The sequence below is a fragment of the Rattus rattus genome, chromosome 13, assembly GCF_011064425.1.
Source record: "Rattus rattus isolate New Zealand chromosome 13, Rrattus_CSIRO_v1, whole genome shotgun sequence".
Taxonomy (NCBI): domain Eukaryota; kingdom Metazoa; phylum Chordata; class Mammalia; order Rodentia; family Muridae; genus Rattus; species Rattus rattus.
In genome coordinates this window covers 32751636-32895814 of record NC_046166.1, presented here as the reverse complement: position 1 = coordinate 32895814, position 144179 = coordinate 32751636, and the positions used below count along the sequence as shown (strand labels likewise).

Here is a 144179-nt window from a genome sequence, read left to right as displayed (position 1 = left end):
TGTCCTGACTTCCTTTGGTGATGAGCTGTGATGTGGAAGCAGAAGCTGAACAAACTCTTTCCTCCCCATGTTGCTTTGGTCACGGTGTTTATCATATCAACAGTAATCCTAAGTAATATAATGTCTTAAAGAGTACACCTATAAATAAGCAATTTAACTTTTAAAATATTTATTCCTGTTTATTAGCCCTTCTAAAAGTAACTTAAGTCAAGACTTTATAGAGAATTGGTTTATATGCTAACATGGTAATACCTGTATTTGTTTGACCTTTGGTTTCTGTTTGTATTCTGTTTATAATTTTTTTTCAGTCAGAGGCATATTTTCACTTTAGTATAGAGATTGGGAAAACAATCCCCCAGGCAGGACCAAAACTATTCTAAATAGACATGTCCTTCCCTGTTAAAATAATGGGCCTCAAGAAAGATTTTTCCCCCCTAACTATCTCTTACTAGAGGAAGGAACATTCTGAAGACTAGTGTTTCCAGAGAAGAAACTTGTCTTAGGAAAGAGATTTCACAGAACTCAGACAACTTGTCAGACACTTCCAGAAGAGACTGGACCAGAGGCAAGAATGATGATGTTCAAGGCCATACCTTGCAAGAGCTGTGTAATTATGCATTCTTGGTTTTACTTATTTAAGCCTAAACTTCATGGAAGGACCCCCAAAATGGCTTCCAGTGGGTGGTACTTGATGTGCAAGGTATAAGGAGTTAAGAACAAAGATATGTTATAGGAATTGGCAGGATCAGAAACTTGGTCTTGGCAGTGCAACAAGCTCTCAGTCACTTGGTCTCAATTGGACAAGCAATAGTGAAAGGCAGATTTATCCAGTGTGATCACTCAGAAAGAGAATCAAATCAGTTCTGTTATCTACTTCCAACCCCAGTCACACACTGGGTTCTTACACCAGGGTTAGGTTTACATAAAAAGTCACAGGCTCTGCACATGTAAGCAGACCTGATCAAGGTGTCTCGTTCATCATTGACTGACCCATTATTATCTCGAAGAGATTAGAAGTCTCTCCTGAAAGATGACCTAACAATTTTCAGAATTTTATGACACTTCTTCCTGGGAGATAAGTTCTGACTAGGTAGGCCTCAAACTTTTCCTTCTCCTAAGTGAGATTCTTATATAAATTTCAATGTCTTATACATTTAAAATGTTTATGTGTATAGATAGCTTTTCCTCATATGCCTTTGCATCTTGTGGTTGTTTGGTACACATGGGGGCCAGAACTATGCATCAGATGCCTTGGAACTGAAATTATAGACAGTTGTGAGACACCATGTAGGTTCTGGGAATTAATTTTCGTCCTCTTGAAAAGCAGCAATGTTTTGAATTGCTGAGCCATCTCTCCAGCCCAAATTCCAATTTCTCTACGGCTTTTCTTTTAATCAATAATCCAATAGCTGGAGGGAGCTATACAGCCTTTCAGAACATATCTGTTCCTGCCAGGACAGTTACAATTAGATAGGTATGGGTGATTGACTGAGCAACTGCTGAGCTTCGAAGATCAACAGAAAGCCACAAACATGTTGTAACAAGGCTTTCGTTGTTCTCCAGAGTGGAGTGTTACACTGAAGAGAATGTTCTTGGGAAAAGCAAAGACAAACAAGGTAAAATATAACCCAGTTGAGTTAGAATAACATTATAACAGAGCTGTTGGGGAAAGAATGATCTGAAAAAAAAAAAAAACCAAAACATAACATCAATCATTAGGAAGGTGGTTAAATGAGCAGTATTTTCTATGTGTGATGTTGGGAATAGAATCCAGGGCATCCTGCATGGTAGGCATCAAAATCTACCCTGCACCATAAATTTGACTTTTGACTCACTGTGAGACTAAAGGATGGAAATTAGGAAATTAGTTCCTATCTCAGCAAACAGGTACTTGGTTGGTTATTAGAATCCTTCACCAAGAAAGAGAAAAACAAGGAGAAAGGTGGGTTACAAATGTAAAGGTTATTTCCTTTTCAAGCATACTGAAATTAAATAGGCAAATGGATGGAACTGGAAAATATCATCCTGAGTGAGGTAACCCAATCACAGAAAAACACACATGGTATGCACTCATTGATAAGTGGATATTAGCCCAAATGCTTGAATTGCCCTAGATGCACAGAACACATGAAACTCAAGAGGGATGATCAAAATGTGAATGCTTCACTCCTTCTTTAAAAGGGGAACAAGAATACCCTTGGCAGGGAATAGGGAGGCAAAGTTTAGAACAGAGACAGAAGGAACACCCATTCAGAGCCTACCCCACATGTGGCCCATACATATACAGCCACCCAATTAGACAAGATGGATGAAGCAAAGAAGTACAGGCCAACAGGAACTGGATGTAGATCTCTCCTGAGAGACACAGCCAGAATACAGCAAATACATAGGCGAATGCCAGCAGCAAACCACTGAACTGAGAACGGGACCCCCGTTGAAGGAATCAGAGAAAGAACTGGAAGAGCTTGAAGGGGCTCGAGACCCCATATGAACAACAATGCCAACCAACCAGAGCTTCCAGGGACTAAGAAACCACCCAAAGACTATATATGGACTGACCCTGGGCTCCAACCTCATAGGTAGCAATGAATATCCTAGTAAGAGCACCAGTGGAAGGGGAAGCCCCTGGGTCCTGCTAAGACTGAACCCCAGTGAACTAGACTGTTGCCAATTGGAGGAGGTAATGGGGAAGGATGGGAGGGAACACCAATATAGAAGGGAGGGGCTAGGGGATGTTGGCCCGAAACCAGGGAAAGGAATAACAATTGAAAATGTAAATAAGAAATACTCAAGTTAATAAAGATAACAAAAAAGAATGCCCAGAGACACACAGACCACTCATGTCCACAAGGTACACAGGTCTGCAGCTCTACAAAGAAATACTGCCTAAGAGTTAAAGATCTGTAAACACAGACAGACATACATAGACATACACAGATCATATACTAGGCACGGTGGGCAGGAATAAAAGAAGGGAGTAGTCAAGGCTAATCCCCGAGGAACTATTTAACAGGCAAGAAGAGATAGCTTCAAAATGTGACAGGAAATGAATTTAGAAGAATAGAAATCAGTGGAAAAGAGAGGGGGTAGTCAATGAATGGTGAACCTTCTCTCATAGATTCATCTAAAAACAAAATTTTCAGTGCTTTCTATAAAACCAGGTTCAGGGTCTAATGGAGAAGGTAGCTGGTTACAGTGACTTGAAGAAAGACTAATCAATGGGCAGGTTATTAAATTGATATTTAAATAACATAGTAAAAGAAGAATGGAGGCCGAGAAGGAGCTGCCGCGCATATTCAGTTGGCAAGTTTTCCAAAGAGTAGATGTTCAAGGGTGTTTTGTGTTTGTAAAAAAACCCATTAAAAATTAAATAGAAGCCAAATATTTTTATTTAAAAAATATATTTTCCTAATGTGTGCCTAAAGTCCAGTATGGGGGAGTTATACTAAGTATTGTAATCATATGCTATTTTTATACAGTTGCTGTTGTTTATTGAATATTGAATATGCGATATTTATTTCAATTTGTATTTTTATTAACATAAACCTGGTTTGGGTTTTATGATTTGTGAGATGTTTGAAATTAGACTTCCTGGAACATATCCATCCACCAAAATCTTATTTCATAGCAAAATCTTTTCAACTTTCTGATTAATAATACCGTTATGTTAATCCACCAGAGTACAAGGGTATGCTAATGTCAGGCTCTGTATACATTAAATAAAATTGTGGCATATTAATGATATGCTGCAGTAATGAGAGCGAAATTAACCTTGGCATAGTTCTGGCAAGGAAATGTGGGCCATGCCCTCTACCACACACATAGAGCTGCGTCAGGGTAACGAAGCATGTCATTGTTGCACATAGCAATGGCCAGGAATGTTCTGTACTTGGACAGACCCTGTCTCCCATGGGACCAGAATGAATGCTTTGTGACTTTCCAGGTTGAACTAATACAGAACTTTGGAAATATGTAGACAATCAGAGTGAAGAGTCAAGGACCACCAGTGATGAACTCCAGAGGTGACAAATTCCACAGAGATAGGCATTGGATGAAGACTGACTACTTCAGCATTTCCACTGAGTAAGTTGAGAACAGAAACACTTCCCATGGTGTCTTTCAAGTACAAGAGCTAAACTGTCAGTTTTTCACTGTCTATTTTCCCTTACAACAGAGTCATATGATTTCACTGCAGACAAAAACATCAGAAATGAAATGCTCTCGTAACGGAAACACTTGTGATTGTTTCTATAAGGCTGAAAAGGAAAGGAAGTTCAATACAGTGAGGAGAAACTATAAGTGATGGCCACCGTTTGTTTTGTTAAGAACGATTTATTAACATACAGCCTCAGTAATTTATTTACGTACGACTTCTGGTTGTTTTAAAACTGCAGATGCAAACAAGACTGAAATGTTTCTAGACAGACATTATGGTTTGCAAATATTTATCAGATTCAGCAAAGACAGAGTTTGGCAGCCCATTCTTACAAGAGGAAGTTCAGCTCCAAATAATTTTCCTTTCCACAGACTTATCTTTTTATACCATCAACTAAAACACAGACACAAAGAACAAATGCAAATGGTTTGAATTATGGAGCTGGGAGAGATGGCCCAGTGGTTAGGATGCGTGCTATGCAAGCAAGAGGACCAGATGAGTTTTAATCCCAGGAATTTATGGAAATGCCAAGTAAGAGTGGCAACTCTCCTGTAATTCCAGCTGTGGGTTTATCTAGGAGACTTTGTCTCAAGACATAAGGTAGAAGAGTACTTAAGAAAGATTCTTGTTAGAAACGTTGGGTCTCTACACATATGTGTGTACATGTACATAATGCATCCCACACAAATTCAAATTCAAATGTGCACACACACACACATACACACACACACACACACACACACACACAGAAAGACACTGAGAAAGAACCAAAGTTTTGAATTATGTATTTATTACACATGTCTGAAAGCTCGATAATATCACTATTATTATCCTTTTCTATGACAGACTGTAAACTGTTGAGAAGCAATGAAAGTCAAGGAAAAGTGAAAGGCAACTAGGAAAGAATTATGAAACATCTACTCACGAGGTCACTTATGTTTCCAAAGGAAATATTATTTGAAAAAAATATCTATTTTATTTCTTAAAGATTTATTTTATTTTATGTGTATGTGTGTTTTGTCTGCATGTAAGTATGTGTATGCATTATGTGTATGTTTGGTGCAGGTAGAGGTCAGAAGAAGGCATTTAATCCTCCAGAACTGGAGTCATGGTTGGTTGTGAGCTGCTATGAGGCTGTTCAGAACAGAATTCAAATCCTCTGAAGAGTAACTAGTGCTTTTAACTGCTGAGTCATTTTCTCACCTAGTATTCTCTCTCTCTCTGTCTCTCTCTCTCTCTCCTTCTCTCCCTCCATCCCTCTCTCCATCCCTTCTTCCTCTTTCATAATTTCCTCCCTGCTCTTTGCATTGCCTGTATGTGTGTGTCTGTGTGATATCATGTACACAGTGTGTGGAGAGGGAAAGGTACACATGCTTGTCTGTGAGCAGAGTCTAAAAGAGGCTCTTAGACTAGAGTTGGAATTACAGATATTTGAGGGAACCTGATTTCTTGTCTAGATTCTGGGATCTGAATTTTCCTATTCAGGGGGCACACACATACATAATTTCCTCATGATTACAAAGAAAGCAATTGCAGAGATGCTGGTCTCAAAAGAAAATATTTTTAAAGGATATATTTTAGTATTTCAGGCCTTTGTTCAAGTAACTCACAAAGTAGAGGTTTAAAGGACTTAAACTAAGCTACGGCAAATGTGTTTATTTTATTTTGCTCTCTGGCTGCTATAAGGCAAATGTTGGAGACGTGGTTTTATGAATTTGGCATTTATGCCAGCCTGCCTTTTAGCCTTTCCTATGCAACACATGCCCCTTGAAGTGATCCCCCTGTCTTGTTCTGTCTGTCTGTGTCTGTCTGTGTCTCATGTTTCCACTCAGAGATGGCTTTTGTTCTCCCCTCTCCCTACTAAACCTCTTGCATTAGATCTGTTGGTTGGTCTGATCTCTTTGAGGTACACCTTGGCACCTAACCTGCCAAGGGTATCTTTTTGTCACTTTATCCTAACATAGGATACTAGGCAAATAGTATACCACTGAACTACATCTCCAGATCACCACATTTTAATTCTTTAAAGAAGTATGAAAAATGCTGGAAGATTAATATTTGCCTATAGTACCAGCTACAGGTTTGCAGGAAGGTTACATGTACAATACCTCCTTGTCTTCTAGTTAGTTCAGTGTCAGCTTGAGAAACTTAATGGATCTTACATCAAAATAAAATTTAAAATGAGCAGGCAGTGTTTGAGAACCAATGCCAAGGATAAACTGCTTGTTAGGTGAGTACAAGGACTGCAGCTTCAATTGCCAGCAGTGGTGTCAAAGCTAAGAAAGGCATGGTAGCATGGTTGTAATCCCAGGTCCCCAGAGCAAGCTGGGGTAGCCAGAATCAGTAAGTCTGGGCTCAACAAGAGACATGTTTAAATACACTAGAGAGTGGTCAAGAATGATGACAGGCAACAACTTCAGCTCTTTACATGCATGTGCATATTCACGCATGCACATCTGAACATATACACAGAAACATAAATACAAGAGCATGCACAAAAAATAATTAGAATTTTAGCAGTGGATTTTAGCTGCTTTACCTTCTTAATACATCAATATATTCATACTTTCTATATGAGTATATCATTCATTTTTAGAAAATGGTATTATTTTGTATTTTATTAAATGTTTTTGAGCAGCGATTAAATGTAACATAAATTATAGTATATTTCAATTCATATTAATAATTTTATTTTCTAAGGTTTTACTTTGAAATTTTCCTTTAGTTTATTTGAAATGCTTTTGAAATGAACATGCTATTGTTTTGGACTTACTTGAGTAAATATTTGGGCCAGGAAGAACTCTTGATCATAACAACCTAGATGGGAAATGACCAAAGGCAGTGAGCTAGATGAACGTTGAAGTGCTCGTTTCTACTTTTATAATTCATGGAAGGTGCCTAGGGATGTTGTGGCCCTTATTCCCTAATTTACTTCAAATAAAACTTTGCTTTTAGAAGATTCTGGTAAGACTAATATAGTGGTTAAAAATTCAGTCCCAGCAACTAGCCATTAACTTTAAAGTTGATTATTTGTCAAAGCAGGAGTAAATAGTGTGTTAGTTTAGCTCATAATGGCCATCTTCTGATTCCTTGACTCAGAGTTCTCACATCATTAAATGTCTGGGGTGGGGGGGTCTTTTTGGAAGGTAGTCTCTCAGAATATTTTAGGAGTCAGTGATTAGCTTAACAAATTCAACCAACATCAACATTCCAAATCACTACCCATTCACTCTCTTCAAAATGATTTAATCATTAACTTCAAAGACTAAAGGAAAGGTTTGCATAAGTTAGCATTTTGTTTGATCCTTTAATTTGTGATACAAAATGTTTTGATAGAAATGGCTTACCCAGGTGGCTGGCAGAAAACTTTTATTGCTTTCTGTACACTGCCTGTGTACTTGCTAGGACCCTCTTTTAAAGGCCTGGTTTTGAACTTCCCACTCCCTGCCCTGAGTCTTGAATTTTGGAGCTATATGAACATCACATAGTTTTAGAACTATAGAAGCTACATTCTGAAAGATTTTTTTTCCTTTAGGGGCTTTCGTTCGTTATTGAAAGCATTTCACAAAGGTAATGAATTAACAAGGATAATCTACTTTTCAACACTAAGAAGATGATCAGTCTCTTCCAGGGATGATCCCTTTAATTGTTTATTCTAAAGAAGTGGTCAATCCAGAAATCATATACGCACACACTAAAAACAGTCTCAGCAGATTGTATTTATATATTTATGCATTTACAGTAAAATGTAACAACACCAACACCAATAATAATAATAATAATAATAATAATAACAATAATGTCAATTTAAGGAGTTGCAGAGAAAAAAGAGAAAGGAAAGAATTATTTAATTCCATTTTAATTTAAAATTAATTAATCAAATTAAGAATAAGATACAGCAGAAGTGACAGGTTTGGAGTATCTGGAAATGTAGCTCTTTTCATTTGGGAAGATATAAATGTCCTGAATGTGGACAAACTGATAGAAGAGCTACAGCAACGGATAGCCGAATGATAGAAACGTGATGGCACTTCCCTAACTTCTTTTGAAATTGCTTATTACAGATTTTATTAGCATGCTTTATTTTATACAACAGAGTTGCATTATGACATTTTACTACATGACTACAACCTATTTTGATCATGTTCACCTTCTATTACCACTTTTTAATTCTACTCCATTACCTCTTTAATTTCTTATTATTGGTTTGGAGATACACCATGACCTATTCTATTGCTAAACAGGCAGTGCAAACAGAGTTAGCAGAATAGGCCATAAACAACTTGGCAAGAAAAGGGTTTATTTCCATGTATAATTCATAAGTCACATTCTATTGCTGAAGGAATTTAGGACAAAAACAGAGCAAGAATCTGGAGACGGGAACGGGTACAGAAGTTATGGAAGAGGGCTGCACACTTAGCTGCTCCCCAGGGCTTGCTCAGCTTGCTGTCTTACAGCACCTAGGACCACCTGCCCCAGGATGGCAGCACTCCCTGTGGGGTGGGCCCTCTTGCATCAACTATTAATCAAGAAAATGTACCACATGCTTGCCCCCAGACTAATTTGATGGGGGCAATTTTTCAGTTGAGATTCCTTCTCTCAAATGACTCTAACCTGTGTCAAATTGACATAAAATGTAGCCAACACAAAAGGTAAATAGCAAATAACTAGCCTAAAGATCAGCTGTTGGAACACCAAAGAGATCTTTAACTACAAGCTTTTATTCCCACCTCCTTTGTTCCCAGAAATAAGAACTCTGAGACTAATTATTTATTAATAAGTGCTTAAACCATAAGTTTTAGCTTGTTCTCTGACTAGCTCTTAACTTATTGTCCCTTTATTTTATTTTAAGTCAAGTTCAGCTAAATGCCTAATTTCCTCTTCTCACATCCAACTCCTCAGCTTTCTCCCCACTTGATCTCCTGACTCTTTCCCCAAACCTCTTTTCTGCCAGATGTCCTTCCTCAGCTCATTGGCTATATATTTTTTTTCTTTTTCTTATTAACAGGTGATGTTTGTATGAGAGTCTCTCTACATAGATCCTTATTCTTTTTCCCATACCAATGACAGAATTACAATTAGAGAAGAAAAGTTTTATTTCATTTGGAAAATATTGAGGACTACTGGAGCGGAGTACAACTGGGTGCTCACAAGAAGGTTCACAAAATGTAGAGTATAATAAGTATTATTGGTCTCTGGCATTAGGTCTCCTTCACTGGTCAATGAAATCATCATTCAGTTGCTCTAATACTGGCTGATAACTCACATTATTATTGTTCTTTTGTGCAAAATTGTTCTTGGCAGGACCTATGTCTCTCGAAAGTGCCCAGTTAACTCCTCTCTTCATAGAGGTATAGAAAGTTGGCCTGTTGCTTTACAGTCGGTCTAACTGGATTGCTCAATTTGTCTGATGCTATTTACCAAGGTATCAGACAAATTAATTTTCACCTGAGACTTTATTCTTGCATTTATCTTTTGTGTATCTACCTTTTTCATTCTATTTTTTCTGTGCACACTATTTAAGTAGTTCACAATATAACAACTCAATCTTTTTTTCTTCTTCAAGAAATAAGAGACAAGATAAAGTAAAATTTCGACCACACACTAGAGCCATGTTGTCCAATACAATTATCACTAGCTATTTGTAGTTACAACAATAAAATAATATAAACATTCAGTTCATTAGCCATCTTAGCCACAGCTAAAGATAAAGCAAGAGCAGTTTGATAAATCATCTGATATAGACTCTGCCTTAAGAGCAAAGTAATGTCAAAGAACTTTTAACCTTCAGAGTACCAAGGTGGAAAAATATACACAAGCCTCATACCTACTTGAATTCCTACTCATAAACAGACAGTCTTCACCCCTTATAAGCAATACACAATGAAAGTATTCAATTCTAGAGACTAGAAATAGATACCCTAGTCTACTGTTCTTCAAAAACTACCCAGACCAACTGTGGTGATTTAAGTAAAAATGTCCCCATAAGTTCCTATATTTGAGTGTTTGGACACCAGGGAGTAGAACTGGTGTCCCTGGTCCCTACAGGGAGTAGTACATGGATTGAGAGTTGCAGCTCTGCTGGAAGAGGTGTGGCCTTGTTGCAGGAAGTGTATCACTGAGGGTGGGCTTTCAGGTTTCAAAAGCCATGTGAGGCCCAGTGGCTCTCCCTGCTACCTGTGGATCAGGACATAAAGCACTCACCTCTAAGGCCATACTTACCTGCCTCTGTGCTCTCCACTATGATGATAATGGACTAACTCTCTGAAACTGTAAGCAGGCTACCAATTAAATGCTTTTTTTAAAATAAGTGTTGCCTTGACCATGATGTCTCTTCACAGAAATACAACAATTGACTATGACACCATTTTTTTTTCAACAAAAGAGTTATAGAGAGTTAAGAAAAATCAAAATGCAGCAATCTATAGAGATAGACTCAGATGTAACACAGGCTTTGGAATTATAATTTTGGAGCTTTCAGGACCATGAGACATCTATTGAGAAAAGCTGAAAGCATAGTGGAACTAACCCAATGGAGAGGCTATGTGTTCTGAAGGTTGCAGAACAGGAGGCACAGGACTACTAAGAGCACTTGTAGCCCAAATAATGCCATTGAGAGTCCCTCATGTCATATGTGATACTGCAGCATTTGGTTTATTTTCCTGATGGCTTTTGTTCTTGTTTTGCTTCTAACTCTTTTGGCTGTGTTTCTTTCCTCTCTTTTGCAAACCAATTTTATTATGTGCTACTGTACATTAGAGGCACAGAACTTTAAAAATTTAATTTTACAGGTGCTCACAGTTGAAAAATTGCCTTGAGTCAAAGAAAAAAATTTTTGCCCTTTTGAATGGTGGTGGTGACAGGGACTTAGGAGACTCTTAGAAAAAGGCTAAATACATTTTAAATTAGGAGATAAGCATGAAGTTTTAGAAGTCAGAGATGAACTGCTGTAGTTTAAAATGATGCAATTGTCAAGTTGATAAAGAGTGGGGCATGTGATGATTATTTTCTTGTCAACTGGACAGCATTTAAGATCACCTAGATACATAGCTCTAAGTATTATCTGTGGGACTGTTTATAGTGAGGTTTAACTGAGGAGAGAAGACCACCCTGAATGTCATGACACTGTTCCATGGAATAGGTATCATAGACGGAAAAACAGAGAGAAATGAGATTTGTTGTTGTAAAAATATAAAAAGTAAAAACTTTTTGGTAACTTTTATCCCACTAGGTCCATGCCACAGTGCCCCAAGATATCTGCTAGATATCATGGCGGAAACACATCCCAACTCCTCGGCGGCCCAGTGTCTCCTGCCGCCACACACTTTGCTACACTCAAATTGTCACATAAAAGAACATACAACACAATAATCTTTGACCCAACTGATAAGATATAATTACCCACTTAAACATACAAAACCTGGTACCATCCCTCCCTTGAGAATATTAATAACAACCTGTAAATACACAGAGCGGAATCTTTACGTCAGCCTTCATTGTCCTGCCACAGCTTCTCTTTCCCTCTCCTCTCCTCTCTGTTCCAGTCTCCTTTTCTTCCTTCAAACTTCTCTCCCACCCATCCTTCCTTCTCCTCCAATGACAGGCCTCCTTCTATCCTGTACCTGCCCCTCACCTGTACTTTACAAATTCAATCGGGAGACATTTCTGGTGAAGTCGCCTGATTCCTGAGTACGTGACTAGGCAGCTGTCCTTGGGGCAGTAGAATTAGCATCAAAATACAGATAACTCCAGGGCAAACCACAACATTTTCCACTTTTTGTCCAGTTAAAAAGCCTTTTTACTATATATAAATTGAGTACAATTATTACCATTCTACAATTTATAAAACATGCGATATACTCAACACCCAGTCCATCACTATATCAGTTAAACAGAACATTTAGTTATCCATTCCAGATTAAGAAAGGCTTAAAATCTATATTATATCTTGGCTAGTTTGTATACTATCTGATAACTCTCCAATAAAATATGTATTTTCAGAGTTAAACAGCCTGATAGGCTATGAGACTGTAAGCAGTCTTCAACCCTGTCAGAAATCTTTGAATAACCAAATATCTATACACATAGGAAGCCTAACATGGCTTCCAGAACTGAGACGTTGTAGAGACAAATCTCCACTATCACAGTCCCCTCTGTGATAGTCATAGCAACATGTGAGCCCAAGTCTTCAGCCCTCTGGCACAAAATCAACTGACAGACTCTTGAAATGTAGATTTTGAAGGGCTGATCACCCTGTCTTGGCAGAGTTTATCAGTCAACTATTCTGCATAATTTGTCCCTTTCTGGACAGCATAGTTTGCAGATGAAACAGGCAGTTTTGTCTAGTGGCTGCCTAGCCACAAAGTATTGCCTCACCTGGAGGTAGAGATGTTCAAATTCTTTGTTAAACCTGCCAAAGGGGAACTGTTAGGAGCAGATATGTCTCAACAAAAGATAAATAACTTTAAACCTCAAATTTTGTGGATTTCTGACGTTTTTGAAAACCATCTACTTATATAAGACAATCTGTATGGTTGTCTTTATATCTTAATAATATCTTGAAAGTACTCTCACAAAGTCAGCAATATGTTTGCTATTTGGCCCTTAACTCACATGTGTAATCAACTCAGAAGTTTGTAATGGCATCAATAGAAGGACTGGCTCTAAACCTTGTACTTTTTTTTTTTTTTTTTTTTTTTTTTTTTTTTATTAACTTGAGTATTTTCTTATATACATTTTAGTGTTATTCCCTTCCCGGTTTCCGGCAAACATCCCCTCCCCCTCCCTTCCTTATGGGTGTTCCCTCCTAACCCCCCCCCATTGCCGCCCTCCCCCCAACAGTCTAGTTCACTGGGCATTCAGTCTTAGCAGGACCCAGGGCTTCCCCTTCCACTGGTGCTCTTACTAGGATATTCATTGCTACCTGAGGTCAGAGTCCAGGGTCAGTCCATGTATATGTGGCTTAGTCCCTGGAAGCTCTGGTTGCTTGGCATTGTTGTACATATGGGGTCTCAAGCCCTTCAAGCTCTTCCAGTTCTTTCTCTGATTCCTTCAACGGGGGTCCTATTCTCAGTTCAGTGGTTTGCTGCTGGCATTCGCTCTGTATTTGCTGTATTCTGGCTGTGTCTCTCAGGATCGATCACATCCGGCTCCTGTCGGTCTGCATTTCTTTGCTTCATCCATCTTGTCTAATTGGGTGGCTGTATATGTATGGGCCACCTGTGGGGCAGGCTCTGAATGGGTGTTCCTTCAGTCTCTGTTTTAATCTTTGCCTCTCTCTTCCCTGCCAAGGGTATTCTTGTTCCCCTTTTAAAGAAGGAGTGAAGCATTCACATTTTGATCATCCGTCTTGAGTTTCATTTGTTCTAGGCATCTAGGGTAATTCAAGCATTTGGGCTAATAGCCACTTATCAGTGAGTGCATACCATGTATGTCTTTTCTGTGATTGGGTTAGCTCATCAGGATGATATTTTCCAGTTCAACCATTTGCCTATTTAATTTCATAAAGTCATTGTTTTTGATAGCTGAGTAATATTCCATTGTGTAGATGTACCACATTTTCTGTATCCATTCCTCTGTTGAAGGGCATCTGGGTTCTTTCCAGCTTCTGGCTATTATAAATAAGGCTGGCGAACATAGTGGAGCACGTGTCTTTTTATATGTTGGGGCATCTTTTTGGGTATATGCCCAGGAGAGGTATAGCTGGATCCTCAGGCAGTTCAATGTCCAATTTTCTGAGGAACCTCCAGACTGATTTCCAGAATGGTTGTAGCAGTCTGCAATCCCACCAACAATGGAGGAGTGTTCCCTTTCTCCACATCCTCGCCAGCATTTGCTGTCACCTGAGTTTTTGATCTTAGCCATTCTCACTGGTGTGAGGTGAAATCTCAGGGTTGTTTTGATTTGCATTTCCCTGATGACTAAAGATGTTGAACATTTCTTTAGGTGTTTCTCAGCCATTCGGCATTCCTCTGCTGTGAATTCTTTGTTTAGCTCTGAACCCCATTTTTTAATAGGGTTATTTGTCTCCCTGCAGTCTAACTTTTTGAGTTCTTTGTATATTTTGGACATAAGGTCTCTATCTGTTGTAGGATTGGTAAAGATCTTTTCCCAATCTGTTGGTTGCCGTTTTGTCCTAACCACAGTGTCCTTTGCCTTACAAAAGCTTTGTAGTTTTATGAGATCCCATTTGTCGATTCTTGATCTTAGAGCATAAGCCATTGGTGTTTTGTTCAGGAAATTTTTTCCAGTGCCCATGTGTTCCAGATGCTTCCCTAGTTTTTCTTCTATTAGTTTGAGTGTGTCTGGTTTGATGTGGAGGTCCTTTATCCACTTGGACTTAAGCTTTGTACAGGGTGATAAGCATAGATCGATCTGCATTCTTCTACATGTTGACCTCCAGTTGAACCAGCACCATTTGCTGAAAATGCTATCTTTTTTCCATTGGATGGTTTTGGCTCCTTTGTCAAAAATCAAGTGACCATAGGTGTGTGGGTTCATTTCTGGGTCTTCCATTCTATTCCATTGGTCTATCTGTCTGTCTCTGTACCAATACCATGCAGTTTTTATCACTATTGCTCTGTAATACTGCTTGAGTTCAGGGATAGTGATTCCCCCTGAAGTCCTTTTATTGTTGAGGATATTTTTAGCTATCCTGTAAACCTTGTACTTTTAAACTTTTTTTTTCTTTTTTTCAGAGCTGGGGACTGAACCCAGGGCCTTGTGCTTGCTAGGCAAGCGCTCTACCACTGAGCTAAATCCCCAACCCCACTTTTAAACTTTTAATAAATAAGTTCTATATCAAAGCAAAGATATGATTTTAGCTTAGTTACCAAATGAGACTATGACTATATAACTCAATCTAGCTAATTCCTCCCTGTTAAATTACAACCATTTCTAAATTCCTTATAAAAACTTTAGAATAACCACTTTCAACCCCCCAAGTCCAGGTACTTGGGACAACCACTCCTCTATAACCTCTTCAAGCTGTTCATGGACGTTGAGATATCCTTGGAGATAAGGGAGGGGGTAGGAAGAATGAAGCAAATGCTGTAGCCGATGTGTCCTGACTGGACCCAGCTGAAAGTCCTTGAGACCAGGAATCCAAGTAGGTGCACTCTGTAAAATACAACTCTCAAGACAAAAGTTTAAAATCGAGATATCTGTTTGTTTGATTCTCCTGAATAATATTTTTCAGGTGGTCTACCTCTATCAAATCTGATCAGTATGACTTTATGAGGTTTCCATAGCCTAATCATACTTTTTAAAAACACAAAGACAAAAATCTTTCTCCCAAAATACTGTGTTCCTTAGTCTGTAACCAGAAAAGCTTGTATCTTGTACTCTCTCCCAGAGTAATAATATAATCATAAAACTCAAAGTCACACCCACTATGAAATTAAACAATTTTTTAAAAAGGAAGCAAGCTAAACAATGAGCCTGATAGGCTTTTGTACTCTGCGATATCAGGAAACTAACCCAAAATTCCTGTGGAGCCTATGTTAAGAGAATCTGAGCTTCCTGTTGTGGTAGATATAAAAAATAACCACAAACCCTCGCTAATCAGCATCAACGAGCCATATGGCTTTTAGCGGGGTAATTCATAAAACAAACTAAACACCTTTTATCAATTCTAATATCAATAAGCAACATATCAAACCAGGACTTTAGCCCAAGATATCTCAATCTGTCAAGCTCTCTACCCAGAGCCACAGATTTTTCTTTAACCTTAATAACCTAAATATATATCCTTTTGTTAAGCTCTCTGAATTCACTCTGCCTGGTGTTACAGACATTTATCACAACTCTCTAGTTGGAGGTAATGACTAATTTTTTCCTATCTAAGTTCTGAACTGTGGATGAAAATCCCCACCTGATTCAGGTAATCTCTTTACTCTCTTCTTTCTAAAAACAAACTTAATCACCTTTTAATAATATCTGTAATTAAGAAACAGCTTGTCTAACTAGGATTTCAACCCAAAATTCCCATGAAGCCCATGTTAAAAAGAATATGAGTATCCTGAAAGAAATTCTAAAAAACTTTCTTTAAAAAGCAGCTTTTAATCTCTAACTCTCTGAGCTGCCATTACTTATCACACATCAGGGGACCTACAGCCTGCCAGGCCAGGCTGTTTCCCCCTTTGTTTGAATTCCTGCCCTTAAGATACCACATGACTTAACATGATGCCAGTCTCCTCTTACTTAGAAAATAAAAACTTTCTCTCAACTCTTAGGATTACTAGTGGATTCTTGCCTATCACATTGGTTCGCCATCTGTTGTAAAAATATAAAAACTAAAAAAAGTATTGGTGTCTTTTATCCTGCTAGGTCCAGCACCACGGTGCCCCAAGATATCTGCTAGATATCATGGCAGAAACACATCCCAACTTTGCCGCAGCTGTCCAGTATCTCCAGCCGCCACACACTTTCCTACACTCAAACCCCACATAAAAGAACACACAACACAATAATCTTAGATCGAATTGATAAGATACAATTGCCCACTTAAATATACAAAGCCCGGCACCATCCATCCTTTAAGAACATTGATAACAACTTGTAAATACACAGAGCGAGATCTTTACGACAGCCTCCATTGTCCTGTCACGGCTTCTCTCCCTCTCCTCTCCTCTCTGTTCCAGTCTCCTCTTCCTTCAAACTTCTCTCTCACCCATCCTTCCTTCTCCTCCAATGACAGGCTTCCTTCTATCCTGTAGAGAGTGATCTGAGCATTCGTTTTTATATTTCTGATTTGCAGATGCAAGGTAATTAGTCATTTTGTGACTCCTCTGCCATTTCTTCTTTCCCATGATGGAATTTTAAAAGTTTAGCCAAAAACAAACAAACAAACAAACAAACAAACAAACAAAAAAAACCACCTTTCTTTCTTTAACTTTGCCTTTTGTTAGCATTGAAGAAATTGTTTCATGCAACTAAGGAAGAGAGATTAACAACTTATGACATGGTGAGCTTAAACAGAGTTTCTCTTTTTTCTTTTGTAATCTTTTTTGAATCTTACAAAGGTAAAATCTCCAAACATACAGACATAATATATGCATGTGTGTGCATGCACATATAGACACAAAAAATTTGCTTATTTATGTTCATTTAAGATCTTATTATGTAACCCAGTCTGACCTTTAACTCATGATTCTCTTCCCTTGCTTTTCTGAGTGTTCCGGTTACAGATGTAGGCCATCATGCTAAGCATTCCATTTAAATTTTAAATCTCTTTTAAGAAACACTGTGAAGACTGACCACAGACCTTCTCCACTTTCTTTGGTCTTCCAGATCCAACCCCTAGGCTCCTTCCTAGTGCTGTAACAGATCACAAGCTGCAGCCTCCCTTCCCCTGCCGACCTTTCTGGTGGATCCTACAGACCACCCTCTCCTAACCCTCCTCTCCCTACTTATCTCTGCATTTCACCTCCAACACCAACATCATTCCCTGTGAACACACCAACCAAGGAGGCCATCATTCTCCATGAAAATCCAGAAAGAAAGTAGAAGCTAAGGGACAAAGCTCCCATCCAACAAAGGCAAACTCAGAAAGCAGTACCAAGAATTTTCATCACCCCAAACTCAGATGCATAGACACCAGCTTAAGAGCCCAATCAGTAATCGGCAGGGCATATGTCTTTACTGGAGCCCAGCGATCCTATCACAGCAGGCCTTGAATATTCCAACATAGTGAAACACAAGTAAGAGACCTTAAAACCAACGATATGAAGATGATAGAGGTTTTTAAGGAGGAAATGAATCAATCCCTCCAAGAAATCCTGGAAAACAGAAGGAAAAAACTAGATGAAATAAGCGAATCTCTTAAGGAAAGCCAAGAAAAAACAAATGGCTGTAGAAAATGAATAAAACTGTTCAAGACTTGAAAAGGAAAATAGAAGCAATAAAGAAAACACAAGGAGGAAATTCTGGAAATGAAAACTTTATAAATTCAAACAGGTACCAAAGAGACAAACTTCATCAATAGAATAAAAAAGATGGAAGAGAGAATGTCAGACATTGAAGACATGGTAGAAGAAATGGACACATCAGTCAGATGTCAAATGTTAAATCTAAACATGCTGTCCAGGAAATATGGGACAATATCAAAAGACCAAACCTAAGAAGGAGAAGAACCTCAGCTCAAAAACCCAGAAAATATTTTCAACAAAATCATAGAAAAATTTCCTAACTTAATGAAGAAGATAAAAGAGGTAAAAGAAAGATATAAAATGGCAAATATATTGGACCAGAAAAGAAAATCCCCTTGCCACATAATAGGCAAAAATCATAAATATATAGAACAAAGAAAGATTATTAAAGCCGAAAGAGGGGGCAGGGGGAGCAAAAGTAAAAAGGCCATACAATATATAAAAGCAGTATATATCTCAGTGTTGTTGCTGAAGGCTAGAAGTTTCTATATAGATGTCCTGTAGACTCTGAGAGACCATGGATATCAGCCCAGACTACTATGCCCAGCAAAACTTTCAATGACTATAGATCAAAAAAATAAATTATTCTATGATAAAGTCAAATTTAAACAGTATATGTCTACAAATTCAGTGTTGCAGAAGGTGTTAAAAGGAAAAGACTCTAAACCAAAGATGTTAACTACACCTGTGAAAATACAATCAATAATCTCACACCAGCAATACCTAAAGAAACAAACACCACACACACACACACACACACACACACACACACACACACACACACACACCACCACCACCACCACCACTACCACCACCACCACCATCACCACCACCACCGCCACAAACAAAATAACATAAGTCAAGAATCATTGTTCCTTGATATTTCTCAACATCAATGTTTTCGATTAACCAATAAAAATTATAGATAAACAGAATGAATGTGAAAATAGGAACCATTATTTACTATGTATTCAAGAAATACATCTCAACACGAAGGATTAAGCATTACCTTATGGAAAAGGGTTAAAAAAAGATATTCTGCACAAATAAACCTAAGAAATAAGCTGGCATAGATATTTTAATATCCAAGAAAAGAGACTTTAAAGCAAAACTATTCAAAAGAGATAAAGATTTGCTTCTCAAAGGAAAAAATTGAGCTAGATGATATTTCTTTTTCTTTTTTTTTTAATGGATATTTTTAGTTACATTTTAAATGTTATTCCCTTTCCTGGTTTCCCAGTCATAAGCTCCCTATCCCATCCCCCCTTCTTCTATAAGTGTGTTCCCTCTCCCCAACCACCCTCCCCCTTCCTGCCTCCCTGACCTGACATTCCCCTAGACTGGGGGGGTCCAGCCTCGGCAGGACCAAGGACTTCTCCTCCCATTGGTGCCCAACAAGGTCATCCTCTGCTACATATGCAGCTGGAGTCATGGGTCAGTCCATGTGTTTAGTCTTTGGATAGTGGTTTAATCCCTGGGAGCTCTGGTTGGTTGGTATTGTTGTTCTTATGAGGTTGCAAACCCCTTCAGCTCCTTCAATCTTTTCTCTAATTCCTTCAACAGGGACCCCATTCTCAGTTCAGTGGTTTACTGCTAGCATTCCAGTCTGTATTTGTCATGTTCTGGCTGAGGTCTCAGGAGACAGCTATATCAGGTTCCTGTCAGCATGCACTTCTTGGCTTCATCAATATTGGCAAGATGATCTTTCAATTCCTAACATCTATACTGTCACAAAGGGCACCAAAGTTTGCACAAGAAACAAAAGTTATGCTACTACAGTTTAAAACACATTGAGCCTCACACACTGGTAATGGGAAACTTTAATACCCAAGGTTATCCAGACAAAAACTAAACAGAGAAGTAACAGATGTTGTAAACCAAATGGACCTAACAAATATTTACAGAACATTTCACCCAAACAAAACAGAATATACCTTCTACTCTGCACCTCATGGAACTTTGTCAAAAACTGACCACCTACTGTAAGGATTAGAGTAGCCGAATAAACTCCATTTTGTTTTTAAGGCTTCATTCTTAGTTAATTGCTGTTGGAGGAAGCATGGTCCCCACCCTTGAGGTCTGAGAAAATCACAAAATACCTGACAGTTGCAAAATAGACACAGCAGCTGCAGCTAGCTTATAATAACAGAGTGGGCCAACAAAACATAAGTTGTTCCCAGGTCAAGATGTTCCTTTTTGATATATGTTCTCTCCATGTGGTTTAACCAGGTGCTATAAACCAATTAGCTTAAAGGGCAACATTCCTTTACCCTCTCATGTAACACCAAGGCTTGAAAACTCATTCTTGTGGTTTTTTACTTTATAAACCTCCTACTCCTAGATCTCAGGACTACTCTCTTATTCTGTTACATCAGGAAGGTTTATGGCCCAAACCAGAACTTGAATAAAGACTCTCATGTGCTTGCATAGGAGTTGTAGTTCCTGGTAGTCTCTTTGGGGTTTATGAGAACTGGGCATAATAATACTCCATTACAAATAAAGTCTCAAAAGATACAAGAAAATGAAAATAACTTCCTGTATTCTATCAGACTAGCAGGAGTGAAAGCTGGATTGCAACAATAACTGAAACAAGAGAAAACTTACAAACTCATGGAACCTGAACAACTCTCTGCTCAATGAAAACTGAGTCAAGATGAGATAAAGAAGTGAAAGACTTTCTAGAATTAAATTAAAATGAATACACAGCATACCCAAAAGATAGATTGCATTAAAAGATTGATTTTCAATAAAATATGATACAAAAATTAGAATAATAACACCATCTTCTACCCTTGCTGTGAAATGTATGAATTTCCATTAAGCTCTTTTACACAATAATGCTTACATTTCAGCTCTCTTTTAGAACATGTTCTTGGCTAAAAATTTGTACTTTTTCCAATCTTATCTCTCAAATTCTTTCCCTCCTCTCTTCTTATTTCTGCTACTTCATATTTTTATATTTCCTTATCTAGATTGCTTTATGAGTCAGACTAATTTGTTGACTACAGATTATATCCCATCCCACATGTGTGGTCAACCTTCCACACTTTAGGAGTGTGTTAAGCATAACTCTGATTTTATTGTGTGATTCTTTGAACCTCTTTATAAATGTTGGCAAATATTAGTGAGATGGATAAAATACAGCAGCTCCTACTCATAACAGGAATGAAAATTAACATTTTTTCCCAGAAACAAAATCGCTTTACCAACCAGACACCTTTGATGAGTATTTCTTTATGAGCAGTGCTACTTACCTTACTAATTCCCACTTTTAAAAAACTATGGTCTAAGATTGTTTCTTTAAGACTGTGTACCTAGGGGTTGGGAATTTAGCTCAGTGGTAGAGCGCTTGCCTAGAAAGCGCAAGGCCTTGGGTTCAGTCCTCAGCTCTGAAAAAAAAAAGAAAAAGAAAAAAAAAAAAAGAAAGAAAAAGACTGTGTACCTCGCTTCAAGATTACTATGTACCTGAGGATAACCTTGAACTTCAGTCCTTCCATTTATACTTCATAAGTGCTGAAATTAGAGGAGTGTGTCCCCACACCTGGCTTTATGAGGTACTGTGCGTTGAACCTTAGACCTTAGATATGACAGGTGACTACTATACTGACAAAGCTATCCCAATGAAACTCTCCCCCATCATCTGGATTTTAGCAATTGTTCAAGAGAAAACATCTAAATACATTCTTGAACACCCATCAATGTAGTTAGAGGGAAAAAAACAAAACAAAAGAATAGGAAACAATAAGAAATATAAAACCATCTTTATTAGTGTCAAGAGTACAAAAATCAAAATTCTGCCTGCAAAATCTAGGAAAGATGTAGTCAGCATAAAGTAACCAAGATCTAGAATCTTTTATTGTTGAAAAATAAATGAAGAAAATTCTTAAGGATCATGGGAAGGATCACGGTTGGTCCCAGCAACACTGAGGATAGCACTATTTATTGCCTAAGACCAATGACAGAGCAAAGTGGTAGTGTCAGAATTGGAGTATTAAGATATGGTCAAAATAAACTATAACAATCAAGTTCAACATGAGATAAGCTGAAAGTTTCCTCTCGGCTGACTAGTATTCATGGCATCAAAGTGCTACCCAGGCTGCTGGGAGAAAATCATCAAAAATGTACTTTCCTGAAAATCCTGAGAGCCTCAATACTGAACTGTTAAAGCAAAATGCCCACTCGTGCAATAGTGGCATGAATGTTCTAGGGAAAACCAACCACACTACCCTTTTCCATCTGAGATACCCTCACTGAATAGAATATATGTCTAGTACTGTAAACTTGGAAGAAAGCCTATAGATAGGGATGTCACATGCACTATGAAGGAATCTACTTCTGATGTTTTGAAGAGTGAATAGTTAAACTGCTTCTTAAACCTTCGTGTTTATACCCATCGACAGCTGTAGCTCTCAGCTGTTCAGAGAAGTTTGTTTTGGCAGTCAAAGAACAATAACTAGGGGTTGGGGATTTAGCTCAGTGGTAGAGCGCTCGCCTAGCAAGCGTAAGGCCCTGGGTTCGGTCCCCAGCTCTGGAAAAAAAAAAAAAAAAGAACAATAACTAGGCAAAGAACCAAATATATGTGATTATCACTTAGTCATCCTTAAATGGGACACCTATATCAGCCCTTCACAGGCCCAAGTAGTGTCAGAAAGAGGTAGGAAAAAGATAATAAAATATGGAAAATGAAGAAAGACTTTTGCAATGCTGTCATCTGCATAGCATCATCATTTCAACCAAGCACATATAGCAGGCATGACTTCTGGAACAAGACTCAGAGAAAAACAGGAATATATGAAGGGATTCTAACTGTGGAGAAGGGCCTAGAAAGACTGGAAGAGATATGAAAGGTAATTGTGGTGAAGGTAAATATGACTACAAGTTTTATATACAAGAATGAAGTTATCAAAAGTCAAAGAAAAATAATATTGCTAAAGCTATCTGATTCTTTGTTAATAGACTCTAATATGTATGTATGTAGATATGTGTGTATGTGTATATATATTTCCTCATTTTCAAATTTCTATTAGTAAATAAGGGTTAATTTAGCAGAAATAAAAACAAACAAACCAACAAAAAGAGTCTTTGGTGGCATTGTAGTATTCACGATGGGCCAAGTGTTACTCTCTTGTTTGTACTTCAGCTATATAGGAACATGTTGAAGTCTTCCACAATATGATATGATGTTTCTTATGGTTTGTATATGCTCTGTCCAGGGAGTGGCACTATTAAAAGGTATGAACCAATTTTAGTAGGTGTGTCACTGTGGGCATGGACTATAAGACCCTCATATCCTAGCTGCCTGGAAGTTAGTATTCTGCTAGCAGCCTTCAGATGAAGATGTAGAACTCTTCACATACCTGCTTGGATGTTGCCATGTTCCTGCCTTGATGATAATGGATTGAACCTCTGAACCTGTAAGACAGCCCCAATTAAATGTTGTCCTTATAAGAGTTGCCTTAGTCATGGTGTCTGTTTACAGCAGTAAAACCCTAACTAAGACAATGCTCTTTTTCCTCTTACAATTTTGTTAAGGCTTTCCATGTATTTGTCTAAGCCATTCCTGTAATCATGTGGTACTCAGCAGACAATGTACCTTCATTATAAAACCTCTGTGACCACTCTAGACCTTATTATGTTTCTTCAGTTTTGATATCATCCCACTGTGCATAGCCAGAGCCTTTTGTTTATGTAGATTTTCCTTTCTTTTAAAATTTGTATGGATGTGTGTGTACATACATGTGTGTGTGTGTGTGTGTGTGTGTGTGTGTGTGTGTGTGTGTGTGTGTGTGTGATGCCCATGCCTATATGTTGAGGAGAGCTTTGATTATGCACTTTTATCATTCTGTGCCTTGTTTCTTCCTGGAGCTTGTGGTTTTGGATTATTCTGGAATACAGAAAGTGCCTGTGGTAATCCCTTGCCTCCCTCTCCCTCCAGTAGTGGAGCTAAACCTATGCACAGAACCATGCTTGTTTTCTACATGGGCTCTGGGATTCAAGCTCTGCCCCTTTGCTTACACAGCAAAAGCTTTTAACTGCTGAGCCAGCCCTTAAGCCTCCAGATTCTTTTATTTTTATAATTGTTGATGTGCATTCATTTCAAACAAATATTTAATTATATCTTAGACATGTCATTCTTATGTTCCATCTATTGCCCAGGTTGTGGAGATCATTTTTCTTGTGTTTGATTTACTTCACACATGTGACTCATTGCATTCATAAGAATTTACTAAATGTGTTTTCTCAATGAGATGACAATATTTTCATTCCATCCAAAATAAATATTATTACATTTACTAATTGCATTATTTATTGAGTTGGACACACAGGACATTACTGCATTCCATGCAAAGATGCTACTTTTACTTATAAGGGAAACATTAACTTTTAAAAGTGAATCATTAAAGATTTGATTTTACTATAAACTTTATTGTTAAAGAAATTAAAGTGATCTTTCCATGGTTTATGGAAGTGTTTCAGTTGTCCCCTTTCTTTGATAAAATATAAGGGCCTAAATCTTCAATTTGTTAGTCAGTTTTCCATTGCTGTGACAAAGTCATACAGGAAATCTACTTAAAAGAGGCAAGGATTTGGTTTGGATCATGACCTGAGATTTTAGTATGTGATTGCGTAGTTCTGTTCCCTTGGGCATAAGACAAAGAAGGAAATTATGGTCAAATGGCCAAAGACCAGAAAGCACAAAAGAGGAAGTGGCCAGGATATATCTGTCAAGGGAATCTTACTGACCTACTTCCACCAGCTAGAGCTTCTCCTTCTTAATGTCTCAAGCTATCTCTGCCTAATGTCACTAGCAAGGGACTGAATCTTCAGTATATAAGCTTTTGGTAGACATTGCATATTCAAACTGCAATATTCATAAAGGAATGAGTGCTGTTGGGTTGGGGAAATGGCCCAGTGAGTAAGAGTGTCTGCTACACAGACATGAGGACATGAAATTCAATCTGCAGTAGGATTTTACATGCATGTAAGTTCAGCTTTGTGGGAGACAAAAGAGGACAGAGGGATTGCTGAGGCTTACTGTCCATTCTTTAGGTTCAGGAAGAAACACTGTCTTAAGGAACAAGAGGCTGTTGGGCCAGAAAGTGTTCATGAACCCGAAAAGACCAAGAAGCCAATCCCAAAGCATTAGGGTCTTTTATTATTAGTTTTAGCTTGGGCTCCCTGCCAGCCTTGACACAGCAGGACATGAAGGCAGAGCCCTAAGCTTAGTTTTAGGCAAGCATTTATAGAGGCAAGAAGGGTGTATCTAGCCTGGCACAAATCTAGCTGGGGGCCAATAAGGCATTTAACATAATTGGCTGGTGCTGGTAGCCAAACCATAAACTTAACTTCTGCTTTTCTCTTGATTGGTAGTTGTTAAGAAGTACTAAGTGTGTGAGGCAGGCTTGTCACTCAGAGGTATAGATTTGTTGGGGAATAGCCTAGTCATTGGTGCTAAGTACTGGCTCATTAGGTAACCCGAGTTCAACCTTAGGTCAGGTTCTTTAAGAGGAGTCTAAGCCCAAAAGATCTGGTCTCTCAAGATGATTGAGGAGAGAAAACAGAGGGAAGAAAGAGAGATAGAGAGAAAGGAGGGAGAGAAAGAAAAACAGGAGAGCCAACACTCGTTTTAGCTTAAGTGAGCACACAGTAGCACATACATCAAGCAGATAAACCATGTACCCACACTCCCAAATCCATCCATGCAAAAAAAGAAGGAAGATAAATGTTCTGAAAATACTTCTAGGTTTGTAGTGTTTTTCCAGATGACTATGATGAACCAGATACACACTTATGTAGTTGGGTTCTTATCTAGAATTGCCTAGAAGCCACTGGAATATCAAAAGCTTTTCTCCAGGGAGGCAACATTTTGCTCATAACTCTCTGCTAAAGTCTAAAGCCAGAGTCTTTGGCAGAAGAGAGGAAGGCAGAGAGGAGAAAACTTCAATGAGAAATCAAATATCATTCTATTAAGATGGGACCTTAGATTTTGGTCAAATTCTGTCTCATAAAAGCACGCTTTTCTAGTTTTATGGGCAGTGTAATGTATGAATCATTGAAATGACTGTATGCTAGAGCCTGTATGGCAATGATAAGCTGTGTTTCCAGTTTTTGGAATCTTTCTGGTTTGGCAGTTTGCCTACATTTTCTAGGACAGAAGACAAGAAGAAACAAAATTCCTTCAGAAATTTTATTTATTTTAAAATATGCAATCCATGGAGACAAAATGAACTTACTCTTCAAAACACTTGAGAAATAAAACTGTCAACTGCTTTGATTTTTTTCCCTCCTTATGTGAAGTTTGTCAGTGGGAAGATAGTATGAACTGTCTGGTTTTCTGTTGAGTCTGACCTCTATGTATGTATTTAACAAAAATTATACATCTCACCAGAGTGATTCTAAATAGATATTTGCCTGTCAGTCTTCGCAGAATCTGAATATGTATAAAGCAAACCTAGTTACATGTTTGATTTGTAGGTAGTGCATTATTCTCATATTTCCTGATGCAATGAGATAAAAGATTTATATTATTTGAGCATGTCATAGTTGGAGTCAAGACTCATGCATTAACAATGGTCCTATAAGTGCTGGCTAAGGAAGTGGCTAGATAGGTACCAGTTTTTGGCAGCCCCATATGAAAATTAGTTTCACAGTATTTCAAAAAAAGTTCATATTTATTGTATCTCTGACTGTGATTTTTTTTTTGTAAAAGTAGAATTAAAATCTAAACTTCAAAATTAGGACATAATGTCGTAAGAGCATTGGAAGACATTTTTTAGTTACAAAATATTGCTTATGTATCATTTTTCTACAGTATGTCCTGCCAGAATAACCAAGTATACTTGAAAACTATTTTCAAGTATTTCCAGGATAGATTCCAAGACCCTGTTCCTACGAGTAACTCACACTAGAAACCGAGTCTAATAATTCATGATGTTGAATGGCTTTCTCCTGAGAACTCTGACAAAATCCTCAAATAAAATGTATTCAGTTATTAATTATGCTAAATATGCTGCATGCTCTATAAGATGGAAAGTATTCCATCTCTCTGATTTGGTTAATCAATAGAGAAATGTACTTCTCTGTCAATTATAATATGTGCGATGTTAGACAAACTCATTGTCTATTTTGATACATAGTCTATAAATGAATGAGGAAGAATCAGATCTCTGGAGTTTTTGAAGACAAAAATCAGTGTCATTTCCCCTAGTAACGTCCTTAAAATAAATATGTGCTCCGCTGATGTCTTTTATTCCTCTATTTTGAGGTAATAAATTAAGGATCACAATGTTGGTTAATAGTAGATAGATGAGTAAAACCAAGTATTTAATCTGATAGAAACATGCTCAAATATGTTTGAACATACTTAACATTATTGTAAGTCTTTTGACATTATTGGAGCATATCAATATATCAAAAGTGTACACAATATTTGAAGATATCTTTATATTAGTGAATATATATAAACTAATTTGACTTAAAAATAAAATGTTGACTTACTCAGCTACAGTTTGTTTCTTTCATAAGTTGAGTTTCTTAAGTGTCTGTGAGAAAACGTTACACATTTTTGTTTCTAGTTTTCTAACTTCAGAGATTTATATTTTTTTAAATGGGAAAAATAATCAGGAATTTTATCCTAATGTAGTAGGGTAAGAATTTATGAAAAAATTTGGATTGATTTTAAATTCAGAGAAATTGCAGGTTTAGTGCAACAATTAGTGTGGCTGCTCTCACCACACTTGATGGCATTTTTTTAACTACCTCATTTGTGTGTCTCATAAACATACATTTACTTTTCGAAAGTAGTTGAAGACTTTAAAAGATCAGTGTGTATTTCCTAAGAGCGAAGATGCTGTCTTGAACAACCCATGGAATGACTGTGATAAAAAGGACATACCATTCTTGCATTGTGTCCTCCAGGGTCCATATTAAAATTTTATCAGTTATCCAAGTAAGGACATGCATAGTTGAGGTTGTGTTTCCAGGCCTAAATGTAAATTCAGTACTAAGAATTGAGTATATCTGTCATGGCTCATGAGTTTCTTTCACTCCAGAACCACTCCTCTCATAGACATTTTTGAAGAATACTGGGAGTTCTTCAATTTGATTTCTTCTTATTACATTCAAGTCAGGAAATTAAGATCAGAAGGATATATATTGTATTTGCAGCCCAGCACACCGAGAGACACACATGAAGGTGCCTTGTCCCACTGGTAATTTTAGCTATAGTCATTTCCCTAGGATGGTACTCCTAGTTTTCTTTATAATAATGTTTTATTTTCTCATTAGTAGTTAATAATCTCTCTATAAAGAGATATGTTGAAGACATGTAAATGCACTTCTTTTTAGAAGGTTCATCCTCTCATGTAAGTATATACTGATTATTTTTGCTCAGATCAGTTTTTATCATAACCAAGATGATGATTTTTCTTATTTTAATTTTTATTTATTTTTTAATTGAAAATAGATTTTTTCTCACATAATATATCCTGATTACAGTTTTTCCTTCTTTTACTCTGTCCAGTTTCTCCCCACCTTTTTCTCATTCCCCTGGTTTCTCTCATTAAAACAAGCTTCCAAGAGATAATAATAAAATACAAGTAAATAAACCATAATAAGATAAAACAAAATATATCATGTCGGAGTTGGAGAAGACAAGAAAAAAGAGCTCCAGAGAATATACAAGGATCAGAGAACCACTTGTTTGCACACTCAGGCATCCCATAATAACACTAAGCGGGAAGCCACAACATATGCAGAGGACTTGGTGCAGACCCATGCAGGCCCTATGCTGCTGCTTCGGTCTCTGTGAATTCATACGAGCTTTGATAATGCTTGTTTAGTAGCCTGGCTCTCTTGTTCTCCTTCATTCTTCATATACTGTTTTTGCTTTCTCCTCCACAGCCTTCCCTGGGCCATTTTATTCACATTTATTAAGTTGGCATTCTACCATATTTTCCTAATATGCTAGTGTTTTATTTATTTATATATACATAGATTAGTGGGGTCTTATTGGAATCTGTTACCATCATTGTTATTAAGATTCTTTGAGCTTTCTTTTTCTGGAGTGATTTTAAACCCATTCTCCTTTATTCTCTCTTCTGCATTTAAAAAAAAAAAACTTTCTTGTTCAGTATAAATGATTGTGGAGTGACTTAAAACTTAGCAATGTGGAATTAATTGTTGTTGTTCTACTTTCAAGTAACTTAAAATTGTAATAATCAACTTTTTGCAGCTATAACAAAAGGGAGACTTTTATTCTTCTTTTCACCCTTTGGCGCAGAGTTGAAAAGATTTGGTGATAGGCAGTTGTTCATACCACGACTGCTCAAGTCTCTTGGAAGCCAAGACTTAGGTTCACATTCCATTTAATTGCTTTTGTCAAATGCTTGGAAAGCTATTTTTCAATACGATAGGAAAATATAAATGTGCCAATTTTGAGAGGACATTAATATATTGTGCTTTGAAATGATTGGATTTTTAGAAATATTCCAGTAGTATGAGGGAGACCAAGGGGATAAAGAAACAGAGTTAATTTTGAATAACAGGGTAGATTCTGGAGAAAGAGAGGCAGTAAGAAATTATTGAAGGAAGGTTAGAAAAGGCAAAAAATTATTTTATGTAACATTAAATTTGATATATTAGGGACCCTATAAATTTCTCTGTCATTCTCAATAACTAACAAATTACATACACAAATGCTATGGGAGAATAATTTGTAGAGGTATTTAGAGGCAATATGTAAAGGACAGGGGGTCAGATGTCACTGATAGCAGTTGTCCAGTATACAAACCAGTATAACTATGAAGATATAACCACAGAGGATGCTAAGGAATCTCCGTGAGGGCATTGGATTTACCTTAGAACATCAGATAGCATGTGTGTGTTAGGAGTATAGAGCAAGTCAGACTGCATTTCATGGACTAATCTGTGACTGAGATTATCACTGAAGCATATTTAGGGAATCCATGTGGGCTGGCTATGAGGGTCAGTGCATTAGTAAAGGAAATTGCATCCAGCTGACCCACAGGGAAGTGTTCAGCAGAAGCAGTTATACAAGATATTTATCTGGACCAACTGCATTGTGAGATTGGGAGGAGGCAGAGAACTGAGAACTGTGTCAAAGGTGACTGTGCTCTGCTTCTGGCATGAGACGTACTAATTTATCATCAGGATGGAGGTCAAGGCAACATGCAATTATAACTATCCACTACAGAACTGTTTAAGGGTCAGTTTGTAAGAACAGTTTTGTTAACGATTCACCAAAAGGGTTTATTACTCACCCAGGCATTTAGTTTGACCTTTTCTAGTTGTTTTGAAAATCCAACTGTGAAGTAAGTAAGTATAGGATTCTATTATTCTGACTAGGTCTTAGGATGGGGTAAGAGTTATATACACACAGTGAGATGAAATCATGTGGGACAGGGATATCGATGGAGAGGTTATGTGGGAAGGGAAACATGAGGAAATACATAAGCGTATGATACATATTGGACCTGGTTAGGCTTGGTGTTCTAATGAGTCTCTTCTAATGATACCACTGATGATTGCTCTCCAAAGACCAGGAAAAGCAGCAACTGACAAGGTAATATCTGATATAGAAAGCCTGTATCATTAGTAATACCTACCACGAAGGCCAAATGTTGTTATATTCAAGGGTAGAAGAATAACATTATGGATGGTTAGTTCTTTTTTTTTTTTTTTTTTTTTTTTTTTTTTTTCAGAGCTGGGGACCGAACCCAGAGCCTTGCGGTTGCTAGGCAAGTGCTCTACCACTGAGCTAAATCCCCAACCCAGGATGGTTAGTTCTACATTCAGCTTTTGTGTTTAGTATCAATAATTCATCTCTTCCCCTCTTTCTCTACCTCCTCTTTTTCCTTTCTTCTCCTCTTCCTACTTCATTCCAACTCTGCATATTTTGGAGATAAGATCTCACTAGGAACTCTTGGATTCTTTCCTATTCTACATTAAGACTTGGCTTAACTTGAACTTGTAGTGACCCTCCAAGTTCTGGGCTTACAAGCATGAGCCACCAAACTTTCCTAGTGATTCTTTTTCTGCTGGGTATGAAAGGATCACAGTTAACACAATGGCAATGTGCCAGAAAGGTATGGAACATCATATGATTCAGAAGCTATCCTGTAATGGTATGAAACTTCTTTTTAAATTCTCATCTTAGCAAAGCTATTGTTGCTTACTATGTTCAGCCAATGCATGCCTGGCATGTTTACTGTTTCTAAGGGTTCCCCTGGGGCCAGACGTGAAAAAATACCCCAAGGCTACTGCAATTATGGTCCATGGGGGTGGGGTTACATCTTCAACTGGTAGCATAACCTGGCTATGTATTTTTCTGGTATTGGTGCTGTAATCATGAAAGGCGTGAGAACCAGAGAATCATGGAAGTAAATGTGCAGAAGGCTTGGATTCTCTGAAAAGAGGCTCTGAAAGACACTGAATGAAGTTGTGAAAGTGAAGCTTAATATCTTTAAGATGTTGGAGGTGACAACCTTGTGGCATGTCTACTAAGAAAATACAAATTTAATGGATGAGTGAGATACAGCCAACAGAATACCTATGGACCATGCAGGCCTCAGAGCTGGAAGGGTGGGGCTTCCTATGTCTGTAGGAGCTCAGATAATATGTACAACATGAAGCTACTTAATTTGATATTTGCCCATTTGGAATTGGTCCTGTTTTGGTTTACTCTTTCCTTATGTCACTATTTTTCCTATTAAAATGGGAATGTTTCCTGTGATATTGACTGTTTGAAGTATGTAACTTATTTTTGGATTTTATAGGATTCACACTTAAGTGTTTGTCTCACATGGCAAAAGAGACTTTGAACTTCAGGCTTTTGAACAGGGATGAGACTGTTAAAAAAGAGAAATATTTAGAAATAAGATAAGTGGAGTTTGCATTTTGAGATAAAAATGAGATCTGTGGACCAGGGATGGGGTGTTATGTTTTTATGCCATGTGTTGGGTGTCAAGTTGAGAAAAAGTGGAGTTATTATGGTTAGCCTTTGTTGTAAATGTGCCTCAATTTAGATTTCCACAGATACTCTAGAAGTATCTGGAAAAGTCTTTCTGGAAGGGCTTGACTGAGGAAGGTATACTCATCTTGAATATGGGCAACTGCATTAGTCAGGGTTCTTTAGAGTCACAGAACTAATGGAATGTCTCTATATATTAAGGGAATTTGTTGTGATGACTTAGCATCTGTAGTCCAACTAACCCAACAATGATCAGCTCTGGATGGGAAGTCCAAGAATCTAGTAGTTACTCAGTTCCATTAGACTAGTTGTTTCATCTGATCTTCTGTAGAAGTAGATTCCAACAGATGTGCTGGCAAGTAAATGCAATCAGCTTAAGAAGAGAAAAAATCTTCCTTCTTCCAATGTTCTTAGGTCTCTAGCAGAAAGTGTGGCCCAGATTAAAGGTGTGTACCACCAGGCCTGGATCTGGTGCTTGTTTTGTCTCAGGCTGACCTTGAACTCAGAGGTCTACTTGGCTTAGTATCCTGGGATTAAAGGCCTGTACTGCCTTGCCTGAGCCTAAGCATTTTATAGCCACCATGCCTCAAGATCTCCATGCCAAGGTCCAGGTCAGAAACTTGTTTCTTCCAGCCCTAAGTTCTGGATCATAGGTGAGTCCTCCAATTCTGGATTGTATTTCATTCCAGATACACATCAAGTTGACAACCAGGAATAACCACTACAGCACACTATCCACTGGGTGTTATCCTAACTAAATAGAAAGGAGAAAGCATTCACTTTCCTCTGCTGTGTGTCTAGTTATAATGTGAGCTTTCCTACCATGTTCCTTCTGCCTTTCCTACCGTGATAGACTGTATCTTCTCCAACTATAAGACAAAGTAACTCCTTCCCACCTGAAGTTACTTCTACTCAAGTATCTAGTCAGAACAGTAAGATAAGTAATTAATACAACAGGATGTTAAGTCAGAAAGGTCAGAGTCAGTCCTTAAAGGTACTGATAAAGGTTTTAATTTATATTCCTCCTGAAATAGGAAGGTATGGTGGTTTGAATAAAAATGGACCTTATAGGCCCATAGGGAGGGGCCCTATTTAGAGGTGTGGCTGTGTTGGAGAAAGTGTTACTGGGGTTGGGCTTTGAGGTTTCAGATACTCAAGCAAGGGCCAGGGTCACTCTCTTCCTGCTGATTGTCAATACAGATATAGAACTCCAGGCTTCATGTCAGTCACCATGCCTGCCTGTGTGCCTCCATACTTCCTGACATGATAATAATGGAATAAACCGCTATAATTGTAAGCCAGTCCAAATTAAATGTTTTCCTTTATAAGAATTACTGTGGTCATGGTTTCACTTCCAACAATAAAACCGCAATGAAGGCAGGAAGGTATAGGATGATTTTAGGTAAAGGAATGATATGATCTAATTTTGTAAGCATCCTTTTTTTTTTTGGTTCTTTTTTCGGAGCTGGGGACCGAACCCAGGGCCTTGCGCTTCCTAGGCAAGCGCTCTACCACTGAGCTAAATCCCCAACCCTCTAATTTTGTATCTACTAAGATTATTTTGTTGGTTCTTATGAGACAAATATGTTCTCATATTAGGGGAGAAGGTGTGGTAAGGAGAAACACATTCAGGATTATAGAAATGAGTAGAAAGTTATATAGTACCACAGTGAAGACACTAGGGTATCTTGTACTAGTGATGGATAATATGGTAATGAGAAGTTGCACATTATTTATTAAAGGTACTATTGATGGAAGAAGATGATTTAAAAATGCTTTCAAGAGATCTGATCCAGAAACTGAGAAAGGAAAAAAATGTATTAATTGAGTATTTATGTATTGGCCCATAAACTTAATGTGCCAGTTTGAAAAAAATTATAAGACTCTCAGTTTAGGAATATTTAAGATGCCTGCTGTATATTTTAAAGGAAATATCAAGCAGGGCATGATAGATAGAACTCTGAATTTCTGGATTTGTTGTAAACATGTAGTTAATATTTAAAGATAGCTTAATGAACAGGCTCACAGTGTTAACATAAATAGATTGAGAAATTTCTCTCTCTCTCTCTCCCTCTCTCTCTGTATTTGAGGAGATAAAACTACTATGGTAGCATGGTGCCATGAGAGTTAAGAGAAGACACTTGGATTGAGTTGTTAAAAATGAGTGTGAACAGGTTGTGTGTCACCAGGAGTGCTCACTTTTTTTGAAAGGTGACCTCTTCCCATAAAGATACAGTGACATGTTCAAATAAAGGACTCACATGCTTATGAAAATGACTGAATTCCCAGGAAATGCTTGAATTGACTAGGATTGAGAATACATGTAGTTTCTTTAGTTTCTACCATTCATTTTTCAGTATGGTTCTCTCCTGCTTATTTAGTCCTGATTAACATGCTGTTGCATTAGGTACAATTAAGAATATGATTTATGTAACTGATTTGCTTTAATCTTAGCTCTTATGCTATTATTTATTCTGTGTAATTTTTCACATTTTCCTAATGTGTAAAGTAGGAAAGAAAATAGATTTTATTTACTAGGATCCTTCTGGCTATTAAATATGCTAGTAGAAATTTAATAGTTTGAATAGTACCTAGAATATAACATTTCTTTGAATGTTAACCTCAACTATTGATATGAGACTTTGAAAGAATGATAGTTCAACAGATAATACACAGTAACAAATCTCTAATAGAGTCAATCCTGAGATAATTGAGCCCTGCAGCTATCCCAGGTTTCTGGGCTAGAGAACACAGGAAGGTGAGAGAACAGGAGGTCATAAACACTATGTCAAGTGCTATTGGAAATGGGGGTTCTATTTCATATTATACATTAGGTCTTTATTGAAGGAGGTCAGGGAAGGAACTCAAGGCAGGAATCTTGAAGCAGGAACCCTCTTTAACTTCATGTGCCAGGCCTCTATCATCTGTGAAGCTCTTAATAGTCTTATCTTCCAAGATCCTAAAGAACTCATTAAGTTTTGAGGGCTTGATGGCTTTTCTATTGGATATTTTATGTATTTACATTTCAAATGTTATCCCCTTTCCTGGTTTCCCCCTCTCCCAAACTCCCTCCCCCTGCTTCTATGAGGATGCTCCTACTACTACCCATCCACTCCCACATCAACACCCTGGCACTCCCCTACACTGGGGAAACTAGCCTTCACAGGACCAAGGGCCTCTCTTCCTATTGATGCCAGACAAGACCATCCTCTGCTACATATGCCGCTGGAGCCGTGGGTTTCTCCATGTGTACTTTTGGGTCCCCAGGAGCTCTGGGGGATCTGGCTGGTTGATATTGTTGTTCCTATGGGGTTGCAAACCCCTTCAGTTCCTTCAGTCCTTTCTCTAACTCCTCCATTTGGGTCACCGTACTCAGTCCAGTGGTTAGCTGCAAGCATCCTCTTCTGAACCAGTAAGGCTCTGGCAGAACCTCTCAGAAGACATTCATATCAGGCTCCTGTCAGCAAGCACTTCTTGGCATCAGCAATAGTGACTGTGTTTGGTGGTTGCATTTGAGATGGATCCCCAAGTCGGGCAGTCTCTGGATGGCCTTTCCTTCAGTCTCTGCTCCTTCTTTGTTCCTGTATTTCCTCCCATGAGCATTTTGCTCCCCCTTCTAAGGATTGAAGCATCCACATTTTGGTGTTCCTTCTTCTTGAGCTTCATGTGGTCTGTGAATTTTATCTTGTATATTCTGAGCTTTTGGGCTAGTATCTGCTTATCAGTGAATGCATACTATGTGTGTTCTTTTGTGACTGGGATACCTCACTCAAGACGATATTTTCTAGTCCATCCATTTGCCAAGACTTCATGAAGTCATTGTTTTTAATAGCTGAGTAGTACTCTATTGTGTAGATGTACCACATTTTCTATATCCATTTCTCTGTTGAAGGACACCTGGGTTCTTTACAATTTCTGACTATTGTAACTAAGGCTGCTATGAACATAGTGGGGCATGTGTCCTTGTTATATGTTGGAACATCTTTTGGATATATGCCCAGGAGTGGTATAGCTGGGTCCTCAGGTAGTACTATGCCCAATTTTCTGAGGAACTGCCAGACTGATTTCCAGAGTGATTGTACCAGCTTGCAATCTCACCAACAATGGAGGAGTGTTCCTCTATCTCCACATCCTTGCCAGCATCTGTTGTCACCTGAGGTTTTGATCTTAGCCATTCTTACTGGTATGAGGTGGAATCTCAGGGTTGTTCTCACTTGCATTTACCTGCTGTTGAACATTTCTTTAGGTGCTTCAAGGCCATTATATATTCCTGAGTTGAGAACTTCCACAATACTCCCAAAAACCAACATAGTCAGGTTTGTCAGAGGAATAGTTTACTTTTTTGTACCAATTTCCTGTTAGTTTGCTTTGCTGTTGCTGTCATCAGGAAAGATGTAAACATATTCATTTAGTTTCACAACATTTTTCCCAAGGTTTATTAGCTCCTTATCCTGGACTGTTAATTTTAATTAGCAACTAGAGATTAAGTTCTATATTCCCCATATTACAGCATCTGACATCATTCTTCCTACTGTTAATCTCTGAATTAGTCAGAAGGGCAACCAAAGTTTACTTTCATAAAAAACATTTAGGATTTGCCAGAATCCCATTATGTAAGGGTGTCTTAAATTGAAGATGCCTGTTAACTGTAGGGTCAATGGGTCCTGCAATCAGAGCCCCCAGTTTCTGGGCTCTACTAATACCCTTAGGTGGTAACTGATGCTGCTGAGTTTGTCTTTAATTTAATAAATTCTAGTCATCAATTCATTGTCTCATTTGATACAAATTAAAAGAAGAAAGAGGGACAATCCTATAGGCACAGGTGTTGGCCATTCATAATGTGAAGAGAAGATGATTCTTCAGTGGGAGGTAGGTAAGATACTGCAACTCTTCCATATCGCAGCCTTTATTTGTTCCATATTAAGTTGTATTTGCAGAAGGAAGAAAGAAGTGAAGTGGTATTGAACATCAAACAATCAAACCAACAAGGAAAAGCCATCTCTTACTATTCTTATCTTAGAAGTCATAATAAGTCTATTTATTGAGAAGCAAATCTCAAATGACTTCTAGTGTGAAAAGAGCTTTGCAAAGGAGCACCAGGCAGTACATAATGAAAGGGCAGCTTTGTATGCGGTAGGTTTTGTGTAGGTTCATCTCAGGAGCTAATTTATCCTTGATGTGAGTACAAGGTAATTAATTTAACTGTATTAGGCAAATGAGAGTGTAAAAGGGAGGAGGGCTTAATATTTCAGTAACAGTCATCACAAAAAGTGAAATTCAAATTACGCGATGAGTCTTCAGTTTGGAGTATCGTTGTGTTTCATATCAATAGGTATGATTTTATTTAAGAAATGGCATCATTTGTCATATTAAATTAATACTAATACTTCTTATACAATATTTAAAACTTCTTGTTTATGGATTTCTTTGGTATTATAGCTGTGACTTTGGAGTTTTGATTTTTTACATTTGTGTGTAATTAATTCAGAACATTACATTTATGACCCTGAAGGGACAATACATAGACATTGTAGAGAAATACTGCTCTTCCTAGCTTTACTAATATGCATCCATATAGTCTACTCTGAATGCTGTTACAGAGATATAATGTGACATCTCTGTCCTGAAACACTAAGAAACCTGCTTTGCTGTTGTCAGATTTTTTATTGCCAATTTTAAGAAAATTTTTTTCAGCAGAGTGTTCATGTTCAGCAGGATGTTTCAGAGTTTATGTTTTGTATTCAGACAGTGCCATGATTTTGAGAAGATAAGTAGGCCTTTGGTTCATCACTTAGAAAAATAAAACTAGCAATAGGTAAATCACCTAGTTGCATAGCAACATCACAGATCTGTAGTAGCACAGAGGAGGTATTTGGTAAACAGTAGTGCTGTTAAGCTTGGAGCTGCATATAGCATGAGAAACTGGGCTTAACTGAGGGCATATTTCCTAGGATGTCTGTGATTCTGTAGTATCTGTTAAGTGAACAGCATCTGAAACCTCAAGTTTAAATAACCACTTGGAGAAGGTTTCTTATCACTGGGGGAGAATTATTCATGGATGAGACATGAAAATGACAATCTTTGTGTTAAACCTAAGTCATACTGGAATCATCATGACTCATATCTTGGCAATCTGAGTCATAGGATTCAAGATTATTTTTACTCTCTTCTTCCCTTCCTCCCCTCTTCTCTTCCTCCTTACCACTCTTCCTGCCTCCCTCTTTCCTCTTTTAAAATTTTCTTCTATTTCCTACAGATACAGTGAGCATGCTGTAAAAATGATTTTTTTCTTTCTTTCTTGAATAGTTACTTGGCTAGTTAATAAATTTAGAAATTAGAAAAGTTTTCAACTCTCTAGTAAAAAAGTTTAGTAGATAAATTTTCCAATTAAATGTTTTCTTTGTCAAGTCTCCTTACTATAGAAGCATACCAGAAATAGTTTCCTGTTGCTTTGGGTGTATAAATGCAAAATTTAAAGTTATTCTGCACTGGCATTCAAAGCTCAGCTGCTTATTAAGAAGCGTAGTTAGACCCATGTCCTGAACTTACAATGGGAGCACACTGGGACAGCCTTCAGCATCTTATTGACTGTTAGGATGTAATGAAGATTTCAATTTGACTAGTCAGGATTTGAAATAATCTGATCTCTGAGTGTTCCTGATCTCTGAGTGTTTCATTTAATTTATTTGGAAGATATTTAATTCTTTTAGAGCTCTTCAGAACCTTGTTTTTATATTGCCCTACTCCAGCATCCCCATATCACAGTGAACCATATGGCATTAACACCTTTTGCTTACTAAGACATGACTTTTATGGATGTGATGCAGGATAAAAGATTGAGAATCATGGGTGAAAATCAGTATTTTTTTTACTAAAATTAAAATTCATTGGTTCTTTCCATAACAAATTTGTCACGTTTCCAAGGATTTTAAGTTCATAAAATAAAGTCCTGGATTATTAACATAGTTGTGAACATTTTCAGCTATCACCTTTGGGTAGCTTTCAGTTTCCATGTTTAATGGCAATCTTATCCTGAGGTTACAGGAGAAAATAGGAAACTATTTGATATTCTATGGGGTTTGAAATTAGCTTATTTCACAATAAATTATTCTGTTCAAAAATCATTATGGATTTATTTATTTATTTGCTTTAGCAATTTAGTGTAGGAACTTCTTTTTCTATTTTTAAACTGCATACAGTTTAGTGTTGAGCACCTCTCCTGTAGATTGCTTCAGGACCTGATTGATTGAGTTGCCTCCTTATTAAACTAGAAGGCAGCTATCCTACAAGGTAGCCACTGCCTAGACATTCTGAGCCATGGATGAATGGTTCTCACCCATTTAACTTTGAATTTACAGGCCACATAGTATATGTTGCTAATCACTAACAACTCTATGGAGAGTTTGCATTGGGATGTGCTATATTACGTGTGAGTGACTTACGGACATAAACGGATAGCACACAGGAAAGGTACTGAAGATGCATGTAGGTGGCCTTGTATGATTCTGTGTTATACCTAAATCAGTATCTAGGTGACTGCTGAGCCAAAGAACACTGTAGCTACAGATCCATTACAGATACTGAAGACCCTGTGTCGGGGTGTAGGATTTTACTGAGTCTGAATGATTTGACATCTCACAAGGCTGCTCAGGCCTAAAAGGCAGAGTCAGAAAGGGATCGGGTAAAGTACTAGAGCCACACTGAAAGCTTGAAATCTTGTGTTTCCGTAGGGACTTTAAGCAAATATTATACTTGATTTAGTTCCAGTTCTCCCATTGGGCCCAAAATCACTTTTGCTCAGAGACTTAGCTCTTTTTCCCCTTCTTGGCAGACAGCCGGCTAAATGAAAGTTTTAAATGGATTTCCCCTTTCTCCTTAACATATTAACAGTCCCACTGAGATTTTTCCCTTATCAATAGTTCTAAGTGGGTTCAATCTTCTACAATTTTTTGAAATTAAAATATAATTACATTGTTCTCCCCCTTTTGTTTCCTCTGTCTAATCAGTCCCATGGCCCCTCTTGCTTTCTCTAAAATTTATGACCTCAAATTCTTTAATATATAAATATATGTAGTACATATATATATGTATATATATTCATAGACATATGTATATGTACATGTATATTTACATATATTCATACACATATTCATTCCAAATAGATGAAGCCTGTTCTGTATGTACAATGGTACTTATATGTTTATGATTTCAGGGATGATCACTTCCTGTTGGGTAATCAATTTGGGTTCAGGGAGTTGAGATCTCTTCTCTGGGGAAGAATAGTTCTTTGGCTCTTAAAAAGTCCTAAGTTGCTTAGTTGCTTGTCTAAGGCTGGGGTCTCATATTTCCCCCTTCCATGTTGATATTTCCCCCTTCCATGTTGGTATGTCCACTGTTGTCATTCTTGTTCACATGTTAGATACTCAGCCATGTTTATGAGAGTTCATTGGCATAGTTTCTCTGCCATTTCTAGAAGACACAATGTACAGCCAAATTCCTGTTTCTTTGCTCTTACAATTGTTCTGCCTTCTCTTCCTCTATGATCACTGAGACTTAGGTACAGTAGCTGTGCTGTAATTCTATCATTGGGTGCTATGCATTATATGGTCATTTGTTCCCTACATTTGATAAGGCATAAGCCCTATACTCATCTGTGAAAATCAGGACAAATATTTAGAATGTAGTTAGAAATTATTTTGGTTTAGTAAAGTAGCAGTTGTATGTTTTTCTCCAAGATCCATGGATTCACTAGCCCTTATTACTTGATTAAGTTTCCAGCACCAGACTGGATTTCTCATTTCTTGAGTGAGTTTTAAGTCCAAGTAGGGAGATCTTGTATTCTTGGGGATATCATGCCAGACAAGTTGTTGTTTTAGGTCATAGGCATTATAGCTGCACATAAGATTATGGTTGTTTTTTTTTCCCCTGAGAGCTTAAAACTTGCTTTCCAGTACTATAAAAGCTAATCTCCAGGGAGGATGCTTTCAGGTCAGAACAGTGACCAAAACCTTCCCAAATTGTTTTAGCCATGATGGAGGTGAAACCTTCCACACATAATTATTTGCCTTTGGCCAAAGTGAAAAAAAAAAGTAAATTAATACTCTCACTTCTTGCACCCATTAGCCCTTTGTATTTACCTAAATGTATTTTTATTCTGACTAAGAGCTTTTGGATATTGCCTGAAATTACAATTCATACTTACTTATGCAACAACTTATTGACCTCCTCCTTATGGAAATGTCACAGTAGAGAAGTCATCCTTGTGTTCCTGTCACTTTCATGGGCTCCCCCACGAGATGCTCTCTCTTTAGTCCCTGTTTTGCCAAATTCCTCCCTGATCCTTCTAGGACCTAGAACAAGAAGCTCATATGGTTTTCATATTTTTCTCTTTTCCCTTTGGGTACCCAAGCTCTCATTTCTGTCTTTCCTAAGACTCAGAGTACCTCTTCTCTCTTCGCATACTGTGGAAAGTGTGACAGACACCCCTGCTGCATCTTATTCTAGTTACTCTGCCAGCCTCTTTATTAGTTTTCTGAACTTTCCATGAAGATATTGTTCAGGCTGTAATGTGAACTTCAGAATGAAAATGTGATTGTACTCCTCTACCACTGGCATAGTAATATTTGCTGTTGTTTGAATAAAATTTTTTCTTTAATGAAACTTTCATGATTCTTATTTTCCTTTTGCCTCCTGAATTATATCTCTAGCTTTACTTCTGGCTAGTAGAGCTAGTACTCTCCCTGTGATCCTGTGTTCAGCCTAAGAGAATTAATTCTATTTCTCCAAACATCATTTTCACGAGCCTAGGCCTCTGCATACATACTTTGCTCTTTGCTTTATACATTCTGTTCCTTTGCCTAATGGCCACCAACTTTCAATCTTAGGCACCATTTCCTCCCAGAAGTCTAAGGCACCAGTGTTGTTACTTGTTATGAGGTCACTGTCTCTATATGTGTATATCCTATTATCCTTATCCTGAAAGTGGGATTTACATGTTGCTTTGTCAGTGTGCTGGACTCTGTACAAAGCAACTTTCAACATATGGAACTGCTTATTATTGGTACATAGTGAATAAAACTCTGGGTAAGGCTTGGAAATACATTGTCATTGTAATAACTTCCAGTTCTTTCTTTGTGAGAATATCAATTATGAAACTTATAAGCAAAGGAGAGCGGGAAAGTGTGTCTTCCTTCTAAAGTCCTTTCTGAGTGTTTTCCTTCTGTCTTTTTTGAAGTCACACACTGAAGTCACACACATTCGAAGCATTCATTGCAGATTCCTCTTCAACGTCTTTTGGAATAAAAGGAGACATAGTTCAGAATAAATATACCTGATAATGTTCATTGGGAAAAATTCAAGTTTACATTTTAAGGCAATATATAAAGCCAGTAAACATCAATTCTCTTCATCAGAAATAGAAGTATACAATGCATTATTCAGTCTGTGACCTGTATATAGTTCACTGTGTTTACCAACCACATGATCAAGGGAGAAGGGAGGCTATTCTAACACACTGAATTTATGACCTTACAAATTCTATTTTCTTCATTGTACATTGCATTCCAAACTCTGTGGCAGTTACCAGAAATAGAGATGTCTCTGTGTGATATTAGCAATGCTAAGTAGCATTGTTTGGGACAAATATAACAGAATGTGATCTGCTCCTTAGGGAGATGAATTTGGAGTGGATGAATTTTGAGATAATATGGGCACTCCTGGAACTACAGGTCAGGAGAGACCGACAGTACTGCCCACCCTTGCCCACATCCCTGGCCCAAGAGGAAACTGTATAGGGCCTCTGGGAACAGGAAGATAGGGGCACTCAACACTGCAGACCAGACACTGCCTGGACCTGAAGGGACTCTGTCAAACAGCTCCCTGCACCCAAATCCCCTGGGAGGGAGAGCTAGAACTTAAGAGGAACAGACACGCCTGGGAAGCCAGAGGAGACTACGCTCTGCCCACATTTCTGACTCTAGAGGAAAACGCCTAGTGCCATCTGGGCACCCTGTGCAAAGGGTCCCGAGCGAAGGCTAGGAAGGCCCTTCTGGTTGCTGCCCTCACAGAGAGATGAAGACCGGCTCTGAGAAGTGACTCCAGGCTTGAGAGCAGATGTAAGATGAACTTTTCTGCTCCAAGTGACCTGCTGGGTGGACTCAGGACACATGCCCACAGGAATACCTGAAGACCAGTAGACAGGAATGACTACACACCTGAAAGCAGAACACTGTGTTCCCATTACTGGCTGAAAGAGAACAGGAAAATAGGTCTACAGCACTCTTGACACACAGGCTTATAGGATGGTTTAACCATTGTCATAAATAGCAGAACAAGGTAACACCAGAGACAATGTGATGGCAAGAGGCAAGCACAGGAACCCAAGCAAAAGAAACCAAGACTATATGGCATCATTGGAGTCCAATACTCCCACCAAAGCAAACATTGAATACCCAAACACACAAGAAAAGCAAGATCTAGATTTAAAATCACATTTGATCATGATGATGGAGAACTTCAAGAAAGACATAAAGAACTCCCTTAGAGAAATGAAGGGAAACACAAACAAGCAGAAGCCTATAGAGAGGAAATGCAAAAGTCCCTTTAAGAATGACAGGAAAACACAATCAAGCAGGTGAAGAAGTTAAAAATGGAAATAGAAGCAATAAAGAAAGCACAAAGGGAGACAACCCTGGATAGAGAAAATTAAGGAAGAGACAAGGAGCCATAGATACAAGCATCACCAACAGAATGCAAGAGATAGAAGAGAGAATCTCAGGAGCAGAAGATTCCATAGAAATCATCGACACAACTGTCAAAGATAATGTAAAACGGAAAAAGCTACTGGTCCAAAACATACAGGAAATGCAGGACTCAATGAGAAGATCAAACCTAAGGATAATAGGTATAGAAGAGAGTGAAGACTCCCAACTCAAAGGACCAGTAAATATTTTCAACAAAATCATAGAAGGAAACTTCCCTAGCCTAAAGAAAGAGATGCCCATAAACATACAAGAAGCCTACAGAACTCCAAATAGATTGGACCAGAAAAGAAACCTCTCCCATCTCATAACAGTCAAAACACCAAATGCAGAAAACAAAGAAAGAATATTAAAAACAGTAAGGGAAATGGGTCGAGTAACATATAAAGGCAGACCTATCAGAATTACACCAGACTTCTCACCAGAGACTATGAATGCCAGAAGATCCTGGAAAGATGTCACACAGACCCTAAGAGAACACAAATGCCAGCCGAGGTTACCGTATCCAGCAAAACTCTTAATTAACATAGATGGAGAAACCAACATATTCCATGACAAAACCAAATTTACGCAATATCTTTCTACAAATTCAGTGCTACAAAGGAAAATAAAGGGTAAAGCCCAACACAAGGAAGCAAGCTAGACCCTAGAAAAAGGAAGAAACTTATGGTTTTGCAACAAAACAAAGAGAAGACAAGCGTACAAACATAATCACACCTCCAAATATGAAGATAACAGGAAGCAACAATCACTATCACTTAATATCTCTCAACATCAATGGACTCAATTCCCCAATAAAAAGACACAGATTAACAAACTGGATATGCAATGAGGATCCACCATTTTACTGCCTACAGGAAACACACCTCAGAGACAAAGACAGACACTACCTCAGAGTAAAAGGCTGGAAAACAACTTTCCAAGCAAATTGTCTGAAGAAGCAAGCTGGAGTAGCCATTCTAATATCGAATAAAATTGATTTTCAACCAAAAGTCATCAAAAAAGATAAGGAAGGACACTTCATATTCATCAAAGGAAAAGTCTACCAAGATGAAGTCTCAATCCTAAATATCTATGCTCCAAATACAAGGGCACCAACATACATAAAAGAAACCTTACTAAAGCTCAAAGCACACATTGCACCTCACACAATAATAGTAGGAGATTTCCACACCCCTCTCTAATCAATGGACAGATCATGGAAACAGAAATTAAACAGAGACATAGACAGACTAAGAGAAGTCATGAACCAAATGGATTTAACAGATATTTATAGAACATTCTTTGCTAAAGAAAATGATATACCTTTTCTAACCACATCATGGTACTTTCTCCAAAATTGACCATATGATTGGTCAAAAAACAGACCTCAACATATACAGAAAGATAGAAATAATCCCACACGTCCTATCAGATCACCACGGGCTAAAGCTGGTCTTCAATAGCAGTAAGGAAGGAACGCCCACATATACATGGAAGTTGAACAATACTCTACTCAATGATAACCTGGTCATAGAAGAAATAAAGAAATGAAAGTGGATCAAGAATCTCCACATCAAACCAGATATACTCAAACTAATACAAGAAAAAATGGGCAAAAATCTCGAACACATGGGCACTGGAGAAAATTTTCTGAACAAAACACCAATGGCTTATGCTCTAAGATCAAGTATCGACAAATGGGATCTCATAAGACTGCAAAGCGTCTGTAAGGCAAAGGACAATGTTGTTAGGACAAAATGGCAACCAACAGATTGGGAAAAGATCTTTACCAATCCTATAACTGATAGCGGGCTTATATCCAAAATATACAAAGAACTCATGAAGTTAGACTGCAGGGAGACAAATAACCCTATTAAAAAATGGGATTCAGAGCCAAACAAAAATTTCACAGCTGAGAAATGCCAAAAGGCTGAGAAACACCTAAAGAAATGTTCAACATCTTTAGTCATAAGGGAAGTGCAAATCAAAACAACCCTGAGATTCCACCTCACACCAGTCAGAATGGCTAAGTTCAAAAACTCCAGCAGCAGCAGATGCTGGCGAGGATGTAGAGAAAGAGGAATATTCCTCCATTGTTGGTGGGATTGCCGACTGGTACAACCATTCTGGAAATCAGTCTGGATGTTCCTCAGAAAATTGGACATTGAACTACCTGAGGACCCAGCTATCCCTCTCTCGGGCATATACCCAAAAGATGCCCCAACATATAACAAAGACACATGCTCCACTATGTTCATAGCAACCTTATTTATAATAGCCAGAAGCTGGAAAGAACCCAGATGCCCTTCAACAGAGGAATGGATATAGAAAATGTGGTACATCTACACAATGGAATATTACTCAGCTATCCAAAACAATGACTTTGTGAAATTCATAGGCAAATGGATGGAACTGGAAAATATCTTCCTGAGTGAGGAAACCCAATCACAGAAAAACACACATGGTATGCACTCATCGATAAGTGGAAAATAGTCCAAATGCTCGAATTACCCTAGATGCACAGAACACATGAAACTCAAGAAGGATGACCAAAATGCGAATGCTTCACTCCTTCTTTAAAGGGGAACAAGAATATCCTTGGGAGGGAATAGGGAGGCAAAGTTTAGAATAGAGGCTGAAGGAACACCCATTCAGAGCCTGCCCCACATGTGGCCCATACATATACAGCCACCAAACTAGATAAGATGGATGAAGCAAAGAAGTGCAGGCTGACAGGAACGGATGTAGATCTCTCCCAGAGACACAGCCAGAATACAGCAAATACATAGGCGAATGCCAGCAGCAAACCACTGAACTGAGAACAGGACCCCCGTTGAAGGAGTCAGAGAAAGGTCTGAAAGAGCTTGAAGGGGCTTGAGACCCAATATGAACAATAATGCCACCCAACCAGAGCTTCCAGGGACTACCCACTACCCAAAGACTATACATGGACTGACCCTGGGCTCCAACTGCATAGGTAGTAATGAATATCCTAGTAAGAGCACCAGTGGAAGGGGAAGCCCTTGGTCCTGCCACGAATGAACCCCCAGTGAACATGATTGTTGCAGGGAAGGCTGTAATGGGGGGAGGATGTGGAGGGGAACACCCATGCAAAAGGGGATGGGGAGCAGTTAGGGGAATGTTGGCCAGGAAACCGGGAAAGAGAATAACAATTGAATGTAAATAAGAAATACCCAAGTTATAAAGATGGAGGAAAAAAAATAATGTCTTTTCATTAAAGCTAAGTCTCGACCAGCCCCACCAGGCAGGATTTGGCTGCCAGGCTCAAGATACCAACAAAATGAAAAAGAAAAACAGTAGTAAAAATCAGAGAAAGACCTATTTGGTGTGCTCACATAGGGAAAAGAAGAAATGGTCCCAGAAACACCAAGACTATTTTTGGAGTGTTAACCTAAAGTTTTGGTTATGAATGGTAGGCAAATGTATATATATATTTATGCAGGACTGGTCAAGGGAAGATCTTGTCCATTACTGAGTCATCTTCATCTGAGCTCTAGTTTGTCCTGCATCGTGGCTCCACAAATTGCTAAAATGTCAATCTGTTAACTGCTAGGCTCTTATGGGTAACAGTAGTCATCTAGGAGAATGACCTTGTCTGCTTAGTGACCTCATCTGGAGAATGACTTTGTCTGTCCTGGAATTTAAGGTAGCTAAAGTAGAAAGGTTAGGATAGTAGTTACCTTACTGCTTTCAGCCCAAGTGCTGATACAGAATGAAGGAAGGCAGAGATGTCAGGCTTTTATCCTGCTTTTAGCTATTTTATGGGTCTGGGCAAGGAGTAAATGCGTTTTAGCCCTGTAAAACAAAAGATGCTATTATCGCACTTCAAACTGACTTATTTGAGAATTTTTCTTCCCTCAAAAAGGCAGCTGCAAAATATAGTGAGCCCTGAAGCAACTCATTGCTTTCTTTTAGTAAAAGAATAGATGTAGATTGTTTTGCTGTTGTATTATTTTTGATTTTATTGGCTGGGTCTTACAATGGGAACCAAAGTGGCTCCACCCTTCCAAATGCTAAGATTACAGGCATGCATGCACATACCAGGATGCTGCTATCCACTGGTTTTATTATTCTTTTCTTTTTGTAAATTTTATTAAATAATTTAATTTGTGTGTGTGTGTGTGTGTGTGTGTGTGTGTGTGTGTGTGTATCTGTGTCTGTCTGTGTGTGCATAGGACAACTTGTGGGAGTTGGTTCCTACCTTACAAGATGTGGATGCTAGGGAGCAATAGATCATGAGTCCTGCTGTGTGTGGGCAAATCTTTTTCTACTGAACCATTCTGCCAGCCCTTGTTTCATTCCATTGCTTTTACTTTCTTTGTTATGTTCATTTTGCTTTTCTAAGAGGTTTTAACCCAAAGTCGCATGCTTTTGCTTTTACTTTTATATGTAATAGGTATCATTGTACGTTTTTGTTCAGTAGTCTTTTTTGGGGGGGGGGAGCAAACTTTATTGATGGTATTCAAGAGAGTATGTGGAGTTCCCTAGGCCCCTCCTGTTATTATAGGGGTGTGGGATGATGTCAGGGAGATGCTCAGTGTTGGGACAGGGACTCCTCAGCAAACAAGGGACTCTCTCTTACTCTCAGTGTCTTTGCTGGGGTGGGTGGTCCAGCGCTTTTCACTCCTTGGAGGCCATGTAGGCCATGAAGTCCACCACTCTGTTGCTGTAGCCATATTCAATGTCATACCAGGAAATGAGCTTTACAAAGTTGTCATTGAGAGCCTTAGCATCAAAGGTGAAGAGTGGCAGTTGCTGTTGAAGTTGCAGGAGACAACCTGGCCCTCAGTGTAGCCCAGGATGTAGTGATCCGTTGGATGCTTCATCACCTTCTTGATGTCATCATACTTGGCAGGTTTCTCCGGGCAGCATGTCAGACCAATACACTGAGGGTAGAAACATGGAAGGCCATGCCAGTGAACTTCTGGTTCAGCTCTGGGATAACCTTGCCCACAGCCTTGGGAGCACCAGGAGATGAAGGGATGATGTTCTGGGCAGCCCCACAGCCACCATGCCACAGATTTCCAAAGAGCTATCCACAGTCTTCTGAGTGGCAGTGATGGCATAGATCATTATCATGAACCCTTCCATGATGCCAAAGTTGTCATGGATGACCTTGGCCAGAGGTTCTAAGCAGTTGGTGGTAAAGGATGCATTGCTGACAATCTTGAGTGAATTGTCATATTTCTTACGGTTCACACCATCATAAACATGGGGGCAGAAAGGGCAGAGATAATGACTCGTTTGGCCCCATCCTTCAGGTGGGTCCTGACCTTCTCCATGGTGGTGAAGACACCGGTAAACTCCATGACATACTCAGCACCACCATCACTCCATTTGATATTAGTAGGATTTCACCCCTGGAAGTTGGTGATGGGCTTCCCGTTGATGCCAAGCTTCCCATTCTCAGCCTTGACTATGCTGTTGAATTTGCCCTGGGTACAGTCATACTGGAACATGTAGACCATGTAGTTGGGGTCAATGAAGGGGATTTTGATGGCAACTATCTCCACTTGGCCAACGCAGAGCAGAAAGCATCCCCTGGTAACTAGGTGCCCACTATGGCCAAATCCATTCACGTCTACCTTCATCATCTTGTCTATGGGACAAGACTGGCACTAGACAAGAAGATGCGGCTATCTCTGAAACAAGGAGGAACAGAAAGCCTTTTTTAGTAGTCTTAAGTGTTTAGAACAGGTCAGAAATAATTATTGACATGCCACAGGTACAGGACTGATGCAGAGAAGGTCTTTCTGCTTAGTCATATACTAACCATAGTTAACCAGTCTCTCCAAACTTTGAATGCGATTTTTCTCTTGATTGCGATGAAGTAGCCTGGTCATGTGTTAGCTAAGGGGATGAGAAGAGTGGAGAAATGAAATAAACCATGATAGTTTATAGCTATATCAATTCTTTACAGATAATAGAAGCAGATGGGACCGTGAGTTAGCACATTTGATTTTCATAGATAGATTTGTCAGAGCCAGTTGCCCTCACCTCTCTCAGTCTGCTGGTTCAGCAGGTTCCATCGCAGCTTCTGTGTTTTATTTCTTACTCTGCACATAAGGTAGGTACTTAGGGGAATGCTAGGCCAGTGAGGTGGTAGTGGGTGGATGGGTGGGTAGGGGAACACCCTCATAGAAGCAGGGGGAGGAGGGATGGGATAGCGGGTTTTCAGAGGGGAAACCAGTAAGGGGGGGTAACATTTGAAATATCAATAATTAAAATAACCAATAATAAAATTTTAAAAAGTCTCATTTCTAGTTCTTCCAGGTTATGAAATTCTATTGTGATAACTCCTCAACAATTGTTGAGTAATTTGCTTTGCAAGATGGGTGGTTCTAATATCTGACAATATATTATTGTTTTAAATATAAAAAATGGGTCAGAGGACAAACTTAGTTAAAGTTCTGATATAGAGTTGGAGAGATGGACTAGAGTTTAAGAGAACTTGTTGCTCTTACAGAGGACCTGAGTGCAATTCTGAGAACTCACATCAGGCATTCACATCTGTCTTATTCACTCTTCTGTCCCCCTGTGATGTCAGCACACGTGCTTGCATGCACGCGCATGCACACACACACACACACACACACAGACACAGACACAGACACACACACACACACAGACACACACACAGACACACACGCACATACACACACACACACACGCATGAGAGATACATAAATAAAAATGATAAATATTAAAAGAGATTCTAATACATAGAGCTTACAATTTTATTGACCAACCTGGTTAAGTATTTCACGCTAAAATCATAGACTCATGTCAGGAGCAGTACATATGCTACCACAAAGACTTGTTTTTTAAGAATTTGGCAACAAATAAGGGAGTTTCCTTAAGTTTGTGAATGCTTACGTCATTCTCACTTGGACTTTGCCAACACAGTACTTGGAACCTGTCTGTTTTTAAGATAACTGGGAAATTTGTATTATTATACTCATGGGAAAACATGTCTTAGTTTGTAGGGCATAAAAAAAGAACAGATGGTCTAAGCGGTGCTCAGGGACAATGATTTTAGCTTTAGAACAGAGGACATGTCCACATCAGGGCACTTACCTTCAGGCTTCTCTTTCTGGACAGGAACACTAAGGAGCATTATGTCTGCAGGCTGAATCCACTGCTCTACAGTCATGTGACTCCAGATTTTCCTGTCTTCTACCTGTCCCTTGCTTGTAATTCATTATCTGATCCAACTTGTTCTTCATGCCAGTAGAACTTCATGCCTAGATGTCTTCCTCACAACGAAAGCAATGAGTATTTTCTTCATGAGTCCTAGTTATTAGTTTGTTCAGTGACTCTCAGTTTAGGAATTGGACAATAAAACCCACTTTAATACAACAGATATTAAAGTTACAGAACAGTGTGGCATCACGCATGCTAGGCACATGCCAATCCCTATCCAACATGCCTATCTTTTTTATATTTTGTGATTAATAAAATAGCAATAAAACTTACTTCTTTCTATTTGTCTTTTATAATTTTTTGTATAACTTAATTTATTCCATTAGTGTGAATAATATCTTGCTGTTTCAAATGCTTGCCTGAGGTCCATATCTTCTAATATTGCTTTTTGCTGTCTTATAAGTAATTGTTTACCTTCTCAAATTACATTTATTTCCATCCTTTTTTTCAACTTATTCATAGAATTGCTATGGGTTATTTGTTTTCTTAATATATATATATATATATATACATATATATATATGGAGAGACGGGGGAAGGAGAGAGAGACTGTGTGTGTGTGTGTGTGTGTGTGTGTGTGTGTGTGTGTGTGTGTGTGATTTGTAAGATTTAGGTAAAACTGGACTACCTGTCATGCTTAATTAAAATAAAATGTACTTATTACATGTTCTAATACATAGACTATTGCTTACTTCACCTTTGCTGTTGGCTAATAACCCCTAAGAACAGACTCTGGTTTCCCATCTTTCATAATTCTAACATTGTCTCACACAGACTTTTGAAGTGTTTGCCTACAAAAGTATTATGTTTTCAAGCCTAGCAAGCATGATTAGAAAGAAGAGGGTAACACAGAGCAAGCTCTTTGTTTTTACTGGACACAGATTTGTTACTCAAACCTAGAAGCCAAGATAATAGAGAGTTAGGCAGCACCTGGAAACCAGCTCTGAATCCACACACTGGCTCAGTACAGCACAGAATGTCTCTCCTCTCTATTAAATGGAGAACTGTGTTAAAGCAGCCCATGAGAGCTTTACTTTCCTCCTTAACCCTTTAATCTCCTTCTCCTCCTCCCCTTGAGCTTCCTCTCTTTTCTCTCTTCCTCCTCTTCCTCTTTCTTCATCTTCTCTTCTATTCCTATCATCCCCCCTTGTCTCTTCATTAATTACAAGTTTTTTTCTGAAAAATATTTGAACTTCCAATCACACTTTATGTAGTATAATAACAAAGGCATTAACATTTCGACAGGAAAGCATTCAGAACTAAAACCCAGTTATTACCTTATTATTCTCCACAGCTACTTTGTTTCCTACTAAAATTTCTTGACTTTTTCCCACAGAAGTTTGAGAAACATGGCAGGTGGCTTGCTTTGGCCTCAACTCTTATGAAGGCCACTATGCTACAGTTATGCTACTGTACTTAAACAGAAAAAGGAAATAATTTAAGAACCTGTCTTAAGGTTAGAATCATTTCATGTTTATTAAATATAGAACGTGTTTAAGAGAAATTCCTATGTCTTCTATTGTATAATTTGAATATTTGTGTTCTGTTGAGCGAATCTATGTATTATATTACCAATAGAGAAATTATAGAAACCATCTATTTAACTGTACCTACAATATCACAAAGAAGAAGAGACTATAGGTTTTCTGAAACAATGAGGTAGGAAGAAATTACAAATTACATGATCTCTTTACAACTCCATTGATTCCTTACAGCATGATTTAATGGTTTAAAGGAATAGTCATTTTCTAAAGGATTTAGTTTTCTGCTGTCTAACAATTCCTGTGATTTCTTCCTTTGCCTTTTGGAGTTTTCTCTTTTACTTTATCCATTTCATTTGTTAAAATGTTTCTCCTAAATGTAGAAAGACATCTTTCTTGAATGTGCATGGTTTCCTGGAAAATGAGAAGCTAAGTCAACCTAACAATTTCTTCATTGCCCAGTGGACTCAAGCTATTCTGTATGAAAAAATAAAATAAAATAAAATAAAAGCAATTTGGTCAAGCTTTTCACAAAAAACTAGCGGAATGTGTTCTCTTTGTGGAGAATTTTTATTTAAAAGGTGGTGCTTTAGCATTCAATCCTACAGCTGTTAAGCAAGCAAGAAAGACTGTTTGACAGGCTGCCATCTAGACATTTTTTTTTCTGAGTTAATTGAATGCATGGCTGTTATGAAAGCACATTTATTAATTCCAACACAGCGTGTGTGTGTGTGTGTGTGTGTGTGTGTGTGTATGTGTGTGTGTGTGTGTGTGTGTGTGAATAAGAGAGAGATAGAGGGAGAGGAAAAGGGGAAGGGAGAAGGAAAGGGAGAGGAAGAGGAAGAGGGATAAGGAGAGGGAGAGGGATATCACATGTTAAAGTATTTTTACTCTAGGAAATCCAGAGTTGGAGTATACTGCCAACAGGGAATACATATGTCATGGCAAGACCATGATTGAGCATAGTAAATACAAAATTAAAAGTTTAATTTGTTTAGAAAAAGACACATTATGTTTCCTTCTTGACTAAGTAGTTTGTTTTTACCTTGATTGCTTATAGGCAAATTATGCTAAACTGTTTTTTCACATTGGGTAATAGGATCAGTAAGCTTGAGAGAAGGGGTATAAGTGAGGCGAGTCCTATAGTCCTCTTAGCTTTTCAGCAGGTGCCCTTTCTGGGTCATTTCACATGAATGGATATTCAAACAGAGGGAGTTGGTTCATAGATCCCACTGCTGTGATTGATTTAGATTTCACAGAGGATGCGGTTTTGTGGCAAAGTATCGCTGCTGAGCAGTCATGCAAAAGAGCTACAAAAATTAGTGTAAGACTCTCAAGTCTATTGCTTAATTCCAAGCTGTGTATTGATATTATGACTTTGGAAAGCTAGACAAAGTAGTTAATGGAATCTGATAATTTTCAAGACTTACCTCAATGTGAAAGGTTCAAATTCCGTAGTAGAAAAAAAAATCTCATAATGAGGTTCAGTGAAAACATAGATTGAATATGTTAGGAATTTAAAAAGGCAGTCTGTTGTCATGGAGCTGGAGAGATGGCTCAGAGGTTATGATTACTTGCTGTCCCTGCCTAAGGACCAAACCCAGGTCCAAGCACCCATGTCAGGTGCCTCACAATCATCTATAACTCCAGCTCTAGGGGATCCAGTGCCTCGCTCTGCCTCCTTGAACAGACATGTAGCATAAACACACACACACACACACACACACACACATGAATAAAATTAAATCTTGAAAATAGTTTGTCACTCTAGAACTAACCAACCCTGAGGAAATACAAACAATGTGATGCCAGTGTAGTTGATAATTTTGACTAATAGATAAGTTCCTTGAATGACATAGATTACCAAAACTGATACATGATGAAATAGAAATGTTAATGGGATATTTCTCCATGTAAAGGCGTATCTCTAATTTCTTCATGCTTCTTAATCAATATTAGTATCAGGACCACAGCAGCAGATACAAAAGCAGGACAACCCCCCCCCCCGATGTTTAGACTTGAATCTGCCAAAGTAAAGAATGTAGAGCTGAAAATGTAAGAAAAATATCACTAGAGCATAGAACTCTTAAAGTGAATTAGAACTGAGGTATACCATCAGACTCTGGAATACCACCAGGATTGGGCTGTAGTTTAGAGTCAAGCCGTTAGGAAAAAATTCCTTTGAAAGGCAAAGATAAGTTACAATATGATGATGGTTGGTAGGGATAAGATTCTGTAGAAAAGTAAAGAGCTTGGTGTTGAAATAAAGTAAATATTCTCCCCTGTTCTTTCCTTTAGACTGGAAGAAATAAGACAAAATTTATATTAGATGGTAAGAAATCAAGAAATCTTTCAGAGTTTAAGCTTTTTCAATAAAATTGTCTAAAAGTTAGAACTATTAGGAATCTGAGAAGTGTAGAAATTATTTGAACTAACCTAAATAAGTGGTGGAAAAGGTTGTCAGTTTGTTCTTTCTTATTGTTTCTACAGCAAGCACTTTTAATGGGCACTTAGCTGGAGTGTGCTTGGAGCCAGTGGATTGCTAATAGGACAAAATGTTAGAGAAGCTAGGACTCTAAGCGACTTTTGAATTGGTTTACTATAAAGTCTAGGTTGAAAAATAAAAATGTGGGCTGAATTACAAAAATACTGACAGCAAGCACAAAGAAAAAGACCATTGCAAAGTAGTGTACAGACTGGGTGGAAGTGAATATTCTTCCCTGCTTTCTTATGCTGTTGTGTAAATTATATTCAACATTTGCCATTAAGTTTTTTTTTAACTAGAATTTCATATTGCTTTCTTTCTTATTCTGCTTTGAAAACTATGAAAATATATAACTATGTTTCAAAGTCCTTATACATTGGCTAACTGTAGCAGATGATGTTTTTCAACCTCAGAATTTATTATTATTATTATTATTATTATTATTATTATCATTATCATTATTATTGCTAATATGTATGCTTTCTTATAAAGGGTAAGACCAATTTTCCATCTGCCCTCAGTGAAAAGGCCTGTCAGTTTTCAGCCTTCTCTTCATCCATACTAAATAAATGCTGGTGTGTTTCTTCTAACATAATCTCCTCATAATCTGTTAGGTTGAATCACAGGAAACTGCGTTTTTTAATAGGCTCTTCTTGGTCATATGTTTTGCTTTCATATGGTTCAACTTAACATCATAAGTTCCATGTCCTTAACTTTGAAAATATAACTAGATCCAGAGTCTGGTTTGATGAAGGAAGGCCACAAACTACTTAAATATTGTACTTTAAAATAGTGCAGTAATAGGACAGTACCCTCACTAAACAATCTCTGATGAGTCTGTCAAAGATAGTTCATCCTCATATCCCCTCAGTCTTGTTCACTCATGGCTCCTTCTAGTCTTTCACTTCTGAGTTTTCTCTAGTCAGCTATACTGCATGGGCTTCATTCAATTGTATTTATTCCTGAATGATTAGAGGAGGAGGTAAAACTAATGAGATAGTTTTGGGATCAGAGACCCCAGATGAAAACAGCTTTTATTCTTGTCCTTGGTTAAGTTTAGTCACAGGATATAAATACCAGAAGCCAGTTTTGGTTCTGGTTTGCTTTCTCTTTATCTATTTACTCTTCAAAGCAAGCACTTCTGACTGGAAGCTGGGGGTCGGGGGTGGGCAAGACAGAAACTCCAGATACAAATCTCTCCTGTAAGTAGTTAGGAATTGGAGCTCTGGATTTTTATGGTATGAATTGGTTAGCTCCCCTCCCCATTTAACACATGTCCCAAATGAATTTTGGTTCTCAGTCCTTGAGTGGGGATCTTAGGTAGCTATTTAGCGATTAGTAGCTTAGAAGGTTTTTGAGGATGAACCGTACTTTCATGGCAGCATTGTCTCCTTTGCCCATAACACAAAGAAAGGCCTCCTGAGGCCTTCTAATCAAAATAATGTAATAGTTCTGCTCCTGGGTGGAAACATGGCATTCTGATAGGCTCCAGAGATTAGAACAATATATCTTATTATCTTCTTTCTTAAGAACAAACCTAGTGGCACTTGTTAATCACCCATCTGGCCACAGAAAATCTGATTAGCCTGAAGACATTTCAAGAACAAAGAAGCAATACATTTTTCCATAGTGGGATAATGTACTCTTTCCCACAAGTTCCTCCACACAGCTTAAAACTTTTATCCCTTCCCTCTCTTCTCCTCTTCTCTCTTCTCCTCTCCTCTCCCCTCCCCACCTCTCCCCTCCCCTCCCCGCCCCACCTCTCCTCTCCTCTCCTCTCCTTTCTTGTTTTTTAGTCTCTTTTTCTTAGGTACTGGCCAACAGTCCAGTATCCAAGAATGCTACTGTGGCAATCCCCACTTCTCATTCTTTCTCTGAAGCTCTCTCTCTCCTTTTACCACATGGTTGCTTCATGTGCTTATATTCTGCCTCCTCAGACTTAATTCAAAGGTTTAGATTTTTGTTTTCCTCTTCTCCATCTCCCTCTTGGAAGACTGCAATTTTTAGCTTGCCTGCCTTACCTCTCTCTCAGGAAAACTGTTCTAAAGATTCTCTCTAAGACCCCTTTAAAATTCTTTTGTAAATGAAACTAAAAGAATCAAAGAGAGACCTCAAAGTTTCACATGTAAGATCACCAACTTCAATAAAACTCAAAATGCACAGTGCAAACTTAATGAAAATACTTCAGCAATTCTTTGTCTCGAGAGATAAAACTATATAGCTTCTGAGGAAGATATTAGAATAAGAAGCAATTCCTCTTGCCTAAGTGTGGAGATTGGATGGTATTTATAAGAGAATGTTTAATTACCTGGGGCAATAACGAACAGAGGAACCCCTGATAACACTGTCCAGCATGGTAAGATGGTTGAACATGTGCCCTCTGCCATTGCATGTTATAAGGCTAGGCCTTTGAGTTAGTTGAAAATATAATCGATAACAGGAGGCAGAGGATGTGTCTCAGTAGGCAACATGCTTCTTAGCTTGCATGAAGCCCTGTCATCAGTCCTTAGCATCCACTAAACTGTGCATTTCTGTTATATCAGAACTGAAGGGCAAAGGCAAGGGACGCAGAAGCTAGAAGTTGCCCTCTGTGACTTGGACAGTTGAACCTAGCCTGGACTACATAAGGTCTTGTCTAAAAAAGGGTTACCAGGAGAAAATGACATATGTTTAATTTGATGTCTTTAAAATGTGTTCGTTTTGTGAGAATTTTGTATATGTTTTAGTATTTAATTGTATTCCATCTTACTTCCCCAGATATCACCTTTTTTATCCCACCTAATTTTACTACCCCTTCCCCTTATTTTATATCAAGGCCAATTTGTGTTACCTAATTATTCTTGGCTGTGTGGCCTGTACTGGAGAACAATGAATCTATCGTGGGCTACACTTTAGAGAAAATTAACACACTCTCTCTCAGTTGCTGAGAATTGCCGATATCTGCTTGCTAGAGGTGGAACCTCAACCCATCTTGCTTCTCCATGCTGGGACTGGATTTGGTTTGTGTTGAACAGGTCTTATACATGTTGCCACAATAGCTATGGGTTCATATGTGCATCTGTTCTGCTGTGTCCAGAAGACATATTTTTCCTGTGGTCATCCACTGCCTCTGGCTCGTACACTCTTTCTAACCTCACTTCTGCTGTACTCTCCAGTCTTGGGAGGAGAGGGTATAGCATATATGGGACAAGATGGCTCTATTTAGGGCTGAATATTCATCAGTCCATTTCTTACTCCCATACTTTTTCAGTTGTGGGTTTTTGTTTATTATCTATTGAAAATACAGGGTTCTCTGAGGTTTTTGAAATGCCTCAATTTATGGGTATACTAGATTAACATTGGATATTAGTTGAGTACAATATCCATTTAGCAGTATAATCATAGCAGTTTCCCTCCTAGGGTTTAGGAGCTGTCTAGCCATATGTTTTTGCCCAAATATTAGAGGCATGTATGAGTTTCAACTTGTGGAGCAGGTCTTAAATCCTACTAGCAAACGATTGGTTACTTTAAAAGTAGTTACATTCCTGTCACTATTGTTTCTATGGACACTACTTGCCAGACCTGTCTTATTGTAAATCACAGGATTAATAGCTGGGTATGTTTGATGACTGTGTTTCTCCTCCAGTAGCTTGCATAGTACTGAAGTTAGCCAGTAAAGATAAAGTTCCCAAGTCAGTATCAGCTTGAGTTATCATTCTATGATACAAGTAAGGGATACCTTTTACAATGGGGTTTAGTCATCAAGTTCTGAAGGATAACTGACAGCAATGACAATAGCCAGTAATGTATAGGGGTCTTTGGGTCTTCATTAACCAAAAACTTCTAAAGAAGCAACCCATTCTCAGGACTGTGTGATTTGTTAGTGTCTGGTGGCAAGAAGCACTATTGTCCTGTTATGGGGTAACTCCATTTTTACTCTTATAATGCATGTATACAGATATACTTTAGAAAACCTTCTACATTAATATATATCCAAATGACTTTTTTGAGAAGTCTTTATGGTATTTACAGTGCCTGGTCTCCTTTTTCTTCTTTGCCCTCTCTCACCCCAGTTTATCTCTACCCATTTCATATATGCCAAAGAGTAATATAGCTGGATTATATGGTTAAAGAGGGATTTCTCTTATATACCAGTACATTATGTCTTTCTTCCTCCAAAATCCCATCCCCCACATACCCTTAATCATTTTCTGATCTTCATGGGTATTTCAAATGAAGCATACATAGCTAAAGATTCAAAGTTAATATGCATAAATGGAGAAATATGTGATATTTGTTTTTCTGGCCCTAGGTTGTCTCATTCAGGGTAGATGATTGTTTCCACCTCTATCCATTTATTTCTGAATTCTTCAATTTCAATTTTCTTAATAGCTGAGTAATATTCTACTGCATAAATGACTTATTTTATATCCATTATCAGTTGATAGACATCTGGTCTGTTTCCATTCTTTGGCAACTGTGAATAGAGAAGAAATGAACATGGAAGGGTGACTATCTCTGTGGTAGAATGTAGAGTGCCTTGAATGTATGCCAAAGAGTGGTTCAGCTGGATTATATGGTAAATCTATTTTTGCTTTTTAAAGGAACTTCCACCTTGATTTCCATAGAAGTTGCACCAGTTTGGTTTGTACTTCCAACAGCAGTGATTAAATTTTCACCTTTATATATATCCATGCCAGCAGTCACAGTTATTCAGATGGATTGTAGTCATTCTGAGTCAGGTAAGATGAAATATCTAAGTATTTTTAATTTGTGTTCCTGATGCCTAAAGATGTTGAGTATTTAATGTATTTAATCTTTCAAGAACTCTCTGTCTAGTTCTAGGCCCTATTTTTAATTGAATTGTTTTTTCCTGATATTTGCCTTTATATTTTTTTATTTATTTATTTATTTTTTTTTTGGTTCTTTTTTTCGGAGCTGGGGACCGAACCCAGGGCCTTGCGCTTCCTAGGCAAGCGCTCTACCACTGAGCTAAATCCCCAACCCCTATTTTTTGAGTTCTTTATGTATTGAGGATGCCAATCTCTGTGTCAGATGTATAACTAATAAACACTTTTTTTTAATTCTATGGGCTTCCTCTTCATTTAAGTGATCATGTCATTTGCTCTACATACACACACACACACACACACACACACACACACACACACACACACACACACACACCAGCTTCATGAGGTCGCATTTATTAATTTCTTAATGCCTGCAACTACTGGGGTCTAGTTCAAAAACCCTTTCTTGTGCCAATGAGTTCAGGCACATACTCTACTTTCTCCTCTTTTAGAATCAGATTATCAGGTATTTTGGTGGGATCTTCGATTTGAAGTAGAATTTTATGCATGGTAAGAGATAAGATTAGGTTTCATTCTTCTACATGTAACTATATAGCTGGGAGATGCTGCCTTTTCTCAATTGTATCTTGTTGGCTTTTTCTCAAAAAGGTGCTTTTGGAAAGTGGGTTTATCTGTGGGTTCTTAATTCGATTCCATTGGCTTATGAGTTCATTTTGATACCAGTCCCATCATAAGTTTATTACTATAGCTCTGTAGCATATGGTCATACCTCCAGCAGTTTGGGGGTTTATCTTTCTTTCTTTTCTTATTCATTTTTAATCTTTACTTATTCATTTATTTATTTACCGTTGTTAAAATTGCTTTTTATATATCCTATGCCTCTGGTAGTTTCATATAAAATTTAAGGTTGTCTATTCAATTTCTGAGAGGAACTGTATTAGAATTTTTTAAAATTATTTATTTAATGTATATGAGTACACTGTAGCTGTCTTCAGACACACCAGAAGAGGGCATCAGATCCCATTACTGATGGTGTGAACCAAGCTGGGACTGGAAGTCAGGACCTCTGGAAGAATAGTCAGTGCTCTTAACCGCTGAGCCATCTCTCCAGCCCACTGTATTAGAATTTTAATGGAGATTGCTTGAATCTGTAGAGTGGTTTGGTAGCATGGCCATCTTTACAATATTAATCATACTAATTCGTGAGCATGAGAGACTTTTTCTTCTTCTGGTATCTTCTTGAAATACTTTCTCCAGTGTCTTAACATTTTTATTGTACAAGTTTTTAACTTCCTTGGTTAAATTTATTCTAGACATTTTTAGGCCACTAGGAATGATATCATTTCCTGAATTTCTTTCTCAGTGTGTTTGTCATGTGTGTATAGAAAGGCTACAGATTTTCTATGCACTCATTGTGTATCGTGCTACTTTGCTAAATGTATGTCTTTAGTGCTCGTTATGTGTAAAGTTATAACATCTACAAATAAAGATACTCTGACTCCTTTTCTGATTTCCATCACAAGAGTGAAAATCCTTCTCTTACTCCTGATTTCAATGGAAACGTTTTCAATTTCTCCCTTTTTAGGATGATATTGACTGTGTGTTTTCTGTATATTTACTTTATTATTTTGAGATATGTCTCCTGTATCCCTGTTTTCTCCATGATTTTTATCATGAATCATTTTAGATTTGTCTCAAATGCCTTTCTGCATCTAAAAGATGGTCATATAGTTTATTACTGTAGCTTATTTATGTAGTAGAGTTTGTTTATTTATTTACATATATTCATCACTCCTGTATCTCTGGGATGAAGCCTACATGGTCATGGTGGACAATATTTTATGTGTTTTTAAATTCAGTCTGCATATAATTTATTGAAAAATTTTGAATCTATGTCCATCATAGATGGTGTCAGGGTAATACTGGCTTTGTAAAAGAAATTTGAAAGTTTTTGTTTCTTACTATTTTGTAGTATAGTTTTAGAAATGTTGATGTTGATTCTTCTGTCAAAGTCTGGTAAAATCTGTACTGAATCCATCTGGGCTTGGTCTTTTTTTTTAAGTTGGGAGATTTTAAAAATATTATTGTGGTCAATGCTAGCAGCAAACCACCGAACTAAGAATAGGCCCCCCTTAGGGGGAATTAGAGGAAGTACTGAAAGAGTTGAAGGAGCTTGCAACCCCAGAAAAACAACAATGCCTACCAACCAGAGCTTCCAGGGACTAAACCACTACCGAAAGACTATACATGGACTGACCCAGGGCTCCAACTGCATATGTAACAGGGAATAGCCTTGTTGGGGCACCAGTGGAAGGGAAAGCCCTTGGTCTCGCCAAGGTTGGACCCCCAGTGCAGGGGAATATGGGGGAGGGCAATAAGGGGAATGTATAGGGGAATACCCATATGGGGGGGGGGGAGGGGAGGGACTGTGGGCTTATGGACAGGAAACCGGAAAGGGAATAACCTTTGAAATGTAAGTAAAGAAATATATAAAAAAAAATTTTAAAAGAAAAGAAAAAATTACTGTATTTATCTTATTGTTATGGATATATTTAACTTTATTTACTTCATGGGGGCTGGAGAGATGGCTCAGCTATTAAAAACACTTGTTTTTGCAACACTTGTTGACTTTGGCTCTCAATATCCACATTATGGTTCACATCTTCTGTAAACCAGGCCAAGGAGATCTAATACCCTCCTCTGACCTTTGTGAGACCAAGCATGTGCAAGGTACATATACATACATGCAGGCAGAACAGTCATACAGAAAACAAAATGCATAAATCCAATAAAACTTCTAAAATTAACTCATTTATTTCATCTTGATATAAGGTTGGTAGAGCATACTAATCTAAAATTCATTCATTTCTTTTAGATTTTTCTGGTTTATGTTTTTTTTTAATTTTTATTAATTGTTCCATTTGTTTACATCTCAAATGATATCCCACTTCCTGGTTACCCCTCCACCAATCCCCCATTTCACGTCTGTCCTCCCTCTCCCCTTTGCCTGTATGAGAGTGCTCCTCCACCCACCCACACCCTCCTGCCCCACCTATCTAGAATTCCCCTACACTGGGGCATCAAACCTCCCGGGACCAAGGGCCTCCCCTCCTGTTTGCTGTCAGGCAAGGCCATCCTCTGGTTGGTGATCTTAGACTCTGGGAGGAGAGGGGGCTGGGGAGTCAGGTCAGCCTATGTTGTTTTTAATGGGATTATAATCCCCCTCTGCTCGACCAGTCCTTCTGCCAGTTCCCGCACTAGGTTCCCTGAGCTCAGACTGATGGTTGACTCCAAGCATCCACATTTGCATTGGTCAGTTGCTGGCTGAACCTCCTCAGGAACCACCAAACTAGGTTCCTGTCAGCAAGCAGCTCTTGACCATGGCAACAGTTTTGGGTTTAGTGTCTGTAAATATGATGGATCCGCAGGTGGGGCAGTCCGTGGTTGACTCTTCCATCAGTCTCTGTTCCATTTTTGTCCTTACTCTTCCTTTGGACAGGTTAAAACTTTGAGATGGGTGTGTGTCCCCATTATTCGATAAGGGGCCATGCCTATCTTCTGGAAGAGGGCTCTCCAGGATCTATCTCCAACTTCTCTGCACATTTCAGTTAAAGTCATCCTCATTGGGTCCTGGGAGTCTCACGTTTCCCTCTTGTCTGGGACCCTCCAGTTCCTCATCTGACCTGCTACATATTTTTGTTTGATTTCCCAACCTCTGTACCTCTCTCACACCTCCTCCAGTTCCTGATACTGCCACCCTTATTCCAGACCACCCCAACCCCGCTTTCTTCCTCCCTGGTTCCCCCTCTCCCTCCACCTTCCACAATCCTCTTGCTGAAGGAATAACAGGACGATTTTTCTGGTTTAATGAAAACATTTTTTTTCCAACACACTTTTATTGAATTTTTGGAGACTTCACATCACACTCCCCAGTCCTCCCTTACCCTTAAAACATGTCCTGCTCCCAGCAAAAAAGGTCCAATTTGTGTTATTTATATATTCACTGGGTCAAACTCTCAGTGGCCTGCTCTGTAAATGATACCAAATCCTTAACTTCCTAAAACATATATCCTTTTATGAATCTCCCCTTCATCTCTAATTGTATTATTTTGGATAGACTATTTTCTTTTGGTTAATTTGCCTATAATTTTGTCATTTTTTAAAAAGCTTTTTAAAGAACCCAATCCTCCAGTCACTGATTCTTTGTGGATTTTTTTTTAATTTTATTTTTGTATTTGTTTCAGTCCTGATTTTGAGTATGTTTTCCCATTAGTTGTCTGAGGTGTTGATTGCCCTTGTTTTTTCTAAGATTTTTCGTGTGCATCATTAGGAAAACTTTGAGACCTCGCAAATATTTTGATTAGGCACATTGTAATATAAATTCTACTATTATGACTGCCTTTATTGTGCCCACTTTGGTGTGTTCTTCAACTCCATTTCTTCCTTCACATAATTTTGATTCTGTAGTGAGTTGTTTATCTTCCAAGGGTCTGCGCACTTTGGTGGTCAGATAAAGTGCAGGATATGATTTCAATTTTCCTGTATTAATCAGGACTTGTTTTGTGTCCTAATATCAGATGTATGTTGGAAAAAGTTCCATGGGCTATTAAAAGGAATGTGTGTTCTTTAGTAGCACATGGAAGAATCTTACTAAGTTCAGCTGCCAGCTTTTGATACAGGCTTGGCTCCCTCAGTGTCATGCACAGCTCTCTGTGAATACTTCCCTGGAAATTTCAGTTTAATGATGCTTGTCATCTCTTAAGCACAGCTTAGTGTCCAGCTCCAACTACCTTAAGCACAGCTTATTTTCCAGCTCAACTAAACCCACAGATTTTTATTTTAAAATAACACAAGCACCAATTTAGCAGGTCTTAGGGTTGCATCTTTGGGCAATTCAGTGTGGATGTTCAAATGGAGTTTCAGAAGTAGTACTGGTCCAGCTCTAGCTAAGTGAGGTTTCTAAACCCAGGAGAAGATCTGTAAAGTTAGAAGGTTCTCTCAGCCAAGCGTCAGATATTTGGGGGGACATGCTTGGAATGCTTTCTTAGGCAATAGGTGCAGGTTGAATTAGTTGTAACGTGACTCTAAGAGCCCTGTCTGAAGATGAGGAATGACAAGTAGTCCTCAGATAGGTGGCAGGGATGATGTAGATCTTCTCTGGCCATGACGTTTGAGAGAATAAGTAGCATAACTAATATTTCCGTGTTCCATGGGTTTAAGTAGATTTGAGAGTGGATGATGAAGACAGGGGCTTAATCTCTCTGCCTAAAGATGAATCATATAAACACACTTGGAAGAGATGTTTGGAGTTCACTGTGAGCCTGGGAAACTCTTACCCGGAGTGGGAGGAGGTCCAAAGTGGGCACAGGAAGGCAGACTGAGGACATTTGGTCCTCAGGCAGATGGCAGAGGTAGAACAAGTATTTAATACTTTTATATTCTCACTTTCGTAGGAAAAAGCAAAGATATGAAAAAATAGGATCGAGACGTTATATATTAAAAAATCAAAAATTTGTTAATTTCCCTGTGGTAGGAAATGAGTAGGCACTGTGGCACTGTATGGGGGATGCTAATGAAAGAGAAGGACCAATTTACCAAATGATTTTCTGGAGTTCTATTTTTTGTGTCAACAGCCAGTCTTCAGTGCACTTTAGTGTGTGTGTGTGTGTGTGTGTGTGTGTGTGTGTGTGTGTGTGTGTGCTCTTGCACAAGTGTGTGTGTGTGCACACATGCAAGGGAGTGTAGATGTGGAAGCCTGTGGTTGACTTTGGGAATCCTCCTCAATCCCTCTCCATCTCATTCATTGAAGCATGGTTTCCTGGAAGAACATAGATTTTCTAATATGGCTAGTCTACCCAGCTTGGATTGGGATGCCTTGTCTTCTAAGCTCCAGAACTACATGTGGTAGTTAAGTCCACCGACACTAATGTGGGGTCTGATGATCCGATTCCTATTTTTCTGAGATTCTATTTGGGGTATTATAAAATGGAAATCAAACTTTGGACTGTACAGAGTTGTCTGGAATTTGGTAGAGAAATTTAATTAAAGTTTATTCTTGGTTTTGTCAGAATTCAGTTTCCTGAGGCTGTAGGCCCCAGGTCCCTGATCCCTTGTTATCAAAGTCAGGTGTATCACTAGGCTTCTAATAACGCTTAATGCCCTGCCCTGGCTTTCTCCAGCCAGAAACTGAGCAGCAAATCTTAATTTTGAATGTGAACTTTGAATATACTAAAATCCTGTACTGTATTCCAAAGTCCAAAATGCCTCATTTAAGTTTATGATTCTCATGTGCAGCTGGTATTGTTTACCTTGTTCCCGTGTGTGTTTGTAGCTGAGTGACGTTAATCCAATGTGATATGCTGAGGAATATAAGAGAGTCTTTGAAATTAGTATTTTCTAGAGAAATATGTGAACATTTTTTGCAATCTCCAGACTTAGGATGACTAAGATCAAATCCTTTGAAAAGCAGTCATAATTTTCTTTCATTCTATTATATTACATGTTTTTCTAACATCTGTCATAACAAGTCCTGGGAGCATTATAAATATATTTTTTAATACAATGCCCCATTTGTTTTTACTTTGTACTCAGTGACTCAACTTTCAGGCACTACTTATTCCAACTATGTCAAGGGGCACTGGGATGTCTTTTTGCTTAGTTCCTATCTAGTGATGGGTTATGAATACTCATTTACACTTCTTCATTTATGTTGTTTCCTTTTTGTTTATTTTCTCTTTCAAAGCAAAGTTTTTACTACTGAATAAGATATCTGTTTGAGTTATGCTGTATTTCACTAAAATCTGGTCAGTGCTTAGCTAGCATACTCTTATCTACAAGTATGGTAAAGACTTAAGTAGAAAATCTCCACTTTAAACAAAGCTGACTAATTTAACAAAATTTTATATTGCTTGTTTTTGCATCCATTGATATAATTAAGTCATGTCATTTTTTCTACATTATTTTTAAAAGGCAGAAATTCTGATCATTTAAATTTCCAATGTATACATTAATAATTTAATCATTTAGACACTTTACACAAATTTTCCAAGCCTGGAAATGGAGCAATGTTTTCTATATCCAATATATCAGCATGTCCTCGAGTTAGCATTGTTTAAAGTATCTGTGCTCTTGAGACTTCATTGAGATAAAACATCGTCTAGCAAATAAATCTGTTCTGAAGAACATCTGTGAACTGCATTTGGTTCATTACAGTAATTCAAGGGTTTGGCATTAGGAAAATAATTGAAACTTCAAAGCAAAGCAATAAAACTTTCTGTTTTCAGGCAGTCCCATTATTGCTCAAATCTCACCAGATAATTTTATCTTACCTGCAATACATGTATCTCTTTGACCATGCAAGAACTTATAAATTAAATGGATTTTAAAATGGTCTTCATCTTATATTTCTGGTTTTCCTATTCTTCTGTACCACTACCTAGATTTTATCACGTTTTACTGTCTTTGAGACATATGGTATTCATGGGGCTCACTATATGGGTTAGTAAGAAGTAGTTAAAAATTCTAGTAGCAATTTCTTTTTGCAAATGTGAACAATGATCAAATATGTTAACCTCAATGAAAAAAAAGAAGTATGACAAATTTTAATTTCCAAAGAATGGAATTGATTTCACTCCATTGATTTTCTTTGGAAACAGTCATCCTCCTCTTATATAATCATTCTCTGGGAAATCTTGCTTTCGTTTTCTTTTTAAGAAGCAGACAGTGTTCCATTCCTTTTAGTTAACCTGGGTGACAATTACATAAGCATATATGTACATCTTCAGCAGTGAGTAGGGTGGGCCAGACAAAGTTGAGCACATCTTGGGCTAGAGCCCTTTGGTGGCTTTTCTGAGTCAGGTCTCTATGGCCTACTTTTATTACTATGCCTGAACTGTGGATTCCCAGGATGCCTGACACACCCATATTCCAACAAAAGTACAAAAACAAAGTTCAAGGCCGATCACAGTTGAGTATTTTATTGCCTACTAGTCTGATTGATCTTTCTCCTTCTTGTCAGTCTTCCAAGCCCCATTAGTTGGAAGACTCAAAATGTTGTTTCTCACTCTTCTAGAACACTTTAGGTCTTAACAATAGACCAAAGGTTGCCTTTATTCAATGAGAAAAATACAGTTACAATATAGTTAAGTGGTGTTCTTACATAGGTAGAAGAACCCCTCTCTGCTGTAAATGCTTGAAGCACTAGTAGATTTACCATTGTTGCTTTGGGTGATGTCCCTTTTACAGAAAGAAGGGAATAGAGACAATCTCTCATATCCAATTCTTGTTGCCTTTGGGCCTGTTTTCTTTTCTCACAGAAGATTAAGGAGTAGGCTTACTGGAGATTCCGTGTTCTGGCAAGCCTGTCTCTGAACTTGGCAGGAATAGTAAAATATCTTTATTAGATGTCATGAATCAAGTTCCATTCCAGAATTCAGAAACTTCTTTTGCAAACCCCACAGAAAGGTGTACCTGAAGAACCAAGTTCATTTTGAGGTGCAAAGATCCAACAATCATGGTAAATCTTGTTCTAGAGACAAATGCCAGAAGTTTTCATTTAAATAAACAAATACTAATCTATGGCTTAAAATTCTGTCTATGGAACCATGGAAATTCCTAAAATAATGCAGAGAATTCGTGTGTGTGTGTGTGTGTGTGTGTGTGTGTGTGTGTGTGTGTGTGTGTGTGTGTGTTTGTGTGTGTGTACTGCTAGGGACTGAACTGAGACCAGTACTGTGTAGAGAAATGCTCTACCACTGAACTACTTACCCAGCCCCCTAATCCAGACTTGGCAGTGTGCCTATATTTTCCTGTGCCTGATAAAAATACATCTGCTCTGGTTTTTTGAAGACACACATGGAGGTAGTTATAATGGGACATTCTGTTAGTATTTTCTTAGAGCCAAGCATTGAAATTGTTATTTCAAAATGACCTCTGATTTTAGAAATGTAGCCTGAGAAAACCTAAAACCTCAGAATCTACGAGCCCAAGCTTGCTATTCAGGTTCTTGTTATCTAGAAAGGCTGTAGACAAGGAGGAGCTTAACAATGCTAATCACAGAAAGCATCTTGTATTTCCAGTGTGGGGCCGAAGGCCCAGGGAGAACCCGATCTATGGAGGACTAGTTTAAGTATCTCAGTTAAGCCTCAGAAATCCATAAAGGGAAGTTAGTGTCATTCAGGGGTATTTTAACATGTACTAACATCTTTTACATGCACCAGAGGATGGGTTAAAACTCTAAAAGTCTGAACTCTGAGAATTATAAAATCATCCTGATGAACAGAGTTTTGTGACAGTTTCCAAAGCCTGCTAGGTAGTCAGTTGACTATAAATGTCTGTTACAATCTGTGGAGATAAATGATTTATAGACTCAGTGCTTTCCATTGTTTAGGAAAATATCTTCATGAGTTCAAGACTATTTTAAATATTATATAGAGTTATGCCACAGAGAATAGTGCTCTGAGAAAGTACAGGGGAAAAGCATCACCAGCTGTTGCTGCTCCTATTTCTAATTTTGTGGTACCTGGGTACTTTACTTGTTGACTTATATATATTAAGTGATTTTTTATATTATACCCCTTTAATCCCAGATTACCTAGGAATGCATTTTTTCTCAGGTGTGTAGAGCAGCTGATGAAAAATTCAGGTTAAGTTCTATTATGTTCTTGATGCCTACCTCTTGCACTTCATTGTTCAGCTCAGTGCCAAGCTACAGGCTTCTTATGATGAGAAGACAACCCAGCAATTGAAGCACCCCTGCTTTAACATTTGGTCTACATTCCTGAAGCCACTACACACTGTAAACATTTGTCGTTGTTGTTTATGAAATTTCAAATTGCAAAGTTGACTCAGTGACTCACAAACTCCTTACTCTTATCTCCTCTGGTGTACTATTCATTATGAATATTTCAACTTGTAAGTGGATTCTTTGCTTCCCATTTATCTGCGCTCATCAAAAATCCGATAGAGGAGACACAAACTTTGCACTGGATAGCTTTTGTGTTTTGAAAATTATTCTGTCTCTCTCTTTATTCCTCATAAATTAACCTGCTTCCCATGAGGTGGAGAGACAAGGAAAGTAAAACCTAGTCTTACTATGCCCTACAGAATAATTCAGATTTGCTGTGTATCATGAGGGACTGGGAGGTTCAGACTTTGCTTGCAGGAGTTCAGATGGGTTAAAAGAAGAAACAGATAATGAAAATAGGCAGAAAGGAACAGTCTCCTGTCCAGTTTTCTTGTAAGTTACACTTCGGAGGGTACTGAGACTGAGAATACATGACACGTAAAGGCATTCTGCCCAGGGGTGGGGGAAAGACATGTACAATGAAAATAACTGTTTGAAAGAAAGACTGATATGTTTATATCACTTACCACAGCCTGAGTCCACACATGGCTATAACCTCTGAGCTACTTGATGTCCATCTTGGATATCGGAGAACACCAAGTGTCCAACATCTTCACACTGGGAAAAACGAAGTTTGAATTAAAATGAAAAGAGAAACTCCGGATAAGTAAATTAAGATGGAAAAACTAAAATCAGCACAGAGGATTCACCAACATCTGGTTACATGTAGTTTATAGCAAATGATTTATGATGTCATAAAACTCCTCAACCCCTACAAATGGAGATTCCTGTCTAGTATGAGGCACAGTGTCTTGAAGATTTTTGATTTTTTTTAACAAACATATGTATATAAGTTAGATAGATAAATAGTCAGACATACAAACAGAGGTTTTCTTTCTTGTCCTATGACACACGTTTTAAACAGGAAAGAGTAAAGAAGCCCTTAGTTCCAGATTACTTTTTTTTAATGTTACATTTATTCTGTTGTTCATGTAGAAGCCAAAGGACACCTGGTAGAGTTAGTGTTCTCCGCCTAATAAGTTGGTCCTGGAACTGACTTCAGGTCCTTTAGTCAGATCTGAAGGCCTTGGTGGCAAGTTCCTTTACCTGCTGAGCTGTCTTAGCAGTCTCAATTGTGAATTCCATATAGACTGTACCAACAACTTAACAGTAACACACTATTTTTTAAGGAAAATGTAGAACTGAAGTATTTAAATCAGGATTTGATAAGACGACTTTAAAGGTTTACTACTACACACAGCACACTGCATGCAAACCAACTAAAATAGTGAAAAAACTCTTTGCGGCCTATGGGGAGAAAAGCATCCGTATGTCTTCCTTGTATCATTTAGAGAGTCATTATGTTAACAGTGAGCAATCTTAGTACTCAGTGATTTAATGTCTCAGGATTCTCAAGCTCTTTGTCTCATGATGGAGAAAGAACACACCACCAAAGCCATCATAAATTGAAGTCCATAATTTGAAACCACATTTAATACACATAAACCAATTAAACCCTGAAGCTGGGTCACAAGGGGCACTGAGGAGTGTTTACTGTTTACCTGCATGGTTCCATGCTGACTGGGAGCCATGGCTCACTGCCCAGCACCAGGCATTTCTCATAACTAGTAGAGATAAGATCAAAAACCAAAGCTGAACTCTAGCTTTCTGTAGAATGTATATCCATTTATACCTCTGTAAAGTGGGAAAACTGTGAGTTGAAACAGAGTAACACACAAATACATACATGCGCACATGTATGTATTCATGCACGCATGTATGCACACATGCACATACACATAGAGTCTTTAAATGTGAGAAGATATTCTTACATTTCAACTGGAAAAATAATGAGTTTTATCAGTTTATATATCACACATTACATGGCACAAAAGAGCCAGACATTTAAAATAATTATAGCTTTGAATAAATTTCTATCTTAAGCAAAGTATTTCTGCTGACTTACTCTGTATTCTGCCTTGGGGGAGTAGGGAAGGAAAGGGAACAGATGCTTAGGCAGGTGGTTGAAGGAAGGGGAGAAGACAGACTCATTGTTGCTTGTCATTAAAAAAATAGTGAAAAAAATTGAACATTTATTAAACTTAGATATTGCTCTAAAGGAATGTAGTTTCTCTTTCACAACACTTTTTCTCCATAATAGTTACTGTTGGTTTTATCATTTCCATTTTTGTATTAAAACTGAGGTTCAATAAGTTAGTGACTCATTCATTCATTCATTCATTCATTCATTCATTCATTCAGGAAAAGAGTCTCATGCACTCTAGACTGGTCTGGAACTCACTACATAGCTGAGTCTGCCATTATACTTCTGATGCTCTAGTCTCTGAGAGCTGAGCTGGAAGCACATCATCACATCCAACTATGATAGTGACTTACAGTAAATAGACTGCATTTAGTGCCTCTCAGGCCTGGCTTCTTGCCTGATAGGTTGATAAGGTCCTTTTTATCTGCATCTGGAAAAACATAACCAGGGCTCGGCAAAGTCTATCTAGGCAAATGACCTGGCCTAGTATCAGACCTGAAGGTGACAATTCCTTTCCCAGATGAGGGTAAGATATGGGGCTTTATTTAAAGATCAAAATTGGCTCCGTAAGGAAGGAACAGAGCTCATGTCTGTGAGGAAACTACTTCAAGTGGCATAACCTTCTGCTATTATCTACAGGCCTTGGAAAATTGAGGTGGAGTCCTTGGGAACTGACCAGTCTATCAACACAGTGGAGTGCACTTATCTTATATGATAGGCTTATGTTCCAGACTCAACCATTAGTGAGTCAAATGGCTCTAAGTATGTCATGGGGATATTAGACAATCTGTTCAAAACAAAAACGAAAAAAATCATACACAAATGCTCTAAAAGCAAAATGTTTCAAACATAAGGTCTTATATTTTTATTATCAGAATAGAAAATTGAAGCTATTTGTTTAAAAAAATATTTCCCTAGGCCAGTAACTTTTCCACCATCCAAAAAATTTGGTCAGTTTTTGGAAAATATGTCAGAAACTTAAGGTCAAACAAATGTCATGTCACCAAGAGTTAGTAGGTACTACAAGGTAAAATAACACAGGCAGTGCCTGCATTTCCACATACCTAAGTCTTATATATCAAGTATGAGGTTTGTAATTGGGCAACAAATATGTTACATGTATATTTCCAACTTAAAAGAGTTGTCTGAGCTGAAGAGATGGTTCATCAGTTATGACTACTTGTTAGTCTTCCAGAAACTGAGTTGGTTCCTAGAACCATATCTGGTGGCTCATACCTGTTAGCATTTTGTTTAGGCTCCATCCCACAGTTACCTGGCAACAGCCAGGTATACCTGAATCACTACCAAAGGGGCTGCTTGGCCCCGCCTCTCTCTCTCTTGTGTTCTTGCTCTTGCTATGTCTACCCCTTCCTCTCTTTTCCTCATTTCCCTCCTTCCTCTCTCCAAATGCTCATGGCCAGCCTCTACTTCTTTTCTCTCTCTGCCTTTCTCTATTTCTACTAACCTCTCAATCCCCTCCCAATCCTTGAATAAACTCTTTTCTATACTATACCATTGTGTGGCTGGTTGCTAAGGTAAGGGACCACAACACCCAACCCCTCTTCGCACACGACTGCACACCCACGACTTGTAATTCCAGCTCCAAAGGATCCAATGCCCTTCCCTGATCTCCATGGGCACCTGTGCACACATATTCACACAGGCACAGATACATACACATAAATAATAAAAATTATGTCTTTAAACCTTATTGTCTACTGTTGTTGGTGTTATTAGAAAGTAAGTATAATGAAGTATCTTGTGTCTTTAAATTGAAAAAGGTGAGTTATGTAATATACTAATACTCAGTATTTTTTTAACATGAATCTATGGCTTTTGTAATTCTTCTTCTATTACTTTTGCAAACTTGCTGTTATACTGGAGGTTAAAAACTTTATTTCTTTATGCCTTCAACAATTATTGCATTTTAATACAGACAGTTATATGATCAAATCATCTGTTTGGAAGTAGGAAGTTTTTGAGAAAAAGAAGTAAGCTCTGGGTTTTGCCTCAGGCTATCATCTCAAGTTCTTGTAACTGTCTTCTCCAAACAGATTCAGAGCTCTTGCTTATGAGATGCCACATGATTATCAACCAGTGATGAGACATGGTGATACTTGCAACTGAGCATGTGCAACAACTTCCTAGTGTAATTTTTTGCCATCATAATGATGAATAACTTCCATAGCTTTGTATTGAACTTCTATTTTCTGAGTCTAGGACTTTAAGTCCTACTCCATTTGATTCAGAAGCTCCAAGTTTCTTTCCTGGATTGCATTACTAATTTGTAAGTTGGAAATGGGGATGCGGAGTACCTAATGAGGAAAATGTAGCCTTTGTAGCTCTCATGGCTTCAGAAATTTTGATATTTTACCATGCTTGGTCTACTTTTGCCAGAACCACAGGCAGAGGTCTGGCTGCTGGCAGAGGAGATGATCTGAAAACTAGAAGCCTCAACAGTGCAGTGTAAACTACTTTCTGATTAAACAAAGTAAAGAGAGAAGGTCAGCATCTCAAAAGCAGGATCATTTGAACTTACTGTGCTGGCAAATGCTTCTACAGGTCAAATGAGGTTTGATGTGGTCTTCCTAGAACCAACCATAAACTAGATCTTTAAAGGAAGACTTTTCATTCCTAGCAATCTTATACGGCATCATTTTCCCTCAATACTGTAATTTTACTTCCCCTGAAGCATTTTATTAAATTGTATTTTGAAAATAAAACATTAGATTAATATAATGTTATGTTAGCTTTATACTTTAATGTATTATCTCTTCCCTTTCTTTCTTAATGACTTCATTTAAAGACAGTTTTTCCTATGCCCTTATAATATTACTGGATAGCCTGGAACTCTTTGTATTTCAGAATTTTTTTAATTGAGCTGAGCAATGACAACAATAGACATGCTAAATAGATGAGGAAAAACCTCAGGTGGCTGCAGCATATATAAAGAACTATAGGCAATCAGGGATATGTTTGACTTTCTCATCCTTCTATACTTACTTCCCAAGTACTAAGGTTGGATAAGTAAGCCACCGATTACTCACTTCCTGCTTGAGGGGTAGGGTGGAGGGAAGCTCTAACTTCATGGGTGCTGGGAAAGCACTTTATCAATTAAGTTACACATCCAAACCCAGATATTTATTTTTAATACTTTTATCCTAGGGAAAAATAGCTTTCTTAAGGTGCCTTCTATAAAGATTTTTCTTTCAAAATACACACAAATACCCAGAAGTGTATCCAAAAGTAAAATTCATTTGATGTGCTAGAAAAAAACAAGGAAGCAAAAAGAAGTAGCAAAAGGATAACAAATCTTGGGAAAGTAAAATGTATTAACTACATGGAAAGAGTTTTGGTTATGTCTAGATGCGATTCTCGTACTGAGTCATCACTTCTGGTGACACAAGTAGAGAGTTTCCAAACTAGATGGAAAAAGCAGCAGAGAAGTCATGCACACATCTTATAAAGACAGATTGCCAAGAACATCAATGACTGGTGCTGTAGGGTGGGGCAAGGGCCAAGGAAAGGAAGTAGGGAGGGGAACTTCAAGCTTTAAAACATGGTGTCTCTTCAGGTTGTTTGGAGCAAGCTTCGGGCATGAACTCACTGCTAGTTCTAGAATGTGTTCTTATTGCCTTGCCAATTGTTGGTGTCTGAGTTCATACTCATGTAAATAAGTAGCCGAAGAGTGAAGACATAAGGTATAAGTGTCATCAACCCAGGACTGACACTGGGCAGTAGCTGAAGTTGGACAGGAGATGGTTTCTTTGTTACCTTTCTTCACCTCTGCCTGGACTCATTATCTGGTTCCATTCATATCTGCTGCTGTTGTAAGTCCTTGTGTCCCAGAACACTTTCTTCCTTGTCCTTCCTCCAGCAGATAAACTTTGTATTTTGTTTCCTCTGGGTTCTTATCTCTGCTGGGGAGAGTCTGATAAAACTAACGTGTGCTGAGTTGTTTAATATTAGATAATAGTTTCTATCTTGCCCATCAAAGATTGTATACTAAGAACTTTCAAAGTTTCAACTTGAATGGACAAGGTTGGGTATTTTGTATATGTAGTAGAGAAGCTGGTTAGTAGATTGAAAATTTTGAATTAAGTAATGTCCAAAATGATTCATTCAGCTTTCTGGGCATACATTTCAAACCTAGTATTAGGCATTTGCAAAATACAGTTGAATTCACTACTACATATACTCATTATATGCTTGCTTGATTTTCATTAACTGGTTACTTTTCCCCTTACTTCATATTCCTCTTGATTAAATGTACCTACTTGCCCACCCCCATAACAGACATACAAGGTGCCCAACATAAATCTTTGACATGCTTATTGTGGTTTGAATGAAATGTACCCTGTAATCTTGAACACTTGAATAATTGATATTAAGTTGGGGAGGAGTGGTCTTGTTGGAGGAAGTGTGTCACTGGTGTCAGGCTTTTAAAGTTTAAAGACTGGGCCATTTATAGTTCTATCTCTCTGCTTTGTGCTTGCAATTTGTGATGTGATCTTTTGGTTTGCTGCTCCAGTCACCATGTCTGCTTCCCTGACTTGATGGTGAAAGTCTCTTACCCCTACGGAACTTTAAGCCCAAATAAATCCTTAAATAAGTTACCATAATCATGGTATTTTGTCATAGCAATAGAAAGATAACCAATATACTTATTTATTTTGTAATGATAGTTGCATAGTTTCAAACAAATTAACTTCCTACTCAGTGTGTGTGTGTGTGTGTGTGTGTGTGTGTGTGTGTGTGTGTGTGTGTGTGTGTGTGTATGCTTGATATTTGGGGTAGGGAATGAGAAGCCCTAAAATCTCTTTTCATCTAATTTTAAGTACATGATGTATTAGTAACTATAGTTACTGGTTACAATAAATATCCTGAATTTACTCCTCTTAAAAATTTATAGTCTTTGGCTACATTTCTCATTTTCTCTATAGTGTAGCTATTGGCAACCAGTATTCTTCTTTTTGCCTATAAGAGATCATGTTATTTTGTTCTGTTTGTTTGTTTGTCTGATTGTTTAAGTGCTTTTTCTTTCCCCCAGATTCTACCCATAAGAGTGAAATATATGCAGTATTTTTTATTTTCTGTCAGACTCATTTCAGTTGGTATTTTGAACATACAGATTCATCCTTACTAGAGTAAATGGCAGAATTTCTTTACTCTTATGACGGAATAATATTTCTGAGCATGTTGCATCTTTAACCTGTCAATATATGTGGGGTGGCAGGCTGTGAAATGTATGCTGATTTCTGATTGAGATAGGTTGAATTCCTGAGGACCCTACAAGGGAAGGCAGGCACATTCTCAGTCTCCCAGATCAAGGCCTCACTAGTGCAGGCCCCCACAGACCCCTGTAGAGAGGTTTGAGACAGACCAGTCAAGTAGGGCAATGCCCCAAGCTCCTCCTTCACAGGTGAGGACTTGACCACATATAACAGAGGTTTAAGAGAGATCAGTTTTAGAAACAGGACCACACCCCCGAATATGTAGATGAGGTCTTCCCAAGCTCTCAGGCCAAAGCAATAGGAGGAACCTACTGTCAGACAATGACCCATCCAAAAACTATATATAAGAGTTTTGTTCAGGATTAAACATGTGCAGGAATCATTCCATATTTTGAGAGCTTCTGTGATAAGAGCTGTGACACTTGGGAAAGAGATCTGCTGTCCTGAAATTGCTGCCCGAAGCTCCCTCTGCACCCCTCTCTGGCTAGTTAGTCTCCTGCTGGCTAAGCCCAACCCAAGCAATTAAAGTGGCAGCATCAGAAAGGAGCAGAACCAGCAGATGAGGCAGCAGAAGTAGTCCCCCCTCCCTGCCTGAGTTATCTCCCCCTCACCTGCACCAGCGCACCTAGTCGGGTGAGAGATCTCCATGGGGAGTCCCAGGTGCCAGAGCCCCACAAATATACATTTGGCTTATTTTCACATTTTTTCTATTGGAAATAATGCCTCAAAAAATGGAGGAATCACTTATCTCTTTGAGATAGCAATTTCATTTCACTTGGATATACATGTAGAAGTATATTGATGTAAACTAATCTGATAGGTTATCTAATCCCGAGGCCAGTTCTAAACACATGTATACATGGAAACATTAAATAGTTCTCTGGGAATCACCATTCCTGCCATCAAGCTGTATTACAGAGCACTAGTGATAAAAACTGTATGGTATTGGAATAGAAAAAGGCAGGGAGACCAATGGAATAGAATTGAAGACCCAGAACTAAACCTACACACCTATGGTCACATGCTCTTTGACAAAGGAGTTAAAACCATCCAGTGGGAAAAAGACAACAGTTTCAACAAATCTTGCTCATTCAACTGGCAGTCAGCATGTAGAAAAATTAAATCAATCCATTCTTATTGCCTTGTACAAAGCTCAAGTCCAAGTTGATCAAGAACCTCCACATAAAACCAGATACACTGAAACTAATAGAAGGGGAAGTGGGTAAGAGCCTCAAACACATGGGCACTGGGGAAAATTTCCTGAACAAAATACCAATGGCTTATGCTCTAAGATCAAGAATCGACAAATGGAACCTCATTAAAATAGCAAAGCTTCTGTAAGGCAGAAGCTTCTTGTATAAGAGAAAACGGCAACCAACAGATTGGGAAAGAGATCTTTACCCATCCTACATTTGAAAGAGGGCTGATATCCAATATATATGAAGAACTCTAGAAGTTAGAGTCTAGAGAATCACATAACCCTATTAAAATGAGATACAGGGCTAAAGAAAGAATTCTCAACTGAGGTATACCAAATGGCTGAAAAGAACCTAAAGAAATTTTCAACATCCTTAGTCATCAGGGAAATGCAAATCAAAACCATCCTGAGATTCCACTTCACATCAGTCAGAATGGCTAAGATAAAAACTCAGGTGACAACAGATGGTGGCAAGGATGTGGAAAAAGAGGAACACTCCTCCATTGTCAGTGGAATTGCCAGCTGGTACAACCACTCTGGAAATCAGTCTGGCAGTTCCTCAGAAAATTGGACAAAGTACTATCTGAGGACCCAGCTATGCCACTCCTGGGCATGTACCAAAAAGAAACTCCAACATATAGCAAAGACACATGCTTCACTGTGTTCATCATAGAAGCTTTGTTTATAGTAGCCAGATGCTGGAAAGAACCCACATGCCCTTCAACAGAAGAATGAATACAGAAGATGTGGTACATCTACACAATGGAGTGCTACTCAGTTATTAAAAACAATGACTTTGACTTTATGAAATTCTTAGACCAATGGATGGAACTAGAAAATGTCATCCTGAGTGAGGTGACCCAATCACAAAGGAACACACATGGTATGCGCTCACTAATAAATGGATATTAGCCCAAAAGCTCAGATTACCCAAAATACAATCCACAGACCACATGAAGCTCAAGAAGAAGGAAAATCAATGTGTGGATGCTTTATTCCTTCTTAGAAGTGGGAACAAAATACTCACAGGGGGAAATATGAAGACAAAATTTGGAGCAGAGACTGGAGGAAAGGCCATCCAAAGACTGCCGCGCCTGGGTATTCATCCCATATACAGTCACCAAACCCAACTCAGACACTATTTCAGATGGCAAGAAGTACATGCTGACAGGAGTCTAATGTAGCTGTTTCCTGAGAGGCTCTGCCAAAGTCTGACAAATACAGAGGCAGATGCTTGCAGCCAACCATTGGACTGAGATCAGGGTCCCAGGTGGAGAAGTTAGAGAAAAGATTGGAGTTGCTGAAGGAGTTTGCAACTCCATAGGAAGAACAACAATATCAACCAACTAGACATCCCAGAGCTCCCAGGGACTAAACCACCAACAAAAGAGGACACATGGAGCAACTCATGGCTCCAGCCGCATATGTAGTGAAGGATGGCCTTGTCTGGTATCAATGGGAGGAAAGGTCCTTGATTCTGTGAATGCTGGATGGCCCAGTGTAGGGAAAAGCCAAAACAGAGTGGAGGGTGGGAGTGTGTGTGTGTGTAGGGGAGCACCCTCATAGAAGCAGGGGGAGGGGGTATGGGATAGGAGGCTGCTGGAGGGGAAACCAGGGAAGGGGATGACATTTGAAATGTAAAGAAATAAAATATCCAATGAAGAAAAAAAAACATTAAATAGACTCAACAGAATATTTTATTTGTTATTACATATATAATACATACTTGTAATTATAATACTTGTAATTATAATAATTACAAGTAAATATAATAATTACAAGAGTTAGTGACCTTGAAAGAAAGTTGTCTGAACATTGGAAATGTTGGAAAAGTGAAAGTGATGCAAATGCAGTATTCATGTATAAAATTCTCAAAAATAAAATAAATGCAAAAATACCTATAATAAATGACTATGTTATGACAAAACACACTATTTTGTATGTTAACATAAAAATAAATAAAATCTTCCAAGGGATTGGATTGGGATTGGAAGATTATGTGGAAGATTTACTTTTATCATTTTTACACAAAAATTATTTATTTATCATCTCAAGGGTTGAACTTGGTTTTTGTTGTTGTTTTTTTTTTTTTTTTTAACAAGCACCTTTACTCTTGAGCATCTTGGAGGCCCATCTCTCTAGTTAGTTAGCCATTTATATTTTAATTGAATTTTCTGCATACCTTGCAAATCCGTTTTAAAATTAATAAAAATAATAATTTTTGATATTGAGTTGTGTATCTTTTTATCGGTTTATCATCCTAACACCTTACCAGAACTATGCGTTGTAAATACTTGCTCTAAGTTCACTGCCTTTTAATTTTTCCAGTCATTTTCTGTTTTATAGCATACACTGAGTGTAATATGGGCTTACCTGTTTAGTCTTTTGCATTTGTTACCGATGCCTTTGACTTCCACTCAAAATCTGCCACTGCGCTGATTAATATCAGGGAGCTTTTCCCCTTTGTTTCTTCCTGGAGTCTCATGGTGTTGCAGCTTGTACTGCAGACCCTGATTGAGTTGAAGTTACTTTTTGCCCATGTTGTAGGACAAGGCTTCTTCTCCAACTTTCCTTCCCTCCACTCACTCCATTACTCGATCCTCTAATACTAGAATGCATTACCTGGGACCACTCCAGATGCACATGCCAAGGAAACAGGCAGGCTAACTGCAAATCTTCACCTCTCCCTCCTCTCTTTCAAATAAAATCCCCTAGTACCACCCTCAGGTCTGTAGCAGATGCTTACTGTGGCCTCCCATCTATCCCTGTCCCCATCTCTAGTGCACAACACAGATTATCCCCACCTTCTTCTTCTCCACATTCATCATTTTATCCCACTCCCCAGTTCTATTAGGCTTTCCCTGACAACCCACAGGCCACCCCCACTTCAGCCAGGGTCGCATGTAGTCTAACAGCAAGTCTTCACCTTGCCCTTCTGTCCTCCAACCCCATGATCCGGTCTCATTCCATCTGTATGGCAGACCACTTGAGTGGCCTCCAGCTTTTCTCTGCTCTCATCTCTAGCAGATCACCTAGATTTTCATCATCCTTCCTTCCCACTCATCATAGCTCTGGGTTAAAGCAGGAATTCTCTGGAAACCCTTCAGCCAAGTCTGCCAGCAAAACAAGGAAGCCATAAAAGCAAGTAGGCAAACTTCAGATCTTCCTTTTATCTTTGTCCTCAATTGTTTCTACTTTCAGATTATCACATTTAAATAAGGACAATTCAAAAGACAAAAGCTGAAGAAAGCCTATTTTCTCACTTGATAGGAAAACATAGGCACAAAGCTCCAGAGTCCAATTTTATTTCTCCCATGTTCTGTATATCTAAAAATAAAATTTTAACCTACTGGGGTCTATACCAGAGGTGTCTAGTGTCTTAGCTGAACAATCATCTTTTATTTGCTTTTAGACTTCGTCACAATAAATTGTTTCAAATACATTTTGAAAACATTTCCAGCTAATAAATATGCAAATTAGATAATTGTGTCAAACTTAGAAAATGAAGTATCTGGCTCTTGTTTTTCTAATCCTGGTCATGAGGTTTTTTTTCTACATACACACTGTAATGTCCATACTTTGAAATGAGAGAACAACTATGAATTCTATTTGCTGAGTAGAAAAGGCAAATATAAATTTTATTTATGTGGAGAATGAATGCATAGAAGAGAAAGAGTTGATTCACAGTCTTCCCTTTATTATAAAGAAATGTAAGGAGCAAGAGTGTGACAAAGAACCAGCTGTTGCCTTAGAAATATCTGAAGTTCAAACAGTCTTAAAGTGAATACGTTTTCTCAAAAAGTGATGTTTATATCCAGCCTGGATTGATTTTTCCTCATCACATTACATTTTAACATATGTCAGTGTGTGTGTGTGTGTGTGTGTGTGTGTGTGTGTGTGTGTGTGTGTGTGTGTGTGTGTGTGTGATGAGATGGAGGGAGAAAGAGTGGGTGGGAGGGAGAGAGGAAGAGAGAGGGAGGGAAAGGGAGAGGGAAGGGAGGGAGAGAGGGAGAGAGGGAGATGGGGAGAGAAGGAATCTCTAGAGTGTTATTACATCTGCTTTTTCCCCCTTCTTTTCATCTTCAGGACTTGAGTGCTTAAGTGAAGTGTCGCAGATAGAATTGGTGAATATTTACCATTTTCATTAGTCACCCATCTGAACTACAATAAAGAAAGATCTAGGGGAGCTGAGACCCATCAGTGCTCTGAAATGATATTGCAGAATGCAGTCTGCTCAGCACCCTGCGGGGCTGCCTTGGAATGTTTTAGAACATGAGAGAACAGAGTTGTGTGGGGAAAATGACAATGCTTTTTTCAGACTATGACTATTGAACTCCTTCTTTCACAGTCCAGATCAACTCAGAAGTCACATGCATTGCTATATGCCACTGTGGGACAAGGCTTCATCATGGGGAGGCCTGTTTCTCCATCTCAAGTGCTATGATTATAGTATGAAAAGCATATTCTTTGTTCAATTGAATCTGAATCAACAGTGATTACAAACATCTGTGTGCAGAGAATTGAATTCAGAAATCTATTCCTTATGCTTTCATGCTAGACTAAACTGTAAGTGCACATTTCTTTGAGAAATGTCCAACTTTTCTCCTAGTATCTACTCTACTTTAGACCTATGCACCCATCTTACTCCACCTCAATTTTAACATTTTACCATTTGCAGGAACGTTATGCCCCCCTTGACCAGCTTCAACACATGGACGATGTATAGGCAAAGGAAACAGAATGAGAAAGTCGGAATAGAGGGTGAGAAGCTTGTGATTTGATAAGGAGTAGCTCTGATGGAGAGAAGACACTGACCTGTGATCTAATTGTGGATGTCTGCCATGTCTGGCTAGAGGGCCCACTTTCATGCTTCTGGAAATAGCAAACAAGGTTTTGGGCTGAGAAACTACTCAATGAGAAGAGTAAGATAAATCATCTCAATAAGAGTGACTATGGTTTTAGGTTAATTACAAGAAAAAATACATTAATGAGTACACAATGTCATGAGAGCTTGACTTTGTACAGTGGATTTGGGTCTGAGAAAAAAATTAGAAAAGTAATTAAGAGTCTAGTCTGTAAAGATTACTTTTCCTGACTTGATGACCTCATAAACCTCAGTTATATCATGCTCGCCCCATAAAATCCTAGGTGTCTGTGTTATTCACATAAACTTACACTACTCCCTTACTGGTTAAGATACAGGAAGAGGAAAAACATAACCGTGTTTTCACATAGCATTTGGGTGGCCATCAGATAAGGACGATGAAATTTATTTAAGAAAACTGATACTCCAAACATCATTGCTGATAGAAACCTTCCTATCCCTACCCTTTTCCATGAAAAGAAATAGAGCAGCAGATTTTTATAACTCTTTCACCATAAAAAGATTTGAATTGGATTAATCTAAATTTAGATGGTTACTATGACTCATTAGGTCTTAGCCAGACTGCCTAGAGAATTAGACACCTACATGGCCTTTATCATGGGGCTGCCTAAGTGAATAGTGTCACCCAATTCACAAGATATCCTACCAAAACAATTCAGATTGTAAAAACATTGGAGACAAGCAATATTATAATTGTTAAGAAAAAGCAAAGTAGAATAGCAATTTTATTTATATTTTATTTTTTTAGAATAACCATTTTAGAGCCAACTCCTTGGGATTAAAAAATTAATTAAGGTGTAATTGTAAGTGGCTTTTACTTTGTATAAACTAACAAGTCATTGCTCTGTGTTGTAGAATAGTATGTTTTTAAAATGCATTAAATGTCATTTGACCTTAATCCTGGCTTATAGAGGAATTTTGAATTCAAGAACCTAGCCAGTGGTTCACTTTTGTCAGCTGAATCGTCTCAATTATTAGTAAATTCTGTGCTTGGAAAACGCATGCATTTAAATTGGGTACCATAATTCTGATGGTACTTCATGATGCATTCTTTTTATTTGTATTTGTTCATAGCCCCTTGTCCCCTTTTCCCGTTTCCTCTCTGGAAACCTCCTACCCAACCCCTCTTCTCCTTCTTCTTTGAGGGTGCTCACCCATCCACCCACTCCCACCTCACTATCCTGGCATTTCTCTACATTGGGCAATCGAGCCTTCACTGGACCAAGGTCCTCTCATCTCATTGATGCCAATAATGCTATCCTCTGCTACACATGGGTTGCTCCATGTGTACTCTTTTTATATCCCCCTTTTAGAGCACGACTATAGCTAGTCTCTTTTTCTTATGCCAATTCCATATAGCGTGGCTAAGATGTTGGCTTACAGTAATAGATATGGAAGCCAAACTGGGCAAATAATAGTGCAGTCAAGATAACCTTGGAAATATGTGGTAGGAGAGACTTTTAAGAGAGGGGAAGTGTTAGGCATATTTGAGTTTCAGAGAAGCTAGTAAAAGCACCAAAACCAGAAAAGAGAGGAGAGAAAGAGGGAGATACCAGGGAAGAAACAACTGTACATTACTTGCTGCAAGAAGTCATTGGTGCTAGATCAGCCCACAAAATGATCATCACACAACAGGATCCCTAAGGCCTCCTGAGATACACCTTGACCTTTCAATGGAGTCGTATGCTGATGAATACACACAAGTTGCAAATAACACAAGTTGAATTAGAGTGAGTATAACTATTGAATAAAGTCCTGTATTGTAATATAGTATAACATCCACTTCAGGGTATTGCTTTCTTATGCTTATGAGTATGTGATGAAATGGGAGTTGTGATTTTTATTGCTTCATACTCATAGGAGAATGTAGTATTATCCTGTATATTGCTCACTGTGAAAAATATTAGTACTCAAATTCAATGTATTGTTTGAGTGTACTGTCAGGGTGCCCTGAAAGCTTCTAAGCCAGCATAGGAGTCTTAGTGCTAGGTAAAGAATCACATTTGACACAGTGACCTCTTATGCAGACCCTGGGTCCTGGCCTCCAGAGACTGACCTCATGGTCAGTTTTTTTACACATTTAAACATAATGGAATTTGGGATTTACAACCTTTACACTAAGAATGGATTTTATTGGCTGATAAGCAGAGAAGAAAGACCTGTACCAAGAAGGAGAGATTCTCTGGGTGGAGGATGAAAAAGTACATGGGGCTTCTTTCATATGGATGTGCCCCATTCACTGCAGGCACAGGGCTTGACCATTGATCAGGATTTTGGCAGGGTGGGAGAGGGGGCGTTCATCTGGAGGTTGGCTCCTAAGGGACTAGCAAAGAATCACCAGGTTGACTGGCCACTTTCCAATCTGGCATTCCAGATAAATAGGTGGCCTTCGTTTACTTCTGCTGAAGAAAATCAGCTAGTGTGATTAAAAATCTGCATTTCTTCACTGCTTATTTTAAGTTGTGCCTGCTACAGTGTATCCCTCTTAGGCTAAAAACTGTTCATTGAAAGATGACAAGTCAAGCACTGTCTACATTTGTTTTCTCTTCTATTTGTAACTCTGTTTTATTCCTAATGGACTCATCTACTAAATGTTTTCTATCTCATGCTAGATAGAATTTATTAATATAGTTTATTAATATTTAATATCGATTATGAATATTTGTTATTTTTTTCTCTGTGACCAAGTCATAGACAATAAACAACATCTGGAAGAAGGCTGTTTTTCTGACTCTGGTAGTGAGGGTCTGTAGCCCACCATGTTGAAAAAGCACAGGATCAGGAGCATGAGGTGTCTGGTCAGAAGTCATTAGCAGTCATGAAGCAGAGAGGGGTGGTTGATGTCCAGCATTTCTCGTCTTTATTTTTTACAACTCAGTCTGAGACCCCAGTCCACACATGGTGCCAAGCATGTTCAGAATGAGTTTTCCCTTTTCACTTGGTTCTCTCTGGAAATGTCCTCACAGACACACAGCAAGCTGTGTGTGCCTCTCTCGTTCCTATCCTGTCAAGCTGAAAATGAGCATTCACCATCAAAAGATAGTAGTGAACACAAATACCTTAGAAAACATAATTTCTGTTTACACCGGTCTGCATTTTGTGCTCTTATATACTTCAGTTCTATGGATATTGTATTTCCTAAAAGTCATGATTTCCATGACTTAATCTTAACCGTTATTCATTTTGATTTTCTTCCTCATTTCCTTCATTTCTCTGGGTGTTTTCCTTGATCTAGAGATTTTTAAATTTTTTTCCTTCTATGTTGAGAAACCCTCCTCAGTTCTCCTCTCCTCTTCCTTCTCTCCCTCTCTTCCTACCTTTTGACCTTTTCATGGAAGGAGCTCATCCAAGTCAGGTGGTACTTGGTGATTTTTATGTTACTTTACAATGTTTTACATATTTTCTTTTGTTTTAGGATTTTTGTACAATGTTGTGTGCTGTCTTATTTCAGACCTAGTTTCAGGTAGCATCAGCTGCATAGCAAAGCACACCCACATTATGGATTCAAACAACAGTCTATTTTTTAAAATTTTTACTTCCGTATGTTGATAATTTGGGTTGTGTATAGTGAAGAATGTTTTCTGCTTTGAGTCAGGCTTGGTTAACTTTGGATGAGATTCACTCATTTTTGTGTAGCAAATCCCTCCAATTTGTAAAATTCCATATTGGAAAGAGGCTAATACACACACACACACATACACACACACACACACACACACACACACACACACACACAGCACCACCATTACCACCACCAACAGCATCAATAATGAAAGGAAGTGAGGTCATGAATTTGAAAGGGAGCATGAGGGATGGGGCAGTACATGAGAGAACTAAAATTTGCAGAATTCATAAAGCTCCTCCTCAAGGTTACAGACACAGTAAATACAGCCAGGGTGGGAGACTGACCAGCCAAGCTGTCTAGAGGAGACTCCCATGAGCAGAATGGCCTAGAAAACATTCCTCTACCTGCTGAGGTGAGGAAGACATGTACAGAGTGCCAGGACCCCAGGTTTCTTGAGTTGTCTCCCATGTTGCAGTGGATTTTTCAGTGATGCAGTTGCCTTGGAAGCACCCCTGTTTCTGTGAGTCACTTCTCAGCCATATTCCTGGAAACAATGCCAGTATACTCACTGGTTTACCAAGTTGGACACTGGGGTAATAGTTACTTCTGCCTGTGATGAACTGATATGTGTTTCATGTTTCCCCGGGAAGTGTCTAGTGCCAAAATATATGTGTTTTTGAATGGGATGGTTGGGAACTGTCTGAGGAGCTATTTTAGAATGAGTGGTTGAATGATTTAAATGTCCTAGTATGGGAAAATGCTGTCAAATGCTTTTTCTCTCAGGTATTTGCCACATCAAGAAAAAGCTAAGGCAATGATTTAAACTAGCATTATATTTAAGTTTAAAGGACACTAGAGGAATGCTAGATACTTTAGCTCTTCCCTGAGAACCAATGCCTCATATTCTCATTCCAAATGTAGAATTGTTGCTGCAGTGACTTTGCAGGTAGAGATCACATTTCAAAACATCATACCATGCCACCTTTACTCGTAGGTGGGACTGTTTGTGTTGCTTTTGAAATTACCCTAGTATAGAATGAAGAAGATAGGAAGCAGGTGTGTCCAGGTCCTGTCTGAATAATATAGAAGACTTTGAACCATGGTGGAGCTGTGGACAGTAGGTGATATGAACCCTTGGACCATTACCTTGATACCATTACCATATACCTACATTGTTAAATACTTTTGTTCAAAAGGAAGTTATGATTCTATTTTGTTAAGGCTCTGAGATGTGAGAATGCATTTCCTACAGTATAGTAGTTCTACATTATCCATGGTTTCAGTATTCATTGCCACCAATAGTCTGAAAATATTAAATGGAAAATTCCAGAAATAAATAATCCACAACATTTAGGTCAGTGCCACTTTAAGTAACATGAAAACATTGGGTCTTCCCATTGGGTCCTAAGTAGCATTGTGTCTTCTCATTTTTCTCTTGCGTGGGACATGAATAATGTTCAGTATGTCTATACCGTATATGCTATACACTCATTATCACTCATTAACCATATGTCTATCAGCTTGGCAGTCATGGTATCTGAATGCTTGTGTTTATGTAATACTCATTTTATTTATAGTTTTTATTTAAAAAAATTAGGGTGGCTGAAATTTTATTTTTTTTCAAGTTCTCAAACTCTCTTTTCATGAGTTGATATCTGTAGGTTTTCTGTGCTGAAAAATCTAATTCTATTTATGAAAAACCTATTTTAATAGTTAAAATTACATATAATTTATATGAGGATTTTCACCGAAAACTACAATTAAGGGAATCAAGGTCCATATTCTGTATTCAATTTAATTATTTCTCCTACTACTATATAGAGATATATTAACAATTTATCTAAAGTTACTTATACAACATAAATTTTAAGTAAATAAAATGTTTAATATAATGTCATAATATTTCAGCTTTGTGTGGTATCTGATTTTAAATGAATTTATTGTTAAATTGGATTTTTTAATTCAAAATATAACATACACAGATATTTAAAATTACAAAATAAATATCCATAAGTACAAAGTTTAAGTTGTAACTTTACTTCATAAGGAAAAAGACATAAGATGATAAAGCACACTACACGTATGTACAGTACTTGCTGATTGGTCCCTACTAGAATATGCATATGTGTTTATATCTATTTGTAAATCATTTCTACTAAGTCTTCCCGGTTATTGATTGCTGGTGCATGTCAATATATTAGGTGAAACTTCAGACTAATCATTCATACTCAAATTACTCCTTAAAATTAAGCAAATATCTTCATGGAAGAATTAAAATGATGCCAAATATGCTAATACTTCAGTGTTTAGGAATTGCTCACCAATTTCAAATAGGTGTGACGGTGAGGTAGGAGGGTGGGTCTTTCTCCACAGTGAGTAGCCTGGACTTTTCAGGCACAATGAATCATTTGCACAACATTTCTTTGAGGAATTGTCTGATTTGAAAATCGTGTACTTTGACTTTTATTAGGGTTAATTACTGCTTGTAAATGGTATTAATCAAATGGTATACATCTAATGATTCTATCTTCAAACATCAGACAATAAGGAGAGCAAAACAGAACTAGTTATCACTCGAAGTTATAATGAATTTTGAGTCCATGTACAAATACATTTTAAGTTTTGGCTTTGGCAGAATTGTTAGGTTTATATACAAGACTAGGTAGGACAGGAGAGATAGCTCAGAGGCTCTGAGCACTTGCTCTTCTAGAAGACACTGGTTTAATTCCCAGAATCCACATGGCAGCTCATAATTGTCTATAACTTCAGTTCCCAGACATCCAACACCCCCACACAGACCCCAAATCATGACCAATGCACATCTTAAAAAAAGGAATTAAAAAAAAAGGTTAAAAACCAAATAGGCAATTTATGTGAATTAGAATACAAGAGTTTTATTGAAAGAGGGGCACTTTTGAAATTGGTATAAATCAACAGAGAAATAATCTGGAAAATACATTTGTATCATTTTATAATATGCATATTATATATATATATATATATATATATATATAAATTTACACCCACCCCTATTTTGCTATGACTGTTAAAAGTTTCATTCCTGAGTGTTTTGGAGTCCATTACAAATTTTAAATTCAGAAGGAAAAATAAATCATCTTCCTTGATTTGAGGCTGAACTGTGAATTTCCAGTGTTAATAACAGGATCATATTCCCATAGAACAGACTTGTCACTGGGACATGGCTACACTGGAATTCATTCCCTAACACTGGCCCACAAATACACCACTACTTCAAAGAGTTGAAATGTTTAGCTTGCAGAGCGAGTGCACACTTTCATTACTAAATATTTCCATTGTAAAGGAGCTTCCCCCTTTTGAAGTGCAAACACACAAAGAGAGTCATTTAAAGTCTGCTTTGACTTAAATAACAATTCAAGTATCTCCTTTAAGAAGACTTTCTGAAAACCATTAATATGTATGAGGCACTGTCATAAATATGTTTTCTGAAAGGCAGAATGTCTTTTGAATATCCTTTGTTTTGTCTTCATATAGGTTATAACCCAGTTTTGGTTTGCACTGCGCTTTTTGCTAGCTTATCATAATCTTTAACCATACATTCAACTAATCATTTGGAAGAATATTAACATCAGATATGTGAAGGTAGGTTTCATCCTGCGTCATTCCATTGAAAAAGCTGTATTAGTAGAGCTGCAGTCTGAGTGAGTCACTTGTGCTGATTGTCAGTTATGACTGATGGTGAGGAAGCTCATGGGGCTTTCGAAAAGGATGGAAAGAGGTCATAATCTTGGAAATGAATTCCTTTCGAGGCCGTGATCTTCATAATGGCACCATTGAGAGCATCATCTTCAATGAGATTTATTAATCCATTGGCAATGGCTGATGGGCTAAAAATGAAGATGTTTGTATTTTGAAATTAAGAAATCAAACTAAGTAACTTCACATCATTTTTTAACACACCCACCTCCTATTCATAAGGAAACATACTTCATTAAGGTATTGTTACCTCCACTTTTTATCCATTGAGATAATAAGTAGATTATATAATATATTTAGTGATCATTTGGGAATGTATTTGAGGCCATTAATTATATTGGTAAAAAGCAATCATGTCCTCATTTATACTAGATCAGTAGACATCAGACATACCAGACAGAAACACCATTGAGGGAGGAGGAGAATCAATTGACAGCATTTATGGAAGATCATCTGGGGTTGTCAATTGGAGATAACTTCTGGGTTAGGGATGGGGCTTTTGTCTACTTTCCCTCTCAGTTCTGTGACCCCATCTGACCCAGAACTGCCCAAGCCACAGTTTCCACAGTCTCTGTGAGTTCATATTTCTGTTGGTTCATCTATTCTAACTCAGACACAGTTCTCCCCCCCCCTCTCCCTCCTTCCCTCCCTCCCTCTTTCCCTCCCTCCCCCTTTCTTCCTCCCTTCCTCCTCCTCCCCTCCCCCTTCCTCCTCCCTCACCCACCTGTGTGTGTGTGTGTGTGTGTGTGTGTGTGTGTGTGTGTGTGTGTGATGATCAATTGATCAATTGCTTTTAGTAAAGTGGTTAAAATTTTGGGACCATACAACATTTTACAGAGGTTTTATGTGCTTATTGCTTGAAGTTTTTGGCATGTGAACTATATAATTGCACTGGAAGGTCGCATATAGAAAGGAAATCCAATACAGGCTGATGAAAGTAAATTCCATAATGTTTACATATAATTCTATTATTTGTGCCTGGTTTTTCTTTCAAAAGGTTTGCCAATTCAAACTTTGAGGTATATACTATTTTCTAAAACTGAAACCTTTAAGAAAATGATCGCTTGTGTAGATACTGCTTTGTTCCATCAAGGAAAGAAAGTTTTACTTACTCCAAAATTCCATAGAATTTCATCATAGCCTTGATCTGGTCCGTATATTCTATATATTGCCCCATATTTTCTTCTTTTTCAATGGATTCAAGGATGGGTGTTTTCACAAAGCCTGGACAAATGACATTCAGTCTCACACCGCTTTTCATAAGGTTAGCAGCCATCTGCCAATCAAAAGAACAGGGTCTCAGGCTTCAGCTTTTGCAACAGTATAGCACAAGACAAATTGGAATCAAAAGTTCTTTCAAAGGCTAATGTAACATAGAACTCTGAACATAGAACAGTTGCCAGTGGGCAGTCACACAGAGCATAAACACATACCTGACACACAGAATTCCTTCTTGATAGCTTCACTGAGTTAATTGTGCGCAAAGCAACAACACTAGACAGCTCTGAATATTGAAAAGTTATGTAAGGTGCTATTTTTATTGAACTGTGTGAGGACCTGAAGCTAGCCAACTGAGACTTTATTGAGGCAAACATCATAACAGAAGTTTTATTGCTTGTGAATTCTATATTTCTACAATACATAAAGGGTAACTTTTCTTTAAACAGAAATGCATATTTAAAAAGGCTAAATATTGAGTGGTTGACTAAAATGTGAACCCACGCTTCACTTTTTATTTACCAATTCAAGGCTTACTAATTCAGCATCTGCACGTAACTTTAGAAGACATAACTGCCAGGAACAATGACAGCCAACTGCAGAAATATTCTGCCATAGAGTTAAATTCCTGCTTTGTGATGGTTTATCTTGCTCTAAAACATTGAAATAGTTTCAAATTAAGTACTCGTTTCTAATCAATCCAAATTAAGAGTAAAGGCTGCTTTTCTTCTCAGGATGATTAACACTGACAGTGCTGTTTATTTTCTCCTTGTTAATGGAAAACACTGCATCTCCCTAGCCCTTCCATCCTATCCAGTATCCTTCAGAGACTCCCCAACTATTCGGGTATTTTTTCTGTGTTAATGTTTTGTAATACGTTTTCCAAATAGCAGGCAAAATTCTATTTAAGTGTTCTATTTAAGGACGACATTAATATTATAGGAACTGTGTACAATTTTAAAGAATATTTTCCCATTATTTATACTTAAAATATTCATTAGTATCATCTCTTGTCTATTTTTCAATGATCTATTATTGATGTAGTCTTTTATATGATTGAAAATGCTTTTATAATAAAGATTTTAGTAAGACCTCTTTTACATCTTTTAACTGGATATATTGAATTTTGAACTTCTGTTCCTCTACTCCATAAAATTTGGGTTTCATTTATGAATACAAGGAGGAAACAAGTTTTTGATATGATTTCCTCACCGCTGCTGAGCGTGTGAATCCGATTATGCCATGCTTTGAGGCACAATAAACAGGTTGCTGTGCAACAGGCATGAGCCCTGAAACAAAGAAAAATTCTAAATAAGTTGATGTTTTTCAAAGTGGACTGTATTATAAAGACTTACCAATGGTGTTTCATGGTCACATCAATTTAATGTTAATCTTTAGAATACACTTGTGTGAAAGCATACACTTCTGTACAATAGCAAAACCCAAAGCAATCTCAAATAAACCAACATCCTTCATAACCTCTTTATTGCAACCATGATTATTGTCAAGCTTATTCCTTATATCCATCAAAGCCAAACAGACAAGTCTAGTCAGTTATATATTCTGTGCCTAATAAGTTTCTTACCTTAACTTAATTTTCCCTTTGACACCCTCTCCCTGTACAGCTCAGTCTGCCTATGAACTTGTAATCCTCCTGGTTTAGCCTTGCAAGTACCAGGATGATGGATGTGTACCACCTTGCCTGGCTTAGATGATCTACTTTTAATTCTTATAAAATAATGTAATTTCTCAGTCAAGAAACAGTGGCTGACCCCTGGTTACTGTGAGATTCATGCCAAATGTCATATGAGTGTTAAATTATTCTGCTGAGATGTGACAATCTCCACCCAGCTAACTAGTCATCACACACCACAACCACACATCCGTGAGTGTCATGCCAAAGTTCAGCAATAAACACAGACCTTAACTGCTCCCTGAGTGCCTTCCAGGCTTCAATTTCTGAAGCATGTTTGCTCAAGAGCAGTTTAAATCCCCGACGATGGTAGATCACACCTAGTACACAGTGATCTCAAGGTACTAGAGCATGCTGGTCCTCTTGTTTTGGGTCAGGGAACTTGCAAGTTAATTATGTATATCAGTGGCAGTCAGCAACAATTTACAATGTCAACGTAGGGTACACAGGAATTTAGAAGTGTAAGATAAAGGAACAAGAGGGCATAGCTAGTTGGTATTGTTTATAACCCCTGTCTTACCTATTAGTTATAGGTTTATGGGACAAAGGCAACTTGTGGAGGATGGTGCTCACATCTTGCAGGAGTCAACAAGTGCATCTTAGTGATAGGTAAGCTAATCGACACAGCCATGAAAAGGTTAAGGATATTACTCATAATATCAGTAAAGATGATGATGGATTTTTGTTGACAAACTTACGATCTATAGTTATTTCAATAGAAGGAATATATCTAATAGTGTTTTGTTGTCTGTGATCATTAGCAAGCAGAAAATACTAATATTATTTCTTTAGAATTAGAATTATAAATGCCATAATCAGAATACCAAAAAACTTGTTTGCCTTTATATATATATATATATATATATATATATATATATGTATATATATGTGTGTGTGTGTGTGTGTATTTTCTATCTAAACATACAACCAACCAACCAACTAACCAACCAAACAACTCACCAACCAATCAAATAACCACCCACCCAACCAACTAACCAACTAACCAACCAAGGTTCTATGTACTACAGATTGGCCTCAAGTTTTCTATGTAGCATAAACCTTGCCTTGAGCTTTCAACCTTTTCTGCCTCAACCCTGTAACTGCTAAGTTTAAAAGCATGAGATACCATACCCCAGTGGACTTCTTCTTATAAAAACAATAGTATTGGGTTTATGAATTTATTCTAACATTCTTAAGTTTTCATTGTGTTAAAATGTTTACAGTTTTACTGTGTTATAATTGAGATAAAATAAAACAGCAAATTATTTTTTTAGGTATACAATATTTGGTAACTTTTGACATATTTATAAACAAATGAAGCTATGGCCACAATCAAGACAATGAACAAGCCCATCACCCATGACTTTTCTAATCCCTTCCTTCTACACTTTTCTCATGACCCAAAAAACTACTGATATGCTTTATGTCAGTATTTGCATTTTCTAGAATTTTATGTATATGTAATCATTGAAGTTGTTTTTGTCTGATTCTTTTGCATTTACGATAATTATGTTGAGATTCATTTATCATTATTCTTATGATTTTTCTAAAGAAAAATCCACTGACTGATATAGCATTTATCTATACATTATTATACATTCAGTTGACAATAAATATTTAGGTTCTTTCCAGTTTTATGGTAATAAAATTTAAAATAAAGAGGATTCTACTTTCCAGTAGGTCAGGCTCCTGCTTCCTCACATATACTAGTATCTGCTCCTAGCTGCTCTCCTTGGCTAGATCTGTAATTATGCTGAACAACTCTCGACTTGTCCCTGACCCTGTTTTTTGGATGTTCCTGTTCTGGATGACTTTATCGACTTGTTGCCAAAATACAGTCTTTCAGTTTCTCACCTTTTGTTTCATGTGCATGTCTCTCTATGTGTATGTATACACAGACACATACAGAGAGAGAGACAAAGAGACAGACAGACAGACACACACACACACACACACACACACACACACACACACACACATGGGGGTGTGTGTGTGTCAATTATTCTCAAATTTAAACTGCAGTTTTCCAGCATGACTTCTCATCTGCTATGCATTCCTGAAAGAACCTTTTCCTAATTACTGTGACCTCTCTTGCCAGTTTTCATTACTAAAATTGTAAGTATACTAATTTAAATATTTGGGTTGCCCTGAATTCATTTCCAGTACATTCATGAGTAAAATTAAGCTCAAATAAGACCATATGCAAGTTAAAAGGAATATAACCAATGGGGTATATTAGATAAAATGTCATCTCTTAACTCTATTTTATCATTTAGATATGACTTCTTCCCTTTTCCAAAGCCTAACAACTTTCACATAGACTGGGAGACTTCTAAAAATACATATCTGCTAAAGAAGTGGTAGCTAAGCATACCTAACAAAACTTAAAACTGAACAGAAAAGAAATAAACAATTTTTTAACACAGATGGAAAGTACCTTTTTGATGAAGATACTGTGTGTGTGTGTGTGTGTGTGTGTATGTGTGTGTGTATGTGTGTGTGTGTGAAAGGGGTATATGAAAATATGTTCAACTCCATTCGATTATGAAACCGCAAACTAAAGTGAGCTACCCCTCCACTTCCCAGTGTTGTCCCTGCTTCTCTTTGTGCACACAGTTGCTGGATGACATATTCTCAATTTCTTTCTCTTTGTCACGTGCACACAGGCAGCCACAAATTATTTTTATACTTAGATTTTAGTTCTCTAGCCAGAACGAATTAAAATAGCCCAAACACACACCAACAGTTGTGAATGCTGGTGAGATAGAATAGAATAGTAGGATTTCCTATTCATTGCTGGTGGGAAGGTAAAATGGTTTAGGCACAATGGAGTGAGCTTAGCAGGTTTTGACAAAATGTATTTTTGCAATACAAATGTTTCTTGGCACTGACCCAAAGAAATTGAATACTTATGTCCTCACAAAATCCTGCACCTGGACACTTCCAGTGGCCTTATTTGCAATTGCCCAGACTTGGAGGCAAATGAGATGTCTTTTCACGAGTGAATGAATAAATAAACAGTATACACTGTACTCAGCACTAAAACTAGATGAGGAATTTAGTCATGAGTAGACGAGACAGAAACTAAACCATTGGGCAGAAACAATGCTGAACTGCAAAAATGGCATACACTGATTCAAGCTATGACTTCCTAAAATAGGTAAAATGATGGAGACTGGAAATGGTCAGTGTTTGCCGGTGCTGGATAGGGGAGGGATGAATGGGTAGAGTGAAGGACCATCATGGCCATGAGTGGAGTATTACAATAAGGTAATAGCCAATGTAAGAAAGTCATTGCTTATATGTTCAAGTATTCACCAAGAGTGAGCTACATAAGAAAATCATAGTACCACGTTTCCCTTCATGATCAAGGGAATGCTAAATTTCAGTTAAACTTGGAAAAAGTTCACTTCCTGGACCTCTTAATCGAATCAAACATGTTTATGTGGGTGGTGTTGGTGGAGGGGATGGTAGGGGAATGAATCCTAATATATGTAATCAATGGTAAGTGATAATGTATCAGGATATAGTTATCTATTATAACAAATGTACCACTAGAGTAAAGTTGCTGATAGTGAAGGAGACTGTTACTAAATTGTGCTGGGAATGTATAGAAATTCTCTGTATTTTGTGCACAAATCTGTTTTTTTACCGAACCCTTCTCTATAAAATGAAGCCTACTGAAAACAATGTTCTTAGTTTCACTTTATGTGACACAGAATCTGGCTACATATACCAGCTTGACCTGGACCTCGCTATTTAACACAGGTTGAATTCAATATACTCCTGATTAACCATTTGAGTGGTGGGGTTATTATAATGTACCCCTTGGCTAGGCAACAATATCATTTTAATTAAATATATTGAGAAATGTTACTAGCACAGTGGATTGGATTGTGGGTGTCAGGCACACTTAGTTTAATTCTTCAATATAGAATTATGAGCCCATGAGACATGTCAACCTTGCAGAGATAAAGTGTTCCATAGAGTAGTGCTTTCTTATGTATGCTAGGATCACACAATAGCTATTGTGAGTCTACAATAAGGCAATACACAGAGTATGCTTAATATGATGTTCCACACATAATAGCCATAACCATGAGGGTTAATCTTTATTATCAATTTGATTAGACCTAGAATTAGCCAGAGGCTGGAAAGAACCCAGATGTCCCTCAACAGAGGAATGGAAACAAAAAAGGTGGTACATTTACATAATGGAGTACTACTCAGCTATCAAAAACAATGACTTCATGAAATTCCTAGGCAAATGGATGAACTAGAAAATATCATCATGAATAAGGTAACCCAAACACAAAAAAAAACACACATGGTATGCACTCACTGGCAAGTGGATATTAGCTCAAAGGCTCAGATTACCCAAGATGCAATCCACAGACCACATGAAGCTCAAGAAGAAAGATTACCAAAATACAGATACTTCAGTTTTTCTTACAAGAGGGAACAAACTATTCACAGGAGGAAATACGGAGATAAAATCTGGAGAAGAAACTGAAGGAAAGGCCATTCAGAGACTGTCTTATCTGGGGATCCAGCCACCAAACCCAGACAATATTGCTGATGCCAAGGAGTGCAAGCAGACAGGAGCCTGATATAGCTGTCTCCTGAGAGACTCTACCAGAGCATGACAAATACAGAGGCAAATGCTAGCATCCAACCATTGAACTGAGAACAGGGTCTCCAATGGAGGAGTTAAAGAAAGGATCAAAGGAGCTGAAGGGGTTTGCAACCCTACAGGAAGAACAACAATAACAACCAACCAAAGTTCCCAAGGACTAAGCCACCATCCAAAGAGTACACATGAACAGACCCATGGCCCCAGCTGCATGTGTAACAGAGGAAGACCTTGTTTGGCATCAGTGGGATTTGAAGCCCTTGGTCCTGTCAAGGCTGAATTCCCCAGTGCAGGGGAATGTCAGGGTGGGGAGGTGGGAGGGAGTGGGAGTATAGGTGGGCGAACACCCTCATAGAAGCAGGGGGAGGGGGAATGGGATGGGGGGGTTATGGACAGGAAAGCAGGAGAAGGGATAACAATTGAAATGTAAATAAAAATCCAATAAAAAAGAAAAGTTTTAAGTTATTGATTTATAGATATATTTACCCATTCATCAGGTTGCATTTTAAAATGAAATGATCTTTTTTTTCTGAAATGTTACAAATCTAACACATCATACTGATTAGGAAACCGTGGACTGATATAAAGTCCTCATTTATGGAAATGGATTCATGTAAGAACTACAAATTTAGTTCCCTTTAAAAACATAATATAATGACATCATATTTTAAATATATTTAGCTGCAAGAACTGAAAAGCAATGAGGGGTGAGTGAATATCCAGTTGATTTCAATTTAACATTACAAGGAGTTTTGATAATACAAGGACTCATAAGGTCTTATTGCTGGGTTGAATATTGTTTTAAAATATATTACATGACCCAAATAAATTAGTTTGTCCTTTGGTAAAGGTTTTAAAAGCAACAACAACAACAGCAACAACAACAACAACAACAACAACCACAACAAACGGTTATGCTGGGACTGGAAGATGGCTCTGCATCAGAGAGTGTACTCTGCTCCTGCAGAGGACCAGATTTGCTTGCCAGCATCCATATCGAGCACCTCACAACTGCTTACAATTTCAGCTTCAATCTTGCTTTTGCCCCTCTGAGTGCATCTTCACTTATATGTGTGTAACACACACACACACACGCAGATAAACTACACATATATACATAATGTATGAACAAGCGTTTATGACATGAGCAAGGCCATGTCAAGAACTCTAAAACCTCAGACCTATGAAATGGCAGGACCTTTGTCAGGTAGGACTTGGGGAATGGCTCAGTCTTCTCCTGAGTTGAATAATAACCTCAACAGTGCGTGCAGAAAGTATCAACCCCAGGTTTTCCTCCCTGAGAACTTCACTTTTGGCTGCTCCCTTGCTGAGAGACTCTCACACACCTCCTCTTTCAGCTGCATGTAATAAACCTTCCATTTCCTGGCTGCTGGTACATCTCTATCAGAGCTCATGGTCCACTCAATCACAATTTTTCTGTACAGGTGTTCATTCTCCATCTCCCAGTCAGGTCAACCCCAAAGCTGTGCAAGTCATAACACAGCAGAAAGAAAAACTCTTCACACAAACAAATATTTTTTAATGACCATTCAAGAAACTGATAAATGATGCCTAACTAATAAAATACTTTATACTATATAAGAAAAATGAAATACTTGAAATTACTGATGTATGTATAAATTCATTTAGAACCATAAAGTGAAAATTTTATCTTCATATTATTCTTTTCTTAATATTTTTTACCCATACTTGTGAAAGTCAGCCTTAATATCTACATCTCCCCCCAAAATAAACAACTTATTTTTTTAATTTGGTGCAAAATTAACATTTTTCTTCACAATTGGACAAATAATCTTGTAGATTATTATTCCGCAACAGGAAGGGATCATTAAAATGGACTATGTAAAAATATTTGAAATAATTCAATTTATGGATATAAACTAAGAATACAAATAGGCTAGTTTGGAGGTTTGAACAGCAGGATCTAAATCTTCAGCATTTCATACACAACCCCTAAGGAAGCTAACCATGTGCCTATCAGTCTAGTCTCATCTCCACTTCCTTTATGAGGGGCCATGGAGAAGTAGTGGTAGTCTATTTATCAATGTTTATGCCTAAAAGTGACTAAAGCAACTAAGGACTTCCTCATTATCATTTTCCACAGGGCAGTACTTTTAAGGCAGTTTTGCTGGTTTATTTTGTTTGATTTGATTCTGGGATAGAACATAGAGACTGATGCACGCTGGGTAACTGTCCTCTCGCTGAGTTAGCTCCATTCTCAGCTCTTGGGTGGCCTTTCTCTGTAGTGTTAGGCTTACTGTGAGGTTATACTTGAACGTGTGGAATGGCATAAAAAGTGACAGAACCTTTTATAACTATTGCATATTTTTAATAAAATATCTTGCCAGGATGATAAATCTGAGGATATGTTCCAGTGATTAGGTTTCAGAAATTTCCTCTTAGAGCTTCCTAAAAGTCCAGCCCTACTGTGATGTTAAGAAACAGAAACAGAGATGGACTATAAGCAGCCAGTGGGTATATCTACACTGGAAGCTGGCTTCTTAAAGAGGGTAAATATACCTATCTCTTGTTACCTAAGAACAGAGTTTAAGGATCACCAAAAGTCCTCTTCCTAAGTTTGAAGTGGTGATGTTTATACACATTAAAACGAGAGCAACACAGCTCTAGAAGACATTTATTTCTCATACTATCAAACAGTTAATCTGTTCACTCCTTAAAAACATATAACTTTCCCTAACAGATCTTTCTCATATGTGTTTTCTTAATTATTTTATGACCAAATAAAATAATCGATACTAGTCTTTCTGGGCTAGCAGGAAGAATTTCAGCTGTATCGATCAGGAAGTGTGGCTCATATAGTCATTTTGACAGTGTGTACCTGAACAGCTCAGTTCCACAGAACAGGAAAACAGTTCATACATTTCATGACATTCACTAAAATACTGCAAGATGAATTTTCTTTTATTATCACAGATTCTTAAAATGTTATTCATGTAACGTGGTTCCTTTGCGATTAGTGGTTTCACTGAATTTTGAGGATAATCCCATGAATTATCTGAATTACTGAAACTGAAGCTTGTTCTTCTGGGAGAGGCTGTCTGGTTAGTGAGCTATTATCAGCCTCCTATCTCCACCCTTCGGTACTGGAGTCAACAGGCATGGGAAGCCATGCCTAGCTTCTTTGCATGAATGTTGAAGATTTGAATGCACATCCTCATGTTTGTACATCAAATGGTCTTACTCTGTGAACTGTTTCCCCATCCCAAGAAACCCACCTGACTAGTTGGGGTGTCTTATCCCAGTACAGTTCTCTGTTGTTCTCTCCAACATTGTTTTATGTGCTGAAGAATGAGTATGACAAAATGAATGCTTGTATGTCTTGTTTAAAGAAAAACTCCTTTAGAAGAGTACACGTGGTCAACCAGGACCAGAGTCTCTTCTGAAGGTGCAGATGGGGCATATTTATTCCTCCAGTCAGGCTCACCTGGCTTTGCTTGTTAGATCCATTAACTGCTTTTGAAACTGCGTCAGTGGGCATTACTCATTAGGTTCTCTGCCCAAGCCAGTATGACAACTTGAGGCTTTGCCCTAGCAGTGAAGGACTCTACAATTCACTAAGGAATTATAATGACCTGAATGTGGCCTGCAACTCTGGGTGCCCTGGAGTGACCAGAAAAGAAACCAAAAACAAAGATCCTGTAAAAGGAAGCTGGCAAAACAAATAGGAAGCAAATGTTAAAAGCAGTTTTAGTGGGAAAAATCCTCTTCTCCTTTCGGTTGCTTAACCAATACCAAGGGGTTAGACCTGAACACATAGATACAGGCGACATGACACAGGATGAGCACTTACATTTAGAAATTATATGCATGTAATCACAATTAATAGAAAAAGAGGTCATGAACTTAAAATTGAACAAGAAGGGGTATGAGGGAGAAAGGAAAGGGAGGGAAATGGTATAATCACAATATCAAAAACAAAATTTGAAAGTATTTTCTATTTAATAATTCCTCTAAGATTTTTTTTATTTAGTTTGATGACCTGAATCTGTGCACTGTGCCTCAAGGTCATACAGTTTTTGATAGTTTCTGAGAAAATTACAAGGAATAAGGGGTTCTCCTTTAGCTTTTATCATTCTAAAATTCTGTTTGTGTGTACTTATGTGCATGTGTGTGTGCGCAAGCACACATGTGTGTGCATGTGTGTTTGTGTGTTTGTATGCCTGCAAATACATACATACACATGTGCACACACACACACACACACACACACACACACACACACACGTGCACACACATTTATTCATGCCAGGCAAGTACTCCTCTACTAAACTATAAGCTCAACTTTTTTTCTTGCAGAAAGAGTCTCCGATGAGCTCAGACTGTCTTCAAAGTGTCCATCGACCTATTTTCTCCTCTCTAAGGTTGGAATTAGACTCTGAAATTTGAATCAAGTTAACCTACTCTGTATAAGTTGGGCATTATTTGATAAAAATACAAGGCTGCTTTAAAACTTCCGTGATGACGTCATGTCAATGAAAACTCTGGGTGGGAAGAGTGCTAGAGCAGAAGACTGACTAATGAGAAGGAAAGAATGATACCAAGCAAGGTAGGTGTGGAGGCTGCATTGTGTGTGCCATGGAAACGGAGCAGGGTGGGCAGAGAGAAGCTTAGCCCACTGTTTAGCCTTTTTAAACAGTGTTACATGTTAGGATGAACATCAAAGAGAGAAGGAATTTTGAACAATGCAATAATCATTATGGTAATAGTGCCAGGAGGTTAATTAAAAATTCAAACTGAGTTTATCACTGAATTTATAATAATGCATAAGGAAACATTTTACTGTTGAAGTATTTGCGCCTAGCTCCCCTGGCTCATTTATTTTTATAAAGACTCATTTGTGTGTGTGTGTGTGTGTGTGTGTGTGTGTGTGTGTGTGTGAGAGAGAGAGAGAGAGAGAGAGAGAGAGAGAGAGAGAGAGAGAGAGACAGGCAGACAGACAGAGTTAAAAGAGAGGAGGAGGAGGAGGGGAAGAGAGAGGAGAAGGAAAATGAAGAGGGTCTGGGAGAGAGGGAGAAGGAAAGGGAGATGGGGGTGGAAGAGAGGGAGCTGGGGAGGGAGAGAGAGCAGGAGTAGCAATCCAGAGCACATGCTTGTTTTCAGATGCTCGCAGAGGATAAAACAGAGCATCAGTTCCTCTGGAAGTGGAGATGCCTTTGACTGTGGGCTGCCCCATGGGACTTCCCTCTTATGCAAGAGCAGCAAGGGTTTAGCTGCTCAATCAGCTCTCCAATTCACCTCTTTTATTTAAAAATAACATTTGAGACAGGGTCTTGCTTATTTACACAGGCTACTCTTAAATGTATTGTCTAACCCAGGCACAAATTGATATTGTGATCTTTCTGTCTTAAACTCACTGCTAAGAATAGAGGCCTATACCATGAAGATATACTTATCGATTATCAATTATCAAAATTATCAATTGATCATGACCTCAGGTTTCATGTGTTTGTATTTCAAGAAAATAGGAAATATCCCTTTTCAATTCACTAACCATTTACATAATTTTCTTATAATTTCATCTCAATAAATACCGTAAAATCAGTTTTGCCAATTTGTCTTTAGGGTTTAAGCCTATATACTAAGATTTGTGTCTTTCTAAAGCATGACTACTTTTTTTTTCTTTTTTTTCGGAGCTGGGGACCGAACCCAGGGCCTTGCGCTTGCTAGGCAAGCGCTCTACCACTGAGCTAAATCCCCAACCCTAAGCATGACTACTTTTAAGTAGGGTTCCCAAGCTCTCCATTTAGTATATTCATAGAAGTGAACCATTGCTATTTATAGGTAGATACCATAGGAGAAAAAGTAACTCAATTATCCTTAATGCTTTATAGAATTAGCTTGTAATCATGTTAGATCTGACATTCTGTTTTTAAGTAACCCAGAAAATAAGATGTCAGTCTTACTTCAGAGTTCCTAAAGAAGGGTATTTACAAAAATAAAAGTGGTAGTTTCCTAGTGGCTCAAGGGTCACCTGATAATAACTGTTGGAGGAATTAGAAAACTTCTGAGAATCAGGGATTGACTGAGTCATAGATAATTCCAAATACTACTGCTGGCCACTCCTGCCTCACTGATAGTGCTCGAGAAAGAACAGTTGTATGGTCTCTCTCTCTCTCTCTCTCTCTCTCTCTCTCTCTCTCTCTCTCCACCCCCACCAACGTGTGTGTGTGTGTGTGTGTGTGTTAATTCTTATCCTGAAGTTATTATACTGAGACAAAGCAGGTATTTTAAGGTCTTCAGTGTTGTAGCTTTGACTTGCTATCAACAGTAGTCAGGTTTCTTAAATCTTATGACTCCACTAGTCCCCTTCCTTCTAGAAGCATTGATGGATTTTTCCATAGAATTCTTGTTGCTTGTTGGTTTGTTTGCTTGAGAGGGGACACTGTTGCTGGCTAAACTGACCTCTAACTCTCATCCCCTCTATCTTAGCTTCACCAAGTGCTGGTGTTATGGGTACAAAACAACATATCCATCCCTAACTGGAGTTTTTACAGTATAGTTTCTTGACTAAGTTGCTCCAGATATTCCTGGCTGTTATTGAAGAACACAAATATTTAGCTGATAGTAAACCATTTTGCTTTGAATGAAAAACACATTTGGATTGCTTGTATAGTGTTTATTCTCAGTCTTTGGTGTGGCAAAAAGTCATTCTGCTGAATGGTTCTGCTGAAACCATTTTTCTTATATGTACAACTGGAGTATACTTTCCAGATTTTCAAGTATCTAGAACCGTTGCATCAAATTTTACACTGTAACTTGAGCACAGTGAGGTCTTCTGAGGCTTGGGTGGTTTTAGGGTAGGGCTTAGAAGAGCTGTAATATGTTCTCCATGTGCCCTTCTGCCTTTCACTGGGCAGTAAGGAGTCTACTCATTGCAGTGCAAACCTAGAAGCTCCATTGTCAGCTAGGATTTCCAAATTGTCCATATTGAATAGTTACTCAGGAGTTCTATAAGAAAGCAGTTTGAGCAAGCCATGACAAGCAAGCCAGTAACTAGCACTTCATAATCTCTGCATCAGCTTCCTCTTCAAGGTTCCTAATCTTTGTGAGTCCCTACCCTCACTGCTTTTGAGGATGAACTGTTACAAGAAAATGTGAGCATATAAACCATTTCCCCCAAAACAGAATAGGTACCCAGGGATAAGGATCTTGCCCTTGATAATATACAAGTGTTTTCTAAACTTATTATATTTTGAAACTAGGGTGTGTTTGGCTCTTTTCATTTTACCAGTTTAGCATATACCATCTAGTACAGATGCCATGTTTTTAAAATATACACTCCTACTAAATTCACAAAGGAATAGAGGTCACTTCATATCACATTCTTAATTTTTACCTTGTCTAAAGTTATTTTACATGCATTACTATTTGGAAATGTTCCAATAACCTTTGAAAATTAGTAAGTGGAAACATATATAGATATATATATATATATATATATGCACACACACACACAAACACACATTCACAAAACACATACACAGAAAGACACATACATACACACAAGCACACACACAGACCATACACACAAGCACACACACAGACTCACATATACCCACATACACACAAGCACACATACACAAACATGCACACACATGCAGACACACATATACACATACAAACACATATAGACACACACATACACACCTAAACACATAAAGACATACAAACACACACACACACATACACACAGGCAAACATACACACACACTAAAGCAATACCCACAGTGAGAAAACTTTGAAAAGTATCAGATGCATTGCTCAAAATTTTTGTATTATGTATAGAAACATCTATAGAATCATTAAGGCAATAAACAAAAAATTCAGATTTAATTCAATCTTCTCTTGAGGATTCATAATATACCTCACAGATTTACTTTTGTGGTCCAAATGATGATTATGAAAAATTCCAGTTCAAATAGGAATTGCCCTTACCTGCTATTGAAGAAATATTGATGATGATGCCACCTTCACCTCCATTTTGCTTACTCATGTAATCCAAACCAAGGTAGGTCCCACTGATAACAGAAACCTAATCCAGGAGCATAAATGGAAAAAGTGATACATCTTTATCATACCTTTATCATATGCCCACATACCAAAGACATTGCTAAGTCAGACATATAGGGAGATCTTTAATAATTAGTGAGAGATTTCTTGTGCTTTAAAGTTTTAATTGATCATGATTTGCTTTTTGCCTGCCTAATATTAGTGTAGTTATCATATTACTGCATACTTTCATTTAACTTAGTTGCCCAAAATGTGGTGCTTATGATAATTACTCTTGCAGTGTTTTCTTCTTTGATTCACCAGTCTATAACAACTCTTTCCAAAAACTTTCTTTTCAGCATGTGCTTCTCACACTGTATAATTGTCACTTTTTTGCATTACAGAAGAAGAATGGACGAAAATGATTATACACATATGTTTTGACGTCATATACATATGTATGTATATATGTATGTGCATACAAACTTCCCTCATATATATTCATGTTTCTATAAATAATTTAGGATTTCTCAAATAAGAGAAAACATGTGGTATTCTTTCTGAGCTTTTTGTATTTTCCTCCAAGGACATAAATTCCTTTTTCTTACTTATTGAATACATTGCATTTAGGTATTACATTTTCTTTGTTCATTCATCTTCTGCCAGACATCTAGGCAGGTTAGCTAGCTATTTTGAGTAATGCTGTAATAAATGGGTGGTGGCAGGTATTCTTGTGGGATGTTGATTTAGAGTACTTTGAGTATACAACCAGAAGTCATAGGAGTAGGCCATCTGGTAGCTCTACTTTTAGGATATTTTGTTTTGTTTTTTTTTTTTGTTTTAAGAAATCTACACAATGATTCCCATCCTCTTTTCCTTGTTGAATGGATGAACTCTTAGTTTATCTATTTAAATTAAAAACAGTATTGTTTTTATTCAAACCAGTATGCAGGTCCTACACATGGCTGCTTACACAGGCCCTGATAGTTTCAAGATTATGTACGGAATGAAGACTATTCAATGATAATCTACTATATGTAGGAGAATAGTAAGAGAGAAAGTTTTATATATTCTTAATTTCATACACGAACATACTTTCAAATATGTATCTGTTAGGTTATTAATTCATTAGTTTAACTTTAATAGTATATGGATATTAAATATATCTATACTTTAAATATTTAAAGACAAGATAGATGATGTATCTGTGGCATTTATTTCATTTATTTTCTTCTTATATACCTCTATGTAACTTAGATAACATTCCAACTCTCCTTCAAACATATGACTTTTGCTTATATTCATCTAGTTTTCTTATACAGTGCTGGACCACCTGCCCAGGCATAGCATTGCTCACAGTAGGGTGGGCCTGTCTACTAATTAATTGGAAAAAACCCCACAGATATATCCACATATCTGCTCTGATCAAGGCAGCTCCTCAGATGAGTCTTTCCTTTCTAGGCTTAGCTAAATTAATTGTTAAAGTTAACCGGCCAAAACTTGATGTACATTTTAAGGCATTTGATCTGCACAATACAGTAATTCAATGCTAGCAATAGTGATTAAAAATTATGGCCTCTTTTTCACTGTTATTGTAATATATTGTTTTCCTTTTATTGAAATCAATTTTCTCCTCACACAATGTATCCTGCTTACAATTTTCTCCTCCCTCTATTTCCTCACCACCTCCTCTTCTATCCAGATTCACTCCCTTTCTGTCTCTCATTAGAAAACAGGATTCTAAGGGAACATAACATAATATAATTAATATAATATAATGATAAAACAACAACTACTATATCAAAACAGGATGAAAGAAACAGAAGAGAAACGCCCAAGAAAAGACACAAAAAACAGATATGGACTCAGAGACCCACTTATTTATATACTCAGGAATCCCATAAAAACCACTAAACTGGAAGCTATAATATATGCTGAAAAACCTGTAGGATAAAAAGAGAGACAAATGTGTACACACACACACACATACACACACACACACACACACACACACAGAGAGAGAGAGACAGAGAGAGAGACAGAGAGAGAGAGAGAGACAGACAGAGAGAGAAAGAGAGAGAGAGAGAGAATATAGTACATGGCACGTGTATATACTATATATTATAAATAAAATTAAAATTAAGATATAATGTAAAAAATAAAATTTAAAAAATTCCTGACAAGGCACTATGAGACAAGGAACCTCCAAAAATGTCACTGAGTTTGTTTTCTGTGGTCCTATCTACTTCTGGGCATGCAGCCCACCCATCATCAGTTTCTTTAGGGAGAGTGCTTTGGTGAAGACTAAATTGTCCTTTGTGAGCATATACATTCTTATCAGCAGAGTACAAGGGTTCCCTGTTTCTTACATCCTTGTAAACATTATTTTATTGGCTTTCTTTTTGACAGTCATTCTGACTGTGGTGACATGATGGAGTCTTGGTGTAGTTTTTATTCACATTTTCCTGGTATTTAAGAGTGCTGAATGTTTGTTTTCTGTTTGAGAGTCATATTTGAATTTCATCTTTTAAGGATTGTTGGTTCACTTCATTATTTTTGTATTTTACTTGTGGGTTTTTCTCTTTGAGTCCTTCATATACTCTGGTTACTAATCTTCCATTAGATCAGTGGTTCTCTACCTTCCTAATGCTGAGACACTTTAATGCAGTTCCTCATGTTGTAATGTCCCTCAATCATAAAATTATTTTTGTTGCTACTTCATAACTGTAATTTTGCTACTGTGGTAATTCTTAATTCAAATATCTGATGTGCAGGGTATCTGATATGTGACAATTGTGAGAGGATCGTTTGACTCACAACAGGGATCATGACTCACATGTTGAGAACCACTGCATTGGATGAATAATTGGGAAAACAATTTTTTTTTCAGTTCTGTAGGCTGTCTCTTCACTCGGTTGTTTACTTTCCTGTGAAATGTTTGGTTTTTACAAATTCTACTTGTCAATCATTACTCTTATTTTTGAAGGCTTGGAGTCCTTTTCAGAGAGTTCTTGTGTATGTGTGTATCTCAAAGTATTTATTCAGTTGTTTTCCTTTAACAGCTTTAGAGTTTTAGGTCTTAATAAGGTCTGGGATACATTTTGCATTGGTTTTTGTACAGGGTGAAAAGCAGAGATCTAATTTTACTCTTCTAAATGTATACACCCAGTTTTCTGAACATCACTTGGTGAAGAGGCTTTTTTTCTCCAGTGTATGTCTTTAGCATGCCTGTACGAACTCAGACAGTTTCAGCTATGAGGGTATAAATATGACTTTTCCTATTCTATTCCATTCCATTCCATTCCATTCCATTCCATTCCATTCCATTCCATTCCATTCCATTCCATTCCATTCCATTCATCTACATACCTGTTCTGTTTTAGGTTCACTCTGTTCTGTTACCATAACTCCATAGTGTAACTTGAAATCAAATAATGTGATACCTCAACCATCGTTCTCAGGACTGGGATGCCTGTGCAGGGTCTTGTGTTCACTACGTAACCCAAGCTTACCTTGAACTCAAGGCAGTTTTCCTGCCCCATCTTCCTGTGTGCTGGGATTGCAGGCATGACCTATATATTTTATTTATATCAGTGTACATGTTTTTCATGTAACACAGAAGAATAGGACCTCCCTAGAACTAATGTAGACACTGACTACTATAATTCAGTCTGGTAAATTCCATTCTCCCTTATAGTTTTCTGTTTGAGAACAAGCCCAGTTCTAAGTGAGACCCAAGGTTGAAAAGTTGGAGGTAGAAGTAAAGAATAGGATCTGGTGCCATTTTTGTTGTTGTTCTTAAGAAAGATATAAAGAAATGGCTACATTATCCCCTTGACATTGCTAATAAGTGTTCAGACACTGTAAGCACAGACATGCTAACATCATGTGTAAAACAATATGAAACAAGACAGGTTGGTATGGTAAAAGAAGACTGGATTGTACTGACAGCAGTGATTTTCAGTGTCAGATAATCCTATGGCCTTCAGGGTGAGGAAATAACATGATTCTTTCCTAGTTCTAGTTTGAGTGAAGATTTTCTGCCATGTGGACACGGTCTCTAGACATATCTAATACTTTATGTCCTTCCACGCTGAAATGGAGTCATTCTCGTAGTCTAATGTTTTTCTACCCACATCCTGCAGTGGAAATGCTTTCCACATACATTCTGACTTGAAAAAAGAATTTACTACTATAAGAAATAACTCGAGGGAAGATTGATAATACTTTTCCTCTCCCTTTCTCTTTCAGGTCATGCCCTTAAAACATGAAAACTCACTTTTGATACCTTAATTGTTGCTTTATTTATATAGCAACGGATAGGGAATGGTCAATAGTCTGAGACTGAGAGTCCAGGTTAGTGTGTGCCTTTTCATTTTAAAGCATCCTGTCACAGCAAGTGCCCAGGGACACGCCCCTTTCCTAATAGTACTTTTATGACACAGTTGAAAATTCAGTTCATTTAAGGTATTTTCTAGTGAAGTTTGAGAATGATTAAATTGTCACAGTTCCCATTTAAAGGAAAAAGAAAACCGCTATTGGATTACATAAGAAGGAAAGTCTTTTAAAACCTCTTTATTTTATTTTATATGTATGACTGTCTGTCGACAAGTATATGTGCACTACGCAGGTGGCTGGTCCCTCTGAAGGTAGCATCATATCCCTGGATCTGGAGTTATATAGGGTTGTGAGCCTCTATCTGGTGCTGGGGAACAATCCCATATCCTCTGTAAGAGCACTCCAATTCTCTTAACTGTTGAGCCACCTCTCTGGCTGCTTAGTTTTAAAATTTTACAAAGAAAGATTCATTTCCATATTTTCTAGGTGAGTAGGATATTTTCCTCAACCATGTAATTTTAAGAACTGAATAATTTTTTAAGCAAAAGTGTTGTTGGAAGAAACATTAAGTGATATTTAATGTTTGGGTTATACACAAATGGTATTTCGCTTAAGTATTGTAACAATATTTTCCTAGTTCCAGATTACAAACACACACATGTGTGCGCACGCGCGCACGCGCACACACACACACACACACACACACACACACACACACATGAAAATTTAGAAAGATCATAGAACGAAATATTTCTTGTTAGTATTTCTTAGATTTGAGCAATACTTTCTGTTTTGTATTGGACCATTGAATCAAATATGTAGATTAAATTATACATGTCTACATTGAATGGACTATAAGTTAGGTTTGTAGTATTATTTAAAGTACATTTTGAATATGGTTAAAATTCTGTTTTTGACTCCAAGAAAAACATTTTCTTTAAATAGAGAAAAGAGAAATTCTTTAATTGTTGACAAAATGATAATGTTCATTCAATACTTTTGGTTGTGAAGAGACAATTTTTATATATAATCTAAAATTGTAATCATAACCTATTCCAAGTATTAGAAGTTTTTGCTAACTTCAGTATTCTTTAACTTAAACTGTGATTTTCAATTGCCTTTTATTGGGAATAATTCTCTAACAAAGGAAAATTGACAGGTGGCAATATCCTAATTGTGTACTTCCTTTCTCACTAGCCATTGCATATTTTTACAGCACACATACATGATACACATATATGAACATTCAGAAATACAATTTTTTCACTATTAAAATTCCTAATGTGTCATTTATCTCATTTCCATTCACTCTGAGGTAGTTCATAGTTTATGGATTTTATGCTACAATGTAATGAGAATATTCTGGGCTGAATCACACAACTTTGCTTTTTAGGGCCCATGTGTTTTCTCTAGGCTAGTTCCCAAAGAATATTAATAGAGACAATTGTTTTTCTGAAATCCCCCTCACTGTTTAATTTTTCATGTCTAACTTTTTTGATTTAATCTTTCCTGGTCTCAGTGCTAAACACTGTCTTCTGCTTTGCTACAGATATTTATAATTTATCAAACTCTTTCCAGTATACTTCAACACAACTCTCATTGTTATAGAGTATCAATGGGAGCAAATAGTTACTTGTTTCATTTGTCTGGAGTCAACAAAAGGAAACACATTAAGGACAATGCTTCTTTAGGTCAACTAAAGAGAGATGATGAGTAATTAGCCCTTTAATAAAACTATTTTTGCCTCCCCTAAAGTCCCATCCAAGTGCAGCCCCTAGAAGCCATCATAAGATTCTTCTGGGTCTACCCATGTCTCTGAATCCTGACTCAGAAAGAAGTAACTTTTCATTTTTTTCTCTTCCACTTTTCTATTTTGGGTGTTGGCTAAAGTCTAGTCTGCTTTGTCTGATTCTTTGAGATTTTCATTCTTTAATGATACTTTTCCCATCATTTGTCTGGTGTCTGCCATATAGCTGACCTCCACCTGGACTTCACTCAAACAGCATGGCATTTTTCTATTTCTTAAGTTCTCATTGATGGATCCATAATAAACTTATATCTAAAGGTTTTTAAGCAACAAAATTTCTACCTATCCTCTCAATTCATTTCCTTATTAGAAGCATGATTGTGGCAGAGGAATCCACTTTGAATGAAGAAGAGACAGTGTACAAATATGTATTCTGTCACTTAGATGGAAATATGCTTTATTGAATGTCTATGTCATAACACTGGGCTGTATTCACAAAGACTGTGATCCATTTAAGCGTAACTGTCCTTAGAGGCAAGGGGTTTAACTTCTTTCACCAACAGTAAATTCAAGGTCAGATATGTAAATCAAGAGTTCATGAGTTGTTAGATGTAAGACTAAACTTAAGTTTTGACTAATTCCAAATGTGCACCTACCCTCCTGGGGGAGTAGAAACTAGTATTTCTGGAAAGAAAATCGCAACAGCTTTCTATTTTGTTTTTTTTTTATTTAAATATACTAAAAGGTTCAGTATATGTTAATTAAACATCTAAATTAGATTGTATTTCTCATCTGCAGGGAGGTGAATAGTTTATGTTTACTAAAGCTTGAAAATGTTAAAAGAATCACATTATAGAATGGCTCTACCAAGAGTCAAGGTTATGACAGATTTGATCAATAGATTGATCTATTTCTAGAATGAGCTTTTGTGCTTCTGAACATACTCACTCTATCTAGAACCTTTCTGGTGTACTCTGGGGTGTAGGGGGTGTTGTAAATGACACAGCTAAATGACAGTATAGAGAAGCTCAAAAATGACTTGTAAAACAATAGGCTGGAAAATGTTTGAGTGTGTTGCTTGTATGTGAAGGCCAATGAGATTAGCAGAGTGAGGAATAAGAAGGGTGTAATCTTGGCAAGTAATGGGAAGTGCAAGAACACATGGGACAGTTTGGTGGATCACCAAAGAGTGTACTAAAACACAGAGATGTACACGAAACTGTTACACAGTAATTCTTAAAGTATTCCTTGAACTTCTATTCTGTAAGAACACACAAAAAATAATTTTCTGCCTCCAACGAACTTAATTTGAGCTAGTGTTAATAATACATCTAAAAACAATTCCAATAGTATTATCTACTACAGAGTTCTGGGAAAATGGTAGAAATGAAATATGCTGTATGATATTTCTTAGGAGGATGCATTGGAGTAGAGGTATGCAACAATGATATAATGTCTGCTCAGTATATATGAACATTGAACTCAGTCCTTAGTCGGGGTTGGGGGGAAAGGAAATGATGATGTAGGAAAAGAAGGAGGAAGGGGAGGAAAACCTAGGTGATGAAGTTCTTTACTTCAGAGGGTCCTCTCTAATATGGGAGCTAATGGGGGAAGCATTCAGAAGGGAGAAATTTCCTAAGACCAAGGCAAAGAAAATGTATCTAGAGCAGATTTTTTTTTTTGAGAATGTGAATCATAAATAAATATTTACACTTACACTAGCAGTGATAATCAAGTCGGAGAAAAAGGGGTTGGTCAGGGAGTTTGCTGTCTTGTGCGTGCAAGTACAAGAGAAGTAACATATTTTAAAGTTCTGTGTGAGTTTGCAAAGGTCACGGAAGCAATACCTGGAGCTAAGAAGATAGATTATGCCAGCAGGGCCAATGAACAGTTCAGGCTGGCTGAATTTCAATGTGGTAGAGTACAGAAGAGTTAGCTGTATAGTAATGGTCTTAATAAAATTCCCTGAGTCTTCCTGAATTTCCTATTTACAGCTTAAAACATTTTTTTTATAAAAAAGACACAGCTCCCTTTAAAGCAAATATGTTCCTCTTTGATGAATTATCCAAAACCTGGCACTTTGCGACAATAGCTTTGTTATTTCATGTTTTTTATATAAAGTCCTGTCATTGTGTATTGTTTCTCACTCTTGTTTTTTCAGATAAAGAACACAATAACTGTTCATTAGAAATGCACTGAAGATGCCCATTCTAAAGTGATAATAATATTCATAGCATTTATGATAAGACTATTAAAGACATCAGTGATGTTGAAAGAACATATCTGGTGTATTGTTTGTGTTTTCTTAGGAGGATATACAGAAAAAAAAGTCCTCGAGTTTAGTTGTGAATGGAAACTGGCACATGTTTATAAGAAGATACTCAAAATTTTCCAGCTTTCACGTCTTTGTATACTCAAAACTTCTGTTTTATCAAGTAGAAATGAAGTATATTTTAAAATAAGTTTTTAACAGAATAAAAATTTACAGATATCCAATTAATTTACAAAAGGAATAGAAAACTAGTAGAAACACTTATTAATTATAAATGCATAAATAAATGTAAGTGGCTTAAATTTACAAACACTAAAAGAAATATTGTTTCTGGACATAGTTTAATAAACTAATATCTCACAGTATAATATCAAGAGAAGACATTTACCTTGAAAGGTTATTTACATTCTCAAAAGGAAATATGGAAAAGGAGACTTAGGTAAATAAAAATCAAAAGAAAGTAGCACAGAACTAATTTTAAATCTGAAATAAAAGCTTAATCATCACTCTTCTAGACAGAAATATATATGATCAAGGTATAACATAAGGCCAAAGTATAATTGACACAAACCTGAACAGAACCATAAATTTATAACTCTTAAATAGCAGAAGCAGAAATATTAAATTTGTGTTTTCAAGAAAAAAACCCATTGTATATTGAATGTGAATATAACAAGATAAAGTAAGATTTTGAAAGAGAGTAGTATTTTTCTTGATCATAAAATATTTTTTATTTTACTTTTTTTTTTGCCTGGAGCAGAAGGAAATCATATTGATTTTTTGTTGTTTTATTGATTTTGAGTATTTGCTTGCTTCAAGTAAGGGAAGCATACACATGCCCTCAGGCTGCAGAAGAGTAGGAGGGTTTTGGGTTGCTTGGAACTGGAGTCACAGGCAGTTGCAAGCTGCCACTGTGTTCTGGAACTGAATTTGTGTCCTCCGGGAGAACAGCACATACTCTTAAGTGCTGAGCCATTTCTCCAACTCCATCTTGTTCCTGTTTTTAAGTTTGTTATCTCTGAGAAGACACTCATGAAGTAGTACTCTATATTCTCACACATGAAGTGGCCGTGTTGTACTTGACAGCTGGCTGCTTTGGAAATTTGTAAAAATAACTTGAGCCAGGCAAGGGTAAAATACATCTGACATTTTGTTTTAACTACACACTTCTTATGTTTTGTTTTTTATTTTTTTTATTTTGTTTTTATCTTTTTGCAGTGCTGGAGAAAGGTTTAAGTTTAATAGCTTTATGTTTAGGGTATTCATAAAATGTTATAATCAACCCATTTGTGCTACATTGTATGAATTGGAAACTTCATCTTAAAATTATACTTATACTTTACTTCAGAGCTAACTCATCTTCAAATGTTGTGGAAATCACACACAGACACACAGACACAGACACAGACACAGACACAGGCACAGGCACAGGCACAGGCACAGGCACAGACACAGGCACAGGCACAGACACAGGCACAGACACAGGCACAGGCACAGGCACAAACACAAGCACAGACACAGACACAGGCACAGACACAGACACAGACACAGACACAGGCACAGGCACAGTCACAGCACACAGACACAGCCCAGGCACAGACACAGACACAGACACAGACACAGACACAGGCACAGACACAGACACAGACACAGACACAGACACAGGCACAGACACAGACACAGACACAGACACAGACACAGACACAGACACAGACACAGGCACAGACACAGCACAGACACAGGCACAGACACAGACACAGGCACAGACACAGACACAGACACAGGGGACACAGGCACGGGCACAGGCACAGGTACAGTCACAGGCACAGGCACAGACACAGACACAGACACAGGCACAGCACAGACACAGTCACAGCACAGGCACAGGCACAGACACAGACACAGACACAGGCACAGACACAGGCACAGACACAGGCACAGACACAGACACAGGACACAGGCACAGGCACAGACACAGAGAGGAAGGGAAGAAGGCTGGGAAGGGAAGGAGGAGAGGGAGGGAGGAAAGAAGGGAAGGAGAGAGGGGAGGGTGGAGGGAGAAAGGATGAATTTCAGTCTTACTAACTATGAAGTTCAGTTGTCTCTTTAACATTGTTTTATGATCTATTTCCCAAAATTTGAGACTTGTTTTTTAAATAAGTAAGTTGAGTCAGAGTTTAGCAATCTTGACTTAAGGACCAGACAGTGAATACTTTTAGTGTTGCAAACCATAAGGTTTTTGTTACAACATTAAATTCTGCCATTATTACAAAAAGCCAGGCACAGAAATACATAACAATGACTGTAGGGTTGTGTTCTAATAAAACTTTATAGATACTGAAATGGCAGTTTCCCTTATTTTTGTTTTTCTTGTTATTAATTGTTCAGTCACTTAAAATGGTAAAAGTAATTTTTAGCTTAAAGGTTATATGAAAACCAGTGGCAGGTCATTTGCGCCTACAGATTGAGAATGCAATGAACTGTGGTTTTTCCTTATCTCTATCAAATATTTTAAGAGAGATTTTCATAATCACAAACATCAAATATCTTCATATTCACATATTCATATTCATGTTTACTTTCTACTTTTCTGTAACTTCTACTTTTCCTTGTCGAAGGTTATTATTGTTGTTCTATGACTATAATAATAACCTTTTATGTGAAAAGAAGTGATGCTAAATACTTTTAGACAATAAATGAGCCTAATATAGCTTACCAAGTTAATTTGTAGAGTCTGTTCCCAGTTTTTCTCATTGTTCACTCCTGCGTTGTTGACCAAAATATCCAATCTTCCAAAATGGTCTACAACTTTTCTAAAAGTGTCTAAAAAAAGAAAATGAGAGATTTTCATTTTCCATATATGCCTTGAAACCATTTCATGTGAGAGGAAATGAATTTTATTGGTTTTATTTTATGATTTGATTTGATTTGATTTGATTGTTGTACTAGAGCTCAAACTTAGGATTTCTAGGCAAGAGCTTTAGGACATCCCAGGCAAAGAGCTCTAGTAGTTAGCTGTACCCTGGTCATCCCTTAACTTTTATTTTGAATCAGGGACTCATTAAATTTCCTAGATTGTTCCTAAACTTGGAATCCTCATGCTTTAACCTCCCTAGCTGAAATTACAGGCTTGTACCACCAGGTTTGACTAGATATTTAAAGTTTATTTGACCATACGGTAAGAATTAACCTCATAACATGGTTCTTAGTAAGTGATCTGTAGACAGTTTTGTTGCTTAGAGTTACCTGTGTGTTAGAAACATGATATGGTCACCGAATGCCTACTAAATCAGAAACTTACTTCAGCAGATCCTTAGATGATTTGAATGCACATAAGAGTTCTATAATTAATAAGTCGATGGGGGTAAATACTAGAGAAGTGAGCATCCCAAACTAGGAACTATCTGTTTGGGCAGCAATTATCTTTTTCTTCCTAAGAAGTAATTGGAAGTCTTGGGTATAGACTATACACTTTTTGTGTTTATTTACAGCAAGGGTCAAATCCAGGGCCTTTCACACCATAGAAAGTGTTCTAGCACAAGAGCTATGCCTCAAACCCTTCAAATATCCCTTCTTAATTAGCTATATTTTATGTGCGAAGCATTAAACTAACTCAAGAACTCGTGCACTTAAATCCATTATGGCCCTATTTCAGGAATTTCTGGTGTCTACTAAGTAAAGGTTGGCTTTTTATTCAGTTGATTTCATTGTGTTAGTGTTGCTCTCACGTTTACTATTTTGTTCTTCTCTCCTATTGTCATTGCTACTTTACAGTATGGCTTTGTATAAAACAGCATTCAATTGGGAAAATTTTTATAGGTTCCCAGACCTGAATCGCATTCACATCAGTATCTAGCCATATAACAAAGTCTTGAAAACCCCCTATAGCTATTTAAAGTTGGCTTTACCTAACCTTGGGAAACTCGGACTTCTTAAAGCAGCCTCTTATAGACTTCTGTAGAGCCCACAAGTTCCATGGCCATTTTTACTCTCTGTCTATTACGTCAGACTGTAGACAACTATGTTTATTCTTCCCTGTGGAAGGTATGTATTCTCAGACCTGCAAGGGAACACAGGGTTCTTTGAAATAGACAGACCAACTCAAATTTTATCTTGACTGAAATAAATTCATAGAGCTATTAACAACCATCAGGACTATTTGGGGAGACAATTACCATGAAAGATGATTGTTAAGATATATATATATATATATATATATATATATATATATAAATTTTAAAACCATTTCCTAAGTTCCTAAGTATTAAACTTGTTCCAGAAAAAGTCTAGGTTTCACTCTCATTCCTCTGCAAGGATACCACAGTTTTATGGGAGATAAGTTACTGAATACATATATCTGATTTTCTTTAATTTTCTTCCTTTCTGGATGCCACTGCTTAGATTTTTAACCAGTCTCCTATGCCATCTGCTGTCTCATATCTCATTGAGATTTCCGCTCAAGTGACTTAAAAGCTTAGCTCCTTCTGCCATTTGCACGGTGTGATACTCTTTATAATTCATCTGAACGTTCTATGCTGTTTTGGTTTGCTGATTCGCACAGTAACATGTCTAGATGGGCTCTAGGAACCCTTTCCGCTCTGTGTTTTCATGAATCCAATGTATCTTAAACCGTTTGAGAAGTTGTGGGCAACCTTAAGTTCTGAAGTTCCAAGAATCCTTTCCTTTTATGTATGTAGGCCTCTGAACAAGGTATGATAATACCCTTATGATTGACAGATCTTCTGAACCATTTACTATGGGTTTGAGGTTCCTTCACAATCACTTATGTTTAGGGAATATATTCATAGCTGTGATACTCATTTGAAATACTGGCAAAATAACGTGTTAAATACCATGTGTTAAGCCATGTAAGTTATCTATACTGGTTCCTATTCCAGCAGCATGAATGCTGGGACTGGACATGACTGTCACTGAACCTAAAGGATATGTTGTCACTAAAACTTTCCTCTGGCAAAGAATATTCTTTTATGACTGCTCTTAAAGATCTATTCTACTCATTCAGGCTATCTCTACTCTCTCACAGATTAGCATTTTCAGATTTTAATGTTATTCTCTTTAATCCAGGTACCCTTATCTTTAGGTTCACTGTCTCCTAATGAAGCAATGCATTTTTATTCATAGGATATTCTAAGATATAAGAATCCTAAGATCTCAGTATCCTACTGATAGAAATTCCAGTGTGGGACTGGGGAAGTTTTCTGACTTCTGGATTAACAATTTACTTAGTTTCTTAGGATAATGCCTTATGAAGCACTTTTTTTTTTCTACTTTTTTCCCTGGGGAAATTATCCATAGGAAAATTCTTTGAGCCCTCTATATAGCCAGTGTGTATTGCTGATGACAATATTCTTCCTGATGTTTCACAAGCAGATGGATCTATTTTAAGAGATAGCAGAAAAACAGGAAAGTACTGGGGGAAAGCGATAGAGCCTTTTCTTCTTTAATTCTAACATCACACAGTTATTATTTTAAGTGTCATCTTAGAGTGATCTTTAGCCAGAGCAAAGATCTGGCTAAAAGCAATTGGTTTGCCTGGGACCATGACCTGGAACTTGGAGTTTGAAGTGTTTAAGAGAAAGGCATGCTGAATTTGATTGCCATTGGTTACTTCTTCCAGCTCTCTGCTAGCTGCTTGCCACAGTTCCTCAGTCTGTCCCCTCACTGGGTAATTAACTGTAGCAGCACTGTCTTCTGAATACACAAAAGACTTGATTACATTCTGTGCTGCCAAGCGGCTAAAACAAAAGGATTTTTTAGGCAGTCCTGTCTTCTTTTAGTTTTTATGGTCATTGGGTTGTCAGAAAAAAAGAAAAAAACAAAACAAAACAACAACAACAACAACAACAACAACAACAACAAAAACCCACAACAGTTGGAAAGTCGTTGGAGTTAGAAAGCTTTCCCTGAGAGCTCGAAGCTGGCTCTCAGCCTTGTGTGCTCCTACCTGGCAATCTTCAGGTTGCTGCTTGCTTAGGGTGTGTTCCGAGTCTATGGATTGATTCCCCATGTCTTACCTCTCAGTTGTTTTTGGTCAGCCACATCACACTGGATGAACAGTGTCTTCTGAGGTTCGAACTGCTCATCCAGGGCAGCTTTACATTTTACACCTGTCTCAAGATTCCAATCCACCAATGCTACCTACAAACAAGAAAAGAGGGAGCGGGTCTTGGATGAAGGAAACACCAGGAACCAAGCCGCAGGCACAGAAGCAAGGGATAAACAAGACGCTCACTTCTAAGACCTCAGAATGTGCTCATCGAAGTTCGGGTTCTCAGCTAGCAGCATTGGAGGTCTGCTTGTGAGCCTGGAGCTCAGCACCCCAGGGTCTTCGGCGGCGTGAGGGTGGACAGGGAGAAAGTCCTTACCTTGGCACCATGGAGCAGCAGAGCCTCAGTGAAGGCTTTGCCTATGCCTTGAGCCGCGCCGGTCACCAGGGCCACTTTGCCGTTCACGTGCATGGCCGGTCGTGTCTCTGCGGGTGGTGGGCGAGCTCCGCGTCTGAGCGCCGCTGCAGCTTTTATGGCCCCCTCCGTGCGCGTGTGCAGCAGCCCTGGGAGCTCTCTAGCCAGTGGGCGGGGATGAAACTGTCAAACCAGCGCCTAGGAAACCGCCATTGTGTCACCTGCCCCTAAGCACCCGGGTTGGGTCGGCAGGAGGTGATCTTTGCCTTCTAGGCTTTCAGCTGTTGCTGATTCCCCAGCAGGATTTGTTCTCAAGCCTCTGGCTGCGTGAAGACGGTGAGCTAACAGAGGAAGAGCTGAAAGGAAGACAAACTTTCTAAAAAAGTTTCTTGAACTACTCAAAGGCTAATCCTATAGGAGAGGAGAGGCTTGGAAACTTGGATTTCTCCTCACACCCTTAATAAATAGTAAACTACAAGCAAGCAAAGGAAGGAACAAAACCAAAGTTTTTAAGGATGTCACTCTGTGTGTGTGTGTGTGTGTGTGTGTGTGTGTGTGTGTGTGTGTGTGTGTGTATTAAGCTTTTTCACGACTTCTCATCTCATAAACGAATATTGTTATGGGATAGGGTTAAGCAAGGATAAGCCCTTTTATTTACTGATGTTTTGTACAAACATTGAGCATGAGTGTTTAATTTTGCTCTGACCCCAAAAACCTGACTCATATTCCAACGCCAGGGTTTTAAGAGTCTTCTTGGCGTTTCTGTTTCAGATCAGTGTCAATTGTGAGTTATCTTGAATTGTTCTTAGTCATGCCTTCCCTTAGTCTGTCAGTATCAGTGGTAGCTTTGCATATTGTGACTTTGATGGATGCTTACTTGCTGGACCCACCTTGGCCCTTAAGGCTCAGTATCCAGATTTGGATTGGGGTCCCCAGACCTGCAGGCACTGGGGCACTGACACTATGCCAGGGTGACTGTTTACTAGGACACAGGTCCACTGACACTATGCCAGGGTGACTGTTTACTAGGACACAGGTCCACTGATAAAGCACCCTTTCTCACGTTCACTACAGGGCAGGCTTCAAAGTGCATTCTGTCAGTTTAATTCATTGGCATTTATTTTCATACACAAAGAAATCTGAGCACGCCGGGAAGCCCGAGATTAACAGCAGAATGAGTTCTTTGTGTACTTTGCCTGCTTATAGAAGGAAACCTTGGTGAATGTGCCTGGTTCCTCAGGAAAGTATTTAGAGAGACTACGGAGTTGGTGTTAAGCCAACTGGTTTCAAAGTTGCCTTGAAACTAGATCTTGAAAAAAAATGCTGAGAAGATAGGAACATATTTATATCCAGCATTGTATTGAGAAGAGGAAGTAGAGGCACTGTATTTTCATTTTTCTTTATTCTTGAGAACTCCGTGAATGTATACAAGGAAATATGACTTGCTCCCTCCAAGTTTCCTCATATGCCCCGACAGCCCCTCCTCTTATTTTTTAAGTAACCAACCTGCCAAGTTCAGTTAGTCCTACCCTTACGCACTTGGGTGTGGGACTCCGCACTGAAACTCACTAGTGGCCACATTTGAGGGCTTGAGGTTGAAGGAGAATAGCAAAGATAAAAACAATAAGGAGAAAGATAAATAGCAGAAAGCCAGGGCTGATGACATGTACAGCTCCCAGGAAAAGAAAAGGACTTGCACATCTCCACCAGGAAGGATCAGAACTGGGGGTGGGGGGACCTACTGAACTATGAGTGAAGATTTCTGAAGAACAGCAGCTTTGCAGCGCTCAACAGAGAGAAAAAGTCCAAAAACGAAGTGGTTCCTAATGCCTAGTGCTTTCATGGGGCTAACTGCAGCATTTGGCAAAAAGGTCCTGAGTCTGCTAGAGCAGTAAAGCCCGTATGAGTAAATTTAAAAGGCATAGCACCTGGTGCTGAAGCTTTGGGAGAAAGTGATGAAGGGAAAGAGATTGTTTTAGAGTCAAGCCCATCATTACAGAATATGGGCTGGGTAGTCATTGGGGAGGTTAGAAGGAGACTAAGTTTTTCTTTTAAGGAAGGATGAGATAGATTCAGACTAAAAAGACTGGTATCGAGGAGAAGAAAACAGGAGTTTGAGGGTCTACGGGTGAGATTTAAGGTGACCCAGAGGGTGTTGCTCCCTCTATCGTGCCTCAGATTCCTGATTTGTTAAGTAAGAATTAAGCAACACGTGTGAAGCATTACCACAGGGCCTGGCACAGAATAATAGCGCAATAAATATTAATCTTAACAAATTGTTTCTAGATTGGTCATAAATCATACATGTGGGGGTGGGGTGGGGAGCGGGAACTTTTTTTAAAAAGCACATAAGAAGACCTAGGGTTTCAAAATCAGTTCCCCTTAACCTTCCTTACCAATCCCCACTCCCAACTACTTCTTTCAAACCTTGTCTTTTGTGATAGCAATGGCACTTAGGCTGCTGAATTGATCTGCCCTGCAATTTCTGCTTCCCTGCTCAGACCAGAAAAAGTTCTAAAGGCATAGATTGACCCATGTCATCCTACTGTGGTGATTAAAATTCTTTAACTCCAGGGTACTTTTTTATGATGTAATCAACACTGTGCATCTATCCAGTAGCCCCTTGCTATATTCCCAGAAGCAGTATCAGTTACAACATATTCCAGTCTCCACCCTCAAGGCCCTGCCCTGCCAGGCTTGCTCACCTCCGCCACCTCCTCCTCCTCCCTTTCTCTTCACCTGCTTTGGTCTCCAGCTACCAAATCCCTGTCCCGGAAAATCCAGCTCCTGAATGACTGTGATTACTTTATAATCTGAGGACCTTCACAAAATCCTGGCTCCGTTTCTCTGTCTGCCAGTATCTGGCCTAACTCTGTGTGTGTGTGTGTGTATGTGTGTGTGTGTGTTTTCAATGCATGATAGAAGAAGAGAAGCAGAAATAAACAAGAGTTATGCCAGGAGTAGATGGAAAACCTTGCCTAAACATTGTGATTTCAGCAACTGTGGTGATTTTCTTTGCATATTAAGATCAGAAAAACAATGATATATTTTTAATATATTTTGCAAGAAAGGTACACTGTTTTTATAAATATCTTCTAATCATTGTATATTCTTTCCTAAAAAAATAAAAGTGCCCAAACATTCTTTATCCTGTTGATAAATGTTGTTTCTGCTTCCCCGTGACTTGTGAATTGTGTGAATTAATTAACTTTTATTTACATGAGCCACATTTGTCTACCACCCCAGCAAGTTGCTACTAAAAATGTGATTCAAGGCTAAAAAGAAGAGAAATCCAAAGTTTATCACTAATATAACTTTCTGAGAACATTCTTAGGATTGCCTTAGCTTTTAAGCAAGACTTCCAAAATCAAAATACTATGAAATTTAAGAACGGATAATTATTCTCTAGAGAAACACAAGTATTGAATATTTATCATTTACTGGAGGTAGGGTCAGGTAGACATCTCAAAATAGCTAATAGCTTAAACTTCCTGGGGCCACATCCTACACCTATTGCCCCATGACCTACAGAAAGTTGTTTAGAATCCCCACCAGCTTCCTCACCAGCAAAATGAGAATAATAAGGGTACTTACTTCATAAACCTGTTGTGAAGACCATAATAAGTTCGATAAATACAATTCAAGGGCACAGGTCAGTGACTGGTGCACAACACATAAATGCTATTATATTTAAGTACCATACATCCATTATTTATAGCCAAACTCTGAGGTAGTTATTATTGTAAGTTATTTTACAGATGAGAGAAACAGGTTTGGGGAGTCTGGAGAACTTGGTCCAACATGTGCATCACTTACCTAGGAAACTGAAGGAGACAGAAAGCTTGACTTCAGTCTGGCTAATTTTTGAGTAGGACTTTATTTTTTAAAAATAACCATTTCATTTTAATAAAATTATCATGAATGCATTTAACCATAACTAAATATGTTTGGTTAGTTTTATTTGTCCAATGTAAATAATGTAAAATGTAAACAATTTATTCACTGAAATGGACTGCTGTTGTCAGTAGAAGCAGCAACATGAACATCAAAAACAAGAAGGCAATTTGGGATAACTTTGAGGTCTTGACTCTTCTACTTACAACCATCTGCCTTTCTAGAATTCCTGTGCTGGAAACTTAATTCTTAGAGTCATATGCTAATGGCATCTGGGGGGTAGCACCTTTAGAGGTAATTCAGTTTCAAAAGTCATGAGGGTGGGGCTCTGTAAGTAGAGGAAAGTACTTCATTATCCGCACCAAATTCTGCCCGCTTTAAATACAACCTCTCAACCTTAGACTTCCAAAGGATGAGCTTAATAAATGCACCCAGATTCTTCTATTTTATTACAGCAAACTGGACAGAAATTGGACAACATTTTAAGCTATCTAGTTTTATTTATTTATTTTTTTTTTACATTTGGTTATTTTACTTACTTACATTTCAAATGTTATTCCCATTCCTGGTTTCCCCTCCACAAACGTCCTATCCTTTCCCTCCTTCCCCCTGCTTCTATGAGAGAGCTCCCCTGCCCACCCTCCTACTCTCGCCTCACCACCCTAGCATTCCCCTATTCTGGGCTTCCAGCCTCCACAGGACCAAGGGTCTCTCCTCCCATTGATGCCAGATAAGGCCATCTTCTGCTACATATGCAGCTGGAACCATGGGTCTCTCCATGTTGCTGATGCCAAGAACTATTTGCTGACAGGAGCCTGGTATAGCTGTCCCCTGAGAGGCTCTGCCAGAGCATGACCAATAAGGATGCAGATACTTACAGTCAACCATCTGACTGAGCACAGGGACCTCAATGGAGGAGTTAGGGGAAGGATTGAAGGAGCTGAAGGACCAGACCTCTCTCATCCTTCCACCCCCTCACACTCCCCCACCAACCAAGGCTGTCTACTTTTCATGTCTAGTAAATTCCTGTGCTTTACCTCACTTACTCTACTTACCAACCTTATAAGGTAAACATTACTTTTATTTTCATTTGTAGATGAGGAAGTTGAGGCTCAGGGAAGACAAGTTACCTAACCCAAAGTCACCATGAAGTATGGCAACAAATCTGGCTCCTTATTCAAGCCATATGGTCCCAAAGCTATTGTTTTTCTGTGATGCTCAGCTGCCTTACATCCAGGGTTTTATTTTCTATTTTATTTTTAAATTGTTTTAGTTTTTAATGTAGCCTCTTTTCCCTTTTCTAGTAACAGAGAGCTTAGGTCAGTAGTTAAGCATCTTGGATTCTACTTCCTGAGCCATTGAAGGGAGAACAAGTTGTCGTTCCCTGATTTACCCACTACTACCCCTGGCAGTTACTCAGTGATAACGAATTGTTTACAACAGGTTTCTCACTTGATGGTCACATTTCTTTCTGGATTACAAAGACAATAATTAGTTGCAAGCACTAAATGAATGCCTGAGCAAATCACAGTGGTAGATTTCACTTCCAGATTGCAACTTCTTTGCTAGACTCTCTATAGTAATGGTTCTCAAGTTGTTGATAGAGATCCCCTTGGGGAAAATCAAATGACACCTCCACAGGAGTTGTATATCAGATCTCCTGTCTATCAGATATTCTATTCATTACTATTCATAAGAGTAGAAAATTTGCAGTTATAAAATATCAATGAAATAATTTTTATGGTTAGGGGTCACCACAACATGAAGAAGTGTATTATAGGGCAGCAGCGTGAGGAAGGTTGCTCTATAAGAAAGTACTATAGATTTGGGGAGTTTTACATTTCACAGTTCTGGAGGGTCTAAGTTCAATATCAAAATTTAATAAGTTTGAATTTTTTGAGGTCTATTACATAAGCAGTAGCTGCCTTGTACAATGTATATGTTTGGCCAATTTCTTTTGTGGTCAAATGTCTTCATAAAAGGAGATAAGGCTGATTGGATTAGGGTCTGACCTAATGCTTTCATTTTTAGTTAATCACCTTACAAAAAAACCTTAAAATCCAGAGGTTGGGAGGTAGTGGAGAGAAACTGTTTTCTAAAGCAGTCAGGGTGTCATGATCTTTGCAATAATTGGTCAGAGAAGCTACAGTCTTACTATACAGAGTCCAGCAGTGAACAGAAGGGGACCCACCTCTGAAGGAGGAGATATGGACAGGTAATAGATCCTAGGAGAGAGACACTTAATTTTCTTTGAGGGTAAGACCTGCCTTAAGTTGAATCCCTTCTAGTTTTTGACTCAGTACCCAGAAGTATATGGGGAGCACAAAACGGCCTTGATGAGGTTTTTTTTTTTTTTTTTAAAGAAAACCAGAGTAGACACAATTAAGGATTAAGGATGGGTGGTGGATATGGGAGAAGTTTCGGGGAAAAATGGGGTATGAATAAATCAAAATACTTTGTATAGTATTCTCAATGAATTAGAGGATCACTTTATTAAGAAAATAAACAAAGGCTCCATCTTAAATATTATACTCGTGTTCTATGTTTCTGAGATTTAGTCTTCAAATTTGGTGGTAGCAGGCACAAAATTTCTCACATTCCAATCTGGAAATAGAAGTCTGATTAATAATTCAAATATGTATTGGGAAACTTTGTAGTCTCATTAATGATTAAACCAGTGTCGTGGTTTGAAACTAATGAGGCATTTCATAATTCTATGAATAGTAAGTAGTAAGAACTAGAAGGTTTGGGAAACAGAAGAAAAACTGAATGGTCAAAATTACTCTGACCCAGTGGTTTTGTGGTGGTAATCTGCTCACAAGAAGCAAGAGAAAAAGCAACCTACCTCTTATAAGTAACCTTAAGAAGAATCATAATAATTTCTTTATCTGTTCTTGTATTGAATGACATCCATTGCAAGCAATGACTCTGTACCAACATCTGTTAAGTATATCACGTATAAGTCATTTGTACAACTTACTCCTCAGGTGTTTCCCAAGCATCAGAACACTAACCCTCACTTGCCTCTGGGGACATGTGATTGGGGAACTGAATGTTCATTTGGAAATAGAAATTTGTGTGAGTTGCAGGTCTCCTGTGGAAGTGGTGGATCTCCTATGGAAGTGTTATTTGTGCTTAAACAGGAAGGATAAGGAGAAGAGATGTTAGTAAAGACAGAAAGGAGGTGGTACAAGCAGGGATCTAAAGTTACAGTGCTGGAGAGAGTGAGAAGATCATTTTCAATGAAATAAAACAGAAGAAAAAGCTAGACATTGAGCTATTGTTGGGGGATGGGAAAATGGCAGAAGAGGATGCTGGGGAATTAAACAAGCACCAGTACACTGAATAGTGTAAGCTAAGAAAATGGGTTTCAGATTCACCCTCCTCCCAAATAGCTGAATACCACTGCATAGCTATTAAAGCCGGAGAGTTTTCTCATATTTGGTTGTTTTCAAGTTTATGTTGGTGGCTCTCAGGGAATGAATGGCTGTCTGAGCAAAGGCAGCAGGCTCACTTACTGACTTAGTTGCATTGCTTATGAAACATAAAGTACTGGGAAGAAGCAAAGAAATTCAAGCAAAGTAATGAAAGATGCCAACATGATGCTGACCACAAAAATTGACTTGACAGGACAGAGGTAAGGAGGAACATCAGCTACTCACATCTGCGTTTGCTGTTTTTGAGTTCGTCATATTTTTCACAGTAATGGAAACAGTATGCTGTGCATAATACAGTGAGCTTGTACATTTGCTTTTCAGATCTAAGGAGGAAAACTTCTTTGTGCTTGGCTGAGCTGTTCCATCTTTGGGTAATAATTTATTCCTTTTGAACTGTTGGGCAGTGTCCTAGAAAAATCTCTTTGGATTGGCAGTTTTTCTATTTGGCAATTCAACCGTCTTGGTCAGAGATGTGTAATCACATTAATCTTTTCAAATTTCACAGTAGATGAGGAGAAAGAAATACATGTTTTCCACACTTAAGGCATTGCATGTAGCTTTTGCAGACTTTTTTATGCTTGGTAAAAACAATGGCTTCATTCATTCTAAGGGTGTCCTGGAGCCTTTATTAGACATGAAGGTCTCTGAAGGTCCTAGAAAAATTGACCCATAGTTCAGCCTCCTCAAGTGAACAACCAATCCAGAATGAGACTCTGTTGTTGATGGGTCATTAATAATATGAAAATTTTTCCAGAAGCTATCAATGTCATCCTAGCTCTATAATATTCAGTAATGGAGAAGGAGATTTGCGGTATCCAATTGCCTAGACTTTGAAGAAATTCCTTGAAGTTTGTTTCTATCATTTATTCTTTAGATTTTTGGAGGTAGGAAATTCATAAACTAATTATTTAAAAATTATAATTAAAGCCTTCAAATACAATTTTGGTTGTAAAATTCAGAGTACATGAGAGACGTTTGGAACCAGAAGCTGTCAGGAGCTGTAACTTGGTATTCTGGCAAATTTGCTGTCACTTCAGCTGAAATGAATGAGTTACCTAACATTTACATCATCGAATATTGTTTTCTCTTTCATTCTATTAGGCATTGGCTGCATTGGATCAGGTTGTCCTCTTCTGATGTCTCTTACCCATCTTTCGCCTCTGCTTTCACCTCTCTGTATTTGACGATTCATGATGTGCACGTCAGAGGATTTGAAATCCTTGCTTCAGTGACCAGTGAAAGAATGAACACAGAAAAAGGGATTGAAAAAGGCAAAGTTTAGAACTTAGACTGCATCTGCCCATTCCATCTATGATCAATTCTCTGATCTTGAAATATCGATGGTGATCAATGAAGCCTCATAGTTAAAGCATTAGAATACATGGCAGTGGTATACAGCATTGGACATGAGGCAGTTTCCAAATGTGTGTCTGTTACGTGGCATCAAATAGCACTAAATTAAAAAACTGATATATTTGTATATGTTATATGGCAGGATTGTTTTCCTGGGGAGACACAATAGGCACATCTACACACCTTAGATAGGGAGCCAGCAACCCAGCAAAGTGCAGATACCATCAAAAACCGACTTGCTAAAGCAATGAGTTTTATAAGTATTGTTTACAGGAATGTGGGTAAAGGATTACCTAGGAACAGAAGTAATGTAAAGACAGTTGCATCACCAAAGCCCCCACCTCCTCCCCCAGCATATGAGTGACAGATGACTAAAGCTGGGAGTCTGGAACAGACTGCACAGCCTTCAGGCATCTCAGCAGACTGGAAAAATGTCTTCTCCAAGTGACTCAGTTGATCTAAACCCTTTCCAGGAAGCTGTTCCCAGGCAGCTGATCTGGTCTCAGTGTGTTCTTTGCAGCTTGTCTTGTCTGACAGTGACTCCGGCCTGTTGGCTTATTTACTCTTGGGAGAATCTGGTCAGTTTCAGGACCTTACTGAAGCTGTTTTGAGTTGTTTACCCTCTGGTTTAAGGAGCTTCCCTGTAATGGGGAATATTTCAGGCTCAGAGGAAGTTGTTATGCAACAGAATATGAGGAAGCTGAGCTTTATGTAGTAACCTCTTTAGATTAGTGGCTTATGAAGAGTCACAACATAGTTTTCTTTTTGTTCCCAAGAGGAGATGATTAGATTTAATGTTAAAATAACAAAGAACTTGAACATTACTTTCTTTGAGCTGGAACTTATTTGTGTTTAAGAAGTGGAGTCTTCAAGGTGATTTAATGATATGCAATGCAGTGATGTGTGCTTTATAGTTTACTTGGTATATGCTGTGAGCATTGTGTCATTGGGCTTGGAACATGTTGGATCCTAGGAAGCTATCTATAATCAAAACTTCCTGTTATCCTTTCTTTTGCTTCATGGCTCACGATAAGCCACGTTTAATTGAGGGTGTCTGGGTAAATATATTTTTTAAGATTATTCTTAAAAAACTGAAGTATTTGAAATTTAAAAAATATACACCCATCAAAATAGTAACTTAAATTTATTCATCTGAAGGGGAAGGGGAGATATGTGATGGGGGACTGGTGGAGGGGTAACCAGGAAATGGGATATCATTTGAGAAATAAATGAATGGAAATGATTAATAAAAAATAAGTAAACATACAAGTTAATGATAGACAAATCCTTACTGCTGGGTCCTACATCTTTTAACTATAACCTTATCAGTAATCTTAGATGTCTTATAGAATTGGAAGTAACAAGAAAGAGACTTAGACTAGAATGGAAAAAAGAGAAAAAAGGCAGAGGAGAGAAAAATGAAATGGAAGAAAAGAGGAAAAAAGGAGGAAGAGAAGGAAAGAAGGAAAGACAGAAGGGTTGAGGTATCAATATTTCCGAAGACAGCACCTTCTTGCCTGGCCAGAAAATTAGTTCCCAGCTTCTCTGAAGCACACTGGAGGAATAATAATATCTCTAAGTGTACAGAGTTGATCTCATCTGTGTTGTTTGATAGGTAGATCAAATATGAATAAAGCCAAAAGATATCTACTACCATGCTATTTCTTAATTTATAATTAAATTATAAACACTTAAATAATCTGATATGGATGCTCACCAAATCAGTTTCTTCTATAGACTCTCTTCACATTACAAGTAATATTATTACAACTGTACAAGTTCCTTATATTGCATAAGCTTTTCTTCCTCTTGCAAGATAATAATGCTCTGTTAAATCCCACTTATGCTTAATAGAAATGTTGTCAGGATTTATGATGGAAAGATAGTGACAGGTAAGAACATTTATTCAACTGAATGCATTAATAGGCCTATGTGGCATTACACTAATATTTTCAGAGCATTATCAATTTCTACTAGACAACAGAACTACTTTGTATTTGTGATTTTTGGAATGAAGACTATGTCAGAATTACCTCTGATAACTAGAAATCAATGTAGAAACCTGTTGCCAGAGAGTAATTCATTCCTTTTTACCATAGAAGTTATTTGACATAAGGCAGAGCTAGCCCAAAGGAAACCTAACAATTTCAGTTTCAGTGGTGACATCACTAATTATGATCTCTTCCAGTTACTTTATCAATGAGTATATTAAAATGATTAATAATTCAGTGCTTTTTGGGGGTACAATTCATTAAAATTGCATCTAGAAGTTAGATTAACTTTCTCAGAAAGTTATGCGTATAAGAAAACTATGAGTCTATAGTGACTCAGTTACTCAGAAGTCTCACATTAAACAAGGGTAGGTTAACATATTTTAAGTGATCACTTTGTAATAGGTATTATCTTTAGAGGGTTATATATTATCTCATTTTTATCCAAAACATAAAACATGGTATAAGTCCCTTTGGCGTTTCACAGCTATTTCTTTACTATGAAAGTGAGGATTAGAGACTCTGGTCACACCTAACACTAAGGATTAAATATTTTGTTTATTGAGCACCTCAATATTCCTATTTCTCAAACAGATACTAGAACAGACCAGTGCCAGTTTCAAAATTTATTTCAAAATCGATGTTATATAAACTTGTGTTTCTTTGACAAATAGAAATATCATAGGAAACAGTGAATATGAAATACAGCAGGCATGGAAGCTTCTTCCCCAATGGCTAGAGCCCTCATGGTGTTAGAAGGTACTATTCAGACTGCTGAGAGAATTGTTGTCACCAGTTGTATTGAACTGTGTCCCACCCCCAATGAGCAGCAATACTAGCTAGCTCAGAAGACGCACTTGATATAATAGTTTCAAGTCTGTCATGGTGGTAGCCAACCAATTTAATTTGATGACTACATCACATCTAGTACTCAATAAAGAGTCCATGGATGTGGGGTCATAGGTCTTAATGGTGGAAGCATCATTTTTACTAAAATGCATGTGGTCTCTAAATTGCCTTTTAAACATCAGTGTTTATGGCAATGCATTAGTAGTAGGTACTTTCAGCTTTGGTCAGTGGTAACTACAGAGATTCAAAACTGATCAAAGTACTGAAACAAATGCGTGTTACACACCCAACCATAAATATGACATTGGTGTCATTCCTTTATGACTCAAAGAATGCAATAGAAGAAGGGTTGCAAAAGAATCTTAGGATTTAGAAGCAGTGTAGCGTAGAATGCTATTGCTAAAACATTGACTTCTGGCTATGACATCTTGAACTTCTGAGGGCTGTGATTGCAAGCACAAGATTACATAAATTAGAGATGGAAGGGGCTCATGAGTTCCCACCCCTAACTGAAGATTCACATGCAGTCAATGGTTGATGAGAGATAGAGACATTTTCTAGTAAGCTATCCCTGTTCCTGCTATTTGAAGCATACTGGCAAACAGTAATGAGACAGTACAGTTGCTAGGTTCACTTGATAAATTTTTCTTTATTTTCTTTTAAATTGTTTGACTCTCTAATATATTACATGATACATTTTAGTCATTTCTACACCAATTCTCATCTGTCAATCATCTTTGTCCCACTCTACCTCACATCTTTCTGTCACTTTCATGCCTTCTTTTCAGGACAATCCACTCAAGTTACAGTGGTGTTTCTTATTTAAACAGAATTTTAAACTATTTTATTATTCTTTTATAGTATCTTCAAAGTTAAAGAAATATTTTTAAAATATTACAAGGAACTTTTATTTCTGACTATTTGAAGATAACTAACTTCAGTATAGTATTCTATCATCTCAAATACGTTGAGCCTGATGAAAAAGTGCAGTCTCTTTCAAGATAATCATCACAATTCAGATATAAGGGGACACAAGTTTAACAGAATAGTTGCATAATAATAAAAGCCCATGTTCTTTCTCCTCCATATTATAGATACCTTATTATTATTTTCTTCATATTTCTTGCTTTTTTGTAAGCACATACCATTTTTAGTATTTTTGTTATTTCTAGATTATAAGTTTAGAACACAATTAACATATTGATTTATTTGTAATTCAATTGTCAAAATTCTGCCAAAATAAGACTTTACTAACAATATAAAACAAAGCTTCACATTTAAATGTGAATACATTTTTATTGTGTCTATATAGTAGCTAAAATGTGTGTATTATATATTATATAGAATGTGTTATATATAATATTATACAATATAATAGTAAATAAAATTTATTTTATGAATTCTAATAGTTTTGTTTATGGTAAGTAAAGTTATTTATAAGATTTCTTTTAATTTAGCTGTGACTTGAGATGTGTTTCTTTAGTCACAAAATTACTTTAAGTGACAGTAGTATTCCATGAAAAAAGTTTGTCAAAATGTTCATAAGCTAGTTTTCTAAAACCTCGCACCTTGACACTGATTTTTATCTGCAGTTTTACTTTTATCATTATTGTCATTGTTGTTTTGCATTTGTTTGTATGAGACAAGGTTTCTCTGTGTAGCCCTGGCTGTCCTGGAACTCACTCTGTAGACCAGGCTGGCTCAGTTTCACAATTTCTTCAATTATTTTCCTTTAATTACTAAAATTACACTTTCAAAATTGATAGAATGCTAGATTCTTTATAAAAACAGTTGACACAGATGTATACATCTAACAAATCATTGAAGAAATCTATATTCTTTCTAGGTAGTACTGTCCCCTTTTAATTTTTTCCAAATGTGGATAACACAATTAAGTAGTATATATTTGAAACTTTGTTGTTAATAAGTCTGACTATTTTTCATATACTTGTTGCTTGTGCTTACATTTTTACTTAGTAAATTGTCAGCTTGTTTACTAGTTCTACTTTTTCACAAGCATATTTATTAGAGTTGTGAAAGAGCACTTAGATTTCAGAAATGCATTTTGAAGGTACTATATATTCAGTGACATGTTGTCTGGTATTGTCAGCAAACTACCCACCAGGTAGTATGCTGGAGGTAGATATAAAATGCTCCTGGCAATAAAATTATGGATGATATTAAAACACTGAGCAAGAATTCATGGAGCTTCATAATGTATGTCTTTTCATTACGTTGTATTAATTTTATATGCTGTCTTGAGAGTGTAATAATACATTAAAACATTACATTGACTATATAAACATACAGGTTTTTTTGTAATGGCACAGAAGTATTACAAATATCCATTAGGAGATGAATTGATAAACAATGATGTATCATACAGATGTCTAACATAAAGCTGTGCATTTTTTTGAGGGAATCCCATTAGGATGCAAGGTGGTATAAAGTGAGGTGAAACATTTAATGCTGCAGGGAAGTTCCTTAATCTTGGGGCACAAACAATTCAAAGGTTTCAGGAAGTCCCTGAATCTGATGAGATACACCAGGCTCCTCCTTCTCCAAGCATATACAAGCAGCAAGGGCCAGCAGAGCTGCCTGAAAGAAGCAGTATTTTCTCAGTTGGATCACCTGAAAGAAGCTTAGACCCTGAGATGCGTGAAAGAGACAGTCTCCAATCCTTTGAGCTGTATGTGGGTTGTTCATGACACTACAGGTTTCCAGCTTTTGTGAGCTATCACTGATGTTGAAGTAAGCTTTTGGAGTTACAGGTGTTTTTGACTTATTTCTACTCTTGTGAGAAATCCCTCACTCATATTCTTGTAAGTAATCCCAATAAAAGATAAAAGTCATTGGTGCATCAAGTTGAATTTTGGTGGTATTCTTACTGTGATCTCTTGTTGGTTCACTATCTAGGAAGAAAATAGCCTATTTATAAATCTCTCCAAGAATACTGTCAAACAACAACAACAACATCAGAATACTAATTAATAGAATTAAAATACTCATATGAGCAATGCTTATGTCTTTTAGAATAATTTTTAATATTTTAATCATTCTCTGTGAATTTCACATTATGTAATCCAATTTTATTAATCTCCTGTCTCCTCATATATGTCCTTCACACTTGAATCTCTCCCAAATAAAATAAAACAAATGAACAAATGAGATTTCTTCCTGGAAACTGGAGTTGCATCACAGTGTGTCATTCAGTATACACTTTTGTCCACAAATCTTTACTTGCAATGAACCATTGCAATTAGTCATTTGTTTGAGGCTTCTGGCTTCTGCTCTCCCATCAATACTGATTCCTCATCAGGAATCCTCTTGAATATTCCGCTGTTGCCCTGTGTCATGGAGATCTGGCTGTTTTGGATCAGCAGGATCAGCCCCATCACACACTCCTGCAGCTCAAAGATGGGATAGATAATGAGGTGTGTCAACTCAAAGCCTTGAATTTAGGTCTGAGTGGTAGCTGAGATGGTCAGCATGCTCCCGCATCCAAATTACCAGGGTGAGATCTCCATCACTGTCCCTGCTAGTTCACCCAGTGATGCAGCTGGCAAGAAACAGGGCTAGATATTCCATTGTTATGTTCTCAACGCTGGCTTACCCACAGTGATACCACCAGGGCCACCAGCTCTACTGAACTTCCTAGGTCCATTCTCTCAAGTGTGGCAGCCAGTGAAGGGTAAGGTGAGCTCTCCTATAACCTTTGGACATCAACAAGGTCCCAGGCAGCAGCTCAGACTAGAGATACCTCTGGTGGTAATATGAACCATAGACATTGACGCAGAAACCTGCTGCTGCATGATCATAAACACAGACATGACTTTCAGCAGCAGCACAGGCTGGGACTTCACCATGACCTCAGGTGACTTGGCTGGTTACTCACAGCAGGTGGTGATTCCTTCCACTTTCAGGTCTCTAGTTCTTAAATCCTTTTCCTTCTCTTTCTCTCACATCTCTCCACCACACACCCACACACTGTAGTTAGGTTTAGATATATTATATATCCAAGCTCATCCAGCTTCACACATTAAATATAGTTAATCAGCTTTTCAGTTATACTTCAATACAGCTTTAAGAGAAAGCGTAAAGTCCACATTTGCCTATTTAGGAACGAGATTATTTATTTGATAACTCTGAGTTGACTCCACCAAGATTGGCTTGGGGAAACCAGGAAGCGCTAGCAGGAAATACTTGCAAACAATAAGAATAGTCTCCCTCTCTTCTTCCTTCTCTCTCTCCCTTCTCTCTCTGTCTCTCTGTCTCTCATTCTTTCTCTCCCCCTCTCCCCCTCCCTCCCTCCTTCTCTCTGTCTCAGTTTCTGTTTCTCCATCCCCCCTCCCTCTTCCCCCTCTCCTCCCCTCTCTCTGTCACTCTTGCTCTCATTCTCATTCTCTTGACTGTCCAAGAATGTCTTTGATGTCATCACAGGAGTAAACAAAATCTATTGTTTTGACACTGATACATATTCCAGGGAAAACACCAGTATGAAGCAGGCCTCTTTATCTAATGTAGCCATACGCCATGGAACACTTATGGGCATGTTTTCCAGAGTACATCTTTCTTATTATGATGCAGCCCCTTCCAGGTCATCTCACTCACCCAAAGTCTTTATGCTAATTTTGACTTCAGCCCAGCCACTGTAGCCTTACTATAAGTGACACACTCAAACAGAATTTCGGGTATCAGTATACTTGTTTCCAGTGTGGTGCCCTGAGTCATTGTGGGTGTTTCCTCTATGGAAAAAGGCTATTATGATTTCCCCAAAGTTCTCACAATGGCTTCTCAGTCCTCAGTGAATCTCTCAGCAACACTACCTAAAAATCAAGCACCCAGGGCACAAGCTAGTACCACACACACAAACAAAAAAAGTAGTATTTTCTTAGGCAGCTTTCATCAGCAATGCAAATTAGATAAAAACTGAAAGTAGCTAAAATTATTTACCAGTAGGGCTTCAGTCTGGGGCTTGATCAAAATTGTGTCTTAACTATGCCTTAACTAAGTAGAGGAGAAGGTCCGACTGATACTCTTCTGAGGGATCAGATTTTCTCCAAAATGAATGAATGAATGAATGAATGGAAAGAGAAGAGAAACATCTGCTTTGTTATTACACTGGGTCATCCACACTGGAAAGGATTTGTGCTGATAAAACTAAGCTTGTTTGCCACAATGTGGCAGTGATTTAAACTTGGCAAAGACCTTATCTTCCACATCTAATATGTTGCACAGTTCCTTAAAGCCTATCATATAAGTTGAGACTTCTCAGAAATGTTTCCATTTTGGATATTCAGACAGGTGCAATTCAGGTCACAAAACATTCCCCCACAAGGACTCTAGTCCTTAGACTGAACATGGATGGCTTTCACCAGTGTGAACAGGCTAATCTTAGATAAAACCACGGCTCTGTCAAAGGGATTTCCCGTATTTTCTCCATTTTCAGGAATCCTTGCTTCACTGTGGACTCTGGTGAATTTTAAGCAGGGGGCCCTGGCATGGTCAAAGGTTTCTTTGCCACTTGGAATCTGAACAAAGGGTATAGTGCCCACATTTCCTCTCCATTGTGTTTGTTCTGATTCTGGGTCAGGTGTTCAATGAAACAAAATCACTGCCAGCACGCCTCATAAGTGTACAGCTTTGACTAGGATAATATTCCTTGGGACTCTGGTCAACCATGTGTCATTCAGGGCCAAGGCACACAACTTACAAGGATGAACTCTCTGGACAGGCAGATGCCACTCTGATACTATCTAACAAAGTATAGAAAATGTCTACTTGCCCATGGCTCCTTGTCATCAACCCAGGGAAGATATGCAGGGAAAGAACTCCAGAATCTCACAGTACAGCCCCCTCTCTACTTTACCAAGAAACCCATTCTTTCCACAAGTTAGTAAAGGTCCTCAATCTTCTTCAAGTTCACACAGACAATAAATTTCTCCATTTATTGCTGGAGGAAGTCAGGAGCTTTGGCTTACCCAGAAGAGCATACTAGAAGTACAACTGCAGTTCACTGCTCTTGTTGTCCACACCATTGAGAAGGAAGCTCACCAGAGGATGGAGCTGACTCTCAGATCAACTTTTCCACACTTACCGCCATGAGGCAGACTCCTAGGCCAGTGAATGTGAGGATAATTTATCCCACTGTTAAAGATTGCTTCCCCCCTCCTATTGAATTCATAGCTAAATAAATAGATTTGAGGTAATTTAGTTTGGATTCAGAATTGCATTAGTTTTAATGGAACTAAAGCCAAGTTTGACCATCTTTTGGAACATCTCTTTTTGCCAGAGAGAAAACAGTATTTTCATTTGGGCCAATGTGATTCAAGAATGGAAGAATGCATGTAGAGCCTTTAGCCTGTCTGATATCAAATTGTAATAATTATTTATTTACATTTTGTAAAACTCCTATATGTTTTAATGACATTCGTCTGAATGGCAAGTCTTAAATGCCATAATACCATACTTGGTGGTAATATACACAAAGCTTACAAGTTTTCGCAGTCATTTTCTTTTCAATTTCAAAGTGAGAAGTGTACAGGGATCCCAGAGGGAACTTCAGATCTTTACACTTGTCAAAGATATTCAAATGAAAGTGAACCATATTCTAATTAGACTTGTGTTCATATTTGGTAGCTTGTCTCTAAACAACAATGGGGATTAGGAAAATGATTAAATGGAACTGTACACATAGAAGGTAGTCCTGTATTCCTCGATTTATAAAGTAACTGTTCATAATTCTGAATCACTTGAGAAATAAGTATAATACACACATATTTCTATTTTTACATAGATACATTAGTATGGAAATGGAGGCTCATAAAGTTTATATTAGTCACATTTTAAAAATCAGTAAATGTTTGGGTTTGATTATAGTTCTTCTGAGTACAAATTTCACATTTCCATGACACCATCCTGAATGGTGCTAGGCAAACAAAAAAAAATACGAAGAAATGCTGGGACCCTCTAAATATTTGAGCAGTTCTTTCACTGTGAGAGTGAAACCTATTTGTCTTTTAAAACATATAATTAAAATGTATAAAATTCTAAAGTAAATTTTTTGCAGAGAGAATAAATTCTATAACTGATTGCTAATTCATATAAAATTTCTAGGTCTATTTGATAGGCACCATTTGACATTGAAACTTGTTTATTATCTTAAACTCTGTTTAATCATATTTAATTTGTTCATGAAAATAGTAGAGTACATAATCAACCACAATTGTCATCAACTATAATTTTGGCCATTTCAAAAATAGGTTCTTTTGAAGTTTGAGATGCCATGTCCAACTGTTCATGCACAATTGTAAAAGAATGTGATATAAAATTATAAAAGTCATAAAAGAAGTTTATTTAAAATATCATAAATAGTTATAGAAGGTCTAGTTGAGAGAATGGGTTATTGCTTAACTGCTGTTAAAAAGTCACACTGAGCAGGTCACTGAAACTGAATAATAAAATCTCATGATATGATTTAGGTTTCAAATTAATTATTCTGACTGTTATGAAAAATGGATATAAATGGAATAAGAGGCATCAATTTGAAAGTTAAATGTGCACAGCACAGAAATATATACATATATATCACATATATATGTTATAACTTAAAAAGAGTTAAAAAGAGAAAGAGATGGGTTGACATGAATTTTATTCACAGTTAAAGAGAACTTAATAGTACTTAGAAATATAATGTGTCATGCTAGTAGCAGTGTTTATTATTTTGAGGCAGAAAGAAATATTGAGAGTAAATTTCAGGTTATTAGAAATGAGGAAAGTAGTCTTAGTAGAGATGTCTTAATAGTTAAAAGCAATAATTACTCTTCCAGAAGACTTGGGTTCACTTCCCAGCACCTATGTAGCAGCTCACAATTATCTGGGTCTCAGTACTCCAGTCCCAGGGGATGCAACTCTCTTATCTGGATTTCTTGGAAACATAAACATGATGCATGGACATATAAGCAGACAAAACACTCATACATGCAAAATAATGAAATAAAATATTTAAATTAAAAAGGAGGAAACTACAAATGCCAGCATTAAACTCTCTTCACAAGTTTGAAATAGTGCTTGGGCATCAATACTTATCAATAATATATCCTTAAATGTTTCTAATGATATTAACTGAAAAAAAGAATAACTCATGGGAGATATTGGCCTAGTGCTTAGAGTGGTATGTGATTCACAGTACCTATTATTCCACAAGTGTTAGGATGTACAAATGGTTAGGGATCATAAGTTACCATGTGGCTGACACATGTCAGTTAAGGACAGAGCTATAGAAAGTGAACAGCAAGAGTTGTAGTCCAGCATGCAAAGAACTTGGAAGTCATTCCCTTCCTAGAAACAATGAAGACACAAATATACTGAAGAAGCAATAACTTTTCTCATGGCAAAGAGAAAATGATGCACCAGAGAAAGACTACAGTTCCCGAGACAAAGAGACAGGCAGTTATAGATTTTTACAACTACTGGGAACCTAAGCCACTGAGCCTGAATCCCCAAGGGAAGCAAGACAACAGAGGAAAACCTAAACAGTAATTCATAGCTTGCTACAGAGTAAGTCTGGATATTCCCAGTTTTGAGCTTTAGCTCCCTAATTTCTAACAGGTTCTCATAGCATCAGGTCATTCATATATGTATATGGGGAGAGTAGCCACTTTGAGTTATAGCAAAGTTGTTTTTAACAAGGTCAGTGATCTGTAGAAACTAATGCGGATCTAACTGTTAGGCTTTAAACAGAGCATAACTGACTTCAGGCAAAGGAAATGCTCAATCTAGTCCACTGTTGCTGGTCTGTACCATCTACAGGGATGGAAAACTGAAACTCAAACAACAACCAATGTAATACCCACTAAACAAACAACAACAATAATAGGAACAAAACAACAAAACCAAATCCCATAGACAGACAGATGGGAGGGACTCATAAAACAGCACAAAGCTAGAGTCCTTAGCACACCAAGATCTAAAATAGGACTTGGGATGCTTCTCCCTAGAAACCATATAATGATATTGTAAGATCTAATTATAGGACTGTAGAATGTTTCTCCCCAGACTCTTTATAATGGTATCATAAAGATCCTATTTATAGGGTCCTTTACCTACTACCTCATATCCAGCTCTCAAGAAACAATTACAAAGGAAGGAAACAAACACAGTTTGAAGAGAGAACTAAGCATTAATTAGTACCGGACTCTGAAATAGCAGGGATGCTGGAACAAGCAGACTTGCAAATTCAGGCAGCTATAATCTCTGTGTTAATGTTTCTATGTATGTAGTAGATAGTGTGCAAAAATGTAAATGTTCTAAACAGAGACGAAATGGTAAAAATAAATAGCTTCCAACTGTGAGAAATTATAAGTAAAAATAAATATAAATTGTAATTTGTATCCATGTCCAAATATGTAGATTTTTTACTTATAAATATAGATACAAAAAATAAGTACAAATTCTGTGGATAAAAATATTATAACAGAGTTGAAGTATGCCCTTGATATCAGTAAGTTATCTACAGAGGTAAAATTCTCTGAGTCCAAAGAAATCTCGGTGAAATGAGACCCAGCTACTGCCACTGTCTTGAACCAGTGAAATTCCTAACTTCATCCTAATACTTTTGTGTGTGTGTGTGTGTGTGTGTGTGTGTGTGTGTATACATCTCCTCTGTTGTTAAGTACTAGTGTTTTACACATATTGTTTTATACTCATACATATATATGTACACATATATAATATATACATACAAACAAATACTACACACACACACACACATACCCACAACATACACACAAACACTATATGTGTGTGTGTGTGTGTATGTATATATATATATATATATATATATATATATATACTTAAAGAAAGAGGCCATCAATTTGATGGAGAATGACATGGGAAGGTTTGGAGAATACACATGCATGTGCACATACACACACACACACAGAGAGAGAGAGAAAAGAGAGAGAGAGAGAGAGAGAGAGAGAGAGAGAGAGAGAATTGTAAAAAAAAATAGGTAAAAGAAATAAAGACAACAAAACTAGTAACAAGTGTATAACAGTAATCAGTCCAAATGTCAGTAAACTTAGTGTGACTAAAGACTGTCAGCTGAACCAAACAACAAACAGGTAAACAGAATATCCATTTTATTGTTAACTGAACAATTACTTTAAATATAAAGATGGAGTAAAATATAAGTCCTATGATTATGTTGATTAAATCATAGTTATATGATTTCAAGTGAGATAGACTTCATGGTTAAAAAAAGTCATCAAGGGCAAAAGAGGTTTTTACGATTAAAGGGTCAGTTCTCCACCACGACATCAGAGCCTTCAATATGTCCTCATTCAACAATAAAAACTTCAAAGCACATGAGGGAAAATCTGAAAGAACTGCAAAGGCAAAGAGATGATTTTTCTATTAAGGTTGGAAACTTTAGTGCCACCCTCTCAGAAATAGACAAACAGATCCAGCAGTCAGAAAATCTACAAGCAGAACTGAATTCAACACTGCCTCAAATCAACAGGATATAACTAACATTTACAAAGAGATGTATCCAATGAGAGTGCATGTGTTAGCCAAACTCACATTTAACAGTCTCCAAAACACACTACAAATTTGGGCCATTAAACTACTGCCAATTGAAAATGAATAAAAATGGTATAGACAACCTTAGAACTCAGCTAAATATGAGTAGAAGGGTGGGTGGAAGCTGAGAGTTAATACTTACTGTTAGATGAAACAACTACTTTAAAAATGATATACGTATAGTGAAAGAAGGAATTCCCAGAGGAATTAAAAAACAGAGCTTATCAGAAAATGTGGAATGTGCTGAAAGCAACACTTAGAAAGGAGATTAATTGCACTGAGAACACAGGTGAGTACTCCCTGATTTATGATGGATAGACCTACAGTTTATTATCACTGTACTGGGGAGCACAGGCAATATGCGTTCAGTAGAAACAGGACTCGAGATTTAGAATTTTGGTTCTTCCTAGGCTGATGATGAGCTATGTGATAATTTCTCTTGGTTCTTGGTAGCAGCAACAAGGAGAGATGGAGAAAAGATATTTTAAACAGAAACTTGTGGCCTTTGCATGGTCTACCAGACGACCGAAGTAATGGACCCCAGAGAATTAATTTCCCTAGAAATTTCATGCACAGAGAAAGAAATGACCAAAGACCTGGTACCAGGCAGAAAAGGTACTTGCCTCCCAGGAAGAGATTTCACAGAGTTCTACCAACTTAAAAGACCACCCTGCAGGACAGCCTAGAGCGAAAACAAACAGTGGATAGATGATGGGAGGGACCACACAATGATCAGTACAGCTTGAAGTTTGATTATACATCCATGTTAACCTCTATTTAGAACTGAACCTTATGTCATGACTCTGAAAATTTGGGGCTCTTTGCATTCCTTTACTTGCTCCTCTTTGCAAAGTGGCTACATTGGATAAATTTTCTCCGTTATCATTTTCTTTAATTAGCATATTGGGGATGTATGACTGGTCCTAACTTTTATAGGTTGCCAGTGCTGGAGCTTGCACCATAAAACCTTCCATAACAGCCTCTCTCATTTAATGCTTGCTCTTGAGGACAAACATTTGGACATTTACAGTGTATCGTGTTGCCAAGCTGTGATAGTCTCACATAGAAGAATCACATTTTTTTTCTGGGTGCGTATTTATTCCTCACATTCATATCTCATTTATTTTTCAACATATTAAAGCTTGCCTGTCCCATTTTTCTTGTCTGCTTTCCAGTTTCAGGATGGATGCTGCTTCCCTAAGGCAAAAAGGTTTTACTATGTTTTATGTTTTGACATATCCCAAGTGTCCCAAAGAGTCTACTTTCTCTTCCTACACTAGTACATTTACTTGACAAAATAAAGCTATTTAATTGATTTTTTAATGGAATTAGGTACGGTGGTACATTGCAGTTATTCTAGCCATTGAAAAGCTGAGGCAAGAAGGTTGTCCTGAGCTATAGAACAAGCTCTAGC

At 37.7% G+C, this 144179-nt stretch overlaps 1 protein-coding gene and 1 long non-coding RNA gene across 2 annotated transcripts; one reads left to right on the top strand and one right to left on the bottom strand.

The window, feature by feature from the left end:
* Positions 1-59667: 59667 nt before the first annotated feature.
* LOC116914400 lies at positions 59668-102429 on the top strand. The gene is made up of 3 exons (XR_004389746.1): positions 59668-59726; positions 93748-93823; positions 102186-102429. It is a non-coding gene; the product is annotated as an uncharacterized LOC116914400 (long non-coding RNA).
* On the bottom strand, positions 89443-120804 carry Hpgd (15-hydroxyprostaglandin dehydrogenase). The gene is made up of 7 exons (XM_032918627.1): positions 120622-120804; positions 120271-120394; positions 116952-117058; positions 105825-105921; positions 92734-92810; positions 91416-91579; positions 89443-90434 (listed from the first exon to the last, which is right to left on the bottom strand). The coding sequence occupies exons 1-7, from the start codon at positions 120712-120714 to the stop codon at positions 90296-90298; spliced, it is 801 nt and encodes a 266-aa protein (XP_032774518.1). The 5' UTR covers positions 120715-120804; the 3' UTR covers positions 89443-90295.
* Between the last annotated feature and the right edge of the window lie 23375 nt (positions 120805-144179).

Coding starts and splice junctions, on each gene's coding strand:
- Hpgd (XM_032918627.1), bottom strand. CDS start 120,714: ATGCACGTGAACGGCAAAGTGGCCCTGGTGACCGGCGCGGCTCAAGGC. Junction 105,922..116,951: donor AGACTCTACAAATTAACTTG/GTAAGCTATATT, acceptor CTCCTGGATTAG/GTTTCTGTTATCAGTGGGAC. Junction 90,435..91,415: donor AAATTCTATGGAATTTTGGA/GTAAGTAAAACT, acceptor CTTCATTTTTAG/CCCATCAGCCATTGCCAATG.